Source organism: Vigna angularis, chromosome 1, assembly GCF_016808095.1.
Source record: "Vigna angularis cultivar LongXiaoDou No.4 chromosome 1, ASM1680809v1, whole genome shotgun sequence".
Taxonomy (NCBI): Eukaryota; Viridiplantae; Streptophyta; class Magnoliopsida; order Fabales; family Fabaceae; genus Vigna; species Vigna angularis.
Genome location: NC_068970.1, coordinates 16,538,910 through 16,683,088, shown reverse-complemented (window position 1 = coordinate 16,683,088; position 144,179 = coordinate 16,538,910). Strand labels below are relative to the sequence as shown.

General features: G+C 31.9%; 13 protein-coding genes across 39 annotated transcripts; 5 read left to right on the top strand and 8 right to left on the bottom strand.

The window, feature by feature from the left end:
* Positions 1 to 16,757: 16,757 nt before the first annotated feature.
* Positions 16,758 to 21,245, bottom strand: LOC108346997 (probable methyltransferase PMT14). Of its 3 annotated transcripts, none has more exons than XM_017586095.2 (7): positions 20,897 to 21,245; positions 19,462 to 20,133; positions 19,082 to 19,292; positions 18,604 to 18,886; positions 17,986 to 18,372; positions 17,389 to 17,466; positions 16,758 to 17,303 (listed from the first exon to the last, which is right to left on the bottom strand). In XM_017586095.2, exons 2-7 carry the CDS (start codon positions 20,104 to 20,106, stop codon positions 17,066 to 17,068), a joined length of 1,842 nt encoding a protein of 613 aa, XP_017441584.1. In that variant the 5' UTR covers positions 20,107 to 20,133; positions 20,897 to 21,245; the 3' UTR covers positions 16,758 to 17,065. The 3 variants fall into 3 exon arrangements, with proteins under 3 accessions (XP_017441584.1, XP_017441591.1, XP_017441576.1); XM_017586102.2 differs by having other exon boundaries at positions 19,462 to 20,147; positions 20,946 to 21,245; XM_017586087.2 differs by having other exon boundaries at positions 20,946 to 21,244.
* Positions 21,246 to 31,287: 10,042 nt separating this feature from the next.
* On the top strand, positions 31,288 to 33,785 carry LOC108322898 (vacuolar protein sorting-associated protein 55 homolog). 2 transcript variants are annotated; one of them, XM_017555207.2, is made up of 5 exons: positions 31,288 to 31,593; positions 31,687 to 31,726; positions 31,816 to 31,900; positions 32,028 to 32,259; positions 33,672 to 33,785. In XM_017555207.2, exons 1-4 carry the CDS (start codon positions 31,495 to 31,497, stop codon positions 32,218 to 32,220), a joined length of 417 nt encoding a protein of 138 aa, XP_017410696.1. In that variant the 5' UTR covers positions 31,288 to 31,494; the 3' UTR covers positions 32,221 to 32,259; positions 33,672 to 33,785. The 2 variants fall into 2 exon arrangements, with proteins under 2 accessions (XP_017410696.1, XP_017410687.1); XM_017555198.2 differs by lacking the exon at positions 33,672 to 33,785 and adding an exon at positions 32,398 to 32,522.
* LOC108322888 (probable purine permease 11) lies at positions 32,602 to 34,943 on the top strand. The gene is made up of 2 exons (XM_017555177.2): positions 32,602 to 33,117; positions 33,672 to 34,943. Exons 1-2 carry the CDS (start codon positions 33,078 to 33,080, stop codon positions 34,796 to 34,798), a joined length of 1,167 nt encoding a protein of 388 aa, XP_017410666.1. The 5' UTR covers positions 32,602 to 33,077; the 3' UTR covers positions 34,799 to 34,943.
* Positions 34,944 to 38,731: 3,788 nt separating this feature from the next.
* Positions 38,732 to 40,027, top strand: LOC108329029 (probable purine permease 10). Its single transcript, XM_017563010.2, has one exon. It carries the CDS (start codon positions 38,860 to 38,862, stop codon positions 39,943 to 39,945), a length of 1,086 nt encoding a protein of 361 aa, XP_017418499.1. The 5' UTR covers positions 38,732 to 38,859; the 3' UTR covers positions 39,946 to 40,027.
* A 913-nt stretch (positions 40,028 to 40,940) lies between these two features.
* Positions 40,941 to 46,275, top strand: LOC108331408 (phragmoplastin DRP1E). The gene is made up of 15 exons (XM_017566067.2): positions 40,941 to 41,274; positions 41,353 to 41,416; positions 41,595 to 41,702; positions 42,337 to 42,438; positions 42,934 to 42,984; positions 43,083 to 43,144; positions 43,597 to 43,687; positions 43,801 to 43,865; positions 44,020 to 44,214; positions 44,327 to 44,446; positions 44,531 to 44,601; positions 44,866 to 45,091; positions 45,242 to 45,292; positions 45,385 to 45,753; positions 45,982 to 46,275. The coding sequence occupies exons 1-15, from the start codon at positions 41,146 to 41,148 to the stop codon at positions 46,108 to 46,110; spliced, it is 1,833 nt and encodes a 610-aa protein (XP_017421556.1). The 5' UTR covers positions 40,941 to 41,145; the 3' UTR covers positions 46,111 to 46,275.
* Positions 46,276 to 57,986: 11,711 nt separating this feature from the next.
* Positions 57,987 to 59,951, top strand: LOC108325835 (expansin-like B1). Its single transcript, XM_017558952.2, has 5 exons — positions 57,987 to 58,255; positions 58,344 to 58,450; positions 58,870 to 59,051; positions 59,186 to 59,318; positions 59,498 to 59,951. The coding sequence occupies exons 1-5, from the start codon at positions 58,132 to 58,134 to the stop codon at positions 59,699 to 59,701; spliced, it is 750 nt and encodes a 249-aa protein (XP_017414441.1). The 5' UTR covers positions 57,987 to 58,131; the 3' UTR covers positions 59,702 to 59,951.
* A 555-nt stretch (positions 59,952 to 60,506) lies between these two features.
* Positions 60,507 to 63,072, bottom strand: LOC108325734 (pentatricopeptide repeat-containing protein At3g29230). Its single transcript, XM_017558857.2, has one exon. It carries the CDS (start codon positions 62,920 to 62,922, stop codon positions 61,132 to 61,134), a length of 1,791 nt encoding a protein of 596 aa, XP_017414346.1. The 5' UTR covers positions 62,923 to 63,072; the 3' UTR covers positions 60,507 to 61,131.
* A 652-nt stretch (positions 63,073 to 63,724) lies between these two features.
* Positions 63,725 to 74,579, bottom strand: LOC108324714 (ras-related protein RABH1b). Its single transcript, XM_017557650.2, has 6 exons — positions 74,231 to 74,579; positions 73,311 to 73,381; positions 66,685 to 66,773; positions 66,030 to 66,141; positions 64,445 to 64,535; positions 63,725 to 64,022 (listed from the first exon to the last, which is right to left on the bottom strand). The coding sequence occupies exons 1-6, from the start codon at positions 74,345 to 74,347 to the stop codon at positions 63,882 to 63,884; spliced, it is 621 nt and encodes a 206-aa protein (XP_017413139.2). The 5' UTR covers positions 74,348 to 74,579; the 3' UTR covers positions 63,725 to 63,881.
* Positions 74,580 to 77,795: 3,216 nt separating this feature from the next.
* LOC108323705 (ras-related protein RABH1b) lies at positions 77,796 to 93,068 on the bottom strand. Of its 23 annotated transcripts, none has more exons than XM_052875172.1 (19): positions 92,730 to 93,068; positions 91,680 to 92,349; positions 91,411 to 91,452; positions 91,202 to 91,288; positions 91,026 to 91,109; positions 90,827 to 90,946; positions 90,633 to 90,741; positions 90,306 to 90,504; positions 89,716 to 89,824; positions 88,829 to 88,934; positions 86,492 to 86,745; positions 85,572 to 85,642; positions 84,277 to 84,365; positions 83,939 to 84,050; positions 82,250 to 82,340; positions 81,730 to 81,826; positions 79,833 to 79,925; positions 79,185 to 79,293; positions 77,796 to 78,146 (listed from the first exon to the last, which is right to left on the bottom strand). In XM_052875172.1, the coding sequence occupies exons 11-19, from the start codon at positions 86,606 to 86,608 to the stop codon at positions 78,068 to 78,070; spliced, it is 858 nt and encodes a 285-aa protein (XP_052731132.1). In that variant the 5' UTR covers positions 86,609 to 86,745; positions 88,829 to 88,934; positions 89,716 to 89,824; positions 90,306 to 90,504; positions 90,633 to 90,741; positions 90,827 to 90,946; positions 91,026 to 91,109; positions 91,202 to 91,288; positions 91,411 to 91,452; positions 91,680 to 92,349; positions 92,730 to 93,068; the 3' UTR covers positions 77,796 to 78,067. The 23 variants fall into 23 exon arrangements, 18 of the variants coding, with proteins under 18 accessions (XP_052731132.1, XP_052731142.1, XP_052731135.1 ...); XM_052875182.1 differs by having other exon boundaries at positions 91,270 to 91,288; XM_052875175.1 differs by having other exon boundaries at positions 91,202 to 91,283.
* A 1,604-nt stretch (positions 93,069 to 94,672) lies between these two features.
* Positions 94,673 to 95,485, bottom strand: LOC108329038 (putative invertase inhibitor). The gene has a single exon (XM_017563022.2). It carries the CDS (start codon positions 95,452 to 95,454, stop codon positions 94,873 to 94,875), a length of 582 nt encoding a protein of 193 aa, XP_017418511.1. The 5' UTR covers positions 95,455 to 95,485; the 3' UTR covers positions 94,673 to 94,872.
* A 3,647-nt stretch (positions 95,486 to 99,132) lies between these two features.
* LOC108329046 (uncharacterized) lies at positions 99,133 to 99,588 on the bottom strand. The gene has a single exon (XM_017563035.1). The coding sequence runs from the start codon at positions 99,586 to 99,588 to the stop codon at positions 99,133 to 99,135; it is 456 nt and encodes a 151-aa protein (XP_017418524.1).
* Positions 99,589 to 109,715: 10,127 nt separating this feature from the next.
* LOC108340032 (putative invertase inhibitor) lies at positions 109,716 to 110,510 on the bottom strand. The gene has a single exon (XM_017577263.2). It carries the CDS (start codon positions 110,443 to 110,445, stop codon positions 109,891 to 109,893), a length of 555 nt encoding a protein of 184 aa, XP_017432752.1. The 5' UTR covers positions 110,446 to 110,510; the 3' UTR covers positions 109,716 to 109,890.
* Positions 110,511 to 119,572: 9,062 nt separating this feature from the next.
* On the bottom strand, positions 119,573 to 131,422 carry LOC108345822 (lon protease homolog 2, peroxisomal). 2 transcript variants are annotated; one of them, XM_017584610.2, is made up of 17 exons: positions 131,186 to 131,422; positions 130,187 to 130,299; positions 129,838 to 129,940; positions 129,060 to 129,229; positions 128,407 to 128,498; positions 127,978 to 128,157; positions 127,812 to 127,895; positions 127,332 to 127,459; positions 126,840 to 127,041; positions 126,550 to 126,756; positions 124,315 to 124,445; positions 123,516 to 123,729; positions 122,664 to 122,966; positions 122,314 to 122,508; positions 121,317 to 121,562; positions 120,334 to 120,435; positions 119,573 to 120,082 (listed from the first exon to the last, which is right to left on the bottom strand). In XM_017584610.2, the coding sequence occupies exons 1-17, from the start codon at positions 131,290 to 131,292 to the stop codon at positions 119,999 to 120,001; spliced, it is 2,661 nt and encodes an 886-aa protein (XP_017440099.1). In that variant the 5' UTR covers positions 131,293 to 131,422; the 3' UTR covers positions 119,573 to 119,998. The 2 variants fall into 2 exon arrangements, with proteins under 2 accessions (XP_017440099.1, XP_052731736.1); XM_052875776.1 differs by lacking the exon at positions 131,186 to 131,422 and having other exon boundaries at positions 129,838 to 129,994.
* Between the last annotated feature and the right edge of the window lie 12,757 nt (positions 131,423 to 144,179).

Sequence of the window (144,179 nt, the reverse complement as noted above, 5' to 3'; positions counted from 1 at the left end):
AATTTGATCCTAATTTCTACCTACTACTTTCTTCCATGCTAAGAAATCTTAATGCTGAAAATTTATTTTTACTATTTACTATTTACTATTTACTATTTACTTTTTACTATTCAATTTAAAAAAATTTACTAAATAAGTTACCAAAAATTTGAACCTCTCCTTCTAAAATTACTATAATTTTATATCCAAAATTTACAATTTTCTATCCATTAAAATTATTATTAATAATAAAATACTAAAATTTACTACTATATATATATATATCTTTTTTTTTTCATGAATCTTACATTCTCCCCAACAACAAAAATTTTCGTCCCCGAAAATTCTATACTTCAAGAAAATAGTTGAGGATATAATTGCTTCATCTCTTCTTCTAGTTCCCATGTAGAGTCACCTGTCCTCTTATCCCAAACTACCCTGACTAAATTAATAGTTTTTCCTCTAAGTTCCTTTGTTTTAGTATCTTCTATACAAACAGGTTGTACTTCTACTGAGAGGTCCTCTCGGATTTGAATCTCCTCTATTTCTATAATGTGAGAAGGGTCAGGTACATACTTTCTTAGTTGGGAGACATGAAAAACTGAATGAAGATTGGCCAATTGAGGGGGTAGCGCAATCTCGTAAGCGACTAGCCCAATTCGTCTCAAAATTTGGTATGGACCAATGAACTTAGGAGAAAGTTTCCTGGAGCGAAGTGCTCTTCCAACACCCGTGGTTGAAGTTACTCGCAGAAAAACATGGTCCCCAGCCGCAAACTCTAATGGTCTCCTCCTTTGATCTGCATACGATTTTTGTCTACTCTGAGAAGCCTTCATTCTTTCCCGTATCAATTTTACTTTGTTGGTGGTTTGTTGTAGTAGCTCAGGTCCTATTAAAACTGATTCACCATCTTGATACCAGCATAACGGAGTTTGACATCGTGTGCCATACAGAGCCTCATAAGGTGCCATACCTATACTTGCTTGGAAACTGTTGTTATAGGTAAATTCCACAAGAGGAAGTATTTCATCCCAACTACCAAGATGATCTAATACACAAGTTCTCAACAGATCTTCTAATGACTGGATAGTCCTTTCAGATTGTCCATCAGTTTGGGGATGATATGCGGAACTCATTCGTAATTTACTGCCCATAGCTTCCTGTAAGGTTTGCCAGAATCTAGAAGTAAATCTTGGGTCTCTGTCTGACACAATGCTAGAAGGTATACCGTGCAATCTCACTATTTCCTTTATGTACAATTGTGCCAGCTTAGTCATTGACATTCTCAGATTTATTGCCAAGAAGTGGGCACTTTTTGTCAATCGATCAATGATGACCCAGATGGCATCATTACCCTTCATTGTTCGTGGTAAATGGGTAACAAAATCCATAGCAATGCTATCCCATTTCCACTCTGGTATGTCTAATTGTTGTAGCATTCCTCCAGGCCTTTGGTGTTCCACTTTTGCCTTTTGGCAAGTCAAACAAGCTGCTACAAATTGTGCTACTTCCTTCTTCATTCCTGGCCACCAAAAGGACTCCTTAAGATCTTGATACATTTTAGTCATGCCGGGATGCATGCTAAAACGACTCTTGTGTCCTTCTTCAAGGATTAATCTTTTTATCTCTGCATTGTCTGGTACAAATATTCTACTTCTAAATTTTAATACTCCATCAGGTCCTAACCTAAACTCTTTAGTTGATTCTGTTTTGATCATTTCTGCTATCTCTTTCAGGTTAGGATCCACCAATTGTTTCTCTTTGATTAAAGTTAGAAAGTCGCTAGATATAGTCAAATTACTACATCTAATGAAATCTACTTCATATTCCATATGTAGCTTCAGATCTCTGAATTTCTCCACCAATTCCAATTCTTTGATCATCATATGAGAAACATGTACCATCTTCCTACTCAAAGCATCAGCTACTACATTCGCCTTTCCGGGATGGTACAAAAGTTCGAAGTCATAATCCTTTAAAAACTCCATCCACCGCCTTTGCCTCATATTTAGCTCTTTTTGGTCAAATAGGTACTTCAAACTTTTGTGATCGCTAAATACTTGAAATTGGACACCATAAAGATAGTGTCGCCAAATCTTCAGAGAAAATACCACTGCTGCCAATTCTAGATCATGAGTAGGATAATTCTTCTCATGAACCTTTAATTGTCTTGAAGCATAAGCCACCACCTTCCTTTCTTGCATAAGCACACATCCTAACCCCTGGTGTGAAGCATCACAATAAATCTCAAAAGACTTACTTGGATTTGGGATAATCAATATTGGTGCACTTGTCAACCTGTGCTTTAATTCCAGGAAGCTTTTCTCACACTTATCCGTCCAAACAAACGGTTGATCTTTGCGAGTTAGCTGTGTTAAAGGCGCTACTATTTTAGAAAAACCTTCTATAAATTTTCTATAGTATCCAGCTAAACCCACAAAGCTTCGTATTTTCGTCGTAGTCTTTGGTCTCTCCCACCGTAGCACTGCTTCCACCTTGGTTGGATCCACTGCTATGCCTTGAGCTGATATAACATGTCCCAAGAATTGCACCTCATGTATCCAGAATTCACACTTTGACAACTTTGCATATAGTTTCTTTTCTCTCAAGATCTCAAGCACAATTCTTAGGTGCCTCTCATGTTCTTCTCTACTTTTGGAATAAATAAGTATGTCATCTATAAAGACTACGACAAACTTATCTAAAAAGGGTTGAAAGATTCTGTTCATGTAATCCATGAACAAAGCTGGAGCATTAGTTACCCCGAATGGCATAACTACATACTCGTAATGCCCGTATCTTGATCTAAAAGCAGTCTTCTGTACATCTTCAGCTTTAACCAAAATTTGATGATATCCAGACCTTAGATCTATCTTTGAAAATACTTGAGCTTCATGCAACTGATCCATCAAATCGTCAATCCTAGGCAAAGGATACTTGTTCTTAATGGTTAGCTTGTTCAACTGCCTGTAGTCAACACACAATCTAAAGCTACCATCTTTCTTCTTCACTAGCAGTACCGGTGCTCCCCATGGTGATACGCTTGGTCGGATGAATTGTTTTTCCAATAGCTCTTCAATTTGCTTCTTCAGCTCTGCCAACTCTGCTGGGGCCATTCGATATGGAGATATCGATACGGGTCCAGCTCCAGGTATTAAATCGATGGAAAATTCTACTTCTCGTTGAGGTGGCAATCCTGGTATTTCTTCTGGGAATACATCACTAAACTCATTAACTATGGGAATATCAAGATTTTGTTTATCTTTCTCAATTTCCACATGAGTCAAGATAATGAAACACAGAGATCCATCTTTTACTTCCTTCAACACTTGTTGTAATGACAACAACTCCGCTTCTTCAGGATCAGGGAAAATTAACTCCTTCTTGTTACAGTCTATAAGGATACGATTGGTAGATAACCAATCCATTCCTAGGATTACATCTAAACCTTGTAGAGGTAAAGATATAAGATGTACTTTGAACCTACGTCCTTCTACAATGATTGGACATTGAGGACACATCCTTGATGTTTTTATCAATTTAGAGGCCGGTGTAGATACTATAAGATCATACTGCAGCTCTTTTACAGGTAGGTTCAACTCTTGAATAAGAGTTTCAGACAAAAAGAAGTGTGTCGCTCCAGAATCAAACAATACATTCAAGTCTCTACCAGCTATATTACAACATCCAATGATGAGAGTACCTGATTTGGCAGCTTCTGCTCCCGTTAAGGCATAGACTCTCCCAGTCGCTTGTGGTTTATTGTCAGTCCTTCCCTGTTGAGGCGGTTGTTGAGGTTGAGTTGTTCCTCTTCTGTTAGAGAGACAATCTCTAGCAAAATGTCCTTCAGCTCCGCAAAGAAAACACTTGTTGCGCAGATTAACTTGTGGACAGACGCTTTTCAGATGAGGTCCTCCGCAGACGAAACATTGGATTATTCTCTGTTGGTGTTGTTGCTGATGAGGATTCCTCTGAGGTTGTGGTCTGTCATAAGGTCGATTCCTTACATGTCGTTCAACTCGTGATCCAGATGGTCCTCCTACCCTTGGTAACTTCTGAACTTCAATCTCACTTATTAACCTTTCCACAGCTTTGGCATGTTCTACTAAAGCAGCAAACTCCTTAATAGCTAAAGGATTCACAGCTAGTTGAATGTTTGCTCTCAATCCATTTTTGAATTTCCTGCACCTCCATTCTTCATTTGACGGTTGGGTGTAGAAACGAACCAAGTGTTTGAACCTGTCTGCATATTCAGCTACGGATTTGTTGCCTTGCACCAGCTGCAAGAACTCCACCTCTTTCAAATGTCTCACACTGTCCGGAAAGTACTCAGCATAAAATTTACTCTTAAAAATTTCCCAAGTTATAATCTCACCACTTTCCTCTAATACCAGCTTTGTGTTGTTCCACCAGTGTGCTGCTTCCCCAGATAGCTGATACTCAGAGTATGCCAACCTAGTTTCGGGTGGACACCTCTTTGCTTCAAAAATCTTTTCCAAGTTCCTTATCCAGAGATCAGCTTCATCCGGACTCGTTTTCCCATTAAAAATAGCTGGACGATGTTGCAGAAAATTTTCTAAGGTCCATTCCTGAACTCTCTGAGGTTGAGCTTCCACATGGGTGCCATTCTCGGCTAGTTGTCTTAAGGTTTCCGCATGTTGTCTTTGGCTTGCTTCAGAATTTAGTCTGGCCGCTTCTAACTGTTGTAGGGCCGTTGTGTGCTGTTGCATTAAAGCAGCTCTCTGTTGTTGAAGAGCGGATGCGATAGATTCTAAAGCCCTTGCAAGGCTAGGTACCTCAGGGGTTTCACGATTGGGTTGTCTACGAGCCATTTCTCTCTGTTCATACAGAGAATTATTGTTATCATAATTTATAATATGAGTTTGTAGGATTAATCCACAACTCTTAGGTCGTCTTAAGGACGAACCGCTCTGATACCATTAATGTAACATCCCAATATCTCACGCCGGATAATTCATAATTTATATATTGTAACATTACATTTACGGTAATATCCCGTAATCTCACACTTATAAATTCATAATTAATATATGTCTACACATGTTTTAAACTCAGATTTCAACTATAAACTCATAAATATAATTCGAATTCTTCTAACTTATTCTTCTGTCTCTCTCTTCATTGGCATTGGATCAGACGACAATCCTTCGTCTGCTCCCGTATAACGAATTATACGATCATCGCACATACCCAAACACAAAACAAACACAAACAAGTAGGGTGAGTTAACATGCAACAAATCATTTAAAACATGTATAATTACCTTGATATAAACATCATATAATAATTATGTTCGACACCCTCATACCACAATTCCTATTAGACATTCGTCTCACAATACCCAATAGACACCACAATACCCAATAGACACTCATCCGGATGATACGTTGATGAGCGGTCACGGGAGGTTATGCACTTGGAATGACTTCTACTTCTTCTTACAAATACACTTCCAAAATACTTCATACCATTCACAAGGTTAGTCCCCTCACTATGTCCAAAACCGGCACATAGACCAGGACCTCCTGCTCCTCTCACCACATAATTCATCCCTCTCTACTTGAGACTGGATTATTATTAGAGTATCAGGATAGCCTCCAACTACGAGACCCTCAACATCAACATATACACAAATACCATAATATTACTGAATCTCTCCACGAGACTCATACCATACTCATATTCCTCAACTCACATTATACCCCTACAAAATCTCCCTATATCACTTATATCATGTTTAGATGCATAAATTCAATTGCAATATAATAAAATGCAATTATCACAATTATAATTCATAATTCCATATCTACCACAAAAACATGAATTCATCAAACATTTCCATTCCAACAAGATATATTGCACAATATTTTAACAATACAAAATCTGTTAAATAGGATTTAAGTTAAAAACTTGTCGAGTAGACTTCCAGGAAAGAGAGGTGCGTCACAATGGACAACTTAAGTACCAAGTCTTTCCTTAGCCAAAGTGTTCCTCAACTAGTTTTTAACAAATTTCTTATTTACAGATTCAAAACAACAACATATAATATTAACACCGAATTTCAATATAGATAAACATACAGTAAGCATTAACAGTATTCATACAGAATTTCAATATATGAATAGTAATAAAACAATACTAAGTTATAATATAAAAGCATAGAAATACTAAATCATAATATAAAAGCACAGAAAAGTTAGCTCCCCTACCTCTATTCCAGACTTAATCTCCTGCTCCGAATTTGTTTCCCCCGAAACCCTTCAGAACCTCTACTCTTCTTGCAACTAAAAATTTTTCCTAACTCTTTCTTCTCTATTTCTCAAGCTCTCACTTGATTTCTCTTCTCTTGGTGCAAAATAACCTTCCCTCCTATGGCTATTTATAGGTAAAAAAAAATTTACTATTCATTAATATTTTAATATTATTTATTATTTTAATATTATTTAAAAATAATATTTCAATCATTTTCTCACCAAATTTGATCCTAATTTCTACCTACTACTTTCTTCCATGCTAAGAAATCTTAATGCTGAAAATTTATTTTTACTATTTACTTTTTACTATTTACTATTTACTTTTTACTATTCAATTTAAAAAAATTTACTAAATAAGTTACCAAAAATTTGAACCTCTCCTTCTAAAATTACTATAATTTTATATCCAAAATTTACAATTTTCTATCCATTAAAATTATTATTAATAATAAAATACTAAAATTTACTACTATATTTATATATATATCTTTTTTTTTTCATGAATCTTACATTGTTCATGGTTATTCCTTCCATGTTGTCAAACTCCAACATAATAATATTTAATTATTTTTCAAAGACATTTATTAAATCAATTATATCTTATGTTAGTTTATGTTTCTGCATGCATATCAGAGTCATGGTCCGCATATGTTCCAAAATATATTAGAATCTTTATATATGCTCCAAAATGAGTTACCATAACATTACAAGAGAAATATAATTAATATTTTTTTCACATGAGGCATACTATGTGACTAATTAATTTAAATATATTGTTTCATTTGAAATATATCTCCATACATGTGCATATTCGCTACCCCGAAGACTAAACATATGAGCATTGTAATAATATGTTTTATATAATGAAATTACCTACACTTTTTCAAATGTGACTTTGTATAATTATGTTCTAATTATATATGTTAGACAATATCATCATTATTAACCTTTTAATTCTAATGCAGGTTAGTAATTAAATTATATTAATCTTTTAATTCTAATCCAAGTTAGTAATCAAATCATATACACTAATCATTAATGCATAGAAGTCTTTTTACATCGGTTAAAAAATGTTTTCTATATCGATTTTAGAATCAGCATAAATACATGTGGTATAGAAAGTTCTCATTTTCTTATCCATTATTCTAGAATCGTTATAACTTTCCTCATTTAGGATTTCCTTTTCTCTATTACAAACTCCTTTCTTACTTTCTTCTTTTTCACATGTGATGGTCACTCCTCCTCATTGTCGCCATGTTCACCTCCACCACTTGCATCAATATGGCCTATTCTCCTTCACGCGAGGGTTCTTCCTCCTTCCAGACACGAGTTGCTATCGCTTAACCTCGTTAGAACTAACAACTCATCTGCATCACAAACGTCAAGTTTCTTCATCATCGCATAAGAATTTCCTTCTTCATCTTCTTCAAACACCCTAAATCTCCACCACCACCACTAAATCCCCAAATTGAATCACTTACACCACTTTGATATACACAAAATAAAATGTATGAGCAAAAAACATCAAAAAAATAATTAAAGAAACACTTTCACTCGCCTACAGGTATCTATCCACATTGATTTGTCTAAAGGGAAAAATGAAGAAAGCTAACGAATAGAAGAGAAAATTTTAAGACCAAAATTTTTAAGTGAAAACTGACATAGAAAGTCTTACCTTAATTATAACTCTGTCATTGCATCACTTATTATACTTGATGGATTATAATCAACATAAAAAATCATCATAAATTTTAATTTTGTGGTGATGAATCATAAAATAATAGGAATAAAATCTACATTCAATTTTGTCATTACCTAAATATAATTAGACTCGTGCTACAATCTAAATACATAAAATGTTCTTAAGACACATTATAATAATGTTAATCAAAATACACTTCAATATAGCTTCAAACTTATTTCAATTTTTTAACATACATATGATACAACAACAATTGATTTAATAAAATCATTTTCACTCATAAACTTTAACATATGGTTAGTTCGCAAAAGGAGTGTTGCCTCATGTTGTTACACAAAAATTCATAATTTTGAAGAGAAATTGTTCATCTTGTAAATTTATCTTGATCAACATTTCCAATATATTAAATTATGAACATTGAATAATTGAACTTTGTTGTAAGATATTCACTTGTTCATGCATGAGGTTGTTTCACTTTTTAACTACAAAAGCTTGTCTCATGGCAATATCACATTTGTATCTTGTCACTTATGATATTTTCTATGTTAATATATTTTCAATTCTGAGTGTTCAAACAACTTTATCTAATCATTTTGTCAGTTTTTCAAATTGTACATCTATAAATTTATCGTAAAAGATTATATTTTTATGTGCACTAAAAGAGATCAATTGAAATATTCTAAGACCATGTAAGTCCAACCATGGTAGAGATGACATGTCATCAAATGATGCCATGAAAGCATGTTTTATAAGGGATTTTTCGATTACACAATTTACATCTTTGCCTTATCTTCCAAAAAAGTGTTTATTAACAAACCAAAACCCTATAATTATTCTAGAAGACTGTATTCTAATTTGATGTTTCCTCAATTTTATTGTTATTGGTTTAAAGAAATATTTTACGTAAATAGAAAACATAATTTGTAATGTACAAAGTTAATTGTACTTATATTACCTTATTCCATGCAAACCACTTGGATAATTAAACAAGGTCATGAACTTCATGTCATTCAACTCTTAAACTTTTTGTCTAACTTTTCACAATTTTTTTTTGGTAATCTAGTCAACCTCATCCTATCTTAAGGTTTTAATATATAATATATGGTTGAATTGTCCAAGTACCATATACCATATTACAACTTCTCGTCTTATCAACCATATTACGGTTATCAAGCACATGTGCACATCTTCTATCTATTTTGTAAATTGTTGCATGCCTTAGTCACTTTGGTAATTAACTTTTCTTTAGTCATTCTTAATTTAGTATAAATATATATATTTAAGCTTAAGTAAACCTTATAAAACGATTTATAAATCATGTTTACATCTGTGTATATACTATAATTGACAATATCTCTAGTCGATGTAAAACTTTCAACATACTCCCTCACATTAAGACATATATCTTGAATGTGAAAGTAGATATTAATATATGATTTGATAAGGGATGAAACAATAAATCCACAAACAACAAATTTTGTTAAAATAGACTTTAACTCATAACTATGATACTAGATTAAAAAGTGAACTTTAAATTTAATTCAATGTTATAAAACTAACTTAAGTTACATTTATATTCATACATCTAGTGTAAAATAGTGTTAGGTGAAACTTCTAACATTAATTATTAAAATAATAATGATAAAAAACACAGTTAGAGTTGAAATCACATAAAAATGAATTTAATTTAAGTTTAATAAATAATGTCATATACCAATATTATGGATTGAGATTGAAAGTACATATAAATGCTAAACTAAAATTAAAGCTAAAAAATGTTTTAGTTGCAATTTCCAAAAATTAACAACTACCTTCACGAACTTGTGAAAAGACCTATGGCATCCTACTTCATCAATTTCTAATCGACTAAAAACAATAATGGTTCGTCATTGTCGACATGTAGAAAATTATGTAGAGAGCATTATACTAAAATATTGTTTTCCATGGTATGTAAGTTGACATTTTGACATTTTGATTAGGCTGAAATCCCAAAAGTAGATCAATTATTTATCATCACATCAAATTTCTTATCACATTTTTAAAATAAAAACTCAAGCATGAGTTTTATTTCAAATAATAATTTAATTTAAAAAAAAACTAAAATTAATATAATTGAACCCATTTGAATATTAAATAAATTTAAATAAAATAATTGATAATATATAATATTTCATTATAATACTTATTTAAAAAAAAGAAAAATGGTTTTATTATTTTGAATTTTTTTATAAAAATCAATAAAAATAAACTATAATAAAATTGGTATTATGAATAATAATAAAATATTTTTGTAGGTAATAAAATTAGTACAACTATATTATTGATAAATAATTAGAATATCTTTTTATTAAATTTGAAAGTCTGAAAATTAACTTCTAATTTATTATTATTATTTTCAACTGCATATCTTTAATTTCAATAATTATTTTTACCTCTTTCTCTCTCTTTTTTCCTCTAATTTCAAGTAAATCGAATAATATTTATTTCTACTCATTGTCTTTTCTTTTTTTATCAAACATACTATTAGAGAAAAAAAATGTTTTTTTGTTAAAGACTTCATCAAATTCATGTTATTTGTGACTTTTATTCATAAGTCATTCATATTGATATGGTTACATTTGTTAGTCTTATTATATGCTAAATTTATAAGAAAATATGTATTAAACCATTTAAAAAAATAAAAGTAAATTAAAAATATTTAAAATATGGAAGTTGATAAAATAAATCAATTGAACCTCTAATTTTAGTACCATCTTCTATATTCCACATCATTATCAATGTGATATGAGATGGAAATAGAGATTTTGAACATAAATATGTGAGATGATGTGGATAATTTTAATTTGAAGTGAATGAGGTGCATGTACAGAAGAGCAGAAAAAGAGAAAAAGTAGGGTTGTCATCTTGTGCAGTTGTCCAACATGCAGCAATCCATGTGGTAGACGTTACTGGAAAAGAGCAAAAGGTTGAACTAAAAAGTACAATTCCCAATGGTTTGTGCAGATTTCTCTGTGACCCAGTACTAGCAACGCAGTGTTTTCAAACTCTAATCAATGATGTCGGACTAGGACAGCACTACCCACTTGCGCACACAAATTCCCTTTCTTCTCTTCATTTCCAGCCACACGTTTGCATCCAAACACGTGCATCAATCTCACCCACAATTACGAATAACATAATCAGATATATCAAATAATCAAATTGATCAGTGATATTCCTAAAAAGATAATATACAATAGAAAACATTTTTTATGAGTTGATGTTATGTTTTTTTCTCATGCAAATAATACTATTTATAAATAAAAATTTAGTAAAATATGAGTAAATAGTAATAAATATGATTAAAAACTAATAATTGGTATTAAAGTTCAAATTGTTATAATCCATAAATAAAATTTACCTCTAAAATTAATATTGCATAAAAATATTAGTAATAATAGGAATTCATTTTAATTATTTATTTTCAAATTATATTAAATATTTTTAACAATTTATTAAATATTCCACAATCTCTCACATAATTTAAAATATAAAATAAAATAAAACATAAATCTTTTAAAAACAAAATATTGTATTTTAACATAAGGTATTCTCAAGGTTTGAGTCTTACACCTAGTGCTTATAAACTTTTACTCGAGAAAATAGAAAGACTTAATTGTCTTGAGCTATATCTCTTATAATTAGACTTTAATAAATAACACATACAATATCAATGTTCATTTTAGGTTCTAATTTATGGTTGCACGTTATAACCTTACGTCCCAACAAAATATTGTTATTGAATTTATTAGAAGATATTTAAAAAATAAATAAACATAATAATACACATACCTCAACCTTATTATTTTCACAATTTATAATACACCTAGTATAAGAATGAGATATATCATTCATTCATATCATTTGGTGTACTTCACTCAACAACAATTTCATTGTTACCCATTAAACTTCATTTCATGGGATCATCATTCATATTGAGATGAATTTTCATTATTACAACTAGTTTTATATGGGCTTTAGTCTCATTCCTCTTAACAAATTAACTATTGTTGATTAATCAACCCTTACTTATGCATATCCATAATATTTTTTCTGATGTGACAAAGTCAAGAAAAATAATATCATGAGTAATAAGTGTTAGAATCGCGCAACGAAATAATCATGTTTGGACAAAACCAAGAGAGAGAGAATGAATTTAATTCTTTTATAAAATTGTGCTTTAAAAAAATTCCCTCTTTTATAAACTAACTTTACAATTAAAATTAATTCCTTTCAGATAATAACAAGAAAAATAAAAAGTATAAGTAAAGAGAAATTTGTACAAGTAATTTTATATTGGTTCACATAAAAAGATCCTATGTCTAGTTGTTAATATCTCTAAAGAGGAATTAACCAATCATTAAACTAAACCACAATTTATAATCACATAGAAAATAATTTAGGTTTAGAAAACATCTCTCTTGAAGACACGAGATGAACAACACCTTCCTTGATTTACACAAGTAATGAAACACCTCATTTGAGCTACAAAAATGATGAACAACTATTCTTAGCAATAGCAACAACACTCTACTCCAAAATACACTTAGTGAAAACTATTGTTCTACCCACACTAAATCTTACAAAGTCTCTTTTCATAGAGAGTTTTTTTGGTAGTTACAACTCTAAACATCTAAATGAAAAGTTATTTTGGGAATTAGGTTGCCAAAATATATATATTCTCTCTTTTGAGAATTGGGCCAAGAAACTAAAGAGACAAGCCACAACTGTTATTAATAATCAATTATTTCAAGAGAGATAATCGATTATCACAAAAACTTTTAAAATTTTTTTTCTCGATGTGATAATCGATTATGAGAAGGTGATAATTGATTACTATAGAAATTTTTCTAAAGATTATTTTCTTTATTAATTATCAGAGAGACTTTTTAAAAAAAATAATCTAAATTCAGTTGGATAATTGATTACCACTTTAGTAAATCGATTATCACATATAAGGTTTTTGAATCATTTAAAACTTTCCTAAGTGATTTTGTACAAGACTGCTTGTGACTCTCTAAACTAAATCCTATACTTTGTTCATAATAAGATTTATTACAAAAAATTAATTTTCAAATATACTAACCTACAAGTCTTCCAATATCTTATACATGTTTGAATTCTTAGACTTAATTTTATAATCATCAAAATATCCCAATCTTCATTATCTTATCTATTGCCAATAATAAGTTTCTAATATGTCTTATATACATATGTTGATGCATATGTCTTATTCTCATGGCCTAAATCGTTGCTATAATATATATATATATATATATATATATATATATATATATATATAAACTTGACTATCACAATGTAATAGGAGGTACACTTATTTAAAAATGGTAAATCATGCATACAATTTTAAGGAATTATGTTTTAGCAGTAATCTCACTTCCATAGTAGACAGCAAGAATATTTTGCTTAATAGATTTTTATGATATTGCACTTCCACCAAAAAAAAGATAACTGATTTTATGTCACTAGAATCAAAATCCAATTTGCATTAATATATTCTTCAATAATCACCATAAATGTTACATATTGAAAGTCAAGAATCACACGTAATATTATCACAAGATAACAAAACAATACTAGAGGTATTACAAATAGTTTTAGTCAATTTAGATCCAAACATTTTAGATTTCATAATAGTATTATAAGAAATTTCATTCCAAAATAAATAACCATGTAGTTATGCACTATCAATCAATAAAGAAAAGGCATTAATAATAAAAGTGAGTTTATATAATTTGTAACATAATGATATATCGAAGTGTTGAATCCCTCTTTGTTTTTTCTTTAAGGTAGTTATAAGGTAGTGTTGAATATTGAGCTAATTAATTGGAGTAGTTGTTAATATATATTATATATAGTATTCTCCATTTGTGAATTGTGACGGTGATGATAAGAATTTGAGAGATGTTTAGGCAGTGTACTATGCATATTAAGTATTTCGTAGGCAAAGGAGTGTGTGGTGGTGGGTGTGAGGACTATGAAGGTAATGTGTTAATGTTGGATAATTATTTGGATATATTTATTGGTATTCATGATGTGATCTCTCCAACTCCTCAATGGGTCCAACCAATTTGTGGTGACTTTGATACATTGCATACTCCACAAACATTATATTTAAGTCGCACCACGTGGGAACAACACAAACTCAAACACTTCTCCATCCAATTCACTATGTTTAAATATTTTAGATGAGGTCAAATACTTAGGATAGAATTGCAAGAATTTTAAGTACTTATTATTTCGTGAAACTTAATATCTTGCACAACACTAAAAAACTCAAAGAAAAAATACATAATAGAAAACACTCACAGTGGCTTATATTTGTTAGATAAACTTCATTTTGACACTAGAAAACAATGTAGGTCAAATTCTCGATCCTCTTAAAGACTATTTAGCTTCTTGAAAAATTTATTCAAAACTGATGTTAATAACAGTGATAATAGATTATTACATAAATTTTTATAAAAAAAATAAAACTTTTGTCAGAGTTTTTGGTTTTTGAATTCTACCAATTGACTTTTGATCTACTAAATTAAATTATATATATCTTACAAAACTCTAATAATTAAATTCTTAACTCTTTCTGTATTTATGCAATCCAAGTATTATTTAAATCTTCAACACTTTTTCACGAATTTTCATCATCAAAACTATTTATTAAAGCAATATATCTATATTCTTTTTTTGTCAACATCCACATGTAAAACTATATTGAGTTATAAAAAATATTGTATTTGTGGATATCTCTTAGTATGATTTTTTTTAAATCCCTAATCACACCCATTGTCATAGCTTGAAAAAGAGAAAAATCGTGAAATTTAGATTTTTTTTAGGAATAAGAAATGAGAAAAAAAAAGTTACAAACAACATTTTAAAAAATTATTTTAGTCAAACTCTTTATTGTTAAACTAAAAGAGTTCATTTGTTTTAGATTTTTAGCGTTTGTTCAGTTGAGGGAGATAATTTGAGAGAGAAAAATGAATGAAATTGAGAAGATTTAAGAGTAAATTGTGTATTGTTTTTTTTGAATGGATTTAGAGGTGATTAAAATTAGATTTAGAACTAAAGTTTGTCTAGGATTTGACCGATATGATAAATTAAAAAAATGTTTTAATAGATAAATAATCAAAATTACTAAATTGCCTTTAGTGATACATTAATATAAAATAATATTTATGAGTAACATTTTTTGATAAAAATTATTTGAAATAATAGAATTAAAAAACAAATTAAAAGAGACATGTAGATTATAGTAAAATAGAGAAATATAAATTTTACAAGTTCTTTGGATAGATTTTTTATAAATATTTAAAAAAAATAAGTTAAAATATACTATTATTGTTTTATCTTTGCAATTAAAATTAATATATTATTATTATTATCTAATATTACTATTACTATTATATTATTATTATTATTATTATTATTATATAATATTACTATTAATATTTAATATTATTATCATTATTATTATTATAATATGATATGACATATACATATAAAAGTGGGGGAGGAGAAACAGACTAGAGAGAGGAAAGGAACTGATTTCAGAAAGGATTAGAGTTGATTATCTGTTTAGATATTAAGATATTATGGTAAAAAGTTATTTTATCCTCACAAATTTCTTTTCATTTTGGTGAGATAGCATCGCACAATTCCTCTCCATTACTCGTTTACAAATCCTTAAAAGCGAACCGTCTTAAATTCTGTAAATCTGTTCCCATAAATCCATCTGCGCATTCAATAAGCCCAAACGAACACTTCCTTAAGTCCCTCCACATAAATGAAACATTTTACATCTCATTATAAAGACCCCAGCATAATATGGTAATAATAAATTTTTACATCTAAAATATAATGTAAATTTTTCTAGAAATGTAATAATAAATTGTATTATGGGATGTTTGAAAATAATTAAAAATCAATTATTACAGAGGATGTTGTGGGTAGAACCAACATTGAGTAATAGAAGACAATATGGTAATTGTGAAATGTTAACTACCCGCTAGACATAGGCCTATGTCTTAGGATGTGGTGGTACTAAGAGCAACCAGTATCTGTCACCCTATTCCTAGGCTGCTACTTCCTTCACCCCACTTTTTTCTTCTCGCACCTCCATAAAAACTGTAATTCCCAAATCACCTCTCATTTAAAAGATAATGAAAATACCTATACCTCCTTATTTGTAGTATTTTATAGATTTTTTAAAATAACTTCAAGAACACTTAATATATGGAAAGAAGATTGTTGTTATATAATCCTTTTTTCGATTTCTCCATCCTCCTCCCTCCCAATCACCTTCAACCTTCTTCTTCCTCCATAAAAAAACACCGACGCATAAACATTCATTAACCTTCATTTTTCACTCCCTACAATACACAACAAACTCAAAAAAATCTTATTTTGAAAAGTTTTTTTTTTCTAGTATTTTGTGTATTATAGAAAATTTGTTCTAAAAAGCTTATTCAGAAAACTTGTTCTGAAAATCCTATTTTGAAAAGTTTATTCCAAAATATATTTCATACCATGAATTTTATTATGAAAATTTCAAAAGGCTCGTTCAAGCAAATTTCAATCAATAACTTTTATGAGGGATAAAATAGTTATTTTGAAAATTCAGGTGGGTGTGCAAAGAAATTAGAAGGGTGGAGGAAGCAAAAGCTGAATAAAAAATGAGCCGACAAGGCTTAACAATTCCCTCGCGACGAACACATCCAAAAAAGTCCCAATGGAGTTTAAAATTAACACAAACATTTTAATTTGATAGAATAAATAAAATTGCAATATTTCAATATTCTAACATCACCATATTCATCAAAACAACATCTTAAAATATTTGGGGAGCTAAACTTGCTGATACCCTTCAAAATTAATTTACTGAAGACTAATTAGGACCATTTTATCTACAGTTCTACACTTGGTATAAGGCAGACGTAGAATAAACTCCAACATTCTATTTTCTTTTCCCCATTTCTTCTTTGCTTTGGCTTTAGGCCGTGAATGTGACAACAGGCTGAGGTGTAAGTTTCACAGAAGAACAGTGGCGGTTTTATTCCTCATTGGATGAGTTTTTTTTGGTGGTGGCAACCCAATACTCTTTCACTGCAACCAAAATCTTCTCAGGCACAAGTGGGCCATCCTCATGATCCACCATTTTCGCATTCCATCTCATCCCTCCAACAATTTTCTTAACCTTATTAAGAACATCAACCTCGTCCCGAATGATGATTGCTCCTTCAGGCCTTAGGATGCGATCCATCTCTAGAAGGATGTCTTCCAAGTTGCATCTGTTAATCAAAACAGTGGCAACATTTTCGTTGAATGTCCATTTTCGATGCACGATCAGGAATTAAGAAAAAAGAAGAAACTTACTTGCCCCGGTACAAGCTAAATAAACCATTAGCATGAATGAGATCGTATGTCCTTGGATATGTAGAAAAGCCTTCACACCTGAAGAAAGAAAAATAAAGTCATTGCAATTTCGTAGTCCATAACATATATATAGGGAGCTTTAATTGCCTGTTGAATTGTTTTTATCAGTGGAAGAAACACCGACAGTTGCTTTTGTAGACATAAAGAAAGGGCTCACATTTCGCATTTACTATTAATCTTTTCACATGTTATTTTAATTTAAATTGACAGTGAATGATAACGAAAAACCCATTAGAAAGTAACCCAGCAGACAGGAAGAAGTTCCTTAAATTCTAACAAGAATTGGAATGACGTCGTAATGTGACCCAAATAGGTTTTATTATCCCATCAAAATAGAGACATGTTCGAAGAATACCCACGAAAACAGGATTATTTGTCATCCCTAAACAAGAAACCTATGTTGCATTATAGTATTCATACATGAAAGATCATTTCCATGCATTTCAGTTTAATGAATCATTTTTGTGGAAGAATAGGAAGTCAATTTTCATGAAATTGGAAGTACCCTATAACGTTAAGAAAAGTTTAGAAACATACCAGTCATGATAAATGCCAATCAAACCTCTCTCATAGACAACACCCAAAGTGTTATCAGCAATTGTGGGCACAACATTCATCACCCAAGACTTCTGTGAATCAAGTGCAGCTGCAAATCCTCCTAGACCTGCATTCATGTCCATCACATTCCGATATCTAGTAGTGCCAATCAATTGATTCATTCTCTTGTAAGCATTAACATGCTTTTTCCATAATTTGTTGTCTTCTTGATAAGATTTAGCTGTAACCCCTGCTACATTCCCCTGGGCTATTCGAGGAGGGACTGCAAAAAGCCTAGCAGGAAACTTCTTTAATTCCCCTCCAGCAACTTCATTTTTGTTGGTTATCTCAGGTAATGGGGTTTTACATGTCTCCATTTTTTGGTACCTGCAAAAAGAATCATTGAAACAAGAAAATATTCAACACCAATGAATTTTAGACCACGGCATGAAGTTATTCACAATCTCCTCATTGTCCAAGAATGTGAATAACAAATAAAAAGAACCAGAGGAATAGTGTTTGAAATCTTGTGTAACTATTCATTATCCAAATCTCTTCAACTATACATGACTGTAAGTAACTACCTGAATGAAGTGCATAAAGATAAGCAAGACTTACCACACATCATCAGCATTAGCTAAGTCACATAAATTGGAAGACTTTCTTTTGCAGGATTCAGAATTTATTTTCTTTCTCCAAATAGCGATATCACCCTTTTCATACTTCTTTTCCCAACAAAGACTTTCAGCTAACTCCTCAATTTTTGTCTGTTCTGCCTTCAAATCTTCCTTGGTTCGCTTCCATGTTTGGTAGTATGTTTTCCAATTAATTGGGGGGCCAGACAAAATCCAGTATCCTCCTGGTCTTAACACTCGATCAACTTCCATTAGATAGATGCCCTCTGCATTCAATAATGGGGTGGACGTTCATTAATTTTGGCAAGCAATTGCATTGGCATATAGGACAAAAAGATGTCAAATCTACAGAACTTTGCATTATTTTGTTTGAAAGTTCAGATGTATCATCATCTGCATAATAAAAGGAGAAAAACAAAGTATTCCTGATCATCGTATTGGCTGTCCAATTTAGCACTGACCGTTTGAAGTCCATGGAATTAGACATCTAGAACACTGGGCCATATCAAAGGCTCTTGATGGGTATGGAAGACGGATAGAGCCAAGGACACCAATAACAGCAGGTACCCCTCTTTCTAGAGCAAACTGAACCTGTGCTTCATGGTTGTCCTTTGGAGCAAAGGACATAGCCAGCACATTTCTCTTCAGCAAGTAGGCTCCCCAGCTTGCAACCTGTAAAATTATAAATTGATTTACATCTATAAGTTGATTTACAAAGCTTCCTGGCCTCAATCTACATCAGAGGAGTTTTTTCCATCAAATATCTATCCTTAAACCATAAGAAAAAAAAGAAAGAAAAAGAGCATACTATCAGAAGAATAAATTAAACATTAAAAGTTACCCCACAGCCAGTGTCCAGTGCTGTTCTGACAGACCCATCTGCAATTGGAATAACTGATGCAAGTTCATCAATATATGCATCTGCTCCTTGAGGAAACATAGTCCCTCCGCCGGGAAATTTAAAAACATTTCCCTGGAATTGCACCCAATTTTGAACAGCCTTCTCCACTGTGAGGCTCTTGTAAGGAACATTAGCATAGTAGGCATAATCACGGCTTTTAGGCCAGGGAAAAGGAGTTGTGTACCCTTCAGGGGCTGGAATGAGGCAGTGCAGTTTTTCGTTTTCAGCAGGGCAATGCCTCTCCCTATAGATCATGTTTTCTCTTGGGAATGTCATTGCTCGGTCTTGCTCTTGGCAAGGTGTATAATCTCTATATTTTACATCACACGGCTTGAATACTTTAGCTTTTGGCTCAGAAGGTTCAACAATTTCTACATCATTGTGATGGGATTCAAAACTCAAATTGGGTAAAACAGTGCAGTCTGTCATCATCTTGTTAACATTCAAAGCAAGGTAATCTCCTTTCCCAGATCCACTTCTTTGCCATGCTCCCAAAAGATAAAAGAAACAGCACAGAGCAAGCACAACAAATATTGACAGTGGCCTTCGTCCTCTATGGCCCGATGGATTTGTTTTAGAACCCATTAATCGGCCGTTAGCACCCTCTCAACCCTATGCCATGTATACTGAAATTAGTGGGTGACAAGTTGCAGTGTATCATCACAAATCAAGAAAACCAGAAAAATTGAACAAACAATTATCTAAACACAGAATTTATCAGTACTCATTAACAAAAAGGTAGTACTGACTTAGAATTATAAGCCAGTTTTGGAGGCAAAATTTCTAGCATGGAAGATCTGTGTTCCCCTCGTAAACTAAAATGATAACTAAATGAAAGGAAACGTCTTTAACTCTCTTTCAACCAAAAACTTCATCAGAACTTAGTTTTATTTTATTTTCACAAGTATGCAAGCCGATCTAACATGAGATTGCTAATGAATTTACACAAAGATAAAGGCAAACTTTAAAATCAGGAATTATTTGCCACTATTATCCGATCTAACAAAATCCAGAAAGCCACTTTCAAACAATCTCCTTTGAACAGTCTCCCAACCCCCAATCTCAAACTTTTATCCGGGTTAGCTGATGATCTAATTACATCCAGCGAAAGATAAAGCTCACAAAAATTGAAACTTATCAGCACAAACGTGAACTAACTCAAACGATGGACAAATTAAGCTGGAAGGTCGCAAATAATTCCAATTACTTTAGCAACGACAATAAAGATGATTACAATAATAATAATGACACAGCCAAATAAATGCTATGTTTTGGCAAAGAAAGAGAAGAAAGCAACAGGAGCATGAAAGTATCATTCGAGAAATGACCCAGAAAGAATAGTCTTATGAAAAAATGAATCCTAGTTCTCTTTCACCTTGTAGATCCAAATCACTCAAAAGAGAGACAGCAGCGAGGTGAGTTACCTGATACTTTGAGAGAGTGAGAGAGAAAGAGAGTTGGCAGTGTAGTCTCGTTGTGTGTGTTTCAGTGGAAGAAAGTTGGAAAGTGACTAGTAAATGGGAAATGAGAAGGGGAAGAGAAGAAAAAAAATGAGTTCTGACAGTTGGAGTAGTGGGACTACATCAATTTTGGCTATTAACCCTTTATTATTGCCGACAGACAATAACACAAACTCATTACTGCTTGGTTTTTAACTTCCCCTTCTAGTTTTTGGACTGTCGTGTTCTTACAGCTTCAAATACATCCAAATCCAGAACTTAACACCGTTTGGCCTGCAATTCTGCCCCTGAGCTCCCTCAATTTATTGAATTCCAGTGCTCATGAAACTTTACCCAACCAACTCAACATATCTTATTAATTTATCTTTCTTCCATAAGTATTACTTTTACCCCTTTTTCAACAACAAAAATAAATAATGTCATGTTAGGAAATTCTCCACCTTTTTGCTATTTGTTTTACCACTTTAACTTTTCCATAGATCTTATCGAATGAAATACTATTATGAATCACAGATTCTTCTCTTTCATTAGTTAACTTGTTTAATTGTTTTTCTAAGTTTCAAAAATTACAATTGAATTGGGTCTTCATTCACAAATTAAATATCTTTAAATTTAAAAGAAATATAGTTTTAATCTTTGAACAGTTTGAAAAACTAAAAATTAGTTTTTTTTTAAATATTTTTGTTTAAAATTTTAAATATTGTTTTCTAATTTAGAGAATAAAAACATTCAGGAGCCAAAACTAAAATTATCCTAAAATTTAAATTAAAATATATTTAAATAATTATATTTATATATTTAAAACTCAAACTTGAAATAAATGCTTGAAGTGAACAAGTTTGTGATATTAAATTATGCGTTTAGTGGTTATTCATTTATTAATTAATCACCAATTATAATGTACATTGAAAAAATATTTAAAATTATGTGAAATATAAAATAAAATAAATATTTCATTTTACAAGAGAATATGTCCATATTTAAAATCAAAATTTTAAGAACAACATCTATTTAAATAAGAAAAAGTATGAAGAGATTTGAGTTCTGACGCATGAGTTAATTTTAATGAAATATGTAAAAGTTGTTGATTAAGAAATCTAGTAATGTCTTCCCATTCGGCCACTTCCCTAATTTAATTAAGCAGCGACAAGCAATATATAACCTTAGGGTTCCGGTAATTGATTTAATCTAAACCTATTTAATGCATGAATGTCAAACTTTCTCCTTTTTTTTTAATGGTAGGTCTTTTGACTCATTTTCTATCTATTATTTTTTAATATACAAGAAAATAACATTTTTTAATTATACTTTAAACTTAATTGATATAAAAAATTAATAAATATAAATAAAATTTTAATCATAACATTAAAAGAAAACATGAAAAAAAAATACATAAACACGTAAATATATATTGAAATAAAAAAAATTATAGAAACTCACTTTAAAGTTACATTAAAAGTATGATTTAACATTATTTTAATCTCTATTTTGGTTAGCTTTGTTCAAAGTGGTAATTGATTTCTTCATATGTTTCAAGTTGTCTTAATTTTTGTAATTTTTGTTCAATTTAATCATTTTTTCTAACGATATCTAAATCATTAACGACAGTGTTCACCCGAGTCATTAGTGAATAATATAGTCCATTTTTTCTAACGTGGTTGCTCATGGCAATTAGGGTTTTCTAGTTTGGGATTTGGCTTCCTATGACAACATGAAGGTGGATTTTGTGACTAGGATTTTCTAGTTCACGATTTAGGACTTGTATTTGCAGGTGGCTGATGTGAGAGTTTTGTGGTTCTTGATGCTTCGCGATTATGATTCACGAGTTGGGTTTCGCGACTATGAAATCTATGGTGGTTGAACGAACATGGTGCCTCACCGTGGTTAATTCAATTTGCAACAGTGGAGATGTTGGGTTTCATTTGCAATTTGTGGTATCTGGCTTTTTGATTTGACGGTTCAAACATGCAATAGGGCTTCAGATGGAGGAGGCACAAAATGGGTTGTTAGGGTTTTGTCGTGGCTTCTGTTGGTGGTACGAGGAAGTGGTGACTGATAGAGGTTTTTGCGGTGGTTCGTGGTTGTGTTGTTGGTGGCTTCACGTTTGGTTTGGGTGACTGGCTATGGAGGTTCTCATGGTCACGTGCATGATTTATACTTTTTCGCAGATTACTTGTGAGGTACATATCTGCAATTTGCGGCTTGCTCGAAGAATATGTTGGTTGTCTCGTAGTAGTGATATGAGGAAGAAGATGGTGGTGCATTGCGGCGACATAATGACGAGGAGGGAGAGTTTAGTGACCGAGGATGCGGCAACGATAAAATCGAGGATGTTGGGAAGAAGATAAGATGACGTGGTAGTCACGTCATTCACTGATAACTCACGTGAATATTGTGTTGTTAATGTTTTAGACACCGTCAAGAAAAAAAAGACTAAATTGAATAAAAATTATAAAAAATTAAGATCATTTTGAACATCCGAAATAGTCCGAGACCACTTTGAACAAAACTGACAAAATAGAACCCAAATCGATATTAAACTAAATGTAAAAACAAAACTTTCCTTGGTTTAAATAAAAAAGAAACAAACAAACTTAAATGGAACAAAGTGTGTGTGTGCGCACGTCATTTGATCCTAAGGATTATAGTGTATAGAAACTTCATTGTTAACAAAGAAAAAAACATTTTATTTTTGTTGTATAACTGAATTTATTTAAATGAAGTTCTTTACATATGAAACAAATATATGGTATAGAACACAAACATATAGGTTTACTACTTTAATACTTTGAACATATCAAAATATTGACTTAAAATCCCTTTTGAATGTGAACACTGCAAAATACCCTCCTTTGATGAAAATGAGTAAGCTCAACAACTCACTCAAGTACTTAACGCAAACATATCTTGAGCAAGTATCTTTTACAATTTTCTTACACAAGATGCAATTTTTGTGGATATCCATCGTGTTGGGAATGCAAGTGTGAGTCCAAGTCTCACATTGGATATAAATGAGAAAGTAGAGTAGTATATAAAGATGAAAGACTTGTTAACCCATTGCCTTAAGGTTTTGGGTAGAGAGTGGTGTCAATCCCTTATATAGTTGGCTCAGATGTTATTGGTGTTTGTGTAACCCACAGGTAACCTCCTCCTCGATAGACCCAACAGTGGTATCAGAGCTGATGGTTTGTCTTGGTGGTCTGCTCAGACGAGTATAATGATCCCTATACCGAAAGTCTTCCGTTAAGATACAACGGCCAGAAAGGGCTACTTGTGGTTGTGTTGGTTGGGAATGCTTCCGCTAGAGGGGAGATGTACCTATGTGGAAGGGACTCACCCTTGAGGGGGAGATTGTTGAGAATCCAAGTGTGAGTCCAAGTCCCACATTGGATAGAAATGAGAAAGTAAAGCAGTATATAAAGATGAAATACCCGTTAACCCATTGCCTTAAGGTTTTGGGTAGAGAGTGATGTCGATCCCTTATATAGTTGGCTTAGATGTTATTAGTGTTTGTGTAACCCACATGTAACCTCTTACTCGATAGACCCAACAGTGGTATCAGAGCCAATGGTTTTTCTTGGTGGTCGGCTCATACGAGTATAATGATCCCTATACCGAAAGTCTTCCGTTAAGATACGACGATTGGAAAGGGTTACTCGTGGTTGTGGTTGGTTGGGAATGCTTCCGCTAGAGGGGGAATATATCTATGTGGAAGGGACTTACCCTTGAGGGGGAGATTGTTGGGAATCCAAGTGTGAGTCCAAGTCCCACATTGGATAGAAATGAGAAAGTAGAGCAGTATATAAGGATGAAAGATCCGTTAACTCATTATCTTAAGGTTTTGGGTAGAAAGTGGTGTTGATCTCTTATATAGTTAGCTCTAGATGTTATTAGTGTTTGTATAACTCATAGGTAACCTCTCCTCGACCCAACACATCGATCATAAATGCTTGAAGATTTTGGGGCACATATGTATGCAACATAGTTTTATTTTATCTAGGAAATTGATGTTGTGCTATAAATAGAATAATGTGCAAACTAGAAACTGATAAATTGATGTTTAACTATTATTCCTATTTTATGTAGGAAAACATTGATGAATTGATGTTGAAAAATCCATAAAACACATTAGAAATATCTCCAAATGATCCCATTGGTGTGGTATTTGAGCATCCAGAGTTAGAGGATTTTCAGATGGAGTTTGTGAAAATTGAAAATGAGCTTGCAATCATCAAGAATCAAAAACACTACTTGCCAATATTGTTTTTAAAGATGTTCCTAAAAATCTTGCTGTAATGGCTGCTAGTTTGGTACATCCATATATTAATGAAATATAATTTACATTAGTAAATTACTTAAATTTATTGTATGGATTTCTTAATTTATTTTAATTTCACTTATTGATATACTTATATTTTTTCTTCATTGCACACACTAAACGTTGAAAGTGGTGTGTCATCCCCACACGATATACTAATATAAGTGTGGAAGAGAAACAGCTTAGAATTAGAACTTTTTAATGTTCTTTAATATTTTGGCATTCTTGTCATATTTTTGAATGCTTGAATACTTTGGTATTTTGTTATAATTATGTTGACAATGAAATAATTTAGATGTTGATTTCTTTTGTATGTTATAAATTTTCATATATTTTAAATTATCATAAAAAATTAATTTTATTGAATTATGAAAGTAAAATTATGCTAAAAGATAAATAGTTAAATATTAAATTACGATACTTGATAATGACATAATATATCTAAATATTAATTATAATAGTGATAATTAAAAATGTAATAATATCATGATAATAATGTCAGTTTTAAGTAGCGGTTTTACTATTGAATTTGATTTTTAGTAAAAATATTACATTTATGTTATTTACTTCTTTAGATCATTAATGTATACATGTATAAAATAATGGTTGTTACAGCTGTTAGCAATTTGGGTCACATAAATTCTAACAACAGCTATATATCATCCATATTATACTACGACCAAAATTACAATGTTTTTGAAACTATCGCTCCAATAAATAACAGTAGTTAAAAACATAACAGTAGTTAAAAACGACAGAAAAAAAAACTGTCATTTTGCTTACACAATTTTTTTAATAATAATTTGATCTTCCGAATAAAAAATATTTCCATATAGTTATTATTGAAAGTAAAATTATTGTTTCACGTTAAAAATTTTGGAGTGTGAGTAATTTTATGAGAAGATGAAGGTAGTAGAATTTGAAGGGCAGATGATGATCAACTTGGTTGCCACAAGGATGAAGGTGTGTGGCAGAGAGAAAACTAGAAAATAAAGAGGCAGTTATAACGAAGTGGTTGTGTTCGAAGGAGAAAGTGACATGCCAATAATAACGATGGACCAGTGATTTAGATTAGATGTTCATGTTTTTGTTTTCGGAGAATTAGAATATGATCAAAGTAATGAAGTTTTTATTAAACATTCGAAGTAGAGAAACATGAAATGAGATGACAATGTTAATGAAATAAATCTCAAAAATAGAAAGTTACAAAAAGTAAATTGTTTAACATTTTATTGAGGGATGACAATTATGAGAATAATAAAATCCTTTTAAATAGTCGTATTTTTATTATATTGTTTTTATTTTAATTCATCAATTATCATAGTTCAAATATATGAAAATAATAATAAGAAAATTTTATAATTATGAAAATGTGAAATGTGATTGTTTTCTTTAGAGGCTCCATCCAATGTTATTGAAATAGAAAAACAAAAATGATGTTTGTGGATAAAGACAAGATGATAGTTAATTAATATAATTTTTTAATAATTTAGACAATAATTTTTTTATACTTTCTTATGAAATATTTAATTTTTATATTGTAACATCCCAAAAATATAGCATTACACTATATACGGGTGTCATCATTTAACAATATAATAGAATAGTTGCGTATTAATAAAGTTAAACTTACAGTTATTACAAATAATCATAAAATTTAAATCTTTACATAAGCTTCCTATACTACTACCAAACTAGATTTATATAACTGAATGATTATATTTACAAACCAAAAGTAATAACCGAACGGTTTCACCAAAACTATCTACATTGATATGATCGATAGGTCATGACCTAAACAGTAGGAGTCTCACCATCCAACTCCTGTTCCAAAGTGAACTCTTCCCCTTCTGCTCACATCCAAAAAGGATGATCATTGCAATAGAAAATCAAACAGTAACATGGATAAAAACAGGAAATAAGGGTAAGCTACTATAATTTAATTGGGCATTCATACATACAATTCATACAAACACAAACAATACAGTACCGAGCACTACAACAGTTAAAACCAACACCTGACTTGACCATCCAGATTGTATGAATATGTAGCTTGAGGCTGTTCATGCACTCAGGTGGTGTAGTAACTGGAAAACCATCAGCTGCCACCCGAGATTAGTCCGTTATAACTCACCCAAGAACCTATGAGCTAGGACCTTCTACCATTCTCACACAATGCATTACCCATCTCTACTTGAGAGTTGGTAATCATTAGAATATCAGGATGAACTTCGTGGATTTCACTATTCATATTCATACTTTACCACATTAATACTCATTACCCTGAGACATTCCTCCTTGTAATTCCCTTCCACATTACTTGAAGTATCAACTTTTACTTGAATACCAATAATATTTCCCATACATAAAGGATCAATACTATAATAAACAACCAAAACCACACCATAAAATCAGCATTGGAAGATCAAATAACATACCATAAAAGAAGACCGAACTTTAACCAATACAACCCCTGCCTACAACCGAATGGAAAAGATCAATACAACCTACAATTATGACCGAACGGTCATTTAACAAGTAAGGCTCAAACATGAGCCGAACACATTTAAGGATAGAACACTATAATTAAGCCGAATACTTCCAAAACCGAATGCTCGCCTAAAGTCGAATACTCTGATAGGATCAAACACTTAATGTAAGATCGAATGGTATTTCGCTATTCACAAATTAGGATCGAACGATATTCCACTATCTACAAAACAAGACTGAGCGGTATTTCACTAAGCAAGAATGAGAAATAGCTGACTACTAGAAACAACTAAATTATTACTACGAAACCGAACAGTATAACCTAAGATGAATACTACAACTTAATCCGAACACTTATGATTACTCCTACAAACTATTCATCAAACCTAATACTTTTAAGGAAACCAATCGTTAGGATAATATGGTCCAACTATATACAGGAACAACTGTCTCAATATAACCAATGTATTTAAGCCTAGTACAAGGACAAGGTCTAATAATAATAATAATATAGTAACTATCACTAACCAGAATACCTAATCCAACCAGACTGATCATTAAGACAAAACCATTAACACTTGATATATCAATCACTTCCTAAACCGAACGGTCATGTACGGTTGAGACTAAAATGCTAACTCTACTGATAAATTATTAACCAATCATAACCGAACAGTCAAGACCAAACACTCAACCTTTCTGCATAATTCTTCAGAACTCTTATAAACTTATACAAAATTTCCCAAAACCCAAAAACATACATTTCATATAATCATATACCAATCATCAAATCAATTCATTCCATACATAATTATATCACACACAATTATATTAAATAGTTTCCCTTACCTCTTAACAGACCGAACCGCTCTCAGTACAGAATTTGCCCACCACCAAACATGCAAAGCCAAGATTCACTGTTTGAGGAAAACGGACCACCCACAAGATCAGAAACATGATCAGAGATGATGAAGAAGAAGAAGATAAACATATGCAAACAGAAACTTGGTTTGCATGTGCCCAAAACTAAACTTTCTTAGAAGTAGAAAGACCTACCAGCTAAAAGTACCACTTGACCGATTGAAAAGAGAACCTTTGCCACCAGCAAACCTCAAACACCCTTTGATGAATGATCAGATGAAGGAAAACGTGAAATCAGTGGAGGAAAGTATGATATTTTTAGAGAGAAGTTAGAGAGAATGAGGAGAAAATGAGTTTTCAGAAAGTTAGGGAAGAGATTGCATGCAGAAAGTGATACCTGATTTGAAATTTCCCCTTAAATACTATCGTAAAAAATCGATCGGTCCACTCTGCTGCTCACACCTGTCTTTCACTTTCTGAATTTCTAAATTCTCACCCCTCCACCTGGCTTCCACTACTTTACAGAATTTAAGGGTTCTGATAAATTTGATACAGCTGTTAATATTATGTTTATTTAGTTATTTTTATTTAGTTATTTTAATTTTATAGGAAATAATTAGTTTCACGTTCTGTTTCCTAATGAAAATTTACAATTTTGAACACATTCTTAAGTATTTAATGTTACAAATAAACATAGCAAAAAAAAAAAGCAAAAAGAAATAATAAGAAAACTGTAAGAAGATAATACTACTACGCACCTAACATACCTATTATACACCATTTGTTTCTTTTTATTTTTTTATCATATTATATATCTCATATATTTGTATTAGCTTTTTCTCTCTATAATTATTATAGACGAGGTATGCATTGTTACTTTGGATGTATATGTAACATTTTCCTTAAATATAGTGAAACATTCTGATGACATCACTTTAGTTATCCTAGCAACACTTCTTTCATGTTTGGATATTAGATTTTTAAATTTGGTACAGAAATACGTATCCTTCCCGTTTTTATTCTTATTTTCAAACCCATTCATGTTTTAAATATAAAATTATTTTACTTTTGTAGATAATACAATAAATTTGTATTAACTTTTTCTAATCATAACCTATTTATTTATAAGCTACATATATTTGATAATTTTATTTTATTTTATAATTAATACTTTTAATAAATTATTATCTTATATTTTTATTTAATATTTATATAATTTTCTTTTTTATATTTGACTTTAAATATCAACGATAAGGTTAAATATGTTTTTGATTTTCTAATTTTTAATAAAAATTAAAATTAGTTTTTTTTAAAACTTTAATTTAATTTAGTCATTCAATGTGTGAAATGCATTGAATTAATTATTTTAATTAAATTTTATTAAATTTATTTGATGTTTTTAACATGTTTTTCAAGATGTGTCAAATAAACAATTTAAATATCATTATAAAATTTGAAATATTAAATAAACTAAAAAAATTAGTTAAAAAGAATTAAATTCTACATTTTTACAGAATTAAATTAGTTATAAATTAAAAAAAAAACTAATTCCAATTTTAACGTACAAAAATACATCTAATCCTTAACGATATAACGTTTTCTTGTGATTTTATATCTTTATAAAAATAATTAATGAATATTTACAAAAGTAAAAGAGTGGACATAAATACAATACGAGTATATATATTTTCTGGAAAAAAAAATTGAAACAACAATTTTATTCTTGTTAATATTAAGTTTAATTTTACTGTTTAATTATGTATCAGTAAAAGATTCCTACTTTATTGGGTGAACCAGTCTTTTAATATTTAGTTATTAGGAGGCTCCTATTTTTCTGCTGTACAGTAAGGCTTATATAAGCCATATTTCATTATCAAATAAAACAGACCCTCAGTTATTTTCTATCAGATCTGTATATACCTGATATACCCTGAGTTTCAATAATTCTTATATTAAATATCAGAGACAGGATAAATTTTTATTTTAGAGATAAAGATATAATACTCATACCCGAACACCATCCGCCTCTACCCTCTTACCATCCCTAACTTCCACCATTTAGAAAAGAAATAATATTTAATAGAATTATTTAAATTATGGTACCTCAAATTTTATTTATTGGACTGAGATGAGAGTTACAAGTTATTGTCACTATGTTAACTCATTTATTACAATTTATTTGAACTCAAAGAATCACACTACACTTATTTGATTAGTTTTATTTACGATATTATCAGTTTAACTAATAACAAAGAACATGTTTGAAAGACGAGTAAAAAAATAACATTCACGAGAATGCCACTACCAGTCTAAGTAAAAAGAAGTTCAACAACAACTGGTCGAGATGCCTAATAAAAAAAATTATTTTATTTTTTGTCAATACAATTTCTATTTGACGAAGCTTTGGGGAACGCTCTATGACTGGTGGATGGACGCTGGTGGAGTAGATGTAACAAACTGTTTTAAGATAGGATTGAACTAGTTATTTAATATCCTGAAGAGAACAAAGAAATAAAATAAAAAATATTTTTATTTGCAAGTTAACGTTAATTTATTCATTAATGAAAAATAAAAATTTAATACAATATCTAAAAATTTCTATAAATTAGTATATAAAAATTAATTTATTTTTTCTTTTTATTTTTATCTCATAAAAAGGTTGGGAATAAGTTTGCCCTATGTATGAACAAACTTAGCTCCAACCGCTTAAAAACCTTTGCTGCTGCAGATCAACGAAATATCATTCCAAACATTCTTATCCTATTTTTTGTTTCGAGCATCATAGCATTATGTTATTATATTTTTATTCAGATATTCGTTTTCATAAAATGAGCTGAGTAGGAGATGGCAGAGTTTCCAGGATATATTCGTTACTGCTTGAACACAGGGAAACTTCTCCTTTTAGCAGTTTTGGTCTCTGGAGGAGTTGTCTTGCACATTTTGGTCAGTATTTTTTTCTCCACCTATATAAATATGTGACTGCAGGGAGTGGTAAAAAATTTCACTGTTTATACTAAGATTTGTTCTGTGTGGCAGGCATGTGCATTATATAAAAATTGGTGGCCAATGCTAACTGGTAAGATAAGCATCATTGAATTGATTCTCTAAAATGCTAATTAAAAAATATTCTTGTACGTTATTAAAAAAAAATTATTCCTCATGCAGTTATAACATATGTGATTCTTCCAGTACCTTTGCTCTTCTTTGCGGGATCTGAACGTTCTTCTGTATTTTCTGAATCAGATAACACGTAAATCCTTAACTTTTGTCTGGAAAAACAAAATAAGTTTGTGTTTGAATTTTCCTAGTCCAAGCTGGGGAATGATTTAATTTTTTTTATTTTTTTTTAATTTGTGGTCTGATAAATGATGGAACAGCTGGGTGAATGCAACCAAGTTCATAAGTGGGGTATCAGCTGTTGGAAGCATTGCCATTCCAGCCATATTAAAGCATGCTGGTGTTATCAGTTGGGGAGCACTTGCTATGGAACTCTCTTCATTCTTTGTGTTTGTATCTGCCATAATGTTTTTCATAAGGATGAACGATGAAGATGATTATAGTATTCTTTGAAGTGAGGGCATGAAGGCTTGCTTCTTCCTCTAAAAAAAAGTATTTATTTACTTTGCAGTTGATTTTTTGTTTGTAGAAGCGTCATTTAGTTTTTTTTTACAAAACAAATTCATCACCTTTAACCCATTTGAAACGAAGAGCCCTGTTGAATGGCGTTTAACATTTAACGCTCTGCAGAGACCTCAAAGTTAGAGGACCAGAATTGGAAGGTTTTTCATCCAAAGCAATCTGATTGTATCATGAGTAAACTTTCTTCACGTTAGACGTTCGTGCATTTTATCAAATGCATCTTGTGATATACACGTGTTAACGCTGTCTATTTATTTGAGGTGTGTATTGCCTTCATCACTTGTGTCTAATTCATTAGACTTTGTCTAGTTTTTTTGCGCTTGTTTCTTTATTATTTATTGATAATTAATATTATATATATGTATAATAGTTATCAAATCATTGTTTCTGAATAAATAATATTTTTATGTCAAAAATATCTAATGAGAATCAAAACGGAAATGTTTTGAGATTCAAAATATTGCTCATGAGAAAACACAAAAGAGTGAGACAACTTATTTACGTTGCAACAACGAATTAGGAGAAAGTAGATTGCGCAAGCAAAGAAAATGCCCAAAAGGCCATGGTGCTTATGACTTTCAAAATAGTTACCATGTCAACACTTCCAAATTAGTGTTCATAGAAATACGGAAAAGTCCAATAAGATCGACTCAGTGAAGTCAAACGTTAATTTGTCGGCTTTGAATTTACTTCCTATACTTCAACATCTGCGGCTTACTTAAGCTTGCAAGCTCCACTTCATATATCTTGATGATGTCCTCTTCTTAGTTTTTATTACTTTTCATTCAATGGAGATGATGGTTCAAGACCAGCAGCTACAAAATACAGGTTAGTTTCTTAAACACTACTCGTTAAAAGAGAAACTCTTACATCTTTTTAAGGGAGGGATGAGTAGGACCTGCTTGGTTATTCTGGAACAGAAACAGACACTAAAGGAACATAATTTCTCACTGATTTCCAACATCCTCCTCCTTTATTGATTGCTTAAGAATCATTGTTTCTTCTAATAGGATTTACTATTAAGTTAGATATTATGACAAACAGGTGGATGGCGAGCCTCTTGGTGTTCGGTCAATTCTCGTAGGAAATTGTTCCTTGTAATTGGCTAATAACATTGTCATGTCCCATTTCAATATCTAAGTTAGATATTGTTTGGTTGGAAACCTGTTTTTGGTTTTATGTCCATTTTCTTCTCAATAATTTAATGGCATAAACTAAACAAAGATATAAGACTTGACTATATTATTTAGTATTTGGATTAGAGGAACTACTTTCGCAAAAAACCAAAGAAATTTGTCTCTAGAGTCCCAGTAGTTTAAACTACTTCTGATTATGTCAGAAATGATAGCACTAATCTAAGTTTCTCGTGTGTATATCCTCAGATGATGGAAAAGTGCACGACTCTAACAGAAGCACAAATGTCATACAGAAACTTGGACATCCAAGATTCGAAAAATGCAAATGGTGGTTGCGTGTGTCTCTCTACATAATCTTTCTTCTGGCAGGCCAATCTGCAGCTACTCTTCTGGGAAGGTTATACTATGACAATGGTGGTAATAGCAAATGGATGGCAACTTTTGTTCAATCAGCAGGATTCCCTATACTTTTTCCACTCCTTTTTTACTTCTCAACAAGAAAGCAGGACAAATTAACTAACGAGCTCAACAATGATTCCCATAGAACAAAACCAAAATTTTCTATCCTTGTTTTCCTCTACCTAGCTTTTGGCTTAATACTGACAGGGGACAACTTGATGTACTCCTATGGACTTCTATATCTCCCTCTTTCCACCTATTCTCTGCTGTGTGCAACCCAATTAGGCTTCAATGCAATATTCTCTTTCTTCCTCAATTCGCAGAAGTTCACAGCATTCATATTCAATTCTATAGTCCTACTTACCATATCAGCTTCCCTGCTTGCAATCGATGCTGATTCTGAGGATCAAACGGGACTTTCCAGAGAAAAACATATAATTGGGTTCTTCTGCACTATTGGTGCATCAGCTACATTTTCTTTATATCTCTCTCTTGTGCAGCTTTCTTTTGAGAAGGTTATCAAGAGAGAAACCTTTACTGTTGTGTTAGACATGCAAATTTACCCATCCTTCATTGCTACCTGTGCATGTGTTGTGGGCTTGTTTGCAAGTGGAGAGTGGAAAAGTTTGGATGAGGAAAGTAAGGATTATAAGAAGGGAATTGTGTCATATGTAATGACTCTACTTTGGACCGCTGTGACATGGCAAATATCATCTGTTGGTATGCTGGGGTTGATTTTTGAGGTATCTTCATTGTTTTCAAATGTAATAGGTACCTTGTCGTTGCCCATTGTTCCCATCCTTGCAGTGATCTTCTTCCATGACAAGGTGAATGGGGTGAAGTTTATAGCCTTGTTGTTAGCAGTGTGGGGCTTTCTATCTTATGTGTATCAACATTATATAGATCACAAAAAAGCCAAGACAGATAAAAGTAATGGCCTTGGGGTTTCACTGGCTGAGGTAGAAATTTGCTGATTGTGGAATCGGATGGACCAAAGAGAATGGTTTTGTGAATTGTGTCTGGCACAGCTTGATTTGTACTTTTACAAGAAAAATAAAATATTTTGTAGAAATTCATATGATTAGTTAATATTGATTATAATTACATTTGAGATTATTATATATATTTCTGACATTCCTAGATTATATAACTTTTTTTATCCTGCATTGCATATCTGTTTCATGTGTGAAAAAACTAAGAACAAACCCTCCCACATTTTAAATTCTTAACCCTTCTTTGTGATGGAAATGCTAATTGGACCATGGGAAGCACTCATCTCAGTTAATTAAAGTACTCACCACCAAAAGGCAAACCTGCTTTTTGTTTTCCTTCTTTACCGTTAGACATGGTCAAAATGAAGCTTTCAAAAAATAAATAAGTTATAGAAAAAAATTAAACCTAGAAATAATTATCTCTGTACTTTTTAAAATATACTAACATAGCCAAAACATAGGTTTTGAGCCTATTTGTTCACACTTTTAAAAATTAAACTAAAATTGAATTATTATTAAATATTATAACTAATTCATAAGTACATTTCCTTTTATTTCAAGAATAATGTTAAAAAAATATTGTATACACTAAATAGAAAGATCCTGGTTATGTAATATTATAATTGTTTTTGATGAAATACTATTTATCTATCTCATTAAGAATAATAGGTTACTTAAGTTTTAAGTGTTTTATAAATTTTAGTACTTTTAATCAATTTTTTATTAATAAAATTCCATCCTGTACTTAGAAAATTTTTATATTGTTAAATTGAGTCATTGTTATTTGATTTTGTTATTAATTTAGTTTACATGGCTGTTATTTTGCATTGTCATTATTGGCATATCTTTACATATGAAAAAAAAATTAATTAGTTAAATGTTAACTCTCTCAGTGAATTTTTGCAATTAAGTTTCTATGAAAAACATTTCTATTACATTAACAATGATGTCCTAGAGGTGTTCAAGCAAATTTTGATTCAGGCATCCTATATTTCTCAAACATTTTCTATAATTATCCATAGTGAGATAGACATAATATTTCATTTATTTGAACTCTTCCTATGTTTATCTGAAAAACTCAACAATTGATGTGGTTTCTAAACTGTTTTACAAATAAGAGAAATTCGTGGATATAACACTTTCAATATAAATGAAGAGTTTGTAACGTATAAAAAATTCAAAATTAAGAAAACGATTGTGAATTCAAGTATGGTGCCACTTAATATGACCGTTGGATTAAATAGTAAGTCATCATTAGCAATGATAATTGATGATAATTAATTATATTAAAGGTACAATTTATTATTTTGAAGCTTTCAAAATATTAGCTAAACATGTAACCAATTATTACTTTAAAATAATTTTTTCATTAAATTATTTTTGATGAATTTTCATATCATATTAAAAATATTATAGCCAATTATTTTAAATAATAATCAATTACATTTATTTTTTGAATATTGTATTTAAAATTATTTCTTAAAATTGAAGAGAATATATTACACATTATAGAAAACAAACTTTAAGAGTTATTCAAGATACTTTCTCCTAAAATACTTGTTGAGCTTCATTAAACAAGTTAGAGTTCTTAGATCAAATTGCACCAAGAAGTTTATTGGATTTTTTTGTTCTCTTCCTTTGTACACATTCTTACTTTAGAAATTAGTCAACGCAGGTGATATTTTCAAATTCATTCATCATTAGATAAATTCCTACAATTTAATTTAATGTGTTGGTGTTTAGCTTTTAATTGCGGAATGGGTAAAAGCAGTCAAAATATTTTCTGTAGTTCTGACAGGAACACAGTTGAAATAATAGAAAACTAAGGAGACACAGGATGAGACTGGTGAGTGAAGGAAGACACACTCATTTTATTTTGATAAATTTTTAAAAAGTAATATTTTTAAGTGCACTGCATATTACTCATGATAGAAAGAATATAATTATGTTGTATAATCAAAATTATGGAACAATTTATCTTAATGTAATTGAATTAAATTAATAGTAGATTTAGGTTAATGTAAACTAATTAAACTAACTTATGTTAATGTAATCTCAATATCTCTCTACCTATTGTTTTTACTTTTATCTCTTCTTTATTGTTTTCTATTTTACTTTTCTTTAACCATTCAAACTAACTATCAAAATAATTCAAAATTTGTTGAACATCTATATTAAATAATTCAAAAAATTTTAACCACTCTCTTGATTTGATGAACATCTATATTCTTACAAATTAATTAGAGAAAATAAAAGTTTTGACTAAAATGTTTATGAAATATTACACAAACATAACATTATAAAAGGAAACAAATTTAATGATGAACGAAATTTGTCAATTATCACCAAAATCTTTAATTAATGATTTACTTATGATAAAAAAAATTGTCATATACTTGTTGATAATTTTATTAATAGATATAAAGACCTTTTGAAAATCATCAATGATTAAAATTCGCTAATAAGTATTTATTGATAATTATTAATGAATTTTGGTTGTCAATAATTATTTACACGTAATTATTATGATTTAGTTTTTTTCTTTACCTTCAATTTTTTTTCCTTTCTTTCTCGTTCGTTGTTTTATCACTTTAGTGTTTGTTGCTTCCTTCTCCTCCTTATTTTGTTTTCTTTTTTTCATTCTCTTTTTTGTTGTTATCTTTGTCATTGTTATTGTCTTTGCAATATTGTCGTCACCTTTACGTATGTTGTTGTTGCTTCTTTTTCTTCTTTCTTCTCATTTTTCTTCTTCTCATATATCTTGAATTAACTTATAACAAATATTTTGTTTTCTCATATATCTTGAATTAACTTATAACAAATATTTTGTTAGACTTGGTGAGAAAATTGACATATATTTTATTAATAGATTTACCTATAAATTTAAAAATATTTAATTATCGATGAATTATAAAAAAATTAAATTACAAATGGATTTAATGACTAATTTTATCGTGTGATATGGTTAAAGTCTAAAAAATGAAAACTTTAATATCCATTTATTGGAAAAAATATATGTTGATAAATTTTATTGACGATTATTACATTTTTGTCAATAATAAACATTCTAATTTATTAATAAATATTATCCACAAATTTTATCAACAAATTTATTAATTAAATTTCTAAAATTTATTGATAAATTCTATCGAGACAAATTATTTTTGTCAATAAAATTTCATCTATAATTCAATCTTTTTTTCAGTGTAAAATTACAATTATTTTATATTTATTATTGATTAAATAAATATTTCCGATGAACATTTATAAATTAATAATCTAAATTAACCCTCGTTTCTTACAAATATGGAATTTCATTTGGATTTTTAAATTTCATTTTATCCGAATTAAAGAAATTTATTTAAATGAGCTTGATCATATCCTTGTCTAGTTTTAAATTTTATAATCAGCATTTAGTTTGCAGCATATATATATTTATATATATATATATATATATATATATATATATATCTATATATATATATATATATATATATATATATATATATATATATATATATACTGTCCATTGCTTAAATCAAATCAGTATTTCAAAAATTTTGATCAATAAAATATTACGGAGATGCATATTTTGAAAAAAAAATATTTGATTAGCGCAGTGGACGGTAAAAAAAAGTATACGTATATGAATATTTAATAAAAACAATTATAAGTCAGGTATTTCAACTTTTCAGGAAGGCCAAGGCCAAAAATGTTTCTTCAAGAAAAATAGATGAAATATCATCACGAAAAAAAAAGGTAATGTCTATATGCTGGAAACCAATATAAAAAACAGTAAGAAAGAGTATATGATTAAACCAGATATTATAAAATGATTTGATTGCCCAAACAATGTTTCAATAGTCCAACTCAATCCAATTTTATTAGTTAGTGGAAATATTTGGTGAAAATCATAAAAAATTGCTCCTGCATCCCTCCCTTATCTCAATTGAACCGATTCTATTTAAGAGAGAAAGTAAAAGAACTAATCTCAATTTCTTATATTTGTATTCTGCTAGATTACCGTGTGCAGCTTGAACACAATGTCCACAGCTTTTACTCAGCAACATCAACATTCAGCATTCGGAAAATACAAACGTTGGTTGCGTTTGTCCCTTTATACAATCTTACTTCTCGCAGGCCAATGCACAGCCACACTTTTGGGAAGGTTCTACTTTGACAAAGGTGGTAAAAACAAATGGATTGCAACAGCTAATCAATCTTGTGGGTTCCCTATACTAATTCCACTCCTAATTTACTCTGCCAAATCAACCAACCATGATTCCTCCAAAACCAAAACCGAACCAAGAAGCTCAGTTATGATTCCCTTGTACCTAGGTTTTGGTCTACTGTTGGCAGCAATGGACTTCTTGTATTCCTATGGACTTTCATGTCTTCCTCTTTCCACTTTTGCCCTAGTTTGTGCCACCCAACTAGTCTTCAATGCGGTAGCTACTTTCTTACTCAATTCCCAAAAGTTCACTGCATTGATATTGAACTCTATAGTTGTTCTTACTATGTCAGTTATCCTAGTCGCAATCAACACTGAATCCGAGGACACAAACCTTCCGAAAGAGAAGCAACTAATCGGAATCTTCTGTGCCCTTGCTGCATCTGCCATGTTTGCTTTGCACCACGCTCTCTTGCAGCTCTATTTTGTGAAGATTGCAAAGACAGAAGAAACCTATCTTTCTCTGTTGAGGATGAATTTTTACCCCATGCTCATTGCTTCAGTCACTGGCCTTGTGGGATTGTTTGTAAGCGGAGATTGGAGAAGTATGGGAAGAGAGATGAAGGAGTTTAAATACGGTGGAGTGTCTTACGTAATGACTCTGGTTTGGATTGCTGTGACATGGCAAATAGCATGCATTGGTATGTTAGGATTGATTTTTGAGGCATCTTCGTTGTTCTCTGTTGTAATAGGTAACCTGGAACTCACCATAACTCCTATCCTTGCTGTGTTTGTGTTTCATGACAAGATTTATGGGGTGAAGGTTATATCCTTCTTGTTAGCTATATGGGGCTTTCTGTCCTATATTTACCAATATTATCTCGATGACCAAAAGGCCAAGCAAGATAAAATTGATGATGGCCTTGGCCTTTCAAAGGTAGAAGAATTAATTTCATAAATACAACAGCACAAATAAAGTTTTATCAAAACTATATTTATGCATTGAGTTTTATAAAATAAAGTTTTGTATATCGTCTTCAGTACTATGGTCAATGTTGATTTTGCTTTAGTTCCAACATTCTATTCAGCACGTGATTATTGAGATATTTTCATTTTTTTACCAATCTCATTAGTCAAGTTTCTTTTGCTGTTGTTGCGATAAAAATGACTTTAAAACTAATTCAATTTTATACAATTTGTATTTAGGGTGAAATATTATACTTAACAACATAAATTTTATTAAGATAAACTCTAATCTAGATTAAAAAATGAATTTTAAATCTAATTCAATCCTAATGAACCAACTGAAAATAAAATTTGTAATCATTTAAATATTATAGATTGATTTAATTTCTAGTCGTGCATATTTAGAGTTTTCATATCTTTAATTTAGTTATCTTCTTTTTAGTTAGCTACTTTCTTGTAAGTAAAATTTTTATTATCAATATCATAACTAATTTTCATGATATAATTATCTGAATTTGTTTCAATTTTAACATAGATTATTTGCATTGATATGAGTATAAGTATATATAATATTTGATTTTTTTGATTCAATATGAAATATGAATGAATATATATATATATATATATATATATATATATTTTAAGAGTATTTTAATCATTAAAAAATTAATTCACAATCTATTTCCACCAATTCACAATCTATTTTTAAGAGTATTTTAATCATTAAAAAATTAATTTTTTCATTTACAAATTTAAAAAAAAAATAAAATAATAGAAGTAAAATTTCTGTAAAAAATGGTTGATATGAAAATAATAATATCCTAATATAATTATTTTATTAAATATAATATTCAGGTTCAACATTTCTCACCGAGAGTGAAAATAATAAAAAAGAATTGACTGATACGAAAAAACGGAAGAAAGAGAAAGCTGCGAAGCCAATAACCTTAACGCAAGTCTACTATAAAGGACGCCTCTCGCTTACGTGGTCCATCATTCCAACTCTCTCCTTCCAAATTTTAAAAATATTCTCTCAGAAAAGCGTAAGCACATAACGGAAAACACACTAACAACAAAAATAGCTTCCCTTATTCTCATTTCTCTGTTCGTCTTCCTCTTTACTCTGCTACTCCTCTTTCGCTCTTCCACTTCCACACCCTCACTCTCATTTCTTCCCTCGCTCAACCAACCAATGGACACCTTGATCGCACTCGTCAACCGAATTCAGCACGCCTGTACGGTTCTCGGCGACCACGGCGCCGGCGCCGCTTTGCCTACACTCTGGGAAGCCCTTCCCTCCGTTGCCGTCGTCGGCGGCCAGGTTCGCTCTTCTCGTTTCTTCCATTCCTTCCCTTTCTATCCATTTCGTTATCTACGCCACTTATTTTAAGTCTTTTAGAGTTCTGGAAAGTCTTCGGTTCTGGAGAGCATTGTCGGTCGCGATTTTCTTCCGCGGGGATCAGGTTATTTATTCTTATAGCTTCAACTGTTCATTCTTTGATTATTAATTTTTGTTTTTCATTCTGATTTGTCCTGTTTGGTTAGGAGAGGGAAATGGTTGGATCTTTTGAAAGAGAAATTCATTTGTTTTTTTTTTTTTAATCTTGCTTGTGTAATTTAATTTTTTTTTGTCATTTTTAGGGATTGTGACGCGAAGGCCTTTGGTGCTGCAGCTGCACAAAATAGACCAGGGACTACAGGATTATGCGGAATTTCTGCACTTGCCTAAGAAACGCTTTACTGATTTCTGTACGTCTTCTTGTTTCTCATGCAAATGATATTTATTTTTATTCCCCATTTTAAGATTCTGGAAATAAGAGTTCTTTAGACTACACATTGCATACTCAGCATGCATGCCTTTCTTTCTCTATTTCTTTCTTTTCAATGAAGTGTTTGTAGCCTGGTTTATCTTTGAAAATTTTTTCTTTCTGATCTGTCATTCTTTCAGGTTTAATTCTTTTTTGCATTGGTGGCTAAATATATGTATCTCGCAACTGCATGCTTTTCATCAACACATGATATCTTAATCTCTATTTGGCTTGCTACTTTAGCATTTCCTGGTTAAAGATTTAAAACTCATCCGATGGTCTCTGGACTCGTGATGACATGAATTATTATGTTTTTGACAGTGTAGGACATTTTACAAAGATCATCCGTCTACCACTGATTGCATGCTATGCATGCTTCTTTGGTTGCCCAAAATTATATAATGACATTCGCTGCAAGTGTTATGTCTTTTGGTAAATATTATGGAAGTTGACACCAGTGAAAATCTTTGAATATATGGTTTACATTACTCAGAAGTAGATAAGCAATTTTCCTATCTTTTGTTTTAGATAAACTATTTTCAATTTGATGTTTGATATCTTTTCATCTTCTATAGCTATGGTTCGAAAGGAAATTGAAGATGAAACTGATAGACTGACTGAGAAAACAAAGCGGATATCTCCTGTTCCTATTCATCTCCGCATATATTCCCCGAACGGTAAAGTTTTATATGTATATTTACATTTTCATTTTTTGGTGTGATATGTACTGCACTATTCCTTGATTTAGAAACCCTCTCATGGTTCTGGGATATGGGAAGAAAAAAGCTTTTTTCTATTGTCTTAAAGCATAATTGATGTTTTGTGGGAGAGAAGATGTAATCAGTCCTTGTCTCCTGAAATCTTGATAGTTTCATTTGTGCTATTTACTTATTGATTTATTTGATGCTGTATTTTCAGATTATAGTTACCATGTTATATGACTTATATTGCGTATCAATTAAAAGCGATCCAGTGTTTTTTCTCCAGTACCGTATTTATAATTGAATTGCATTATAAGTTGCTCATTTTGAATTGCGTATTTATTATAACAATCAAGGGAATTACGTGTGCTTGGCTGCCTTTGCCTGTAGTGAGGTTGCTGTCTGTATGTGAATTGTCAATTTTTCGTTTTCTTTTGTGACATTAAAGGTTTTCTATTTTGTTGTTGATAGTTGTCAATCTAACACTGATCGATCTGCCTGGTTTGACAAAGTTTGCTGTAGGTATGCTTTCTTTTTATTGTTCTTTTTTCATATATACCAAGTCTTTTTATCGTTTACCTTTTTCCCAATAATAAGTCAAGGATCTTCTATTTTTTCAGAGGAACAGCCAGAAAGTATTGTTCAAGACATTGAAAACATGATTCACTCATATGTTGACAAGGTAACTGAAGACGTAATTTTATAGCTTAGGGAAGAACTTTCTCTTGGTCTTATCTCTTTCTTTATTTTTCTTATTTGGTTGTCTTAAAGTAGTTGCCTGTCCCATGTTGGATAAAAGCCAATGAAAGATTATATATAATAAGTTTATTGTCTTAATTTAAATTACTTCTCCATTTCCTGTGATTAATGTACTGGCAATTGTCGGTTACACTAATTTTTTCGTCAAAAGGTGTTAGCATTTTGAATTTTAAATGTTGTTGGGACTTTTTAACTTTTTCCTGTATTACATTATACCCTTGAACGTGTGCCAGAACGATGATAATAATTTGAACTTGCACCTTCCAATTAATTTCTCATTTTACAGAATTTGACGTTTTCATGGATTTACTGTTGTTTCAGCTAAGGGCACTTTTTTGAAATCTGCCCATCACATTATTTTTTGTGTTTTTGCAGCCTAATTGCTTAATTTTGGCAATTACTCCTGCAAATCAAGATATAGCAACTTCAGATGCCATCAAGGTTTCTAGACAAGTTGACCCTGCTGGTATGCTTCATGCATTTTGTACACCGCCATGCTTCAACTATTCAAATTATATGCATTTATTGTTTTGTTATGCTATTATGGTGTTTTCTTGATACTGCGTTCAAAATGTTTAGGGGAAAGAACTTTTGGTGTGCTGACAAAGCTCGATTTGATGGACAAAGGAACAAATGCTCTGGACGTAAGAATCTTGGTTTTCTAGTACGCTGTAAACTCGTTATATTGTATTGTTGACCTGTGATGAACCTAGTCCCGATTTTACGTGAATTTTATTGACATGGGTACAAAATAATTTTACACTCACCCTTCATGTTACCATTTTGAACATCTTGTAGGTCCTTGAGGGAAGATCTTATCGACTTCAAAACCCTTGGGTGGGAATTGTAAACCGTTCTCAGGCAGATATTAATAGGAATGTGGATATGATTGCTGCTCGGAGGAGAGAACGTGAATTTTTCACTACCAGCCCTGATTACTCACACTTGGCCAGCCAAATGGGCTCGGAATATCTAGCCAGGATTCTCTCCAAGGTTTCTATTTATGTGCAGTTTTTAGTGTTGCGAAGACATTCTCTTTTGCTAATTTTTTTCTGCTGTCCAGAGTTTACTTGGTTGGTTACTTATAGAAGTGATTTGGTTTCAGCATTTAGAGTCTGTGATAAGAGTTCGGATTCCAAAAATTGCATCTTTAATTAATAGAAACATTGACGAGCTCGAAGAAGAGGTGACACGCCTTGGTAGACCAGTTGCTGTTGATGCCGGGGTGAGGAATTATATTTTTACTTCTTTATACTACAATATAAAAGTTCAAGTAATTCTTCTAATTTTATCCCTCTAATTTTATCAGGCTCAGCTGTACACTATTCTAGAATTATGCCGCGATTTTGAACAAGTATTTAAGGAGCATTTAGATGGAGGGTAAGATTTTTATTTTATTTTCGGTTCAAACTGGTGACAATATCAATAATTGAATGGAGGAGCTGATTATTTAATCATTATTGAGAAACTTAAATCACAATCATATACTTTGTTTTTGTGTTTTTCTTTACAATATTTGGGCGTGATAAGTAATTACAACTAACTTTCTCATGATTAGACCTCATTATATCAATGCTATTAATTCTTATTTGTCACCCAAAAAAGCCTGGACCTTCTCTAGTTTATTGTATTTCCTATCTTAAGGCGACCAGGGGGCGATAGAATTTATAGGGTTTTCGATCACCAGCTTCCTGCTGCACTGAGAAAGCTTCCACTGGACCGTCATTTATCGTTGCAAAATGTGAGAAAAGTGATATCTGAAGCAGATGGGTACCAACCTCATTTAATCGCTCCAGAGCAAGGTTACCGGCGCCTCCTGGAGAGCTCACTTCACTACTTCAAAGGTCCTGCTCAAGCTTCAGTAGATGCTGTAAGTGCCTTTGCGTTAGATTGTTTGGTTCAGTTCTATTCTTCGATCGGAACTAATTTGCTTCATTATTGATTTTTGTTTTATGCTTTCTTTGAGACCAACTTCAATCCCGACTATACTTAGCTACACTTAATGCTATATTTGTGGCAGGTTCATTTCGTATTGAAGGAAATAGTGAGGAAGTCAATTGCAGAAACACAGGTTTGAGTTGAATTTATTTATTTTGAATTTTTGACTGCTGATGGGGATGAATGAAGTAACATGCTTTTATTTAAATATGACAATGATTTTAGGAATTGAAGCGGTTTCCAACTCTTCAAGCCGAAGTAGCAGCAGCAGCTAATGAGGCATTAGAGAGATTCCGCGAAGACGGTAGGAAGACAACGTTACGGCTGGTGGAAATGGAATCATCCTACATCACCGTTGATTTCTTCCGTAAACTTCCTCAGGAAGCTGAGAAGGGAATGAATCCAGCTCCCTCCTCTGTAGAACACTATGCTGAGGGACACTTCCAGAGAATTGGTTCCAATGTTTCATCGTATGTCGGGATGGTGTCAGAAACGTTGAGGAATTCCATTCCAAAGGCCGTGGTTCATTGTCAAGTGAGGGAGGCTAACCGATCTTTACTAGACCATTTTTACGCACAACTGGGAAAAAAGGAGGTATATAATACGTAACTTATGAATAACATGGATTCATCTTCATTTAGAGGATCAAACATCTATGGATATATGGGGCATTGGATGAACTACTGCTAAATATTAAATATTTCACAGGATCAGATATCTTGATATACAACGTCAAAACTCAGTCTTGTCTGATAATCAAAATGCAGTATCTCAAAATAGATGGAAATATTTTCGACTAATATTTTTCTGTTTATTTTTCAGGAAAGGCAACTTTCACAGTTGCTGGGTGAAAATTCCGAGTTGACCGAAAGGAGACAGCAATGTGCCAATAGGTTAGAGTTATACAGGTCAGCAAGGGATGAGATTGAAGCTGTTTGTTGGTCGGGATAAAAAGAATTAGATGATGGCTCCTGCTTGTTACTATTCGCATAAAAAATTCCATTTATTGATTTTTTTTCTTCTGCTTTTACGCTGATCTCGGATTCAGAACTCCACTTATGTGTACCAGAGTTCCAAATTCTTTACGAGGGTATATTAAATTAATTCTTAATTTCATTTATATCCATTGATATAATTGTTGAATTAAAACAAAACTCTGGTATCAGGACTCGTTGATTATTGAGTGCTGTGAATGTGATTCTTAGCTAAACTATATGCAATTTTAATTAATAGTTGACATGTATTAGTCAACTTGGTTTTTATCAAGGGGTTAAATTAGTTAATAGTTGTCAAATTTAAACATTAAATTAAAATAACATGTAATAGTAAGACTTATAAATTGATTGACTATGCAATTTTTGATATCAAATTAGTTAACATTTTGGACTAAAATTTCACTATTTTATGGCTAATTTGGCTGGTAAATTATATTTAAGAACTAATTTAATATAATTTTTATTGGATTAGGAGGCATAGATTTACCTGTGAATTTGTGTAACTAGTTTTTTGTATTTATTAAAGTTTTCCTTTATAAAATTTTCAGCCAAGTTTAAATGCATGTTTTTCTACGAAATAAAATATGGATGTCTATTAAAAATCTTGATATAAATAAATTTATACAATATAAAAATATTTTTAAAATAAATATCATAAATAATGTCAACAAAATACCATAATATCTTTTTTTAAATAAATATTATCGTTTTTTTATCTATCTCTAGAAACACTCTTATTTATTAAATGAATAGAAAATTAAATGAAAGCAATTACACTTAATAGAGTTGACATGATTGAAAATGAAATAAAATGAAAAACTATAATAATTGTGGTCTAAGGCTCTGTTCGTTTGAGCTGATTTTCCTGTTCACGTGAGAAAGGGAGGATTGATTTAGAAAGAATACGTTGTTCTTTTGTGTCGATTTGCGAAGATTTGCTCGGACGTAAAAGCAGAGATTTGCAAAAATACACTGTACATACAATCTCGCCTTAGGTGCGCGGATTTGCGAAGAAATACCATACAAAGACTCATATGCCCATGAAGATGACCAAATGTGGAAGCAGTGCGAGTTGAAGAAGTGATAACCGGTTACAGCAGAGTGTAACCGGTTACAGAGTATAACACAGAAGAGTGGCGTAATCGGTTACAGGAGCATGAAATTTTGGTGGCACACGCGTAACCGATTACGCAAACGCGTAACCGGTTACAGACTGGATACACTATTTTGAATCCTCACATACATCAGTTTGAATACTCACATGCATAAAACCTACAACTTTTAAATTACAGTTTTCAATCCCCCACTGCAGTTGCAAAATTGTAGTCTTTTGAGATCTCTATAACTGCATGTCATCCACAATTTGAAACCATGCCCATAATCCTTACTTGCAAGACTAGTGTGCGGAAAAATATATCTGGGATCCATGCCATTGCTGAACCCCGTAATACAAAACCTAAATACTTCTCATCCTCGTAGCTCAAAATTCAGAAATTGCTCAAAGAGAAACTAAGTCATACATCTAGATAAAAAAAATGTATAAAAAAGAACATCTGTTACGGGCAAAGTGTGACATATTGACATTGCTAATCACAAGACGTTAGCTTGAAATATCCCATGAATTAAAATCCCTATTGCAACAAAGTGAAAAACAAGTTTCCTGAAATATCACACTCACACCTGCATGGTGTATGTCTTCCCACTGTTACGCGAACGCGTAACCGGTTACGCAATATATATTTTTCAGTTTTTTTTATAATTATTTTAATATTATAATTTAAAAAGATGTACATTTTAATAAAATTAGGTATATTATATTTTCTAATTTATTAAAAATAAGTTGATTATTTAATTTTTATAATTTTTATAATTTTTAAACATTAATTTTATAAATTATTCATAATTTTTTTTATAAATATTTTTACAATTAAATATAACATTTTATATTACTTTTATAACTAGGGGCATTTTGGTAATCTTTAATTTCTACCAATTAAACTAATTTTTAAAATTAATCACATCAATCAAATCCTACACTAATTCTCACAAACTTTACTTCCAAATTCACTCTCAATTACCCACAAATCCACTCAAAAAAATAACTAAAAAATTACCCTCAAATCCACTCAAATCCATTCAAATCATCTCCCCCAAATCTACCCAAAAGAACACAGCCTAAATCTTATATCTCTTTTGAATTCATATAACTCAAGGTTTGGTATCTTCTTATTCTTCGCCAAGTGTTTGTAGATATATATTTTTTGTTTGGAAGAATAATTCAATGCTTTGTTGAGTGTCTTGTGAGACAAATGAGTCTATATGTTGAACTTTTTCTAGTGTGTACTTATGGAGCCAAATATATTTTGAGAAATTAAGCTCCACATATTTCCTCAATTTTCTATGCGTTAAGTATTCTTTTTTCATCCTCTCCGTACTCGTTCTTTATAAATAAATAATATATTTATAAAAGACATTTTGAGACTTAAATTAAAAGAGTGCGTCAAAATAAATTTTCTGTTCACTTATATGTTTATAATTTTATTATTATAAATTGTCTAATTAAAAATTATATTTTATAAAAAAAACTTATTTAAAATATAATTTTGTTCTCAATAACTTTTTAAAATGAAAAAAAAGAAAAAAAACTTCTTTACACTTGAGATTAAAACTGATAAAATATATTCTTGAGGGCTTAACAAGATCCCTCTCATTATCTTCTCTCTCTCTCTCTCTCTATATATATATATATATATATATATATATATATATATATATATATATATATATATATATTAAAAACACAAGAGTACATGGAACACCAAGAGTCTACACTAGATCTCAGAACTAGGTACTAATCATTACTGGTCTAGCATACTAGCCTTAATGATGATATGTAACAATAATTATTCTAACACTCCCCCTCAAGCTGGAGCATACAGATTGTATGTACCAAGCTGGGAACAAATAAACTCAATCCGAGGTCCCCTTAATGATTTAGGCAACACATCTGTGAGTTGGTCATTTGATCCAACAAACTCGGTACATATTTCTTTTGACAATAACTTTTCCCGAACAAAATGACAATCAATTTCTATATGTTTAGTTCTCTCGTGAAACACTGGATTTGATGCAATGTGAAGAGCAGCTTGGTTATCACAATACATCTTCATACTCTGGATGTCACAGAAGCTAAGCTCTTGAAGGAACTATTTCACCCATATAAGTTCACATGTTAGTGACGTCATTGCCCTATATTCAACTTCAGCTATTGATCGAGCCACTACATTCTGTTTCTTACTTTTCCATGAGATAATGTTTCCTCCAAGTAAAACACAATATCCAGTAGTAAATCGTCTATCAATAGGAGAACTTGCCTTATCGGCATCACAATATCTTGATACCTGAAGGCTTCCTTTTTCTTCATATAACAGCCCTTGCCCGGGAGCCTTTTTCACATACCTTAGAATGCGAATGATAACATTCCAATGGCCAACACATGGAGCTTGCATGAACTGACTAACCACTCCAACTACAAAAGATAGATCCGACCTTGTAATAGTGAGATAAATTAATTTTCCAACTAGCCTCCTATATCTCTCCGGGTCGGAGAATAACTTACCTTCTTCTGTTGTTAATTTTTGATTTGGGTCCATAGGACTGTCAATCGGTCTACAATCAATCATGCATGTTTCTTGCAAAATATCCAGAGCATACTTCCTTTGGGAGATTACAACTCCATCTTTTGACTGAGCTACTTCAATGCCTAAGAAGTATTTGAGGCTTCCAAGATCCTTGGTTTGGAAATGTCTACACAAGTACTCCTTCAATTGAGATATTCCAGCAGTATCATTTCCTGTAATGACTATATCATCAACATATACTATTAAGTAAACACATTTCCCGAGAGACGAATGATAATAAAAGACTGAATGATCTGCTTCACTGCGTTTTAGCCCAAATTTTTGAACAATGGAGTTGAATTTTCCAAACCAAGCACGTGGTGATTACTTGAGCCCATATAAAGATCGGTACAATTTGCAAACCATACCAGACTCCCCCTGAGCAACAAACCCAGGAGGTTGCTCCATATAAACTTCTTCCTCAAGATCACCATGGAGAAAGACATTTTTGATATCCAATTGATGAAGTGGCCAATGACGAATGATTGCCATTGCGAAGAAAAGATGAATGGTAGTCATCTTGGCCACGGGAGAAAAGGTGTCACAATAATCAAGGCCATAAACCTGAGTGTATCCTTTTGCAACTAGCCGGGCTTTTAGCCTATCAATGTCACCATTAGGGCCGACTTTAACTACAGATACCCAGCAACAACCAACAACCTTTTTGTCTCGGGGAAGTGGCACAAGCTCCCAAGTATTACTGTGGTCAAGAGCCTGCATTTCTGCAATCATGGCTTGTCGCCATCCAGGATGATCAAGTGCTCCTTTCACATTTTTGGGTATAACCACAGAAGACACTGAGGGTAATAGGGAATAAAAGGAGGGCGACAATCTGTGATAGCTAAGAAAATTATAAATATATGAGGGTTTCAAGTGGAACGAGTACCTTTTCTGAGAGCAATGGGCCAACCAGAATCATCTTCACCAGGAGGTGTGGTAGGAGGCAATGAGGGAGAAGAATCTGAAGGAGGAGATCGACCAGTTTCTGGAAGAGGACTACCCATCGGGGTACTGTGTCGAAAGATATCAATATGTGGAGGGGAAGGTTCGGGAAGACCTTGAGCATGACTTGGATTAACTGAGACATTGGAGATATTGGACTCAACCACTGGAAGAGGAAGGACCTGTTGGAGGATATGAACATTGTTAACTTTCTGGCAAGTGTACCAAATCGTTCTAAGTAATAAACCGGTAAGACCGGATATCGTTTCCCAAGAGACTCGTGTAACACTTTACAACCTATAATAAGTTAACTAACTTAGACTAAGAATAACCTCTTTTTGACATGATTCAAGTACAATAAAATTTAAACTCATATATACGTGATAAAATGAACTTCTTAGAGACTAAAAGATTGAAAGTGGTTAATGGATAATGAAACAATATGGATTTGAGATGTTGGAGAATGATTGTAATTACTACGCTATCATGCAAATGCAAATTACTACTTCTTCAATTAATTGATTTTGTCAACCTTCCTACAATACTCAGACCCAATTCCTTGGTTGAAAGAGCCTAGACTTACTTTTGCAGTTCCAATCCCTTGGTAACCTAGAAAGTTTATCTGCATTACAAAAAGTGGTTTAAGACAACTAAAAGGTCAAGCTCTATCCCTAGACACAATCTCCTTTAGGTGTTAATTCCAATTCAAGATCCACACAATACTTCCCAATATCAAGCAAATCTTAGATTCATGCTATGGTTGATCAAGTCACAACAAGCTTTAAGAGAAGGAAATTAACACTCACAATCAATGAAAGAAGCTTAAATTCATTAAACTCAAGTGCATTTACATGAAATTTTCGTAACTACATCATTCCCCAACAAATTGAAATTAGTTCTCCATAGTCATGGAGAACTTGAGCTTACAATGGAGGAAAATGGAAGAATGGGGATCCAAGGAGGAAGAATGGAGAGTTCCCACTGCCCAAAACCAGTTCCCTGAGGTCCAAAAATGGTCTTTCAAGCTTCAGCTTCCAAGAAGATAGCACCCTCAGTTCAAGAATGCTTTAAATAGGTCTAGGGTTCCAGGTCAGCAAAAGTCGCGCCCGGCGCCCCTTTCTCAGTCGCACCCGGGAGCAAAGCTCTTTGGAAAAGTCGCGCCCGGCGCCCCCTTTGTCGCGCCTGGGCGCGAGACTCTCGGGCAAAGTTGCGCCCGACGCCTTTCTTGTAGGGCGCCCAGGCGCGAGGTGCCTTCCTTACTCCTTTAGCCTCCTGCTTTTGTACCTTTTCCTTGGCTTCCACTCTTAATAGTTAAGTACTTCTCCAACACACGCAAATTGCCTACAAATTTGAGGAATAAATGATGAAAACTTATATGTAAAGCATACGCTAAACTTATTCACAAACTTAGATAAAAAGGGAGGATTAAACATGTTTCAAGCTTCAAAAGGGTCGATTTGTTACGAAAGTTGGTTCAAAGATAATGGTAAGAATTACCGTTATCAAACATCTTGAACAGATGGAGAGAAGAAAGGTGTCTGTTCAAAGAATGTAACATTGGCAGACATGTAGTACTTCTTGGTTTTGAAGAGCTTCAAACTACAGTTGACAGTTGCAGATTGTGACAAGACAACCGCGGACAACGACAAAGGGCACCAAATAGATGCGAACAACAATGACAATGCTGATGGACAACCTAGACAGAAACCAGAGCAGGATGAACTTACTCTGATACCAACTTGAGATTAAAACTGATAAAATATATTCTTGAGGGCTTAACAAGATCCCTCTCATTATCTTCTATATATATTGAAAACACAAGAGTACATGGAACACCAAGAGTCTACACTAGACCTCTAGGTACAGAACTAGATACTAATCATTACTGGTCTAGCATACTAGCCTTAATGATGATATGTAACAGTAATTATTCTAACATTTACAACTAACATTGAGTAATTCCTTTAATATTTTTTCAACAAAACATAAGTATAAATATACATTCATCAATTCCAAAATATACATTCATGTTATTATTAAATTTTAATAGTTAAAATTTAATAACTATTCTTAATAAAAAAGTATAACTAAAAAACATTTCAAAATTAAATTTTCAAATTCAAACCATAAATATAAAAATTATTTCATCTTATATACATATAAATTTTCTTTTATCTTCCAAAATACTACAAATATTACTATATTAATTTTTCTCCATCTTAAAATATGATATTACTTTATTTAAATATACTATTTTAATTAAATTCGAAATGAAAAAAATTAAATATTAAATTCAGAGTTAAGTTTCTGAAAACTAAATTTTGACTGATTTTAGGAGAAAAAAAAATATAAACAACCGAATTCTCACATGCAAGCAAACCATACTATGTAGGTAAATATTATCTACGATATATCATTTACGTAATTCTGTTTCTGAACAGTACCATGTCAGAAAAAAATGGAAGATAATATGCTAGAAAATGATAACATGTGCAAGGAGATGAACATGATATTAGAAAGTGGGTTTTTAAGCCTAACTCAATCTCACAAAACCAGTTTGTAAGTTGAGGTTTACATCTCACTTATATATTATAATTTGGTATTATCTCTAGTCGATGTGAGACTTCCAACACACCTCCTTCATGCCGATGTATAGACATCTCGTGCATGACAGTAAAAATTGGATGGTCCGATAATAGCCCGATAGCCGATAGAATAGAAATGCCCAAGAACCAAGAAATATCGTTAGGATAAGCTCTAACAATAGCTCTGATAGCATATTAGAAATTTCTATTATCACGCATGAGATGTCTATACTTCGGCATAAAGACGGTGGGTTGGAAGTCCACATCGACTAATAAGGCCAAATTATAATATATAAATAAGATGCAAACCTTACCTTACAAACCGATTTTATGGAGTTGAGTTAAGTTTAAAAACTCACTTTACATGGAGAAGGTGATGATTAAGGAGATAATGATGACGGTGTTCAAGAACTCGAGAGGGAGATGATAATGGTCACTCAAATAGTGATGATGAGATAAGTGTGACTGTATCAGTGAAGAAAGAGGAAGATAGGCTGTAAGAAAAAGTGTTTAGAAATACAAACCTACTGCAATGTGGATAATTTTGAGTTTAAGGTTCAACTCACTGAAAGCTCAAAGCAACTGTAATGGAACATTATATGGTAAGTGGTAGAGTGAATATAACATTCAAGCACAACTGTGAATTCAAAATATGAGTAGAATTCGGAAAAGATAAAGTTTCTACATGTAATTTTTTATATGTGGAAAATCATAATTGCAGTAGAGTTTTTTCATACAAGAATTCGAAATCCAAGTGGTGACGAGACAAATATTACAAATGGTTAAAGTAAATAGAAAAATTATTGTAAACAAAATTATAACTTGTTTTAATATAGAAAATATAAAGTTTTACATACTTGATGATTTCATTCACAAATGAACTTTTTGTTAGTAAATTAGTAATTTTTAGGTTGTAGAAAATGAAGTTTTTTTCCTATAAAGAAATAATGAAAAGAGAAAGTGAAGAAGAAAGCAAAGTTGAAAAGAAATTTTGAAGGAGCATATTGGAAGAATATTATGTCTTGATCGAGCTCAACTCCACCATGGAATGGTCCTACTCCATTCCTTCGGATTTTATCCATAGCTTGAAAAGAAATACAGCTTTTTTAAATGTTTATGATAAAATATCTGAGCTTTATATTATGTATAGAAGTTGGTGTAGAAATTATGATTACGAATGGCACGCTGGGTCCAGTGCCTCTAAATGGTTTCCATGGTGGCAGTCTTTGTCACCACCATACCCTTCTTCCCTACATCCTTAAAATCAATTCTGTCAACCCAACTCTATGTTCAAATATATCATTTATAACTCAAATTACTTTTTATTTATGTTTGATGATTCAAAAACAATTATATCTACCTTTAAAACGGATGAGGTTTATAGCATTCATAAATGCCAACTCTCGATTCTCTTGTATTATTCGATTTATTCATTTATTTGATACAAATCAAGATACTTATGCACTATAAATGATTATGATAATGGATTTTTTTTCATGTCTTTAGGGATAAAATCGTTATCTTATTATACATATTCAATTCATAATTTCGTTTTCTTAATAGCCAAAATTTCAAGCTCAAAGGGCCCGTGTCCTCTCATTTCCACCACATCTCTCATGAGCATTTTAGAATAATTGATTAGTTTGTGATGGCTTATCCTAAATTGCTTTGCAAAATGAAAAATAAAAAAACATGAAGTTAAAGTTGGCAGCAGGAATAGGGAACTTATTATAGACTAAGACAGCACACTGTCATAGAAATTTATGCTTTGTTTGAATTTGATGATGGATTTGAATGAATGAAAAAAAGATGGATTTGAAAAGAAAAAAAGTAAGAATTGTGATTATTTGGATTAAGGGAAAAATGATTTAAAGTGAATAGAATGAAAAAAATATTTGTTAAAATTTGTGAGTGATTTAATATGTGCAATAGATAAAGGAAATAAGTTAAAATAAAATGTGAGTAACTAATTTAAATAAAATAAAATTGAAATTTTAATTGACCACTACTTATACTTATAAATGCTAAGCATTAATCATTTATTACAATTTGTCAAATTAGACTATGATCCATGTTTGATTTTGACCCAACCACAAAAAGTTGAATCATGGATCAACCAAACCATCACACAAATATATGCATAAATATGTATTTGAGATTTAATTGTTGTATGAATGAAGTAACCTGAACCATGTAAAAATTAGTACACCTCAAAATTCTTTCACTAGATCACTTGCAACACAACAATAGTTTTAATGTTAAACCTAACTCAATTCCATGAAACCAATTTGTAAGATGAGGTTTGCACTTACTTATAAACTATGAGTTGGTTTTATCTCTAATCGATGTGAAACTTTCAACAGCAAACTGATTGTACTTGAGTAAGAATCGATTCTTTCCTTTGGATTATGATCTAATGCTCCAACACAAGTATAGTCTAATTTGCATGTCTTGGTCAATTATGCAATGGAGGTAAATCTTACCTCACTGAAGTTCCCACCAAGACATTTAGAAACACACAGAGTAAATATCGAGTTTTGAAAATCACCATAATGACATTATGCGATGACATAGGCATGACACGACCTAGCAAGTAAGAGGTAAGGTTATGTTCTGAGGATGATATGACGAGAGTATGGTCTTTTTGCATTAGTGTATTGTATCTTGAAATATACGACAACTATCTGAATTAGATGGATATTTCTAAGCAGCTTCTATGGTGAGATGAAGGTCTTTAATTGGCCAAGTGGGGTCATCAAATTCAGTGCTCAAAGGCCAACTCTTCTAATATTCCAATTCAGGCTACTTCATACCTTCATTTCAATCTTTGGCTTTAGCCTACCTATTAGGTCACAAAATCTCAATTCTCTCTCATAAGTCATAATCAAACAAACGTCAATGCCTTGTGAATGAAATTACTCAAGGATATTCAGACACAAATTTATTTTACCATTTCTGCTATTACCTATCAGCAGTTATCACTAATTAATAGAGTTTCGGTCTATATTAAAATTTATATTATATCTATTCTTTATATGTAATAATTTATTCATTTTAATTTAAATACATGGTCCAAAACTATAAAATGAATATTATATTATATGATTGAAATAGTTGAAATTTAAAAGATATTTCAACCTATGCTATGTTGGACTTGAATTCTCTCCAACCTTTATCATATATAGCAAGTTATATTAAGAAAGATACAAGATCCATATGAAATCCTCTTGTTAGGTCAGTTTCAATTGAACTAGTGTTTTTCTCTCCCATCACAGTGGATTCAACTCTAGAAATAGACTATGCAAAAATCCAAATTTAGATTCTCAACTTTTTTATGCTGCTCCTTATTATCATAATTTTAGAGTATTTATTATTTTTCTTTCCAACTCTCTTTTGAATTTCGAATTCATTTTAAATGGATTTCATAATAAATTTTACAGATTTCTCTTTCTATTTGAATTTATTTTATTTATTAAAAATAAAAATATCAAGGTTGGTTTGTTAACATGATATTGACAAAAATATCAACTGCATTGCCCAACCGGTTAACCACAATTCGAATAGTTAACTATTAAATCGCAACCAATCACGAGTTCTGATGATCAACCAAATTGTCTAAATGGTACTAGACGACCATTCATTAGACCAAACAGTCTAAAGAGGACCAAAGTAGATCAACTCCAACATCTAGATGACTAGTTATGAAGGCCAGATGGTCATCTAACAAACTAGATGGTCATTCATTAGACAAAATGGTTTGAATAAGACCAAAGTAGATCAATCTTAAAACCTTTTTACTCAAACTTAAATTATGATTACTCATATTTGGATCATAATTAGGTCAATCTTAATAAAAAAAACTTACCTCATAATCTATAAATAAATGTTTAAGGTAAGAAAGTATTTTACACATTAATTACAACGTTATCTATCTAATTTGATTTGACTTTGACATTGAATTACCTTTTGCACGTACCATCCTAATGGTTTGGACGCACACAAAATAGTACTTGAACCTTAGACGACAGTTTGAAGACCAAACAATTAACCTTAACCCCACACCTAAAACACCAACTAATATCACATTCATGCTAAGTTGAATTTGTTGCACTTTCAACATCAGAGGCCGGTGAAACACTGGAGTAAATAATTATAAAGTTGTCACCCATGTTCCTCTACATTGACTATTGTATCACCAACCTAAGAGTATGCTAGTGATTGTTAATGTTCTCATAATTGTGGTGTACTTTAAAGCAATTGGTTTCCATTGCAGAGCAAATAGCCATGTGCAATATCATAATAGTTGTTTGAGTAAAGAATTGTATCTTTTTCACTTTCTGCACATCTCACAAAAATTTTATCCGTTTATTATATGAAGCTTATTAAAAGCTTTTCAAGTATAAGTTGTAGCAACCATTAAAAATAGAGGAAGTGAGAAAAATGTGCATATATAAGCTTTACTTGTAGTTCTATGAATTTCATTAGTAGTCAAATCCTAATTTTATACAAGAATTAAAGTGGTTTTACTCGTCAAATTAAGACAAACAGCTGATAGTCTAACCAAATAACTGAGACAACGTAAGGTAGCAAAATTCCTCTTATTCAAAATCTGAACACTTTGATTCTACACATTTGGAATGTCAAAGTTGGTAACATTGACCAAATTCTCTATAAATAGGAGAAATTCGGTTCCCTCATTCATCACTAAATTTGTCTTTGTCTTCTTATCTTAATTGTTTCCTTTTAGTCTTTTATAATTCTGTCCTTAGCATGGCTCTTTCTCTTTTGTGTCCTCTTCTTGCCACCTTTCTTTTCATGCAAACTCTGGCAGATACTTCCTTTATTCAATCTCGTGCAGCATATTACCCAAACTCTGAAGAAAATGGCACAGACGGTAAGAAAATTAAACTGATTGAAGACCACCAAACACAAAGATGTAATGGGATTTTGCTAACATAAAATGTTCTAATAACTTAATGCAGTTGGTGCATGTGGATTTGGTTCCTTTGGTGCCACTGTTAATGGTGGGGATGTATCAGCTGCATCTGATCTTTATCGAAATGGTGTTGGCTGTGGTGCCTGTTACCAGGTGAGTTCTCATCAAGCTACATACTTAGTTACATAAGCATGCATATATGTTTTCTGATAATGGAAACCACAATTAATTAATGCAGAACCCATATGTAGGTTTATATCACTTTTAATACACACAACTTTATTCATTTTTTGTTGTGTTTGACATTTCCTCTTGGTTAATCTTGCATTGCAAGAGCTCATAATCTATAATTCCATCAAAGGTTCAACATATAAATTAAAATAACAATAAAGTATACAGTAAAATTCCAAACTGAAGTTATTATTTTTAATATTATCTTAACACTATTTTATGAGTTGTACTTGATAGACATTCTACAACAGCGCGTGGCAAAATAACAGTATACATTATATTATAGTTCATTGTTTGAAAGTATTATTTCTCATTATAATTGGATTTGAGTCTATGGCCAGGTGAGATGTAGCAATAGTGCTTATTGCTCAGGCAATGGTGTGACGATAGTAATAACTGACCAAGGCTCAAGTGCTAACACTGACTTCATTCTTAGCCAACGAGCTTTTGGTGGGATGGCTATCAACAAGGATGCAGCTGCTTCTCTATTAGCTCTTGGCGTAGTTGATATTGAATATAGACGGTGAGATGATTCTTCCACATGTGGAACAATCTTTTTAATTCATGCTGCATCAACTATTATATTTTCTTTAATTATAGGTAGAATGTAGTCAATAAATTAAAGAGACTGAACTAGGCCTCTCTCGTTATCTGCAGGGTTTCATGCAGCTACCCAGGCAAAAACATTACAGTTAAGATACATGAGAGTAGCAACAACCCTCACTATTTGGCTTTTGTCTTATGGTTTCAACAAGGAAGTAAAGACATAACTGCTGTGCAACTTTGCGAGGTATGCTTTATCCTTCCCGTGGTAATAGTTTATCAGCAATTTTATCAAATCTTTGAATATCTAATTTAGTTAAGACCTTGGCGAAAGTTGAATATTTCATTAAAAGGGTGAACCAGTAGGGTCCAGTTAGATAGATGAAAAGTATTGTGATGAATTTAATATCTTTTTGCTGAGTGCAGACTGAGAACTTTGTGTGCAAGTTACTGGATCGGAGTCATGGAGCAGTATGGACCACCACTGCGCCACCGAGTGGACCTTTGGGTTTGAGGATGTTGTTTAGTGATGAAGAAGGGGAAGACGAATCATGGATCGTTCCGGTTAATAACATTCCACAGGACTGGAAGGCTGAAGAAACGTACGACTTAGGGGTACAAGTGAACTAATAGAAGCAGAAAATTAATCATTTATTAATCTGCTTTGTAACGAAATAAAAAATAAGTCAAGTATAGTGAGTTCAATCGATTTACCTTATTTAATTGCCCTCCAATAATTTGTTTTTCTCAGAAGTAGCAAGGACTGAGGACATTTTGTGATCTTACTGTAGCATGTCACCCTACTCCCTGGATATTTCCTAGTTTAAAATATTTCGATCATGTTCACAAGCATGCTGAAATGTCATTTAGTTTCTCTGTAGCTTTCAATTGATCAACAATTGAGCCACTGAACTTGTCATACCGTAAATCAATCACAAGGTAAACAGACGAATATCAATACTTTGAGACAGGAAATAATCAAGGTTATCGCTAATATTCAAGAAAAGATTCGGTCATTGCAACTCCCCATGCAAAAATAAGCCATGAAATATTAATAAATGGAATAAATTTCATTGTGATGGTTTACATATAGTATGGCATCCTGACGAATTTTGGATGTTGGAAAGTCAAGTAGCTTAAAGTTGGAGTGATGCTTTCATTTCTCTCAAACAAGTTCACAATTTATGGAGCAAATATAGTACTGACAAATTAATGAATGAACTTACCCAAAATAATAATTAATAAACTCAAAAGAATTCCTCCAACTATTTCGTTTGCCAGCTCTTCGCCCAACAACACTGGAGCGTTTGTGCGGGCAGAGAGACAGATTTGAAGGCTTAAAAAAATATTCAATGTCATGGTATTTCCAAGAGTACATCAAATAAACTATTATACAGCCATGAATGTAATAAAGAAAATGCAAAAATTACATGCATTTGAACAGAAAGATATGGATGTAGATATCAATCTTAAGGAAATAGTAAAGACGTAGTCTTGAGTCCTAGTTTGTATCTTTGATACAAGATAAATACAAGTAGTTTATAAATGTTCTTTGTATGTGGGTGTGTTCCTTGTATTGGAGATATATCACTCTCTCATCCTAGACCTGCCACTGGCTTTCCTTAATTTTCTATTTCATATATGCACCACCATACGACCCAACACTCTTGCCTAGTAAGAACTGTCACTTGTGAAACAAAGTCGATAAAATATTCTTATGCATCCCATCTTCACAACCCATCTTACAAATATTTATTCTCTGCTGTGGATTTTATGGATTGATATTTATCAACGTCACTTAATCATCCAAGAAGACAAGGAGTATGCCGGTCTTCATCAAATAAATGAATTATCTTTTACCAGAAAATACAGAGACCAAAAGCCTTCATTGGAACCAATCCGGCCCATCGTAGAATCTCCATCCCGCAACTCATCGTTTTTAGTGCCATCTGCTATTATGTGTTACGGTATCTTTTTCCTTGATATCCATAACATGTCTCATTTCTTAACTCGTAATGCTCCTCTCTCGGTAGTGTTTGAAATAGAGACTCTGCTCTTTATCAAGGTATGAAATTGTCTTCCTTAATTGAGTGCCCAACGGATAATTTCATCTGCGTTCCTATTTCACTCAACATCGAGTACATTATTCTTTTCCTATAGCCTGAATTATTCTTAAAAAAATATTTAGATTCAAAGTCTTCGAGATGAACCAAGCTGGATGCTGCTTCTTTCTGCAACCCCTTCTCTTTTATCATCAATCTTACACGTTCAACGTCATTCCATCTCCCTCGAGCAGCATACATATTTGAAAGCAAAATATAAGGGCCAATATCCTGTGGCTCCAACTCAATAAGTCTCTTAGCTACAATCTCTCCAAGCTCGGAGTCAGAGTGGTTCGTACAACCAGACAGTAGAGCTCCCCATATTGCAGATCCAGCCTTCAAGGGCACCTTCCTTATCAGCTCTTCTGAATTTTCCACCAAACCAGCTCTGGCCAGAAGATCAACCATGCAACCATAATGTTCAACCTTGGGCTCAATTTCGTAAACTCGACGCATGAGATCAAAGTACCACCAACCCTCCATGACCATTCCGGCATGCGTACATGCAGATAACACACTGATAAAAGTGGCATCATTTGGTTGCATACCTTCCTTCTCCATCTCCAAGAACAGTTCAAGAGCTTTGTCTCCATTCCCATGCAATCCATAGCCCATGATCATAGAGTTCCATGACACAACGCTTCTGACCGGCATCTCATAAAAAACATCCCTGGCCAAATCCATAGCCCCGCATTTTGCATACATTGTCAGCAGACATGTTGAAAGCAAGACATCAGACTTAATGTTGTTACTTCTGATAAAAGAATGAACCCACATGCCCATACCAAGCCTCCCTAAACTCGCACATGCCGTGAGCACACTCACTAAGGTAGCCTCATTCGGCATTGTCTCTCTTCCTTCCATCATTCTCCCAAACAGCCTCAAACACTCATCATAATTCTTCACACGTGCATGCAGCGCCAACATGGAATTCCAGGAAACCACATTCTTAACAGACGCAGGCATCCGATTGAAAAGCTCAACAGCCAGAGAAACATTCCCAACCTTGGCACACCCATCAATCATGCAATTCCAAGAAACAACATCCCTCTCAGGCATTGTCTCAAACAACACATTAGCTGTATCCAAATCCCCAATTCCCCCATACCCCGCAATCATGCAATTCCAACTTAAAATATCCCTCTCAGGCATTTCATCAAACAACTGGCGAGCGGCACCAATTTCCCCATTCTTCACATATCCATCAACCATGGAGTTATAACTAACCAAATCCAACCTAGAGCATTCGTTAAACAGCATGCGGGCAAACGTTACTCTTCCGAAAACAGAGTACATCCGAATCAGCGAATTCCGAGCGAACAAATCACACCCGAAGCCGAATTTAATAATCCGGGCATGACCCTTTAACCCATCTTGGAGCGACCCAATGTCGGTACAAAGTTTGATCAAGAGGGGGAAAGTGTAGTGGTTAGGAAGGACGGAACGAGCGAGCATTCTGTGGTAGTAGAAGCTAAGAGCATCAGGGAAATCGGGCTTACGAGTGTAGGCGCGGATAATGGTGTTGCAGTGAAACGCATCGGGATGGTGGAGATGGTCGAAAAAGGAAGTGGCGCGTGGGAGAGTGAGGGAATTGGAACACAGTTTCTTGATGGCTAAGGTGGCAAAGAGAGGGTGCTGGGAGAGGCCAGAAACGACCAGTTGGACCAAAAGCTGGGTCAACTCCTGCACCTCCTTCCATGACTCCAGTGCCGCAAACAGCACTTGCTCCTGTTTCCCCCTAACACCCATTTCCTTTAGGAATTAACATTACATTCTACTTTCCTCCTCCATTTTTGTCTCTTTTCCCCGTTAACTTTATATAACCTTTACCCTTTCGATTTTCAATGTTCATGAAATCTTAACCATCTCCATTCAACGAGTTAAGGTTTTAAAATAAAATGGAGAAAGTCTATTCAATTTTATAGCTTAAAACTCTTAGGAAAATAATATTTTCAATTTATAATAAAATATGCTCACAGTTATGCTTTGCTAATCAAATATTTCCAGCAATTTCTTCCTGTTGTGTAATAGAAGAGTGAATATCATCTTAAACTATCTTCATGTCAAAGCTCATGTCATAAATTTTTATTTTATTCTTTTATTCTCGTTATATTACATCATTTTTAAGATCTCATTATAATTTTTAATCTAATAAAAGAATATTAGAAAATCTAGTTTAACATTATTATTTTTATAATTTATTAAAAAATAATTACTTTTAAAATAAAAACTTATTTTCTATTTTTACGACTTCAAATTTTATTTAAATTTCAAGAGTTTTATAAAATATAAGTTTAGTTGAAAAAGTTTTATAAAATATATATTTTAAATTTATAACTCTGAATGTGAGCTTTGAGATAAAGATCTTAAACCATATCAGCAAGTTACTTATTATTGTTTTGAAGTACTGTGGGGTAATACATTCTTTTTGAATACATTCCTATCTAGCTTTTATAATTATGATAAAGAACAGTAGAAGGTAAATGCGTCAACGATAACTTCTGTCTTTTATGAAACAAAACAATAATAAATAACCAACTAACCAATGATATGTGTAATATTGGTTCTTTCACTTGATTTTAGTAATTTTTCTCACACAAAGTTGTTTAAGTCGTAAGGACTGATGAATCTTTACAGAACTTGGACAAAAACATTCCAAAATAAATAGCGTAAAGCAGAAAGATACAAAACTTTGGGACAAGACACATTTAGCAAGCACATCCACCTGACTCAGATTGGGAATCATGGTTACCAGAAGACCTCAGGTTCACGTCGACCATATCTTCCTGTTTTGTGTTAGATAGTGTCTCCATTCCGGGTAATGCAGCAGCAATTTTTCGAAAGAGGGCCTAAAAATGTAGGTTTGATAAAGCAGTACGATAAAATGTATGGACCAAGCATATAAAGCAATACCTATATCGTAAATGGCGGGAAGTATATCTAAATTCCAACATACAAGAAGCAAACATTAGGAAAAAATTATGTTGTTTTGTAGAAAAAACCAACTGTTGTACTCATTCTGAAAAACATATCTCAATCGGAAATGACTCCTAACACCATTGTCTGGAGGGATTTTTATCAACTATCCCCCATTTGAACCATTTAAAACATCTCACCCAAAGCAACATTGGCTCTACACAAAAAAATTATTAAAAATAAAAATAAAATACACACTTCTCACTACCGAGTGGTGAGCATAGCTTTTTTGTTTTCTGGATAATTTCAAGCTGATACTTGTTAAATATTTATGGCAAAGAAGGGAGATGTTTACCTTTATATTGAATCCAGCTTTTGCACTAGCTTCAATAAACATAACGTTCAGCTCTCGGGACTTTGCTTCCCCCTCCTCCGTAGACACTTGCCTGTAGTTTCATATTATAAAATATTAGTCGTAATGAAAAGACAACGCAAAAAGTACATTATTCTGGCAACCAATTTGTTCCTGTATTATTAGGATGCAAGGTGAGTTGTCAAGCATTTCATATTCATTGGCAGCTACCTGCGTATAGGGATTTCTAAATATTTGTAAAAAATTATTAGTCACTGTACCATAGGAATGTCATTACATTCAAACCTACATGCAGAGCATTGAAGAAGCATCTCACGGATTAAACCATTCATGCTAAAGCCTAAAATAGTAAATGAAGTTCTCATTTTCTTAGATTATCAAAGGGTATGGGTTCTGTTAATTCTTTTAACGGATAACATTGTGTTAGGCCTCTCATAAGTAAATATTATAAGAGGAGAATCGGGATCGAGACTTTTTAGCATTTTAGTACTTTAAGTGCTAAACTAATTCAGTCCTACTAAAAAGCCTAAATCCCTACTCTCATCTTATAATAATTACTTATAAGAGACCTAACAATTGCTCAGAGGCAGTTACGCTTACTAATAACTGCTAAAATAACTAATAACTACTAAAACAATTCAGTCTTACTAACAGGCACAAATCGCAACTCTTCTCTTATAATATTTATTAATAAAAGCTACCCAACATTCTTATGTTTGTTTCAATCAGCTTATTTTAGGGAGCCCCGTAATCACTTTCTCTTTTGCAGCATCACGACTGAACTTCTAAACAAAACGAGATTATTTCCTCACCAGAAATAATATTTCCCAATTGCACGGTTTGTACCTAATTCACTATGTCAAGAAACAATATTCAGTCACTAACAAGAAAAAGACACGCTTTTAACAGGTTTTTCTTGCAAATATAGCAGAGACAGAGCAAGGACAGCCAAAACAGGATTTCATCCCTCCTCTCACTTTGCCCAGATATCTCTCTCTGATGTTCACATATCCAGATCATAAAAACATTGAAGAAAAGAAGAGTGCGAACAAAGCCCCCAAAAATGTCATATTAAAGACAATGGAGGCATTCGTCAGCTATCTAGATTCCTAGTTTTTTCTAGGTCTTTTACACATTGCAAAGGAAGTTTGTGATGTATCTGTCTATCTAAAGCTTGATCTGTTATTCATTTCATCTTAGTGGACTTACTTGTTGCGAGTCATTCATTCTCAAGGAACTATTCAAGGCTGCGAACAGTGGCACCCTAACTGTTCCAAATTTTATTAACTTCCATCTATTGCTCTAGGTATTGTTCTCTGAGTCCTATCCCACAGTCTAGCCAGTGACAAAAGAACGAAAATGATTATTTGTGCAGGTGTACTTTCCTTGGTCAAACAATATCTTCTTTACTAAACTAGCCCAAACTTTCGGTTACTGTTGAATTAGTAATTAGTAAAAAATGAACATGAAATAGGTCACTAGAAGATTGTGGAAAAAAGAGCCATGTCATGCAACAGGGGCATATAAAGTATTTGATGAAGTCAGTCTACCACTGATTAGCAATTACCTTTTGTCCACAAGATCAGTTTTGTTGCCAACAAGAACAACAATAACATCACTTCCTCTTTCACTGCGCACCTCTTCTATCCACTTTGGTGTGTTTAGGAAAGTCTGGCGGCCTATATGATGAGAACAGTAAATAATAAGAAAGCATGCCATCACTATGTTTAGGAGCAATGAACAAACCATCATTATGTTTAGGAGCAATGAACAAAACCTATGCACAAGTTATTTGAATCGTTCAGAGAGGTTCATGTTGTCTAAGAATAATAAGTAGCAGCTGCAAGAGAAAGCTACTTTTGAGAAGCTCTGGTTCCTGGTAATGTATCACCTAGTTGCCACGGGAACCTTTAGACTCACTTTATGTGAAAAATAAATATTTCACTCACATTCTAAAGAAAGAAAATGGAATAACTTAAATAAGATGAAACTTTTGTTCTCTTTTAATATTCCAAGTGCATGTTTCTCTCAGATATAACTCTTATTCCCTAGTAAGAAATAAATAATGAATCACAAACTCAGCTCTTCAAAATCTATGTTTTAATTAACCGGCATCAAAAAAACAACTATAATTAACTATTGGTAATTCTAGTGGTGAAATATCCAAGAAACTATAAACTGCGAAGAAAATAGGTGAAAGAAAGCACATATATGTGGCTTACTTGCAACGTCATAAACAATAACAGCAACAGATGAATCCCTAATGTAGCTTGGAATCAGACTTCTAAATCTTTCCTGTCCAGCTGTATCCCTGTGACACATGGAAAAGAAAGGTGAGGTCTGGAGAGGAAAAAATCTTGAAATCATTCAGTTAAAGTACAACAGTGTCATGCTTCTGCATGGAAACTAAAAAACTACCAACCAAATTGAATTCAATCCATTTTTAGCCATTGTACATCAATATTTGAATTAAAGCCAAATATACAAAAGCAGAAGAAATCAAAGACTGCTGATTATAATATGGTTTATAGCATCATGTTCAGCTTAAATCAATCGACTTCAAAACCAAAAGCTTCTTTCATACTATAAATTACAAAGGAATTCACAAGAAGGGCTAATAATATTTGGAAACCATTGCAAATGGACATTGTAGTGAGACTAAAAGTTATGTGATTAAGACAAAAAAGTTTAAAAGCTAAATGGATAAACGTTTTACCAAATTACTCCGAGACCTTCCCCTGTTTAGGCAAATATTACACTCACACCTTCCTTGTTTTGACTTTATAATGCTGGACACTAACTATTCTCTATTCCTTTCAAGGCCGTGTCTGTTACCGTAAAGTTATCATACGAGTTGTACATGTCCGTTTAATGGATTTTCATACATAAAATATCTGTTTAATGCATTTTCATGTCTAAAATTTTTCATATATAACTCCTTCAAATCAACTTATGGGCGTGTCACTTTTGGAGTTTTCTTTAATACTAACCTCACATGACGACCTTATATTAATCGAAACAGTTCCCTAACGAAAAAAGGGTGATACTGCCATGGCATTATAGAATTCAGAAGGCTTTTTGTGATCTCAAAAATGGAGGGTTACAAGTGTATTATAGGCTAATCAGAAGAAGTGTCAATGTAATTTGTTCCAAATTTTTCAGAGAAGAAAGCAAAATGTTAATAATCATAAAATATCTGTTAGACCATTAAAAGTGTATATGAGGAGGAATAAAAGAAGAGAGAGTTAGTGGCGGATAGAGGGGAAATCAGTTAGAGGAGAGAGGGTGAGTTTGTTAGAAGAGAGAGAGAGTATAAATAACAAATGGTTTGAGAGAGGTAGGGGATTTTGATTTTGGAATTAAGACTGGACCTCTTGGCCAGTGGAGGAAGGGAGGCTTCCTTGGGGGAGAGTGAGATACCTGTATTCATCTTTTCTTATCATTACAGAGGAAATATCAATACATATACATACATATTTCTTATATTGTTGAGTGTGTGTGAGTATTATTTGTTGTTGTTCGGTTCCTTGCATAAAGGAACCTAACAGATTTGGTCCGACCTGCCGGATCATTTCGGAGGGAAGAGGAGTGCGCGTGATCGGAGAAGAATGGAGGGGCGAATGGTGGCTGTGGAGTCGACAATGGAGGAGTTGAAGGCAGAAATGCGAGCGATGACTCTCGAGTTTCGACGAGCCCTCGGAAGACGTTCTGGAACCCGCGATAGGAGTTCTGAGGGGAGTCGAAATTCCGTCCAGGGTGATCGAGAACGAAGGTCGACAGAGAGCTCTGATGAAGAATTGGAGGAGGACCGGAACGACGTACAACGCAGTTGGATGAAGCGAGTTGAGCTTCCAACTTTTGAAGGTACTGATCCAACGGGATGGATAGCGAAGGCTGAGAAATTTTTTGACATCCAAGGAGTGACAGAGAAAGAGAAGATGAAGTTAGTGTATATCTGCATGGACGGAAGCGCTAACTACTGGTTCCGCTTCTGGCGGAAGAAAACCCGACATCCAACATGGAAGGCATTCACGGAGGCGTTGACGAGGAGGTTCGGCGGATTAATTAGGGGAACCGTCTTTGAGAAGTTGGCCGCGGTGCGACAGAGAGGGGGCGTCGATGAGTATATCCAGGAGTTCGAGGTACTCGTGGCGCAGGCGACCGGAGTAACCGAAGACCAATTGCTGGGATATTTTTTCGCAGGTTTGTAGGAGGGATTACGAAACGCTGTGAGACCGCATGACCCACGCGATTTGTTGACGGCGATGGAGAGAGCTAGGGACATCGAACAAGTGGGATGGACGTCGCGAGGAAGTAGTGGAGTGGGAGGAAGAGGCGGAGCGACGTGGGGAAGATATTCCGCGAGTTCAGGGACGGTGGCGAGGACAGAAACGTTTCGCGGACCGTCAGAGGGAACGGTGAATGGCGGCGGAGGGCAAGGAATGAAGAAGGACGCTAGTGTGAATACTATGGCTTCGAAGGCTGGTAACAGTGGAGGAGGAACCGCGGGACGAGGCATTCGGACCCTGCCTTATCAAGAATACATGAAGCGGCGAGAAGAAGGACGTTGTTTCCACTGCGGCGGACCTTAGGTCATCGTTGCGCTGAACGGAGCATGCGGGTGATGATATTGGCGGAGGAGGATGAAGATGAAGAAGCGGAGGCAAGTGTCGAAGTAGAACATAAGGCTATAGAGTTGTCGGGATTGTCCGCGGGTGGCCTCTCGCAATCGAACACGATGAAACTGCAAGGTTGGGTGCAGGGGAAGAGAGTTCTGGTGCTTATTGACAGTGGAGCTACCCATAGTTTTATATCCACCCGATTGGTGGAAGAGCTGGGTCTGGAATGCACCGACACACGCCCTTATAAAGTGTGTTTAGGGGATGGACAAAGGAAAGAAACCAGCGGGTATTGCACAGGAGTCTCGGTGTTATTAGAAAACTTAGAAGTTAGAGATAAGTTATATCTCTTTGAATTAGGCGGTGTGGACAGAATATTGGGAATGACCTGGTTATCCTCCCTAGGAGAGATCAAAGTAGATTGGGGACAGCTCATCATGAAGGTGGCGCATGGAGGAAGAGAAGTGGAGGTAAAGGGGGATCCATCATTGACACGTAGGGTGGTGACTCCTGAAGCTCTTATAAAAGAAAAAGGGATTGAAATGTTGTCTTTAGTATGGAGCTTAAGCCAAACAGAATTGGTGAATGAGAAGACGGAAGAGAGTGGCTTAATGCAAGAGGAGGAGGTAGAGCTGGAACAAATTCTGAGTGCTTTTGAAGGGGTATTCCGAGACCCCCAAGGCCTCCCACCCGAGAGGAGAGTGGATCATAGAATCCCTTTAAAAGAGGGTAGTGAGGCCGTCAATGTGAGGCCATACAGGTACCCCCATGGAATGAAAGCTGAGATAGAGCGTCAAGTGGAAGAGATGTTGAATTTGGGCATTATTAGGCCCAGTAACAGTCCCTACTCTAGTCCTGTAATATTGGTAAAAAAGAAGGATGGAAGTTGGAGGTTTTGTGTGGATTATAGGGCATTAAACAGAGTAACAGTGGCTGATAAATATCCCATTCCAGTCATTGAGGAGCTGCTGGATGAACTTCAAGGTGCGTCATATTTTTCTAAAATTGATTTAAAGGCTGGGTATCATCAGATAAGAATGAAGAGGGAAGACATTCCAAAAACTGTTTTTCGGACACATCAAGGGCATTATGAATTCCTTGTGATGCCCTTTGGATTAACAAATGCACCAGCCACATTCCAGGACATGATGAATTCAATTTTAAGGCCGCTATTGAGGAGGTTCGTGTTAGTATTTTTTGATGATATACTTATCTATAGCAAGACTTGGGAGGAGCATTCTCAACACCTCACTCAAGCCTTAAAAGTCTTGGTTGAACATGAACTTTTTGCAAACAAAAAAAAGTGTGAATTTGGGAGAAGACAAGTGAGATATTTGGGGCACAAGATATCGGCAGCAGGGGTGGAGATGGACAGGGAGAAGGTGGCAGCTGTCTTGGAATGGCCAGAACCCAGAAACATCAAGGAGTTAAGAGGGTTCCTTGGATTAACTGGGTATTATCGCAGGTTCATTAGAGATTATGGAAAAATGGCTAAACCCCTTACTGATTTGTTGAAAAAAGGAATGTTTAAATGGTCTAAAGAGGGGGCCATGGCACTGCAGAAGCTTAAAGAGGCAGTGACTACAGCTCCAGTGTTGATTCTCCCTGATTTTGAGCAACCCTTTGTTGTAGAATGTGATGCTTCGGGTACAGGCGTTGGGGCTGTTTTGTCCCAGAAAAACAGACCCATAGCCTTCTTTAGTAAGGCGTTATCTGACTCTTCCTTAACCAAGTCCATTTATGAGAAGGAATTAATGGCACTTGTGCTTGCTATACAACATTGGAGGCCGTATCTATTGGGTCAGAAGTTTGTTGTTTTTACTGATCAGAAGAGTTTGCGTTATTTACTGGAACAACGCATCACAACTCAAAGTCAACAAAATTGGCTAGCTAAACTTTTGGGGTACGAATTTGAAATCAAATATAGGACAGATGCTTCCAATCATGTGGCGGATGGGTTATCCAGAAAAGGCATGGAGGAGGAGGAAACAGATAAGATGCTACGGATGATATCACGACCATATTGGCTTGAATTTCAAGAGCTCATGGAGGAGGTGGAAAAAGATGAGAGTTTGCAGAAAGTGTTGGAGGAATTAAGGGTAGACCCTAACTCTCATCCAGCTTATACGTTGGAACATGGAAGATTACATTACAAGGGGAGACTTGTATTATCAGCAAAATCTGTTTGGATCCCTCGCTTGTTGGCTGAATTCCATAGTAGTGTCACGGGAGGGCATTCTGGGGTTTACAGAACCTATAGACGGGTGGCCCAATCTTTGCATTGGATAGGAATGAAGAAAACTGTTACAGATTTTGTGGCTGCATGTCTCATATGCCAACAACATAAATACTTGGCAGCTTCTCCCCAAGGATTGTTGCAGCCTTTGCCAATACCCAAAGCCATTTGGGAGGAGATTAGTATGGATTTCATTGTAAAATTACCCAAATCTCAGGGGTTTGATACTATATTGGTGGTAGTGGACAGACTTAGTAAATATGGCCATTTCATCCCAGTCAAACACCCTTATACAGCCAGATCCATCGCTGCATTGTTGGTGAAGGAAGTGATTCGGCTTCACGGGATACCCATGACCATTGTAAGTGATCGCGACTCAACATTCATGAGTGTTTTTTGGCAGGAGATTTTCCGCCTGCAGGGAACTCAGTTGAACATGAGTACTGCTTATCATCCAGAGTCAGATGGCCAAACGGAGGTGCTGAATAGGGTGCTGGGAACGTATTTGCGTTGTTTTAGTTCTGAACAACCAAAAAATTGGAGTATAGTCTTGCCTTGGGCGGAATATTGGTACAATACTAGTTACCAAGGAGCTTCAAAATGCACACCTTTTGAAACTGTGTATGGAAGACCCCCTCCAACTCTCACACGTTTCATTCCTGGCGAAACAGTGGTGGAAGCCGTTGCACAAGACTTACAAACAAGAGATGAGGCTTTGACACAACTTAAATATCATCTGGCCAGAGCTCAAGATCAGATGACCCACTATGCCAACAGGAAGAGAATGGACACCAAGATCAAGGAGGGAGATTGGGTATTCTTGAAAATCCGGCCTCATAGACAAACTTCTATGCCCACACGCTTACACCCAAAACTTTCTGCACGGTATTATGGACCATTTTTGGTGGAGAAACAATTAGGACCAGTTGTTTTTCGCTTGCAGTTACCTACAACATCAAGAATCCACCCTGTTTTTCATGTTTCCCAATTGAAGCTAGCTATAGGGGATCATTCGGTGGAAGAGCAGCTTCCCACTGAACTGCAGGTTGACAACCCTATGTACACACCTCTAAAGGTATTAGAGCGCAGAAACCAGCTGCAACAAGGAGAGGAAATTCCCCAAGTTCTAATACAATGGCAAGACGGTGGGTTGGATGGAGCTACTTGGGAAGAGGAACAATACATTCGACAACAGTTCCCTGATTTCAACCTTGAGGACAAGGTTGATCTTGGGGAGGAGGGTAATGTTAGACCATTAAAAGTGTATATGAGGAGGAATAAAAGAAGAGAGAGTTAGTGGCGGGTAGAGGGGAAATCAGTTAGAGGAGAGAGGGTGAGTTTGTTAGAAGAGAGAGAGTATAAATAACAAATGGTTTGAGAGAGGTAGGGGATTTTGATTTTGGAATTAAGACTGGACCTCTTGGCCAGTGGAGGAAGGGAGGCTTCCTTGGGGGAGAGTGAGATACCTGTATTCATCTTTTCTTATCATTACAGAGGAAATATCAATACATATACATACATATTTCTTATACTGTTGAGTGTGTGTGAGTATTATTTGCTGCTGTTCGGTTCCTTGCATAAAGGAACCTAACAATATCACATGTTCACTAATGCACATTCTGATATAGCAAATAATTATTCGAAATAAAATAAAATAAAATATAACATACAAAAGAAACAAGATAAACATCAAATTATAATGTGTGCCCAGTTCAGTAATTTGCACGAGACATTGTTTGCCCCTTACTTGCAGCGAAATTATCTTTACTCACTCTACAGGATTCCAAAATTTACTATTCCAGCATGGCTTTATACTGAAGGAGGAACGCAAAAATTAGATTGTTAAAATAATAGCACTCACATTTCCCTTCTGCCCTTCCTTCTTAAATCTAGACGAAACAACATTTTCTTCCCTTCCCATAACTTTTTTTTTATCGCAAATATTCCTTCACTTCAGAGTAGTGTTTTAAAAAATGATCAAGTAACATCTTACCACAACTGCAGTCTAACAGTTCGATCTTCAAGATACATAGTTTTTGACAGGAAGTCAATACCGATTGTAGCCTGTTTTACAAAAGGAAAAATAAGTTTTAAGAACTATAAAATTGTAAACAACTCAATTTGGAAAAATGGGAATGAACTAAAACCAAGAATAGTATAAGACATAATTCAAGAAAAATGTAAAGAACTCAGTGAATATCTACAATTATATCTGCTCATAATGTGGAAGCAGCATTACTGGTGCTACAGAGGTTGAGAGAATAGACGCAATGAACCGCAACCAGTTAAGGGATAGATTCCTTTCAGTGCCTAGTTTTTCTATTTACAAGTAATTTACTAATAAACTAAACTATTTGACCTCCACATGTCTACCTCCACATAGCTCAAGTTTTTGAGACATGTGCTACACTAGAAACTGTTTTCTGTTTCTCTCCTCCTATGCTATTTCCTCCCATGGAGTCGCATCATTCATCATAAACAAATAAAAATCACAATTACATTAGGCACCTGGAAAGCTAGAAACAAGTAAAGGAAACTCGAAACTCTTATTGAATCTGTATAAAGCTTTCAAACATGAGAGAAAAGGGGAACCTAGCATATATACGGTTTCCGCAAACAGAGAAGGGGAATAAGGAAAAGAAGGGAAAAACCCTTACTAACAACTAACCTAACTAACTGATTACTGCTTCTAAGCAGTAATCCTAACTAATCTAACGGTTCTGATAGTAGTTGAACTAAGATTTTCTTAAAAACAAACGACGAAGCTAAATTCGATAAATATCACCAATCCTCTTCCAACTGTAATGATCACATGCCCATCCCACTGTAAAACCGTGATCTCATGATTTTATAAAGAATGGAGAAAGACTGGGCTGTAAATAATGAAAGTACGATCGGATCTGAGAAGAAAACCTGATACGTGTTGTCGAATTTGTCGTACATGAAGCGAGTGATTATGCTGGTTTTCCCAACGGACTGATCGCCCAAGAACACTAGCTTGTACTTTGCGAGAGCCGATACTGGCGCCATTCTCACAAATCAACCACAATGCAATGTGCACTTCAGATTTGTGGAACGCTTCACTCTGTAAACGAATCCAATTCAATTCTTTCGATAATTCGATTTTGCTTTTCTCTCTTCAGCAATCTCACAAAGAAAGAAAAGCACTGCGAGAGAAAGAATACAGAGGAAATTAAGTTAATTACGATGGGTGTGTGCTGGTGTTACTTACTCTCTCTAGTTATTATTATTATTTCCAAAACAGATCTCTAGTATGTGTTTTGGGTTAATTATTCGATCTTAGCTGGTGTACGTTGAAATTTGTTTTTCATAAGATTTTGAAACTGTCACGTGTCACGTTATCATTAGTCCAAATAATTACATTTTTGAATTATTTAGTGAAAGAAACATGGGCTGATTTCAAATTTTGGAGTTTTCATTCTTCTTTTGCAAAACTTAAATAGAACTTTTGGGGTTCTATCCCTCGTCTCATGCGATTCCATTAAATGACATTTTCGCAACAAGAACTAACTTTCTCCGCGTCTTATTGTTTGTTCCTTTTCCTTAGAGTCCAAGATCAACCCCTACGAATCACGGAGTTTTTCTCGACTTCTTCCGATTTCTCTGTTTATTTTCGTTTTCGATTTTGAAATGGCGTCTGTTTCAACTCTAGCTAAGTACAAGTTGGTGTTGTCGGGTGACCAATCGGTGGACAAAACTAGCATCATCACTCGCTTCATGTACGATAAATTCGATAACACCTACCATATTTGTCCCTAAACCCTCATATTCAATCCAAAACTGCATAAGAAACTCCTAATTTCGTTAAGGCTAAAACCACTTCTAAACCCTTACTATCATTTGATTTGTTGTTTTTTATGTATATTAGTAAAACTAATCCTAGGCTCTTAACTTGTACAATTCAGATTTATCTTTGCTTTTGAATTTGATTTGCCTTTCCTTGCAGTTTAGTTTGTCCAGTAAACTGTTGTGCTAAACGATTATTATATTATTATTACTGTTATTTTATTTAAAAGAAGGAAGAATTCAAATAAATGATCTAGATTTGATTTAAATCCTACAATTGATTCAGCTTGTGCACTTTAAATTTTTGTATGTTCCCCTTTGCCTTTTAGATTTTAGACTACTTTTCGATAAATACTAGCTTGAACATGCCGAGAAATTATTCAAAGAATAAAAAAACAGCCTATTTATTAAGAATATCTCTGAATACAAATCTAGAAGAACTTTTGAGATCTCTTCTATCGGAAAAAGCTTTATATTTCCAGTAGAGGAACTACTAAAAACATTACCAACCTGTATCGAAATAGGCCTTGACTCACTAACTACGGCTGCTAATTGCTTCATTTGATTGTAAACTCATGAGCTTCACATTATTTTAAATACTATGTGCTGTGATGCCTTTTCTGTTGGAACCACGAAAGTAGCATAATGATTTAGTGATTATACACAAGTTCCGTAACCTTTTATATAGCAAACCATGGTATCCAAATCTCTTTACATGATATATGACACACATGATATCTATGAAGACTGGACGAAGACGTAGGTTGAAGGTTAGACAAGAAGATATGACACAATTCAACACTAGGTTGAAAGAGAGCAAAATAATATGTATATGCGTATGAAGGTTATGATAGTATTTTTCTATTAAACATGAGCACAAAAACACGTAGTTTGAAGTTGATATTGATATATAGCAAAGCAATATGTATAACCAGATGATGGCTAGATCACCAATACGGTTCAAAAGTCATAAAAACTCCATTTGTCAAATATGACAGTAAAAGGCACTGAAATTTGTAGTAAAAGTTGTCATTTGTATAAAGTTGAATACAAGAACATGACTTAGTTAATTTTTATTTGTACAAATTGTTGTAAAGTTTAATATAAGAACATCAACAACGGTTAGTTATTATATAAATTGTGGCAGCACATCCATTGTAATTTGTTATGTCAACATACAGATTTTTGTTGTTTTCCATTCTGTAAATCCTGTCAAGATTTCTGTTGTTTTCTATTGTGCAAACTCTATACATGATTTTGTGGGGTGATTTCCACTTTGTTTGTCTTTTGCTACCCACTTATTTGAATGTTTCACAAGTTAGTTGCATTTTGATTTGAACCAATAATTGTGACGTGGTTAAGTTGTGATGCGATTACTTAGATCAATTACGTTGTTGTCTGGGAGGAAGTGACCGTAATTGGTGCATCAAACTTTGTATTTTTTATTATGTAGATCTTGTTGTTTGCTGCTCCCCACTTATTTTACCTTTGTTTCCCATTTATATTTGTCTTTCAAAAGTCAGTTTTATTTTCATTTTAAGCAATTAATCTGACTTGTTCTAGTTGTGATGTGGTTATTTAGTGTAATTGTTAGTTCAATTGTGCAGCTCTTTGGTAGCAAGTGACCATGGTTGGTACATGAAACTTTGTTTTTTTTTTTCATTAGGTAGACTTTGTATAGAATTTTGTTCACTGTTCTTCACTTATTTTGCCTTTACTCTCCATTATTTTTCCTATTTCATAAGTCAGTTTTATTTTAATTTTAACACGTTAATCTGAGTTGTTTTATTTGTGATGTGGTTAATAATATCAATTATGTTGTTGTATGGGAGGAGGTGATCATGGTTGGTTCATCAAACTTTGTTTTTTTACCTTTAGACAGATTTGGTACAAAATTTTGTTCGTTACTTCTCACTTATTTTGTCTTTGTTTTCCATTTATATTTGTCTTTCGAAAGTCAATTTTGTTTTGATTTTAAAAAGTTAATCTGGATTGTTTCAGTTATGATGTGGTTAGTCAAATACATTCTGTGGAAGGAAGTGACCATGGTTGGTACATCAAACTTTGTTTTTTTTCGTTAGACAAACCCTGAATTTTGTTTGATGCTCCTCACTTATTATGTCTTTGTTCTCCATTTATATTTGTCCTTCGAAAGTCAGTTTTATTTTGATTTTAACAAATTAACTTGACTTGTTTTGACTGTGATGTGGTTACTTAGTATAATTATGCAGTTGTTTAGAAGCAGTGAGCATGATTGGTATATGAATTCGAAACTTCATTGTTCTCTATTAAGTAGACCTTGTACATAATTTTGTTTGCTGTTCTCCATGAATTTTGCCTTTGCCCCCTACTATTTTTCTGTTTTGAAAGTAAGTTTTATTTTGATTTTAACAAATTAACCTGATTTGTTTCAACTTTGATGTGGTTACTTAGATCCATTGTCATTTGAGAGGAAGTGACCATATTTGGTGTATGAAACTTTGTTGTTCTCTATTAGTCAGACTCTTACAGAATTTTGTTCGCTACTCTTCGTTTATTTTGCCTTTGCTTCCTATACTTTTTCTTGTTTCGATGGTTGTTTTTTATTTATTTTAACAAGTAAACCTGCTTTGTTTCATGTGATGTTGTTACTTAGATCAATTCTGTTATTGTTTGGGAAGAAGTGACCATGTTTGGGTTGGGGAGCTTAAATACTTTTATGCATTATGGCAAACATACCCAATTAACAACAATAATTCTTTTCTACTGAACTTATATTCAACCCCTACCCTACGCTGCTTGTATATATTCTTTCATCTAATTTTAGATAATGTTGTAGAAAACTACAGAAAAATCCTACATAAAACCAAAAACACAACAAAAGGTGGCCAACACATGAAAAACTACAATTAACATGCACATCCACTAGACTAGGTTGAGATTGAGCGTTGCCAGTTGTAGACTTTAAGTATACATCAACCATGTCGCACGGGACAATGTTTTCATTCCTGGTAATGTTACAGCAATTTTTCTGAAAAAGGGCCTGCACATAACATAATATATAGCAAGTTAGACACAGGACAAACCACGATTTAAAACAAAATTTTCAAATGCAAAAACTTTAAGGAAATGATTAGGATTTAGAAGTGAAGAACAAGAAAAAGTTCATGATATCTAATGAAGTAAGAAAAAATCACAATTAAAACAATTTTCAATTAGCTTATTTTAGGGAGTCCCGTAATACTTTTTCTTTTGCAGCTTCATGACAGAACTTCTAAACAAAACGAGATTATTTAATATCACCAGAAATAATAATTCCCAATTGCACGGTTTGTTCCAAATTCACTAGGTCAGGAAACTATTCAGTCATTAGCAAGAAGAAGACACGCTTTTAACAGGTTTTTTCTGCAAATATAACAGCACAGTGCAAGGACAGCCAAAATAGGATAACATCCCTCCTCCCACTCTGCCCAGATATCTCTCTCTATGATGTTCACATATCCTGATCATAAACACATTGAAGAAAAGAAGAGAGCGAATAGATTCTTAGTTTTCTCTAGGTCTTTTATACATTGCAAAGGAAGTTTGTGATGTATCTGTCTAATCTAAAGCTTGAGCTGTTATTCATTTCATCTTAGTGGACTTACTTGTTGTGAGTCATTCATTCTCAAGGAACTACTCAAGGCTGAGAACAGTGGCACCTTAACTGTTCCAGTTATGTAGTTAATATCTTAGATAATTCATAACTCATTTAACCATGAAACACTAATCCTCTTTTATATGATTGACCAATTTTTATTAACTTCCATCTATAGCTCAAAGCATTGATCTGAGTCTCATCCCACAGTCTAGCCAGTGACTGTAAAGAATGAAATCATTATTTGAGCAGGTGTACTTTCCTTGGTCAAACAATATCTTCTTTACTAAACTAGCCCAAACTTTCCGTTAGTGTTGAATTAGTAATTAGCCAAAAATGAACATGAAATAGGTCATTAGAAGATTGCGGATAAAAGAGCCATGTCATGCAACAGGGCCATATAAAGTATTTTATGAAGTCAGTCTACCATTGATTAGCAATTACCATTTGTCCACAAGAGTTTTGTTCCCAACAAGAACAACAATAACATCACTGCCTCTTTCACTGCACACCTCTTCTATCCACTTTGGTGTGTTTAGGAAAGTCTGGCGGCCTATATGATGAGAACAGCAAATAATAAGAAAGCATCCCATCACTATGTTTAGGAGCAATGAACAAACCATTATTTTGTTTAGGAGCAATGAACAAAACCTATGCACAAGTTATTTGAATCGTTCAGATCATGTTGTCTAAGAATAATAAGTAGCAGCTGCAAGAGGAAGCTACTATTAAGAAGCTCTGGTTCCTGATAATGTATCACCTAGTTGCCACAGGAACCTTTAGACCCACCTTATGTGAAAAATAAATATTTCAGTCACATTCTAAAGAAAGAAAATGGAATAACTTAAATGAGGTGAAACTTTTTTGTTCTCTTTTAATATTCCAAGTACATGTTCCTCTCAGATATAACTCTTCTTCCCCAGTAAGAAATAAATAATGAATGCCAACTCAGCTCTACAAAATCTATGTTTTAATTAACCGGCATCGAAGAAAACAAATATAATTACTTATTGGTAATTGTTGTGGTGAAATTCCAAGAAACTATAAACTGCGAAGGAAATAGGTGAAATAAAGCACATCTATGTGGCTTACTTGCAACGTCATAAACAATAACAGCAACAGATGAATCCCTAATGTAGCTTGGAATAAGACTTCTAACTAAATCTTTACTGTCCAGCTGCATCCCTGCGACACATGAAAAGAAATGTGAGATTTTGAGAGGACAAAATCTTGAAATCATTCAATTAAAGTACAACAGTGTCATGTTTCTGTATGAAAACTAAAAAACTACCAACCAAATTGAATACAATCCATTTTTAGCCACTGTACATCAATATTTAAAATAAAGCCAAATATACAAAAGCAGAAGAAATTAAAGACTGCTGATTATAATATGGCTTATAGCATCATGTTCATCTTAAATCAATCCACTTCAAAACCAAAAGCTGCTTTCATACTATAAATTACAAAGGAATACACAAGAAGAGCTAACAACATTTGGAAACCATTGCAAATAGACATTGCAGTGAGACTAAAAGTTATGAGATTAAGACAAAAAAGTTTAATAATCTAGGTATGACCCTTTAACCCTTCTCGGAGCGACCCTATGTCGGTACAAAGTTTGATCAAGAGGGGGAAAGTGCACTGGTTGGGAAGGACGGAACGGGCGAGCATTCTGTGGTAGTAGAAGCAAAGAGCAGCAGGGAAATCGGGCTTACGAGTGTAGGCGCGGATGATGGTGTTGCAGTGAAACGCATCGGCATTGTGGAGATGGTCGAAAAAGGAAGTGGCGCGTGGGAGAGTGAGGGAATGGGAACACAGTTTCTTGATGGCTAAGGTGGCAAAGAGAGAGTGTTGGGAGAGGCCAGAAACGACCAGTTGGACCAAAAGCTGGGTCAACTCCTGCACCTCCTTCCATGACTCCAGTGCCGCAAACAGCACTTGCTCCTGTTTCCCCCTAACACCCATTTCCTTGAGGAATTAACTTTACATTCTACTTTCCTCATCCATTTTTGTCTGTGTTGCCCGTTAACTTTATATAACCTTTACCCTTTCGATTTTCAATGTTCATGAAAATATTATCCATCTCCATTCAACGATTTGAGGTTTTAAAATAAAATGGAGAAAGTCTATTCAATTTTATATCTTGAAACTCTTAGGAAAATAATATTTTCAATCTTAATATAATATGCTCACAGTCATGCTTTGCTCATCAAATATTTCCATCAATTTCTTCCTGTTGTGTAATAGAAGACTGAATATCATCTTAAACTATCTTCATGCTAAAGCTCATGTCATAAGTTTTTATTTTACTCTTTTATTCTCGTTATATTTCATCATTTTTAAGATCTCATTATAATTTTTAATCTCATAAAAGAATATTAGAAAATCTAATTTAATATAATTATTTTTATAATTTATTAAAAAATAATTAATTTTACCATAAAAGCTTATTTTCTATTCTTACGACTTAATATTTTATTTAAAATTCAAGAGTCCTACATGATATATTATATCAGCAAGTTACGTTGAAAAAGTTTTATAAAATTTACATGTTAAATTTATAACTCTGAATATGAGCTTTGAGATAAAGATGTTAAACCTATATCAGCAAGTTACTTATTATTCTTTTGAAGTACTGTGGGGTAATACATTCTTCTACCTTTGAATACATTCCTTGCTAGCTTTCAGAATTATGATAAAGAACAGTAGAAGGAAAATGCGACAATGACAACTTCTGTCTTTTAGTCAAACAAAACAATAATGAATAACCAACTAACCAATGATATGTGTAATATTGGTTCTTTCACTTGATTTTAGTAATTTTTCTCACATAAAGTTGTTTAAGTCGTAAGGACTGATGAATCTTTACAGAACTGAGACAAACACATTTCAAAATATATATACTGAAGCAGAAAGATACAAAATTTTAGGAAAAGGCACATTTAGCAAGCACATCCACCCGACTCAGATTGGGAATCATGGTTACCAGAAGATCTCAGGTTCACGTCGACCATATCTTCCTGTTTTGTGGTAGACAGTGTCTCCATTCCGGGTAATGCAGCAGCAATTTTTCGAAAGAGGGCCTAAAAATGTAGGTTTGATAAAGCAGCACGATAAAATGTATGGACCAAGCATATAAAGCAATATCTATATCGTAAATGCCGGCAAGTATATCTAAATTCCAACATACAAGGAGTAAACATTAGGAAAATTTTATGTTGTTTTATAGAAAAAAACCAACTGTTGTATTCATTCCGAAGAACATATCTCAATCGGAAATGACGCCTAAAACCATTCTCTAGAGGGATTTTTATCAATTATCCCCCATTTGAACCATTTAAAACATCTCATCCAAAGCAACATTGGCTCTACACACACAAAAATTGTTAAAAAATAAAAATAAAATGCACGCTTCTCACTACCGAGTGGTGAACATAACTTTTTTTTCTGGATAATTGCAAGCTGATACTTGTTAAATATTTATGGCAAAGAAGGGAGATGTTTACCTTTATATTGAAACCAGCTTTTGCACTAGCTTCAATAAACATAACGTTCAGCTCTCGGGACTTTCCTTCCCCCTCCTCCGTAGACACTTGCCTGTAGTTTCATATTATAGAATATTAGTTGTAACGAAAAGACAATGCAAAAAGTACATTATTCTGGCAACAAATTTGTTCCTGTATTATTAGGATGCAAGGTGAGTTGTCAAGCATTTCATTGGCAGCTACTTGCGTATAAGGGATTTCTAAATATTTGTAAAAAATTATTAGTCACTGTACCATAGCAATGTCATGGTGGAAATAAGCTACTGAATGGAAATGCAAAACAGTTCATAAGACATTCAAACCTGCATGCAGAGCATTGAAGAAGCATCTCACGGATTAAACCATTCATGCTAAAGCCTAAAATAGTAAATGAAGTTCTCACTTTCTTAGATTATCAAAGGGTATGGGTTCTGCTAATTTTTAACGGATAACAGTGTGTTAGGCCTCTTATAAATAAATATTATAAGAAGAGAATCGAGATCTAGGCTTTTTAGCATTTTAGTACTTTAAGTGCTAAACTAATTCAGTCCTACTAAAAAGCCTAAACCCCTATTCTCATCTTATAATATTTACTTATAAGAGACCTAACAATTGCTCAGAGGCAGTTACGCTTACTAATAACTGCTAAAATAACTAATAACTACTAAAACAATTGGGTCTTACTCACAGGTATAAATCGCAACTCTTCTCTTATAATATTTATTAACAAAAGCTACGCAACATTTTTATGCGTGTTTCAGTTAGCTTATTTTAGGAAGCCCGTAATCACTTTTTCTTTTGCAGCTTCAAGACAGAACTTCTAAACAAAACGAGATATTTCATCACCAAAAATATTATTTCCCAATTGCACGGTTTGTTCCAAATTCACTAGGTCAGGAAAGAATATTCAGTCATTAGCAAGAAAAAGACACGCTTTTAACAGGTTTTTGCTGCAAATATAGCAGACAGTGCAAGGACAGCCAAAATAGGATAACATCCCTCCTCCCACTTTGCCCAGATATCTCTCTCTCTCTCTCTGATGTTCACATATCCAGATCATAAATACATTGAAGAAAAGAAGAGAACGAATAAAGCCCCAAAAATGTCATTGAAGACAATGGAGGAACTCGTCAGCTAACTAGATTCTTAGTTTTCTCTAGATCTTTTACACATTGCAAAGGAAGTTTGTGATGTATCTGTCTAATCTAAAGCTTGATCTGTTATTCATTTCATCATAGTGGACTTGTTGTGAGTCATTCATTCTCAAGGAACTATTCAAGGCTGGGAACAGTGGCACCGTAACTGTTCCAGGTATGTAGTTAATATAGACTATTCATAACTCATTTAACCATGAAACACTAATCCTCTTTTATATGGTTGACCAATTTTTATTAACTTCCATCTATTGCTCAAGGTATTGTTCTCTGAGTCTCATCCCACAGTCATGCCCGTGACTAAAGAATGAAATGATTATTTGTACTGGTGTACTTTCCTTGGTCAAACAATATCTTAAATAAACTAGCCCAAACTTTCCGTTAAAGTTGAATTAGTAATTAGCAAAACATGAACATGAAATAGGTCATTACAAGATTGCGGACAAAAGAGCCATGTCATGCAACAGGGGCATATAAAGAATTTGATGAAGTCAGTCTACCACTGATTAGCAATTACCTTTTGTCCACAAGATCAGTTTTGTTCCCAACAAGAACAACAATAACATCACTGCCTCTTTCACTACGCACCTCTTCTATCCACTTTGGTGTGTTTAGGAAAGTCTGGCGGCCTATATGATGAGAACAGCAAATAATAAGAAAGCATCACATCACTATGTTTAGGAGCAATGAACAAACCATCATTATGTTTAGGAGCAATGAACAAAACCTATGCACAAGTTATTTGAATGAAAAAAACAACTATAATTATCTATCAGTAATTGTTGTGGTGAAATGTCCAAGAAACTATAAACTGCGAAAGAAATAGGTGAAAGAAAGCACATCTATGTGGCTTACTTGCAACGTCATAAACAATAACAGCAACAGATGAATCCCTAATGTAGCTTGGAATAAGACTTCTAAATCTTTCCTGTCCAGCTGTATCCCTGCGACCCATGAAAAGAAAGGTGAGGTTTGGAGAAGAAAAAATCTTGAAATCATTGAATTAAAGTACAACAGTGTCATGCTTTTGCATGGAAACTAAAAAACTACCAACCAAATTGAATTCAATCCATTTTTACCCACTGTACATCAATATTCGAAATAAAGCCAAATATACAAAAGCAGAAGAAATTAAAGACTGCTGATTATAATATGGTTTATAGCATCATGTTCAGCTTAAAAATCCAGTTCAAAACCATAAACTCTTTTCATACTATAAATTACAAAGGAATACACAAGAAGGGCTAACAATATTTGGAAACCATTGCAAATAGACATTGTAGTGAGCTAAATTTTATGAGATTAAGACAAAAACGTTTAAAAGTTAAATGGATAAATGTTTTGCCAAGTTACTCCGAGACCTTTCCCCGTTTTACACTCACACCTTTCTTGTTTTGACTTTATAATGCTACACACTAACTATTCTCTATTCCTTTCACGGCCGTGTCTGTTAATGTAAAGTTATCACACGAGTTGTACATGTCCGTTTAATGCATTTTCATACCTAAAATATCTGTTTAATGCATTTTCATGTCTAAAATTATTCATATATTAATGGGAACAGTTCCCTAACGAAGCAAGGGTGAGATGCCATGGCATTATAGAATTAAGAAGGTTTTTTGCGATCTCAAAAATGTAGGGTTACAAGGGTAATATTGGCTAATCAGAAGAAGTGTCAACTTAATTTGCTCCAAATTTTTCAGGGAAGAAAGCAAAATGTTAATAATCATAAAATATCACATCTTCACTAATGCACATTCTCATATAGCAAATAATTCTTCGAAATAAAATAAAATAAAATATAATATAATATAATATAATATAACATACAAAAGAAACAAGATAAACATCAAATTATAATGTGTGCGCAGTTCAGTAATTTGCACGAGACATTGTTTGCCCCTTATTTGCAGGGAAGTTATCTTTACTCACTCAGGATACCAAAATTTCTTATTCCAGTATGACTTTATACTGAAGAAGGAACGCGAAAATTAGATTGTTAAAATAATAGTATTCACATTCCCCTTCTGCCCTTCCGTCTTAAATCTAGACGAAACAACATTTTCTTCCCTTCCCATAACCTTTTTTTATCGCAAATATTCCTTACACTTCAGAGTAGAGTTTTCAAAAATGATCAAGTAACATCTTACCACAACTGCAGTCTAACAGTTCGATCTTCAAGATACATAGTTTTTGACAGGAAGTCAATACCGATTGTAGCCTGTTTTACAAAAGGAAAAATAAGTTTTAAGAACTATAAAATTGTAAACAACTCAATTTGGAAAAATGGGAATGAACTAAAACCAAGAATAGTATAAGACATAATTCAAGAAAAATGTAAAGAACTCAGTGAATATCTACAATTATATCTGCTCATAATGTGGAAGCAGCATTACTGGTGCTACAGAGGTTGAGAGAATAGACGCAATGAACCGCAACCAGTTAAGGGATAGATTCCTTTCAGTGCCTAGTTTTTCTATTTACAAGTAATTTACTAATAAACTAAACTATTTGACCTCCACATGTCTACCTCCACATAGCTCAAGTTTTTGAGACATGTGCTACACTAGAAACTGTTTTCTGTTTCTCTCCTCCTATGCTATTTCCTCCCATGGAGTCGCATCATTCATCATAAACAAATAAAAATTACAATTACATTAGGCACCTGGAAAGCTAGAAACAAGTAAAGGAAACTCGAAACTCTTATTGAATCTGTATAAAGCTTTCAAACATGAGAGAAAAGGGGAACCTAGCATATATACGGTTTCCGCAAACAGAGAAGGGGAATAAGGAAAAGAAGGGAAAAACCCTTACTAACAACTAACCTAACTAACTGATTACTGCTTCTAAGCAGTAATCCTAACTAATCTAACGGTTCTGATAGTAGTTGAACTAAGATTTTCTTAAAAACAAACGACGAAGCTAAATTCGATAAATATCACCAATCCTCTTCCAACTGTAATGATCACATGCCCATCCCACTGTAAAACCGTGATCTCATGATTTTATAAAGAATGGAGAAAGACTGGGCTGTAAATAATGAAAGTACGATCGGATCTGAGAAGAAAACCTGATACGTGTTGTCGAATTTGTCGTACATGAAGCGAGTGATTATGCTGGTTTTCCCAACGGACTGATCGCCCAAGAACACTAGCTTGTACTTTGCGAGAGCCGATACTGGCGCCATTCTCACAAATCAACCACAATGCAATGTGCACTTCAGATTTGTGGAACGCTTCACTCTGTAAACGAATCCAATTCAATTCTTTCGATAATTCGATTTTGCTTTTCTCTCTTCAGCAATCTCACAAAGAAAGAAAAGCACTGCGAGAGAAAGAATACAGAGGAAATTAAGTTAATTACGATGGGTGTGTGCTGGTGTTACTTACTCTCTCTAGTTATTATTATTATTTCCTCGAGTATTTGTTAAGATTCGATCTTAGCTGGTGAGGCAACAATATTGCATAAACTTGAGAATATGAATTACGGTGTTTATGGCTCTGTTTAGATAAATTTTTAAAAAATAAATACTACTTTAGATTTATTTACATTTACAAAAAATAAAAACAATCTAGGTTATTAATTGTACTTTAAAAAAAATTGATGAAGAGGAATTGTTTTTATCAATTGGTGCTGGAAGCCTGAACCGGTACAGTGCATGTCGGCAAGACTGTGATTTAAAGAAGGAATACAAAGCAATTACCCATGACAGCCTAGGATCAAATACTTTTTAAAATTAAAATGACGTCACTTAAACTAAACAAATGTATTTAATTTTGTTGATTAAACAAGTTTGATTTACGGGTTAAAAAGTAAAGCTAGAATCAAGTTTTTGTTTCGTAAAATGTCATTAAAAGTAATATTATTCACTTAGTTTTCATACATATTTTATCTTTTATACCATACTTAAAAATTATCTAATTTTATTCTTGTAAATATTATTTTAATCTCGTTTACTTCTCGTACATATCATTCGTAATTTTTCTTTTAAATGCTTAGGAATTAAAAGAGATAAAAGTAATAACTTATCCTGCTTTGTTTGGCACTAGAGGAAGACTACATCAAAAAGACCTTTACCTAGACCTTTTTCAGTAATGCAGAACATAAGGGAGAAAGATGATCACCTGACGAACACCCTTATAACAACGCAAGAAACAAACAGATCTACTGTTAACACACAGAGAAAGCCTAACAGAATTTAGAATAGTTTGTATTCAACTGCAAAATCTGGTATTAAATCCAAACCCACTGAAGACTGTAATAAGATTTATCATCTGATTTCCAATCCAAAGTGCCAAAAGCCTTTTTAATGTTCATTTGAGAGCCTGTAAGAGCATGAAGATAAGGCTATTGGACCTGCAGCCAGGACCAAAGGCACCCTGACTTAGAAGAGGATTCTTCATTTTTTCAACTCTAAGCCATTTTCCAGTTCTTTTCTCTTTCTTTCTTTAAACTCAGTTTTCCTCCTTCCTTCTCTGTCTTCTCTCTACCCTTACACTCATTTGAACCGTTAAAATTTCGATTAGGTGGTGTTCTTTCACTCACGGAATTGAGGGCTTTCTATCCATCCGATTAGTTTTCGATTTAGACGGGTAAGTCAATTTTTCCCCTTTTCTTGAACCTAGGGCATGCAACTTTACTGGTTGCATGCAGCTGGGTAGTATTTCCTTTCGATTTCCTGCCTATTCTATCTCTAAGAGCTATTTCCATCACCATTTAGGTGGTTGTAGGGCACTGTTTGGGTTTTCTCTGTAAAGACACTGTTAGGGCACTCTAGGTGGCTATACTGCTCAACTCCAAGGTAGGGGAGCTGGTTATGTTTATTTGATTTAATATTATATGCTCTGTATGTATGATAATTTGATTGGCATGTTGTTTGGAATTTTCTGTTACGATTAAGAAATATTGGGTGTTATGTGTTGAAATTATAAAACTGTGATTGATGGCTTGTGGAATGTTTGATGAACTGATTGCTATAATTGGAACTGTTTGATGTAAGGGGAGCTAATTATTTTTGTATGAATTTATTTTATAAAAATATATGCATATGAATGTTGAACTGGTGTGCTCTTGAAACTGTTTTATGACTTTTATTGTATTGGGTGTTATAATTGAAACTGTGAAATTGTGCATGTTGTGATGTGATGAATTTAATTTGTTTTGAATGAGTTTGTTGGCTGAAATTGATCTTGTTGGAAGGTCGGGAGTAAGGGTTCTGTAATAGCATGTATATGGGTATTAAATAGACGTACAGGAACGGTTTGAGATTGCTATGAGAGGAAGTGAAAATATTAAAATTAGGCATTTCAGATTTAGAGCATAAGAGAACAGGTAGATAATTTAAATAAATTAATTGTTAATTATTGAGAGCCTTTCTTTGTTGGTAGGATAAAGGAACCTTAAAAACCTGAGTTGGCATATCCTAATCATAGAGCAGCCCTGGTCTCGTCCAGTCAGTTGTGACTAGTCATATGTGTTGGCATCGAAGGTGATTAGACATCTGGGTCCTCTCACTACAAAAAAAAGGAATTTTATCAGGGGTTTTTCTCAGTATTACCGGCGGTTTTAACCCCTGGTAAATACATTTCCTGCGGTTGACAAAACCACAGGGAAAATCACCGTCACAAAAATTTCAGATAGTTTTTGCGGGGGTTTTCAGAAACCGCCGCTATTAGCGGGGGTTTTCAGAAACCGCCGCTATTAGCGGGGGTTTTCACAGAAACCGCCGGTACTTGTGAGGTTCAGAAAAACCGCCGGAACTTGCGTGAGCTAGTAAAAAACCGCAAGTATTTTCTGATTTATGTAGTTGGGGTTTTAAAACCGCCAGTAATGAAAATAATTTAATTTTTTATTATTCAAATTATTTGATTAATGTGATTAATATAAAATATATTTAATATTAAACCAGAATAATATAAAAACCAAAAGTAATTATTATAATATAAAATAAACTCTAAAATTTTAAAAACAATTAATTTTTCAACTTAAGAAATAATATATGTTCAATCCTAAAAATTAAAAATAAACATCTTTTACATAACAAATCAAAAAATATTCTGAATAATAATTATCATGCTTGTTCTTCATTTTCATCATCATTCTTGTTCTTCATTTTCATCATTATTCTTGTTCATCATTTTCATCGTCATTTGATATGGTTCATCTATCATATACCTACAATATAAAATAATAATTAATCAATAATTTTTAAAAATGAACTTGCTTCCTTAATCATCAAATATATTCAACATCATTTCATCCTTGCATTTTATAGCAACTTAAACCACCACCTACCATTTTACCAAGTGGCATTCATTAGCAATAAATCATAGACTTGCCATTTTGGGAAGTGAAACTCTTGGTAGCCCATTACCACACGTTAATACTACCAAATATGTTGTCCCTGCAATCAATGAAATTTGAACAGAGTTTCTGCTATAGTATTACTAATTGTCATGCTTTTATTCATCCAATCAAAATGAAACCTATCAACTCTAAATTACCTAATCAAATAATGAAAAAGGATAATTCATCATGAATAAATCAATGATTTTTTCAACCTACTACGTTAAAGCTAAATCACTTGAAAAGGTAGAACTATGCTAAATAATACAAATTATTGAATGTGTACCATATTTGAGAAACCTAAGTTAGAAAATATAATTCTGTTTTCATGGAACAAAAAATCTGCAAATGATTAATGTTAGTATTTAACATAATTTATTATATAAATATTTTATATTTTATGATTTTTCTTTCAATAGGCTATGTATAACTATTTTTGCACATCTTTCCAATATTATAGGAAAATTTTCACGCATAAAATTCATCTTTCTTTTATGTTTTTAACTTTAACAAGGAAACAACAGAATTTAACAGTAAACCTTAATAGGACAGGGGAGACTAAGATGCAACATGAACAAAGCACCTTCAAAACCAAAACATATATTAATATAACAAGAAGAAAAAACCAATAATAAACATTTTTCAAACTTGGGGTTGAAGTGCTTCCTGCTCTCAGAATGATACCAAACCAGCACTAAAAAGCAACAGGAGAATGAAGGAAAACAAGGTTGATGGAAACTGCAAGAAAAAAATTGAAATTGAAATCAAAGAAAAAAAGCATTTCCCATGAGCTATTACCGTGAAAGCATTTTAGAATCCTAACAATCAATGCATAAACTGAGTTGAATGCAAATGAAATAACTTACAGATACCTAAGGCGTGGTATCGTGCTCAACCAATTAATTTGGATCTTTATATAAATTTGGGTATTCAACCAGTTAATCAAATTTCTAACTATCATGGTTTTGGTGGGATCTGCAAATGATATTCAGAGTACACTTCATCAAATTTTTCAACTAGCAAACGAAGACAAAAAAGGTTGATCCACAAAATTATGTACCACAAGATAATCGGTGGTGTAAGGGTATGGATTAGCCTTGGGAATCCTTGCTATTTCCTCCTCCAACTCTTTGTGCAGAAGTTCCATGATCAATTTCTTCTCTTTCTCAGCACCTCTTTCCTGTAATGATTAAGAATGTTGGTATAAGAATAACTAGATCAAAAACACTACAGTTTCAAACTATGGGGAAGTAATGAACCTCTGTGTGGAGATGAAATGCATTTGGAGTTGTCTTTCTTTTAGTTGGGTTATGGTTACGTTCAGGTTCAGACTTCAAAGAAAGCTACAACCATAAAAAATAAAATGATTACTCTTAATAGATAAAAATGGTTTCAGAATTGAAAAGAAAAATATTATTTTTATATTCTAGATTACTGAATATCTGAGAGCAGACACTTCATCAGTTTTATATGCTGCGATAGCTTTAGTTTACTACAGTTCACCTGTAGTTAGGAGCCTAGCCTAATACAATATAACATCAATCAGTTTTCAAAGTACATTATCACAGTTCAACCATAACTAAGATGATTATAAGTTATAACACATGACTTAATCATATTCTCAAACAAGGAAAGAAATGACACCTGCCTACAATGATCTTTTGCGTCCTGAAAGCAAATTGTTACCTGAAAAACAAAGCAGAAAAGTGTTTATCATAACCACATCTTTGTTTATCATAACCCCTTTAAGAACTTGATATAAGTATGAAATTAATGAATTCAATAAAATTTTCAAGTTTCAGTAATATATTCCCAATATAAAAGTAGAAAAATGTTTTCAAGAACTCCCACTCCAAAATGTTTAGCCAGAAAAATAATTGCGAAGAAAATAAAGAATGCCAACATAATAGAACCTAAAGTTTCCCTGGATATCCAACCACTGCTTCCCAAACCTTCCTACCACCCACCGTTTGCACACTTTGCACCAACTTCATTTTAGTTTCCCTGTAAAGCCCTTGCATACAAAAATAATATAATTATTCTGGGTAGAAGATGAAGGAGCTAATCAATAAGAGATTAAAAAAATGAATTAAAAATATTTAAGTAAAAGAGAAGGGAAGATAGCTTTATGGATGCAACTTTTGACACCAAGATCATAAGTAGGGGTAAGTTTGAAACTTTACATTAATACAAATCTGTCTAGAACTGTTGACTTTAATATTATTCAAGGTGCTACCAAAGAAACGAAGTACGTACGAATCCTATATATTGTAATTGAAACATGTTCTAAAAGTAAATCCATTCATTCCTCTGAAGCCTTTCATGTGAAGATAACAGAGCAAAGTTTCATGTTGAGATAAAAATCTTTATTGTCTTAATTAAGCTCGATCATCATAATGTTCCAGTGATCAATTGTTGCTCTTGCATACAAACACCATGGTCGAAACATGTATCTCCCTACAACCAACAAGAGAGACTAAAGTCAAAAATCTTTATTGTCTTAATTAAGCTCGATCATCATAATGTTCCAGTGATCAATTGTTGCTCTTGCATACAAACACCATGGTCGAAACATGTATCTCCCTACAACCAACAAGAGAGACTAAAGTCAATCCAACTTGAACAGACAACAAAATTAATATATGAGAATTTAATAAAACATAAAGCATTTTAGTAAGTAAAATAATCTACAGCTATACTGCATCGATCCAATATCCATCCTCTTAACTGCAACACGAGTAGAAGTAGAAGAACATTCAACAAAATCATCAGCCAACTCTCCAAAAAGCCTGCCACTCATAGAGTGCCTACTTTCAAGATCTACCACTCCACAAGTTTAGGTTTGAAGAATGATAAGTTCACCAGTTTTCATAAATTATAGAAAACACGAATTTTCAAAATCCCCTTCGAAACCCTAACCCCCAAATCACAAGAATCAGAAAAAAAAAGAACATGATTCGAACCCTATTTAGCGAAGCCCATCCCTGCGCCGTGAAGACGTCACCGCCGTGGTACCCACCACGCACGGTAAGGATGGAGGTCGCGCCTGGCCGCCGAAACTTGCGTTTCCTCTCTACCAAAACCGAACCTAAATCTCCTCCTTTGCCATGCTCCTTGCGCGAGAACTCCACGTCTTGTTTGAAATGCAGAAAACGTGAAGAACAACGTTCGAGACGCGAAGGCTTCAAGACGCGAACTGAAATCCAAGAAACGTAGATAAACGGCGCGGGAAAGAAGTAGGGTTGGCGAAAATGAGTTTGGAAACTGAGAGATGTAAAGGAAGGTTCAAGAAAAGGGAGAAAGAGGACTGAGAAAATACTAATAAAAAATAAGTTTTAAAAAATAAAAAAATAAAAAACATAGCTGCGGTTTTATTAAAAACCGCCGAAAATTACTTGGGGGTTTGAAAACCGCCGAAAGATAACCTCCCCTAAAATGTATTATTTTTGTAGTGTCTCCGGTGACCAAGAGTAAAGAAAGATCTCTACTAGGATAAAAATAAAATAAAACAAGTTGATTGTAAATACATAAAGTTATCATGTGTTAATTTCTAATAAATTATAATTTTTAATCAGTCAATGTGTATTTGAAATTCAAAATAAGAATCCATATATAAATATATAAATAAATAAATATATATATATATATATATATATATATAACTAAAATATATATATATATAATAATATAATGTAAATATATATATATATATTTATAATATAATGTACGTATCATATATATAATAAAGTAAGGATAGTTGTTTATTATATTGAAACGTGAGTGTTAATCAATAATTATATTACTTGTAGGTATGTATAAATTGATGCATTTTATGAGCTGTTGTGGATTAGTTGGAATTGTTTGATTCTTGGTATTGATTAACTTAGGTTCAATTGTGGAGATGTTATTTTTATAATTTGTAAGTGGTGAGTGATGTATATTGTTGAGATTGTGTATATGTTGATTTTGGCAGAAAGTATATGATTACAAAGTGATGAAAGTATGATCCAAGTTGTAAATCAAGTTCCATCAGCATAGGATCTCTTGGTGAGATTCTTAGTGTTTAGAATGAAAGTAGGAGCTCAGTCTTGGGGTCATTCTGAAACTCCAATGGCTAATCATACTCAAGTAAAGGGATTAATCCATGTGGTGAGGAGTAGTAGGAGGTCTTAGTCTTGGGGGCTTCCAGTATGCCTCAAGGCCCGGAACAGGCTAACCTCGTGAGTGTGGCAGGGTGGGAAACCCAAGTTTCATAAGTCACCACGAGTGCAGGACCCGCCATATGCCTTAAACTGCTTTGATTTAAGTTAACTCATGTATGTTATGTGCTTGATATGATGCATGCTTTTATATAATTAGCTCACCCTTGCTTGTTTGTGTGTTTGTTGTATGTGTTTTCTTTTGCAATGATCATCCACTTGGATGTGAGCAGAGGAAGATGAGGTTTCTTTGGAGGCAACATTGGAGAGAAATGAAGATCATGCTGCAGCTTAGACTCACTAGAAATTCTTGGTTCTCTTATGTCCTTTTGAAGAACCTTGTTATGTTTTAAGTTTCAAATCCTGGATATATTTTGAAATACTCTAGTGCTTGAAGTTTTAATTCCTTAGTAAATTTTGGAAGACTATAATCCTATAATACTTTAAGTACATCTCTTAACTGCTTTCTAATATTATAAATTAGTAATGTCTTTGCATATATATATCTGCTATATATTTGGGATGTCACACGTATTGCGACCAAAAGGTTTATTATCTGAAAAATTAATAGCTTCCGAAGCCATAACAACGCAATCTTTAATGTCCCGCTTCACAAAACCATTCTGATTTTTTCTTATCGCCAACCAAAAATTAACATATTAACAATTAAAATTTTCAGATAAAAAAGACTACGAAACAAAAAAAAATACATCTAGTAAATTATTATTAATTATTTTAATATTATTTGTACATCACGTAAACATTAAAATATTTACATCAAGAAATTTTTTCTAGAAAGTCGCGCTGCTAAAAGAAAAAATTCTACTAAAAACTAAAAGAATAAAAAGAAACAGCATATGATAAACCTCTTCTTCTTCCTTGAGTTATTAAGATACAATACTTATCATCAGTTTAGAAGCTGCGTAGGGGTAGCTAAATGGATAATGCAAAGCGCAATCCCACATAACTGGAAGAGATTATAATTCTCCTGTGTCAGAGGAGAAACTTCACCTCTCTCTGTAAAACCTTGCTGGCATGTTGATGCTGTTTCCATAACTGAACTCATCCACATCCTAGTTACATCATAATTCCCCGACAAGAAAACCCCCACCGAGTTCACTATTGTCCATGCTGCATCTGAGTACAGTTCCAAGCAATCTCTTAAGGCCCCCAAAGCAAAGCTACCAACGCTTGTGCTATCCAATAGCATCTCTATTGTTGCCACCGAGCTGCTCACATTCTCTAGTGCTAGCTCCATTGCAACCAACGCCAACCCTTCAAGATTTGCAGAGTGACTCACCGGAACTACCGGAAGAGAACTTGAGCATAGCCCGTAGCTCAATATGATAGATTGGTTCGCACATATTTCGCAGGTTTGCTCGATTATGTCCTTGGGCACTCTCCAGGTGGAGCTTGTTCCAAGAGAGAGTGTGGTGATAAACAAGGAAAAAAGGGTGAAAGAGAACAGCAGTAAAAATGGCCGAGACATCGTTGGTTTGGTATGGACTGAAAGTGGTGCGTATATATGAAGTGTTACTCATGCATGCAAAGGTATGTATATATATATGGTTCATGTACGTGAAGGGATAGCAGGACATAGTGGAAGTGTAGTGTCAAAACGGAAGTTTCCTTAACGGCTTTTTGGTTGTTGCTTAGTTATGAGAGAGTACTGTTTTAGCCTTTATATTGGTTAATTATTTAAGGGGAGTGTTTTCTGGGTATGCAGCACTTTTCAGCAGAAGTGGAATAGTACGGTTCGTTAGTAATTTCGTGGAACCATTTAGCTGCGGAAACTTCGTGGGGTCACATACATGACAGATTCAGTACGGACGAAAGGTTCGGGCAACAACATACCTTTTTTTCATTAAACTCTATTTTAGAATTTTCAAATAGTTCTACAAATTACATTTTTATTCAAGGATACAAGTAATGTTATCATTTAAAATGTATACTGTTGTCGCATTCATTTTCGGAATTAAAAAAATTGAAGAGAATTTCTAAAAGTGCAAGTGTGGTATAGTCCTTAATTAAGTGTGTTCATATAAGTTCCTAAAATATAGCCACTTTCCATAGTTTCGATTTATAAATATAGGCTAATATCCATACATGAAAACGGTTTAAATTAAATGAAGTGAAGGGAAAATTACACCTTTTTTTAAATTATTTGAAACTTCTAAATTTTAGAAATTATTATGTTAATAGCAAATAACCTTTTAATAATTTTCAATGGAGTAACTTTTTCTTTTAGTTATTTCTATAAAACTATCAATTAGTTTCTATCCGACGTAAACTAATTTCAAAGACCTGTCTTTTTAGTTTAGAAGTCAAATTAAAAGCAATTTAATTTATGGACCTAAGTTTTATAAAAAAAAATTAACATAATTCAAAGACCTGTTTAGTTTAGAAATCAAATTAAACATAATTTAATTCATTAACCGATTTACTAAGTTAGACATGATTTATATTATTATTAATGACGGGAAACATGACTTAACAAGTCTTTTGGGTCTTCAACAACTTGTTTGACTCTTTGGGATTAATAATATATCAAGATCATTTTATGACTTGCACCCAAACATATTTTTCACTTGGAACATGTTTTATATTTCACTTATTTGATGTGTGTTTCTTTTTTATGCAATAAAAACAAGTAACAAAGGACAATTTATAAGAGCTAGTTGTTCCTTGTTCAACTCATACTTTACAAGTTCTTTTAATTAGGTTCTTCTTTTTGAAAACCTTTTTAAAAAATATATAGGTTTTTCAACATTTTTATTTTTTGATAGTTTCTATAAGCAAATTTTCTAAAATGTCAATATCAAACATATGCTATTATATGACTAATATTCAACATTCAAAGTATTTTTCTTTTCTAAATTTGAAATTCTACCTTTTCAAAACTTTTTCTAGAGCTTGATCAAATTTATGTTTTTTAAAATTCTTTTCCAATTTTTCATTTTTTTACAAGCACCATCTACTTTTTCATATTCATCAAGCAGTTCTTGAAATGTATTATATAAATCAACATAATCATTGTTATAATTGGAAACACTTACTTGGTTTTCAGAGGCATTTTCATTTGTCATTAAACAATATGTAAGTTTTCTTCTTCTCGTGGAGCTCCTTCTCCTTCTTATCTCTATCCTTTTTGTTGTTTTGGAACTCTCCCTTAACTTGTCCTCTCCACATCCATAACATTTGTAGTAGTTGGAGAAGGATGTTTGATTCTCCTTTCTCTCGATTTTAAACTTACCCTTACTTTTTGACTTGATGAACTTAGTAAATCTCTTGATCATGTGACTCATGTTTTCATCATCAGAGTCTGAGTTATTGTCCTTCTTTGAGATTTCTAACTTGAAAGTCAGAGTCGTTTTCTTTCCTTGGTCTTCTTCAATGCTTAGTATTTCTAGTTCTAGTTCGTGCTCTTTTAACATCCTGAAGAAAGTCGTCATAGATATGGTCGTAAAGTGCTGGGACTATGTTATGACAGTAACTTATAGTTATCAAGTCTTGGTCAAAGATTTCGGGGATTTTTATATTTATCTCATTAGTTGTAAAAGTTTTACCTAACCTGGAAAGCTGGTGGACTATGTGTGAGAATAATTTTTGCACGTTATAAAATAGTCTCTCCCAACGTTTCCTACTCTTGAATTAATAAGGTTTTTTTACTTTTTTTAACTATCAGTTCTTTCATGAGTGACACGAAAGACTTCTAACATCTTCTTAACGTTTTTTCCATGATTAATTTGATAAGTTTGCATAATTAGAATAAAATAAGAATATATTTCTTTCATATTGAAATTTCATTAATTTGTTCGACAATAATTTAAAATTAATTTTTAATTAATATTTACATTAATTTATTAATTTTACACTTTAAGAAAAATACAAATAGTGATGATTAAGGCTAAATCTTAGAAAAATAGGGGCAGATTGTCTTAGGATCTGTTGATTGTGATAAAAGGTTGGAGTATGATTGACACACATTCTTTACGTCATTTCAATGACTATCGTCCACAAATTGCTGGTTTATGGAGCTACGTATAACCAGTTTTAGCCAATGAGAGAGTTTTCATCGAGCCTGTTTCACTCTACTTTTCGATGCTAAATCACGATAAACACATTATTTAGTATGGTGCTATACATCTTATGGGACCGAAATGGAAATCATTGTAGGATCATGACAAAGTTGCAATACGTGGTTAAAGTAAGACAGGTCTTTAAATATGTGAAGCAATTTAATATGTGTTAATTAGAATATTAACATTTTATATTACTTCAGTAGTAGTCATTTAACATTTTATTTAAAGTACGAATGTTAATTATTGTTATATAAATGAAAAAATATATATGAACTAGTTTTCAGTTTTAAAAAATAAAAACAAAGAAAGTTTTTAAAGAACGAAGTCAAAATTTACCTTTTTTTTTTTGAAAAAAAACATACTTAAGTTATAACAGTACAATAATTTATTTAATTAGCGTTGACAATGAATTTGTTAGTAAATCTAAATTACACTAGTGATCATTAGTATTGCATCAACCCATGATCAGATCGAATCCATGAATGCTTGTCCACTTCTATTCTTAACTTCCTTTAACATTCCAATATATAATAAATCAATACATTATAATTATATCATATATATAGAGAGAGAGAGAGGAATCATCATTAGTATTGCATCAACCCATGACCAGATCGAATCCATGAATGCTTGCCCACTTCTATTCTTAACTTCCTTTAACTTTTTTTTAAACATTCCAATAATAAACCAATAAATTATATATATATATATATATATATATATATATATATATATATATATAGTTTGTCAAAAGCAGAGCTAAAACATTGTTATGTTTAGTGTTTACACAGTTTTAATTCTTTCTTGGTAATCTTTCTGTTATTGTCAAATATTAATATACTATGAAGAAACCACTGGAATCTGTTGTCACGTAATGCATGCATGATTTTGTGAGATTTTATTACTGATCCACTACAGTTAATAAAATAAAAGAGAAAAAAAATCGCATATATATAAAAAGAGAGATAAAAACGTAAAAGGAAAAAATCAAGACAGGAAGTAAAAGAGCGAAATAATAAATGATGGAACTATATTAGTTTGTTTATTGAAGTACGAGGTACATGTGTTGAATATAAGAGTTTTGACTAGGAATGTTTGGTGAAGATTTGGATGAGCACGAGAGGTATTACATTGAGTTTGAAGTAGGCGTTATTCTGGCTTGTTAAAGGAGACAGGTTTCTACCTTTGGGATCGTTGAATGAGCGTTGACAGATAAGTGGGGTATCTAAGGATTCACTCACTTTGATGCCAGCAGTGTCCAAATCCTTGGCCTTGAAAGCAACCACAGCAGCATCTAATTCCGACATCGTATCCTTGTAAGAATCAAAGCAACCTTTTAGGCTATCCTTCGTGCGTTCATCAAATCTCTTGTCGTTCAAGAGCTTCGAAATGAAGGAAAGCACGTTGGTTCCGTTGGATTTGAGTAACTGAATTGACTTCACCCAGTAATCTTCGACGTTGCTGCTTGGTGGCTGCCAATTAAAGAGGTGTGCAACACAGAAATCATAGCTCAAACCTTGGTCAAATTTCGACGCCTCCATGCAAGCTTCAGAGACAAGATTCGAGACACTTGAGCATTGAGAGAAAAAGATAGAGAAAATTATTATAAGGTAGGCCGAGAGTTTCATTCTTTTGGTTTCTGTTTGTGACAAATTGAAATTGAAATCTATGAAAAACCAAACTTAGATGTGAAAGGAATACAGTGATGCAATGCAAATTCCCTTTGCATATATATATATATATATATAATGAGAAGGGAGATATCATTTTAAAAGTCGAGATAGCAGTGTTTATTTCATTCACGAGTAATAAAAGTTATCAGACAAAAATCTTTCCAACTTAAAAAAAGTCCACTTGAGAAATATTCTCTTACAAGCTTTCTATCTCCAGAAATATTTTTAATATATAAACTTTCAAAGCTCTTAATTAATTGCTGCAAGTTACTAGATAAATTAATTAAATCAACTTCAAATCACTTTAATGAAGAAAAAAAAAAGAGTTTATCAATTAGTAATTATTGTGTAACCGATCAAATAACACATGTCAGAATCATTAAAAACGAACCTAAACTCATCTGAACGGACGCTAGGTGTCAAGCGACGAGGATCTGAAAATCAGATAGTGGAAGGCAGGTGTCGACAGATGAGCGGACGTTCGTTTTAAGCAAAACTGAGTTTTGGAAAGTTTACGTCACACTATCTGCATGCATCTTCTTCTCCGAACTCTGAAATTCTCAAATTCTCCTCCTTCTCTCTAAAAGCTCTCCCTTCTCTCTACCAATTCTTACTTTTTCTCTTCTCCGATCACCGTTCAGGCACCATAGAAGCATTTTCGGCATCCAGAGCTTCAGTTTGAACCGAACGGTTTCGGGTTCTGAACTGGTAAGTTCTTCTTCTCGTTAGTCGTTCGTTATCTGGTACATGCAAACCAAGTTCTGGTTGCATGAGTTCATAGTCTCTTTCCGAGCCATTGTTGATCTTCTGTTTGGTTTAGTTTTTGAAGAATTGTTGAGCGTTGAGGGTAGAAGGAATTGTAGTAAGGAAAACCGTATTTTGTATCTAGGACGTTCGTTCACGCTCACAAGTAAGGGAAACTTATTTAATTTAATTTGTATGTTTACTGTGTTGTATGAACGTTCGTTGGATTGACTGAATGAATATGATGTATGATGGTTGATATGCATGGATTGTATGAAGTATGAAAATTTATTATGATATGAATGTGTAAAGTTATGAAACTATATGTTAAGAAATGAGTTTGGTATGAAATTTCCTCTATGAAAGAGTACGTTCATCACTGAACGGTCATTGACCGTTCAGTATTTCTAGTAAACTTGGTTAGAATTGGATTCTTTCATTTGGGAAGAATCCTAGTTGAGAACGAGCGTCTTCACTTTGAAATATTGTGCTTGAGCGTTCGGCCAAGCATAGTTATGTGTCTTGGTATTCTGTTATAAACTAAATTATATATATATATATATATATATATATATATATATATATATATATATATATATATATATGTAATTGTATATTTTAGTTATTCTTAAACAGTACTCCAATAGTATCTTAGTATATTTATCAAACCTCTTCTCTTTAAGTTTTGTAGCACTTGGTCTTTTACCAAGTGTTCATCCTAAGCAAGTGTTTGGTCTTACACCAGGCACTCGTTCTAGCTCCTTAAGCTAAACTTCATAATAAAAGCGTTCGTTCAAGCCCATTAGGGTTCCTTCACTATAGTGTTCAGTCTTTGACTGGCATTCGAATTTCTTGATACTAAACCCAAATAAGCTAAGTTTTCATAAGCGTTCGATTTCTTCATGGGAATTCTTCTAAGTATTATTCTTGGAAGGTCTCGAAGTGTCATTGGTTACGGCATAGAGCCCTAGTACTGGGCATGGTTATTTTGATGTTCGGTTGAAGTCCTAAAGAGTCAATTCATCTAATTGACTCACTTTGTCAATAACGTTCGTCCCATTCGTTTTTGTTGATATATGATTATACTCGTTATCTTTTCCAACCAATTAGTAATCCTCTTGGTCTAAATCCATTCTGGAACTAGAGACCTCTCGGTCTCGCTCCAAGTGTTAGGTGTCGTTTTGCATTAGGGTTGAACGTTCGGTATTTGATATCCTTATGGATCGTTGTACAAAGTGGTTAAGTGAGATGATTCTTAATGAAAAATGAAGAGATTAATATGATATGGATGATATGTGTTGGATTATGGACGAGCGTTCCGGGGAGGAACGACTCATGAATGAATATTGAAATTGGTAAAGTATGAATGTGGGCATGCTAAGTTGGCGGTTCATCCTGATGTTCCGTGAGTACTCATCCTCACGTAGAGGAGGGTAGGTCATGTGTGGGAACGGCAGGAGGTCTTAGTCCTTATGGTTAATTTGGACAGATAGGACTAACCTCGGGTGGCAGCTGTTGAGGGTATCCCAGTTACTACATCACCCAGGTGCACGAACGTTGTAGCTACACAGATTTCATACAGTCCGGACAGTCAGTCTAGTATTAGGCTTTGCATGAACGTATTATGAACTATCTTGTTGAATTGTATGTTATACATGAATTAAATTACACAAGCTTACCCTATGTTTCCTGTCTTGTCTTGTTTTGTACGTCCATCTTTGTCATTGCAATGATCATCCGGATGGATGTGAGCAGAAGGAAACGTACTATTGGAAGAGACGCTGGAGGAAGAGAACCTAGTCGAGGTTGAAGTGAAGACCGAACAATAGAACGTTCGGTTAGTAGTTTAGTTGATTTGTAAGGTGGTCGTTCGATCACCTTCCCTTTTTGTTTTAGTATGACCGTTCGGTATCTTTTTTTGTAAAGCGTTCTGTCAGAAGTGTATCTCTGTACAGCTTTATTTCTCATACTATTTTGTAAGGCTGTTCGGTCATGACCGTACGTTCTCTTCTAGTGTAAGACTGATCTGTATATTATTAAATATGATTATTCTATTATATAGTTTTAGACTGTATTTTTGAGATGTTACACATGTTAACATTAATTTGACAAACATAACAAATAACAAAGAATAAAATGATAACAAAACAATTTTTTGTAATTTATTTTTAAAAAAGAGTAGAAAAACAATAAATGATAGTGTCAAATGATATACAATATTTATGTATGTGAAAGTATGACCTTTTAAATAAATAAATAAAAATTGATATATAATGCGTGGGATGTTGTTTTTTAAATAATTTATAAATGAATAATATATACTTCACATGTTTAAAGGGTTTATTTAGATTACACAAGTATGTACGTACGGGTCTTTTTTTGATTTATTAATGTGTTAAGAAAATTAATTAATTAATTTTATATTTAGAACAATCATTTATTTACATAATTATATTTAAGTGTTATAATTATATATAATTGTAAATATAATATTTTAAATAAGAGATTGATAATATGAAAAAATTAAATAATTAACTATGGATATTGTAATATTTAATATTAATTTATTTAAGTTAAAATAATGGATCATAGAAAGTATAACTAATAATATTAATACTAATAATTATAATAGAATATATTATACTATATGATCCAGTAAAAATAAATACAACACAAAAGTTGATATTAAAATGCAAACATGAAATATAATTCCTATTTTAAAAAAAAATAGAGTAACTTAAATTTGAGATTAAATTTTTTAAACAAAAATACATACAAATATCAATAGACATTAATTCTATGATACGTGTATGCATACTTTTTTTTTGTTTGAAATTATGCTTTTAATATGAATTTGATTGTGTTAAATTATAAAATTAACATAATAATTTCTTAATAATATGTTGTAAAATAATATTATTATATCATTAACATTTACAAGTTTTAAATTATATATTGTATTAAAATAAAATACTATATATAAATCATTCTTAAAATAAAATATAAATATATACTATGAAACATGATCCCTACTAAATATACTTTATATCATTTTGTTTGAGCTTTGATAGCAAATAATCAGATTATAGAACATAGTTATTGAATCATGTTTTGTGGTAAGTAAAAACTTTTATTTTAAATTTTTTTAAAAAGAAAATACACTGAATAAGCGAAATAAATATATTTTAAATTTTTTTATTAAAAAAATAATATAAATATAATTATATTAAATAAATATGGTTCTTATATAATTATATTTAAATATTATAATTATGTATAATTTATAAGACATTTTTAATATTAATGTATATATAATTATACGTTACTTTTAGTATCTTTATTGTATATTATAGGTTTATTATATTAATATAATTTTTAATATGATGCGAACTCATATTAGTATTTAAATATGGATATGTTTATATATAATACTGCATAATTATTTTTATTAAAAGAAATCTCTATAATTTGTTTTTATATGAGATTTTAATGAATTATTTAATATATTTTTAATGATTACAATATTACTATATTTTTAAATTAGAATTGTAATTTATTCAATTTTTTAACACTAGTTAATCAAATGAATTTTTTTTTAAAAAGGTTAACTATACTAAAACATTTAACATAAGTTATCAATTTATAATATCTTAACTTTAATATTTATGTAATAAATATATATTTGTTGTATGCAAAATAAATTACATATTTTATTTTAAAATATGATTATTTAATTAAAAGAACTGTAATATATTTTTTATATTGTGAATGCACTCAGTAATATTATTTTATTTTATATTTTGTTATAGTAACTTTTAACTAGAGTATACCCAAACATTATAATTAGAGTAAGGATAAAAATCCAATAGTAAATGCTTTCCCATTTCTTTTTTCGCCTATTATTCTTGCTAAATCTAGTATCTTGGCAAGGGTGAGGCTAATTTTATTCATAAAATATTGATTTGTAGTCAATTATCTTTAATATTACCTAAAATATTCAAAAACCCTTTGAGAATGTATGAGAAATTCACGCGCTCCACTTTTCCCAAAAATATGAAATTTGTGAAATACACTTCTTCTATGAGGAAATATATAAATTCATGAGACATAATTAATAATGAATGAAATTAACTGTTTTCAAAAGATTTATTAAGAACAATAGAATAAAATAATATAACACTGATAATTAAAAAATTAATATTTGATTATAAATTGAATATTTTCTTTACTTCATTTTTTAAAATAAATAAAATTACATCATATGTCACGAAACATAAAAATGAAAAAATATTTATTTATATGATTAATAGTTGATTAAGAAAAGATCTTTATACTTTCTTTTTTCAAAGTTTATGAGTTATAACATTATTATTATTATTATTATAATTATTATTATTTAATTTATGATAAAACGGGTCATATTTGTAATTAATAACATCTGGAATAACACCAAATACAAAACTATCCACCAAAGACATGATCACTTTACTTCTTATATATATGTTCTTAGCTTTTCATTGAAAAATATGTTGTTATGACTTGATTTTGGATGTTCTATTATAATTTCATTTTATTTGATTTAATGTTTCTTTCTCTTATTTTAACTTTATTACAATTGACTAACAAAAAACAATATTTTTGCTATTAAAATGTTAAAAAATTATTATTATACGCGTTACATACGGATTTGGTGACATAAAAGATTACTTAAACATTATATATGCGTCATTTCCGTAGATTATTAATCCATTTCACGTGTAGAATTACTCAATTTACATACAAATAAATTTAATAGATAATTTTCGCATTTGTTATATATAAACATATTTTTGTTTGTAAATTTATTGACAGTTACATGAAGAGTAAATTTATGTATGGAATAATAATTATTTACCATTATTTATGGATTATATTTTATCTTTCATTATTTTTTTGTATAAAATTACATATGCATAAAATTTGAATGATTGAGAGTTTCTTATCTTTTTGAATGTACCTTGTAAAAGCACTTTCAGGATTAAAGATACTCTTGGAGAATGACATTTTTGTGTCTATCTTTAGCCTAGAAGCACTTCTAAAAAGAATAATCAAACTTCTTATGTCTTTTATGCCTCTGTATAGAGAATAAAAAACAATGTTTTTCCTTTCCAAACATACATGCAAACATAATGGTAATGATAAAGGTGAATTGTGAAGGTCCAGATGAATAATTTAGGGTGTTGCTCCACCACCACCAATGCTTTCTGCACCTCCTCAAACTTTTTCAAAAAAAATTTAATTACAAAAACAACCATTTTTACTTTAATCATATTTATTTACTTCCGAGTTAGTCCCACCTCCTTCCCCCAATTCTCCCAACTTTTCCTTTTTCAAATTCGTTTGTTCTCATCTCAACTCTCACTTTCAGATCCCTTATTTCCATCTCCCAACTCTCACTTTCTCCATATGGGTTTCCACTTCTTGATCTCCATTTTGGTTTTGATTGGTGACAAAGATGGTATTTGAAAGATGAAGATATATTTGGACATAGCCTTTAGTTACAATCAGGGACAAATGTAGAAACAAGTTAGGGAACGAGTCAATAATGGACAAACTTTAGCATATATAATTATATTTTTAAATATGTAAGTTTATATATATGTTTTTTTTTAAATTAGGCTATACGTGTACAATTATTTAACAACAAAATTGAGTGGGTGGGGTTGCTTGCCAAACCTTGGAATTCATACGCTTTGAGCATCGTAGAGTGTGTTTGGACTTCAGAGTTTGGGCTTACCATTATATGAATTCCTTCTTGCATATTTCTTTTATCTTTTGTGTAAATGTGGTATAAGTGTAGGCTTTTTAACTACTTATAATTCTATTTTGTTCAGTAAGTATGAAGAAAGAATAGATAAACAATGGCAGGAGCAGAAGCAAGGGCTCTGTGGCAGAGAACTGCAAATCGTTGCTTTGTCCAAGAAGATGCGAAGAGAGCTCCCAAGTTGGCTTGTTGACAATCTTCATGTGCAACATCAAAAGTGGTTGATATTACGCCTGCAGTACAGCAGATGAATCTGATCATACTGCAGTTAATGTTACCCATTTTACCAGGAAATCATCAATTTCTAATTTGTCACCAGATTCTAGGTGGTGGTTGCATTTGCAGCCTAATTATGGATGCCAAAAGGGTCTAACATATGAACAGTTAAATGCATTAGGTTGAAATTAAACGGATTAAGTTGGAATTAAACGGATTTTAACATTTATGAACGGATGTCGACATCTGTTTGTCCTTTAACTAATAATGATATCCGTTTAGAATACAACCATATTCATGTGTTTCTAAGTATTATTAAAGAGTAAAAATGGAAGGGAGAGGTGGAAGAAGCATTTTGTAGTGATGAAAAAAGTAACACCCTGAGAATAAACAACATTGGTTGGCGCTAAATTAACTTTTTACTAGCATTGCTCTTTCTTGTGTCCATATAAGTCTCAACTTACCTTACCCTTCCTGTTTCTGAAATCTCATCCATTTCACATTTTTTTTAGCAGAAGATTTTAGCACTTAAGCTAGAAAATATGTTGATTTAAAATTTTAATTTGACTCTTCCTAGAAAATTAGATGATCTTTCTAAATAAGTCTTTTATTTAGTAAAGTAATATCAGTGAGACTCTGTGACACTTGACACAGAATCAGAATGAGAGGAAATTAAACACTTTAGAAATCAAAATTACATACCCGAACGAATTCTAATTCATACTCAATATATTTTGTCCAAAGTGGCTTGAATTGAGACATTACAATGTATACATATACACATATTCAAACAATACTTATTTCGCTTTACTTGCTTAATTTTTCAAAGTATTTTTCATTATTATTATCAAGATCAAATTAAAAAATTTAAGTAAACTCACGAGAGTCTAATAAATTTATCTTATAAATTCGTAAAAGTTTACTTTTTACGTTAAAAAAATATAAATAACATCCTCCCTAATTCAAATAAAATAATAAAATTATAGAAATTGAAATACATAAATTTATAAAAATATTATTCATAAAAATATAATATAAAACATAAATTAAAATATATAATTTTATAGTAAAGTTTTTTAGCACAGCTGGCGGCTTTTAAGTGATAACTTATAATCACATCTTAAAAGCAACGATAACTCCCGTAGAAGCATAACTTCATAACTCCAGAAGGCTTTTGAAACGATAACCTTTTTACTCACCACCACAGCGAAGCAACAACTACGGCAAGTCGACAATCACGAACAATGTTAACGACAATCACAAAACGTGACGCCGACTGCAACTGTAAGTGCAAACTACGCTACCAAAACACAATCACGAGTGTCGCGATTTATACAATTTTAACGTCAGAAACCAATTAATTTGGTCAGCATAAACTGATCCGACTTAACGAGTTAACTTTGATAACATGATTATTATCAAATCAATATACAAAGAAATCTGCCATCTTTTTCGGCTTCTGCAATCACAATACTCTAAATCAATCTTTTTCCCTGTGAATCTTTTTATTCAGAAGTAGAACATGAGCTCTGCTAAGGTTAAAAAAAAAAGAAGAAATAACTTTAAATCTTTATATATTAACTCAGTTTTATTCTTCTATAGGTAACTCTGTAGAAGATATTGATTTTTTATTGTATATTCTTTGAATACTATAGAATTATTAAAATAATCAGTTAAATATTTAATAGAAAGAAATTTATTATCTTTTTTAACTGTTAGAATATGTTAAAATATGATTTTTAATTTTAAAATATAAAGTATTCATTTTTAAAATCAAACTATTAATGTTAATAATATTATTTTAAATGTTAAAATATAAATTATTTATGTTAAAAAATTATTTAATAAGTAACCATTAAAGAATATTACAAATCATACTTAGAATTTTCATGGATAAAAATGATATCATACTTAGAATTTCCATGGATAAAAGTGTATAAGTTATACGTAAAAACATTATCAATAAACAATTTTTTTTTGCTATAGGTTACATTATAAATATTTTTTAAAAAATTAATCAAAAATTACATTCTAGTGTTTTTTTTAGCAAATAAACTAAATTTTATAGTTAGTTATTTTTATGTGAAAAATCACACCAATTCTTTTTCCTTTTTATAGGTTTGAAACACACTATATTCATGCATCTAATTCATGTGTTTGGGATGAGAAATTTGACACATGATCTTCTTGGGTCCAAAATGAATACCTAAGATTCATGCATTTGATATGGAACAATAATCAACACAATATTGAATTTGAAAAGGAACAAACACAATATACATACGGGATGAGAATTCTAAACTCAATCCATCATTTTGAATTAACTACACGTATTCGCAATCCATCAAGTGTCAATTTCTGATTTGGGCTGGGCCGAGTTAGGTTAACATTCTGCTAACTAAATCAATTACTATAGGCCAACCCAGTAAGATCATTGGTTTTTCTCTATATAATAATAAAAAATTAAAATTATCAAAGCAATTTTTTTTATAACAAGTCAATAAAATAATTTTAATCCCTATAAAAAAAGAGAAAAATAATGATAGCTTTAATAAATTAGATATAATAGAAGAAATACATACACTAAACCAACATTTTTTATTGTTTAAACAAGATATAAAACTTATCATTTTATTATAATTTTTACTATATAATCATATCTATATGTTGGTTTTTTAATGTACAGCTTCATAATTTAAAATCTATGAATATGTACACTAATAACTATGTAAATGTGAGAATAGAATGATTAAAAATATATTGATTTAAAAAGTATCTAACCTATGGAAAGAAAGAAGTAGTACAAAGATGGTTAGTGGTGAGACAAATGTGTGAAAAATGAGGTAAAGTAATTTACTTAGAAAAAAAGGACATCCCTTGGTGGCACAAATTAAACGTAAAGTTACCAATCATGAGGGCTTTTTCTATTCTCCTTCAGCATAATTCTTCTTCACTTCCACTCATTCCAACAAACACATGTACAAATGCCAAAAAGAACAGATTTACTTATGTAATTGATTTTAGCCAACGTATCGAGTTGGGGTGGTCGAAAACTGCCAACCCACGTTAAAAAATGTGTGCATGTTCCAAGTCCCAATCATCCATGCGTCGGATCAACGTTTAACCACTTTTTATCTATTCCATCACTCGCCCATAAAAAAAAATAATAGAAAGAATAAAAACTTATTCTCAACTGTTATCATCACGCAAACCAAGAAAAAGAGACACCCAATACAATAATATTTTAGGGTAAAATAACTTTATTGGTTCACACAGCATTTGTGGCATACGAAGGACATAATTTCAGTCTGAATACTTCATGACAGATAAAGAATTTTGCACAAGCTATACCAGGCTATAGAAAGCTCGTAATATTATATAATTGTATATGGCATGCTTAAGTTTTGTCAATAATGTTGGCGAAGCATTTGAAGGAAGGCCAGGCATATCATATTGAGTTGGAAGTAGACTTGATTTTCCTTTGTTAAAGGAGACGTTTCACCCTTCTTTTCCTTGAATTGATCTTCACATGTTTCAGAGTTATCCAAGGAAGCACTCAGCTTTATAGCAGCAGTGTCAAAATCCTTCTGCTTGAAAGCAACCACAGCATCATCTAAGTCCGAAAGGGAATCCGAGTAAAGATCAAAGCAATCTCGTAAGCAAGCCTTTACGTATTGATCATAACTTTTATCCTTCAGGAGCTTTGAAATGATGGAAACCATGTTGCTTGCGTTGGACTTGGTAAGTTGAGTTGACATGCACACAAGACCTTCGAGGTTGGTCGGTGGTGGTTGCAACTTGGAGGAGGTATCTTCAAGGGATTCAACACAGAAATCATACTTCAAATTTGGGTCGTTCTTCGATGCCTCCTTGCAAGATTGAGAGATAAGATTAGAACTATTGGAGCTTTGGAACAGAAAGAGAAAGATAAAGAATATCAGTAAGTACGAAGAGAATTTCATTCTTGGCTTCTTCTTTTCTTTCTTACGATCGAGTATGTCTCTGAAAAAATGAGATTTAATTTATTCTACACATCACTTTGTACTATATATATATATATATATATATATATATATATATATATATATATATATATATATATACATATTGAAAAAGAGATGAGAAAAGATATATGAATCTCAAATTTTAAAATTTCAATAATAGATAAATATATTTTTATATCTATGTAAAATAGTTATAGAAAAATTGAAAGATTTTTAGAAATTAACTTAAATAAAAGATATTAAACAAAAAGGTTCTATATGTAGAACCAAATATAATATAATATTAAATATTTGCATTATCTTAATTTTAATTTTCTAAATTTGAATAATAAATAATATATTTTATTTTCATATAAAATATATCAATTTTTTAAAACTAAATAAAATAAAAAATATTACTGAATATATATATTATCCAGTTAGGTGTTCGTGTTGCAGCAGGAATCTGATGCTACACGCTGATTAATATGAAAGAAAACTTTGTGGGAAGGCAACCCTGATTAATAATGAAGGTGGAAAGCTAGGTTGAAACTAACATTATATGTTGCTTTCTATATTAATATCTGTTTTGATTGAGTTCGTGTTGGTAATCTTCTCATAATCATCATACTATATAAGTCACAGGAAAATTTTGCTACATGCATGCATATATTATGCTAAAGTAATAAAAAGTTATGTAAACATTATATATTACCGATGAGACCACATACGCTTAAGGAAAAAAAAAATGAGGTTCACAGATATAAAAGTAAACTAGTTTATTTTAAAATCAAAATATAAATTACGCATACATAAATTACACAGACACTCGTACTAGATCATACAACAAACTATAATTATATTACTTTTATCTAAAAATATATAGGAATCATCAAACACATCGCAATGAAACAGTTGCCATACTCAAACCTTCCAAAGACTCTTGTTGAATATGTTTCAATTAAGTCTAATATCTGAAACATAATTAGTAAAGGTAAATATCAGTTTCTAATATTAGGGTGATCCCTTGTATTCGCCATAAGAAAACCTTGATATAGAAATCTTATCTAGTTTCTCGCAAGTTGATTCTTATCTATATGATCGGATCATCAACAAATAATAGAATTTTTTACTTTCTTTCTTTTTAGAAAAATATAAAAGTTTAATTTTTTATAACTATTTTATCCTTGATGTATCATTCTATCATTATTCACAGAACAATCACAACAAATCTATACTTGATCAATCACACTGTCATTTAAGCGTTCATTCGTAAACGTATGATCTCATAACTTCTAGAGCCACATGCACCACCTCTACCAACCTCTCAATTGAGTCTTGATCATATGATTTATCAACTTCTACAATTTAATGCATCAATATCATTCACCAATACTTACGCATGAATTCTCATAACTTGAGCATCACTTGTTCCATAGGAGGGACAACTACGTAACCTTACTCAATCCTAAAATTTCATCGAGTTATCATTGTCTTTGTTTTGCTAACTTCTCTTATATTCTATCAATACAACAAAGCTATCCTAATTATCTATCTATCCTAGAAAAAACATTAAAAATGGAATTTTAGAAAAATAATTAATGAAATAAAAAAAATTAAACGTCATAACTCATATAAATTTCTGTTACTTATTTATTTAAAATTCGTCTTTATTAAATTGATAGATCTTACATTATTAATATATATTAATTAATTTTACAATGTATGGGAAGTAGAGATACTTGTGCCGTTGTCGGAAACTTTGAGAGAGTAGAACACGAAACCCGAAAACTCACATAAAAATATCTAAAAGATAACTATGTTTTTAGGCACATGCAAAAAATTCAGGTTTTTGTGGTTCCATTTTAATTATAAAATATTAAAAGGAATGAAAAAAACTATTAAAAAGAACATATAAAAGGTCATATTGTGATGTATCAAGTTGCAAGCCGTAGTTTAGTTTGTTGCTTCACGTCTTCACGCTTAACAAAATAAACCAATCAAATCACCACATAAAAGCAGGCAGTCTGAAGCTGCTAGCATCCAAAAATGGAACTGCCTAATTCAAAAGAGTTATAATGTTTACATAGATAAATGCTAAACTAATTAATACGTGGTTGAGATTTACGTGAACAGATGCGTTTATCATGATAAATAGTCAAATGATTGATGTTCTAAAGATTATTTTTTTTTAAGAATAATTTTAAAATCATAAATATGTTAATTGTTAAAATTCCAAACTGTTTGAAAATATATATTAAAGTTTTAATTATTTATTTTTTATAAATAATTCATTTTATGTTATCTCGAGACGCTATACAATAATCATACATGAGAACCAAACCAAATACAATAAGGAGAAAAACAAATATAAAAACTTTAGAACCAAACCAAATTCATGTCAGAATAAAAAATTAATATTTTCACATAGGAAATAAAAAAAAATATTGAGAAGTTATAATGTAAGACCTATGAAAAATATTTACTTTAATAGTAACAATTTTATTAGTAGCCGTAATAAATTTCTTTTTGAATGGAAAATATAATATGTTTATGTAAAAATAAAATGTGGAAAGCTAAATAAGAAATTTTGGTAGCTTAAATAGTAGAAAATTGTGGTGATTTTAAGAACATGGGTTCAAGCTCTTTTCTACCTTTTTGTTTAAAAAATTTTTAAAATATTGATAGTGGATAAGCACTCCACGTTTGAAGGCATTATAGAGGGATCAAATATGTCAAGTGGTGATTAAAATATTAATATAATAAGATAATATTAAAATAATAAATAATATTAAAAAATTGTTAAATAGTAAAATTTTTGGACTATAAATAGCCATGAGAGGGGAGGTTATTCTGCACAAAGAGAGGAATAATCAAGTGAGAAATCTTGAGAAATAGAGAAGAAAGAGTTAGGAAGAAATTTTTAGTTGCAAGAAGAGTAGAGGTTCTGGAGGGTTTTCGGGGAAACAAATTCTGAGCAAGAGATTAAGTCTGGAATAGAGGTAGGAGCTAACCTTTCTAAGCTTTTATATTATGATTTAGTATTGTTTTATTACTATTCATGTCTTGAAATTCTATGTGAATACTGTTAATGAAAAACATAGGTGCTTGTTATATATCTATCTATATTAAATTTCTGTGTTAATATTATACGTTGTTGTTTTGAATCTGTAAATAAGAAAATTGTTAAAAACTAGTCGAGGAACACTTTGGCTAAGGAAAGACTTGGTACTTAAGTTGTCCATTGTGATGCACCTCTCTTTACTAGAAGTCTACTCGACAAGTTTTTAACTTAAATCTTGTTGAACAGATTATGTACTGTTAAATTATTGTGCAATATATCTTGTTGGAATGAAAATTTCTGATGAATTCAGATTATTGTGGTGGATATGGAATTATGAATTATAATTGTGATGGTAGGATAGAGGAATCTTAAAAACCGGAGTTGGTACATCCCTGATCATAGAGCAACCCTGGTCAAATCCAGTAAGTTGTGACTAGTCATATGTACTGGCGTTTATGGTGAGTTTGATTCTTCTCCGGTGACCATTTATGGTGATAATTTAGTATTGTTAATTTATTTTGTGATATATTCATTTTTGTATGATTTCTGATGATTGTATTTTTGTATATTGGATTTGAATTTATGCATCTGAACATGATATGAGTATTATGGGAAGATTTTGTAATGGTATAATATGAGTTGAGGAATATGAGCATGGTATGAGTCTCGTGGAGAGATTCTGTAATGATATGGTATTAGTGTATATGTTGATGTTGAGGGTCCTGTTGTTGGAGGCTATCCTGATACTAGTATTATGGGGAGATTTTGTAATAGTATAATATGAGTTGAGGAATATGAGCATGGTATGAGTCTCGTGGAGAGATTCTGTAATGATATGGTATTTGTGTATATGTTGATGTTGAGGGTCCTGTTGTTGGAGGTTATCCTGATACTCTAATAATCATCCAATCTCAAGTAGAGAAGGATGAATTATGTGTGAGAGAGGCAGGAGGTCCTGGTCTATGTGCCGGTTTTGGACATAGTGTTGAGGACTAACCTTGTGGATGGTATGGAGTATTTTGGAAGTGTATTTGTAAGAAGAAGTAGAAGTCATCACAAGTGCATAACCTCTCGTGACCGCTCATCAACGCATCATCCGAATGAGTGTCTATTGAGTATTGTGGGATGAGTGTCTATTGGGTATTGTGGGATGAGTGTCTATTGGGTATTGTGGGATGAGTGTTTATTGGGTATTGTGGGATGAGTGTCTATTGGGTATTGTGGAATGAGTGTCTATTGAGTATTGTGGGATGAGTGTTTATGGGGTATTGTGGGATGAGTGTCTATTAGGAATTGTGGTATGATGGGATGAGTATTTATGATGCGATTGTTGTATGACGGTATGAGGGTGTCTGACATAATTATTATATGATGTTTGTTGAGTGTATCAAAGTAATTATGCATGTTTTATAAATGATTTGTTGCATGTTAGCTCACCCTACTTGTTTGTGTTTGTGTATGTGTGATGATCGTATAATTCGTTATACGGGAGCAGATGAAGGAATGTCGTCTGATTCAGTGCCAATGAAGAAAGAGATAGAAGAATAAATTAGAAGAATTCGAGTTATATTAAAAAACTTTATGTAGGGGTAGGAATATGGAGAAGTTCAACTCATATTTTTTTTATTTTTTATTTTAAAATTTGTTAGTTTATATATATATATATATATATATATATATATATATATATATATATATATATATATATATAAAGTTTTTAATTAATAATTAATATTTTTAATTGAATAAATTAAAATAATTATTATATTTACATATTAAATTATTCTTATAATTAATAATTTAATTTAAACATACTAATAAATTAAGTTACAATACTATTGTATATTTAAGTAATCATTTTCTTTTTAAAAGATATTTATGATTTGAATTTAACTCAATTTATCTAACCTTTGGTCAACATGATCTATAAGGATAACAGTGAAATCTATAATAATTTTTTCTTGAAATTGTTTCATTGGAAATCAAATTCATGATCTTGATTCTTAGAAATTGTCTCACTGAAAATCAAACTCGTAACATTGATTTTTATATTAATTGTTAAATTGATCATTTGTCATTTAACCAACATTTATAACTAATAAATCGTGACTTAGATATATGTCACTTAGTAATTGATGTTATGTTGTGATAGTAATAATCAAAGTTGCATTATTGTGATGAATAAATGTATTATGTAGGCCATATTTAAGGTGGTAATCATGATGTATTATGTGAACATTAAGTTTGGAGATTCACTGAAGTTTTAGTTTTTAGAAGTTCTACTACTACCTTGAGTTAAATAGACAAATGTATTAGAGATTGTAACATCATTTCAAGATGAAAAATTATTAATACTCGATGAGATATACAATAAATTATCTTATCATAAAAGTTTGTTAAATAAGATTTATATCAGAAAATATAAACTGTCAAATTATTTTTCTATCTTTTTTTGTTAAATAATATATTCTTGTATTCTACATGTCTTTTGTCGTCTTACTATACTATGAATGTCTTTTAATACATAAATATATTTAAAGGAATTGAAAATTGTAGAACCTCTAAATTTTCCAAAATTACTTTTAAGTTATATAATTTAGTTTTCATTATATATATATATATATATATATATATATATATATATATATATATATATATATATATATATATTCAGAGTATATAATTAACATAAGCACTGCCTAAAGTAAACGAAGATAGTTTATAAATTTGAATGCTTTCTGATACTTTAAATCTACAAATTTAGAGTGTTACACATGTAACTTTTTTTATTAAGCTATACATAAATTAAATTTACTAAATACATGAACTTATTTCACTTTATTTTAAATTTATTTTTTCTTTTCAAAATATTTGTGATTAAGTTTTATTTTAAACAACATATTTTTAAAGTCAACAAACTTTTTTTTTCTTTTTTTTTATGAAAGGATATAACACGGAGACTTTTTAAAAGGTTATCTGTCTTAATATTGTTCATTCTCAAATATGTTAAAGAATAGAATTCTAATAGAATTTGGTGCATTACTAATACGATCACACCAAAATCAACATATTCATTATAGTCTATAATCTTATTTAAAGAGAACCTAGTCATCTAAATGTTTATCTGAAATCACATTAGCCGACATTATTTAAAGATGCTTGAAGTGTATGATATCTCAAGAATTTGATAATGACAAATTTATTACATGTATAAGAAGAAACAACTATTAAGCTCGAGGTGTAATAATTCTATGTCTTAGAGATATCCAAAAAGATTTTGAAATTTTATTGTCCGACAAGCCTTTGAAAAACAATAGCATTTGAAGTGTCTCTTGTAAAAGAGCATCCAATAGGTATAGTATTCAAAGCTCATGTTTTAAGTGTTAGTTTGTTATAGGTTAATAATATATGTTTTCACAATCTATCATATAATCTATATATAAATTTATTTTACTTATTATATACAGTGTATTCAAAACTTTATTCAAGAAAATTGTATTGTATAAGACCATGATCATCTCAGCTTATAACAAAAGGTATTATGTGTAGGTAAAAGTTATGTCGAATCTAAGTATAAAGAGGGAGAGAGAGGGAACGAGTTTCACTATCCCATAATCATTCTAAAGAATATATTCATCATCATTTCTATATCCAAATTCAACGAGTATGAAATTTTTGTCTCATCCTCATCCCACTGAGTAAGGTGTGTATACATTCGTATCTGTATCCGTACCCACGCCTATTTTTTTACTATCTCAATATCAATTAATTATTTTTTATAAAATAATAAAAAATTCTTAGAAAAAAAATATAATATTATCAAATATTCAATATCAAAATGATATATTATTATTTATTCAGTATCAAATATTTAAAAAAAAATTATATCGTATGTATTTCAAATTAGAATACCAAATAAAATTTCATGAGACAAACATTTATTAAATTTTCAAAATTAATGGAACAAAGTTGATAAAGTTTAAAATAATTTTAAAAAATTACAAAAAGAAAATAGATAATCAAATTTAAAAATATTTTTAATGTCTTTCTACTCCTATTTTATTTAAATTCTAATGAAATCTCTTTCTTTATACACTAATAAAAATTATATTATACTACGTAAATGAAATCACACAAAAAAATAAAAATTAAACTAATAATAATTTAAATTCAACATAGATCTTTCATCTTTTAAACTTCGATACGAAATTAAACTAATAATAATAATATAAATTAGACTAATTGACATTAAATTATTATATTATAATAAATGATTTTTCTTTATATAATTGATGATAGAATTACCCTTATGATAATGAATTAAAAAATAAAAATAATTATATAAAAACAACAAAATAGTATTTTGCATGATAAAATGAACAACAAATAAAAATATAAAAAAGAAATCAAATGTGTTTCTTAGAAACAATTTGATACACCATTAAATAAAATCACACAAAGAAAAACAAATGTATAATTAAGAGTATGATAAGATAAAAAATACTTTAAATATCTAAATAAACTTTTCATATACCAAACTAGTCAAAGTGTATGGATGAAAATATTTTAGAAAAACAAAAAGGATTCTTCAAATGAAAGAAAACTTAAGAATAAATTAATAAAGAAGATAATTTTTTTATAAGATTAAATGTATTTTTAGTCACTAAACTTTGACTAGAATTCGTCAATTGTTCGAAAATTTAATGCATTTTGGTTCATAAACTTTAAAAATGAATAGATATAGTCATACCCAATTATGTTTAAATTTTTTTTACATGTCAAACATGTTTTATACTAGCATTTGAGATTTTACACCGTTTTACACGTTCACACTTCAATGTGAGCTTGAAAACGCATTTGACACATCCAAAAAATTTAACATAACTAAGTGAAAAAAAACTATATCCATTCATTTCAAAAATTTAGGGATCAAAATGTATTAGAGTTTTAAACATTGACGAATTCCAATTTGCGTCAAAATTCATGGACTAAAAAATTTAATCTTTTTTTATATTACCTAGTAAATGAAGAGTTTATATGTTATTAAACACTTAAATTAAGAGTTAAAGATTCTCATGTGAAAAAAATAAACAATAAACAAAAATATTAAAAAGGAGTAAAAATATTCAAATATAGACATAAAAAGTATTTAATTTGCATACATCATTAGAACATAATTGCACAAAGGTTCTGATAGAAGAAGAAATATCTTGAAGATGTGAATTGATTTCATAGTAAGTCAAACAATTATAAAAGAAAAAAAAATATACACCTAAAAAATGATTATAAAACTAAAGACTAAAACTTATATATATATATATATATATATATATATATATATATATATATATATATATATATATATATATATATATATATATATATATATATAACCTAATAAATTATGAGTATTTTAGTAATTTAAATAGAAATAGTTATTAGGCGGGTATAAAGATGGGGACAAGGCAAATATGTAATATTTATCTCAATCCTAATAACATCATAGATATAAAAATGTGTAAGTTACAGTTATAGTATTTTTTTTTTCATTTATATGTATGAAAACCCATTAGCATCATTTTGTGGATGATATTAATTGTATAATTTTTTTATCTTTTTTTGCAATTCCACTTTCAATAAATGATTCAATCTTTTATTTCTTATATGATTAATCATTAGAAAATTAGCAATAAGAGCCCGTGTTACATGAAAAAGAATAGGAAAAAAAATTTAACAACTTTTTAACAATTATGATTGATCCATTTCAAATATAAATAGAAACGCCTAATTCATGTTCAAAAATTTGTTAAGAAAAGTTGTTAAAATATCAATATCTACACTGCAGTTTTTTTATAATGGGGAAAAAAAGAGAGACCACGAAGAAACCAGGGAGCAGAGCACCCCTTCCATCATCCTGAAGTAAGTACGATGGACAAAGTTTGACCATCCCTGTGCAAACATGCAGTTGACAGCATATTTGGAAACTCTTACTGACTAAACAGACCAAAACGTAAGAAAGAAAAACGGTTGAAAAAACCAGGATAAAGAGAGAGGAAACACTCTTGTTTGAAGTTAATTATCTATGATTACAAAAAAAATTATATATATGTATGGGGAGAAGGTAAATAATTTACAAAAGGAGTGAGCGGGGTATATTGCATGAAGAGCTCTTAAAAATGTCACCTTCCACAATAGCTGATCTCAAGCTAAAGCATTTACACACTAAAATTATGGTGAAGTGAATTTTCAATGATATATTGAATGTCAGCTCGCATCCAAATTGTTGGTCTGTTGAGTTTTGCTCAATTACGGCCACTTGAATAGGTCAATGTACTTGGACTCGACCCCGGGATCAGAAGGAGAATCTTAGATCAGAATGGGACCGTATGTTGAATTGATATACAAGCCATTAATGATTTGAAACACAATGGTGTGGGTACTACCACGACCTTCGTATCAAGGTTTCTGTTATAACTTTGAGTGTTGCCTCCAAGGGCACCCCCCATCAAAAGCATGCTCCAACACATCTTCCACTCGTTTTGCCAGCAAAATCTGTAAGGAAATTTAAAAGATAAAATTGTGATTTTCTGCTTCATTTCAGTGCTGATAAAACCTGATTGAGAAACATTAAAATGTAGAAAACGAAAATAGGCATTTACAAGGCCTACTGAAGGTTTGAATATACTAGTTAAAAATAAATAAAGAATTTTCAAGACCGTTGAATTGTCTAGATTAATAGGAAACATGGTCACTCGTAGTCGTAAAATGTGCAACCTTGCAGCAAAACAGGGCTGTTGAATTACCTCCAAATTGGCTAGCACTGACGATGGTACTTCAACCAAGTCCTTCAAGTTCCTTTCAGGCATTATAACTCTCTTAATACCATAACGATGTGCAGCTAGTATCTGAAATAATGAAAAAGGTCATTTTTACCACCTTTTACAACCTTAATCTTTCTTAATCTCTTTCTTGAACATGTTTAATTAGATACGACCAATGCAGTTAAAGCCGCACAAAACTGGAAAACTAACTATTACAAAAGCATTAACTCCATCTGAAATAGCAAACTGGGTTAATATAATTCTACCCAGAAATTGGTTAATTTCTTTTGGTAAAAAAGCATAATAGAGTTAATTAAGTCTCTATAAGCTATGAAGCCCATGGCGCCTAAAAGCACAAAAGAGATCCATTTTCTGTATGTCTATCCCAAATAATTCACAAAGATACGTATCGGTCATCTCTTTCCTCAAAGGAACGAGTGTTGAACTCAAACAGAGAGACAGAGCATGCTAAAAAAATTAAGTTCGACCAAAACCAAACAAAAAATACAAAATAGGACAGATCTATTATGGGACCGAAGAGTTAATTAAGTCATTAAAAATAATGCTAAGCTATTCCAACTTCTGACAACAACCAAATTTTATCTCAGAAAGTGAAATTGGTTACTGTTATGTGTACTGTGTTGTCAATGGAAGGCAGCAGGCAAAACTTACTCTTACTTTTACGGTGGACAGCGTGGCAGAATGGAAAAAATTATAAAATCTAACCAAAAAACTCACACATTGAATAGTATGTATTGCGAACATGAAAAAACGACAAATCAAATTAACCCATCACAACTCACAAGTTATGAACTTATTTTTCTTATTTTTCATCCTACTTTACTTTTTTGTCCTTATCATCAGTATGTTTCTTAATTTCAGCCCACGCTCTGAATTCATTCTATTTAGGTCAATAGTCCTGTCTCAGAAAGTTGACAAAGGTCCAAAAGATTTAAGAATTTTACCTTATCCTTGACACCACCAACGGGTAGGACCAGACCTCTCAATGTCATCTCTCCAGTCATAGCCGTGTCTGATCTCACCCTTTGCTGACTGAAAAGTGATACTAATGCCGTGACCAAAGTCACACCTGCTGAGGGACCATCTTTAGGTACAGCACCTGCTGGAAAATGTATGTGTACATCACGACCCTCCAAAAGACTAAATCCCTCCTCAGCAGCCAGCCTAAGATCAGTTGCCCTTGCCCTTACCTACAAAACCAATCCTTCATAGTTAAAGAAAAGCAAGTAATGATTCCCGATTTAATCCATATGTTGAGCATATATAACAGTCTGATGGCATCTATAAAAAGGAAAATGAGAGCCAAAGTGTACAACAAGCATATCATGCTGATACAGCCTTCAATCTGAATGACCCAATAAGGCTTAAAAATAAAAGAATACTTCACTTGTGCACACCGCAAGATTCAAACAACAGTTTTTTTTTTCAACAAACACACTTAATGGACTCTGATGGATACCGAAAGTACAGAAATAGAATAGAGCACAATAGGTGATAGAAATGTATATAATATTATTGAAAGATAGGAAAATAAGAGGAGTGAGACTCCCACATGGCTAACACAGCACTCAAATCTAATACCTTGCAATTGAATCCTAACATCTCACCACATTCCAAAATCCTAGGACCCATGTGATCTAACCACAAACTAAACCTTTGACTAGTCTTAACGAACACAGCAATGTTAGCATCACCACCCATGCTACTTTTTGGCAACTCAGAAATATGGAGGTAAGCCCCAAATAAAAATTGATAAGAATATTGGGAGAACCACATCATAATAGCTGATCGGGACCTTATAATTGGATCCAAACAGGAACAATAAAATTCAAGATACAATACTAGCAAACCATAACCATAGATAAACTTTTATGAACATGATGCTAGATAAAACCAATCAAGATGGAAGGATAATTAAACAAATTGGATTTTATTGCATACCCATGTTAGAGCAATCTGAGCTGATTCTTTTATTACATCACCAAGCTGTCCAGTAAGATGCAGTTCACCCTTCCCAACCATTGCTGTAGCCTCCACAAACTGAACTTCTCCGCCAAAGGCAGTCCAAACTAGCCCAACAGAGACCCCAGGGGTAGCCACACGTTCGGCAGCCTCACTACCATCAAATCTTGGGGGCTGCATTACATGACATCAGATAAATAATTTCCTTCAAAATTTTCTTATGAAAAAGGTTTCATGGTGACATCACAACCAAGCCAATTCATTTACACTTAATATATCAAAGAAATGTTGTAAACATTCATTATAACATGCTATGGCATATCAATTACCCCAAGCACTTTCTCAAGCATAGGTTCGTCCACAACCAATGGAGAGGCAATCCTGAATGTGTTTGTGATGTCCCGACTATTGACACCAATAGGTATCACTTCCATCTCAACTTCAGTCCCGTCAGCCAGTCTGTTTTCCACAAGTGGTGTAGTAAGTCCTTGCATCCCTTTGTTTAATGGAACTACTTGTTCTTGCTCTAAAACTCTTACTGCAGCAGCTCGAGCCAAGGCAGCTATATTCCTTTCCAAATTTCTCACACCAGCTTCCCTAGTATATCTGTTAATGACAAGCTTTACCATTGCCTAAATCAAAATAGCCCTTCATTAGATTTCTATACAAATTTTCTTTCTAGGAACACAAAATGGTATAGGAAGTATTTCAGTTGAGATTATCCTTTTATAGTAATTTCAGTTCAGACTATTATGCTACATACGATTTCATAGTTTAATAGCATCCTTAAGAACAAGGACCATGTAGAAGGAAAGAATGCAATCACAAGGATTAGTAAAAGAAAGACTTCAGATATTCAATCAATAAAATGTAAGATACAACCAAAACATAGAAAGCAAGGATTAGCAAAAGAATGACTTTAGATATTCAATCAATAAATGTAAGATACAACCAAAACATAAAAACCAGTTATTTTCCACAATGGCAAGACTGAAAAGATATTTACAGTTATGGATACTATCAAAATCAATTGCTCACCCGTACATTTACAATACCATGTAAACTAATAATACTTCATATGTTTGTCTTCTTATTCCTTTTATTTTTGCCCTTTCCTTGAATGAGAAGAAACTTTTTATGTTTCCGAAACTATTTTTGTATAATCAAAAAACATTCGCTACCTCTGGAATCTGAAGAAACTCAGAACTCAATCCATGTTGGTCTAAAACTCTTGGAATCAAATGCTGCATAGCTATGTGGAGCTTTTCCTCAGGTGTGTATCCAGGAAGCTCAATTACTTCCATCCTATCACGAAGTGGTGGAGGAATGGGTTGCAACCTATTTGCCGTAGCCACAAAGACTACCTTGGATAGATCAAATGGAACATTCAAGTAGCTAGCTAACGTTAAGGAATCCGACAGATTTTTTTACAGTAAAAGATAAAATATTACTAAATAGTGAGGGGAATGCTTTGTTGTCAGTAACAAGGAGGATAAGAAATCATTTGGGCAATGTGCGTTAAAAGGGAAACAGGGCGAAAGTGAACAATTCTCGTCAAGTAATAGATATATTAGGGTATACATTAACACAATTTCCTTACAAAAAAAAAACAACTTGTGTCAAGATTAACTTACCCTTAACAATCAAATGTCAAAAAGGAAGATGGTGAAATCTTCAGAAAAATAAAGTGAAGGTAGCTAGATCAAGTTCAAAATAAGAATATAGTTTATGCTAGAAAAAAAAAAAAACTCAATTATGGGCAGACAAGCAGATGGTAAAAATGAAAAACAGGTGTCTCCAACCAGGAAATAGCTATTGTATTATTCATTCTTTCAACTTAAGGCTTTTTTATGTGGCTAGGTGAGGCGTGAAAGGGAAAAATTTTCATCAGAAAGGATGTCGGGGACTGAAAAAGTATCATCCCATCTAACAAGGGAGGAGAGCAAATTCAAGGAACACATCTTGAAAAGTAAAGGATACTGATCGTTGAATGATTTATTTTGTTCTGGATCAAGAACCTCTAGCAATGCTGAAGCTGGATCTCCACGAATATCAGAGCCTGTCTTGTCAACTTCATCAAGCAACATGACAGGATTGCACACACCTACTCTCTGTAAGTTAGATGTAAAATGAAATGATCAGTATAAAATTCAAAGAGAGAAAAACACATCAACAACCATATTATATATTCAATTTTGTATGGTATAATCTTAATGCTTGCCCTTAATGACTTGAAGTACACGTTATAATGTGAGAAAGAAATAAAACAGTATCCAAGCTTTAAAATACTTCGTATGAAACATTATGTTAATGTGAGATGATGTCTTCTCACTCTATATATGTACATCGGTAAAATATGATTACTAAAATTATCTTAATTTCATACAAACACATTAATTAGAAAAATATTATTATATAGATGAAACATTTTTACAATGTAAAGAAAAAAGAAAACTTAGATACTATTATGACCACAAGAGAATAAAGAACAACCCCATGAGTTCACTAATCAAAACTATTTATTAAACTCCATATTCTCTCTGAAGTATTATAAATTACACAAAAAATATATATCCAGCATCATACGATCATAGAAGAATAAACAAACTGTCAGTGGATCCGCTAATGAGTAAAAACTACTTGTTAACCCACGTTTTAACATTCCGATCGTTCAATATCAGTGGCCTCCCTCCTTGACAAAAAAAGTTGTAAGGAGACATGAAAATATTATGATAGGAGGATTTTGTATCTCCTTGTCTCCTAATAATACCACAACAGTTTTTATATATGAAAATAACATGATAGGAGGATTTTGTATCCTCCTAAAAACAAAGTGTTAGGACGTGGAGAGTATATGAGAGGAGGAAGGAGAAACAGAACACTTAAACACTTAACTGCTAGTCAGTTAAGAACACCTAACTACTTAACTGCTAATCAGTTAAGTGAGGGGGCAGGAAAAGGACCTATATATTAGGACCCTTAGTGTTTCAGTTGGCTGTTGAGTAGTTTGTATGTGTAGACCGGTCTTAGCACCAGGTGAAGGAGGTTAAGCTCCTGAGATACAGTGTAATCTTGATTCTTTTGTTGTGAATACCAATCATACTCTTCTTTCTTTTCCCATTTTTGACTGTGGTGTTTGAGTAGAGATAGAACTGGTTAGGAATTCTTTTCAGAATCCCTAACACAAAGAAGCAAACGAGAGTTGATTAAAAAACGTAGATCAAGGGGGCTCTCTATTGCATTTGCATATCTGATTCTAATTTCTGAAACTCGTCTATGTAAGTGACAATATCCCTTATGTTATCCTCTATTGAAAAAAAAGTCAAGTTAGATAATAGGGTTTTCGTTTTAGTCCATCTCTGTCTATAACTCTGACTTCAAATTAGAGTGCACTGAAAGGAGTGAGAACTGTCTGATCTAATACTCTAGTCATAATCATATGCACCAATTACTCAAAAATGAGGCCCTCCAAGTCTCAATATAAAAATTACTAAATCTCCTTTCTTATCCTCCCTTTCTATTCTAACTGATAAGCATTTTCTGTAATACAGTTTTATGTAAGCATTTTGGAATCTTAGATCTAGTCTTTATGCATCCTAATTCTGACTCAGTTCTAGTCTCATTTACTAGGAGTAACACTGATTCAGTCCTAATACATCGATCATATGCACCAAACCCTCATAAATACAGTTTTCCTAATTCCGACTAAGTTTTAGCCTCATTCACTAGTCCTAATAACTCATTCATAGAGGTTTAGTCTCGATGCATCCTAGTTCTGAGTAAGTTCTTGTCTCATTCACTAGAACTAATACTGATTCACTCCTAATAATCCATTCAAATGCACCAAATCCTCATAAATGCAGCTTTTCTTCTGTACAAGAGGCCCTTCCAATGTCGAGTAAAAAAATATACCGAGTCTCCTGTTAACTCCTCCATTTGTATTCTAACTGAATCAACATTTATGTACTACAGTTTTGCATAAGCATTTTGGAATTTCGGATTTAGTCTATATCCAACCTATCCTAAAACTGACTCAATTCTAGTCACACTCACTAGGACAAAACCAAAAGGCCTAGGCCCAGAGAAAACAAGAAAATGAAAGCATTCCATCTCTCATAATCTAAAACTATCAATAACCTCACCCGTGTATTTGTAAATGTCATGCAAATCAGAGGCTATTACAAGTAATGTCAGAAATTTTAAATTCAGTTGAACCTTTAATCCATCTATGAGCCGCCCAGGCATGCTTCCAACATATGTTCTCCTATGTCCTCTAATATCAGCCTCATCCTTGACTCCACCAAGGGATATGCGCACAAATTTTCTTCCCAAGGCAGCAGCAATAGAAGATGCCAAAGATGTTTTCCCAACACCTGGTGGCCCAACAAAGCACAACACAGGACCCCTTGCATCTGGTTTAAGCTGTAAAGTATACATGTACTTAAATTAGTAACTAATTAAATTTCAAATACACTAGAAAAGTATAGTAAGAGTTGTTTGACAACCTTGCGAACAGCCAGGTATTCAATTATCCTTTGCTTAACCTTCACTAAACCATAGTGATCACTATCAAGTCGCTTCAGCGCAGCTTTTAAGTCCAGTTCAATCTCTTCACTAGCTTTCTGCCAGGGCAGGTCAGCAAGAAGCTCTAGGTAAACCCTTGAACTGTTATACCCAGGTTGCTGTGGCTGCATTTTTTTAAGCCTCCTGAGACACAAATTAGTAAAATGAACTGATTGTCTATCTAAGGCTACAAAAGCACTTAAATTACGATAGTATCATTTTCTTTTTCATTTTGCAGATCATATGTAACAAGTTATTCCCTCACAAAGTTCAATCCTAAGTTCAGCACCATATCTAACTATGTTCCCATTGAGAAGTACCTCAACTTTGATATTATCCTTTTCATTTTGCAAATCATATGAACAAATTATTCCCTTAAAAAGATAAATCTTAAGTTTATCACTACATCTAACTATGTTTCCATTGAGAAGTACCTTAACTCTCTGTGTGCATGTTTCCATATATTCTGTGGCATTCTTGCACTTTGCATTTTTCTTTCGAGAGCAGCCAGGTCATCCTCATCATCATCATTATCACCAAGCTCCTCTTTTATGGCCCTCATCTAAATATATAATACATAAAGAGAACATTTCAATTAAATTAACACACATAAACAAAGCAGAAAAATGCTCCAATGCAGCATTTCCTGCAAGGATTTATCTAAACCGAGAGAAAATACATTGCTATTTTTCCACATATTTATATATATTGCGGTCATTAAGGAAAGAAAAATTATCTACTAAAGCATACTATGCACGAGGACTTCCTACTTGTCATAATAATCTGAAAAAACTATTGGCTTGAAACATTTAATTGAATTTTAGAAGGATGTAACTCTCCTCTCAGTATAACACCTATACCCTTGCATTTGTATATGACAAATAAATCATGAAAAAAGGTGCAAGAAAACTAACCTGCTGGCGCAAAAGAAATTCTTTCTGAGATTTTGACAATTGTCCTTCAACCTTTTGAGTAATTTTCTCAGCCACACGAATTGACTGTTGGCATATACAGGCACAAGTAGAATTAGTGAAGCTAAAAGACCAAGCCAAGTCAAGCGTCAGTAACTCTATTACTCACCTGTAAATGCCTGTCAACTAACTCAGTTGCTTTTGAAAGCCTCACTTTGGGGTCAACTGAGTCCAGCATAGATAATTGTTCTTCAAAACTTATCTCAAAACTAGCAACAAATATATCAGCCAACTTGTGAACTGGAACGTTATCCAAAAGGACTTTTGTCCTTCCACCAGTTTTTTGTTTCTATAAACAAGCAAGGAATTGTTAGCTAAACAGAAAGGATGGCAATCCCAAAATATTAAAATTAACAGTTTATGCATATAACTATGAAACAGAAGTTAACATCAATAACCCAAAATATTTTAGGCAAGCATAGACTGAAATGGTAAATTCAACTAATATTTATATTATCCTAGGTTTTCTAGAGCTAAAAACTCAAATAACAATTTTGTATTTTCAGTAAATGTTAAGTGCTAAAGGTAAAAGCTTTACCAGCTCCAAAACAGAAATAAGCTCCATAGCAGTAGCTTTGAATTGGCGAGACAACAATATGAAATCTGGGTCTTGCTCCACTTGTTCCAGCTCTAGATTATAAAAATGGAAGCAACTAGTCTTCAGAGTTAATGAATTAAATTTTATCAATGGTTGAATCATCATGAAACAAGTATAAAATTCCTTTTTTCCATTTTACCATAATGCTAAAAGCCACACTGTTAAGCTGAAAACAATAAAATTCTTTTTACTGTATACTTCTCACGAGGAAAGAGCATGCTAGTTTAAAAGGTATTAAAGTTCAGGTACTAAGAAGTGCCTTGAAAGCACCAGTAAATGGTATGGTTTAGTCCTATGAAAGGGGTAGAGGATCATGAAGAACATTGGAAGAAGTTGTTAAAAGGGATGTGAAGGGGAATAACTCTCTAAAGATTTGTTTTTTGAATTAAATGTTCACAGTCAGAAAACAAAAACTTCAGTTTATAGTGTTTACATCAAGTGGAAGGCATAGGTCTCCAAATAATCATTTAACTGTTTATAGAAAATAAAATATCAAATTTCTGGTGGAACCCATCACTGTCGGATATACAACTCTTACAATATAGATTTCCGACACAGAAGCTAATACTGAAGAAAGAGTACTAACAACTTACCAGTCTTAGTCATTTCAAGGGAAGTTATCCTTGCAGTATGGTATATTCCTCTTGTGCTCAGTTCCTGTACTCTAAATCTGCATAAACCTTCAAGAACAACTGTGTATGTAACCCTCCCACTTGGTTTCTCCACTCCCCTTGATAAATGTAAGGGTCGGGCAGCTACTCCCCTGGAACCAAAGTTGATAAAAATCCACCGAAATTTTCAGGTTTCATTTTGCAACATTTGATCAGATAAGTAAGGGCTAGTTTGTTTTAAGAAAACATTTTCTGTTTCCATTTCCTGTTTTATCTAATTATTACACAAATTCCACCTATTTTTCACTTTGTTTCCTGTTTTTAGTGATTTCTACATGAAATGGAGAAAATACCAAAATGTTTGTTACACAATTTCCTGTACAAATATTTGAAAATCAGAAATAAAGTGAAAATAAGGTGATAATAATAGTTATCATCAGAGAAAATAGAAAACATTCTGTTCAAACTAAACAAGCCATAAGTTGTTCAATTGATAGAATTACAAAATTATTGTACTTTTTTGTAATTACCAACATCTAAAGGTAGATATACAAAAGAAGCCATCAGTTCAGGCAAAAAAGAAAAAGACAACAGACTTTTGAACTGTTACAATTTATAACATCATTAAAAACGTTCAACTTATACAACTTAATCCAAATTGCAGATGGAGTGATGAACTGTTAGAATGTATAACATTTATTATCAACTAACTTGATCTGAGATTATAGAATGACACAAAAGGTATTCGTTTGAGTCTTACCTATTGTGCCAATGAACAACATCATTCTGCTTTTTTGTGTCAAGCTTATGAGAATCCGATGAACCACCTTGAACTCTTGTGTTTTGATTTGCAGAATCAGTGCCTGTGCTTATTTGGTCGAGGTGAAAACAAAAAAGAGTAAATAGTTCTTCTTATCCTAACAATGTAAAGGTTTTTATATTCAATCCCCCATTGTCTTCCATGATAAAGAAGTATGACTGTTGAATGCTATAATAACTATCTTAAAAGTCATGTCAATAATACATTTGTATTGGTTGACAGTGTAAATATTTCCACACTAATAATAGTGTATAAAAACTAAACTTAAAAAAAAAAAACAATTTATCACCTTCAGATACAGTAGGACCTGCTGGCTTAATTTCAGCAGCATCACGCACTGGCAGGATGCCAATCAACCCCTTCTCTTCTCGCTGCCAAAGCTCTTGTTCCACCAACTTCACACTTCAGTAAATCAAAGAAACAGTCACAGGTAATGCTTAAAGACATCGAGAAATTAAAAATGTTGAACTTTTTGGTACAGTCAATGAGTCACTTTTGTTTTAGTAAACCATTGTAACTAAAACAAAAACAATAAATGAACAAGTAAATACTAAGTGGACAAAGTATCCTCTTTTTACATGAATTGACAAAATAATCCTTAGAAACATAATTTCAATGTCAGTAGCACTCTTTACTGTTAAATGAAATGTACTTAAAGTCACAAAACTGCGAGCTAGTGAGACATCAAATAAAAAGTTGACCCATAACTTAGAGTACCCACTAGCAAATACCCAGACAACAAAAACGTGTTTAAGAGGGACCCATAACTTTAGGATTACCAATAAATACCAAGCTAACAATAATGACGCGTTCAAGAGTTGAAAAAAGAGTATTAGAAACTATATTGCCAATATTTCTCTCATCCTGAAAACGAAAATTCCATTAATCCTCTCCAAATATAATTTATTTTAGCTGATCCTTTTAAACTATGGAGTCTAATTTCACCCAAAAATTCCATCAATCATCCCTAAATATTCATTTATTTTAATTTGTCAAATTAAAGTTTGTAGTAAAAAAAACAACACTCAGCCATGTTTGCCTAATTCTTGTAATTTGAGAACTAAAGTAGCCACCTAAATAACTTTCGGAGACTGTAATTTAACTGATTGGGGTAAATTAAGGAGCAAACTCGAAAGGAGATCAACAGACAAAGCTGCGGATTATAGTAATAAAAAACTCCTCCGGATCAAACAAAACAAGCACTCAAAACCAGAATTGGAGGAATAAAAGTTAATATGTCGTATTAATTAAATGCCAACTTGAAGGGGAAACGGAGAAGGAGAGGTACCTGGTAGGGGAAGTGCAGCGGATTCTGATGATGGCGCCGGGTAAGAGAACCTTGTTCTTGAAAGGGAGAATCGCCAAGCGACTAGGCAGCTCCACCGATTCGGCCATGGTCGGAACTCAGTGAAAAAAGGGCCCTCGATTGGATTGATTTGTAAGAGAGGAAAAGAGAAGAGAAGAGAAGCGAAGGGTGAAGAGATGAACCAACGATGGGAATAAATACAGAATCCGATTCGAAACAGACAAACGATAGGAACTAACTGCCTCTGTTTTCCTCCCAATTTTCATTTTTTATTAGTATCTTCTATTATCTTTTTATTTTATTTCACGTGTACTATTTTTTTTATCACTGACATATGTCATATTATCTAAAACTTTTCTAGAAAGCATTTAATAAAACTTCAATCATTTATCATTTCCTCTACTTACTATAATTTAATTTATTTAATGGAACACAATTTGTAGTTTTACAAATATTTAGTTTCATACAATCATAAATGTGACTTTGTTTTAAATTTATCAATTTTATTATATTTAAATTAAATGCTTTAAAATGTTATATAACATATTTTTAAATTAAGATAAAAGGGTATGGTGGAGAAAGATATTTGTAGGCAGTCGCAAATACGTCTCCAAACATAAGTGTAACTTTTGCTATGCAATTCCATGACAAAAAGAAAATCGCCAATGCGTCTCTTATATAAATAAAAATATTGAATATTTTATTAGAAAAAAGGTAAAATTTTCAATATTTAACTACATGTGTATACGGTGAGTTGAATCCCCTATATATTTTTTTAACTATTACTTAAAGTATAATTGTTTAAAATATTATAAAAGTGGGTAATTTTATCATGTAAAAATCCATATATAAAAACTGTTGTGGTATTATTAGGAGACAAAGGGGTGTGCTTATTAAGTATCAATATTATGAAGTTCTTGGAAGAAAGTTCCGTATTGAGTTAATATACTGTATCTGTACTCTTAATTATTATATCTTACGTCGGTACACACACACACACATATATATATATATATATATATATATATATATATATATATATATATATATAAAAGAATAGAATGTACAATTAAAATTTCTTAAATGTCCATAATTACTTTTTCGACACCTTTAAATTTTATTAGTATTATTATAAATATTTGTATTATTACTATTATGTGTATTAATTATATAATTAATATTATATATTATTAGTATTATTTTTTGAAATAATATTAGTATTAGTCATGATATTAACGTTATTAGTATTAGTATTATTATTAACATTAGAAATAGTATTATCAATAACAATAATATTATTAGTACTGTAGTATTACTATTAGTAGTGTTATTAGCATTATTAGTATTAGTATTGGTGTTATTGATATATTAATATAAATGTTATTGCTGTTAGTATTATTATAAATATTAGTATTATTATTACTGTTATTAATATTAATTGTTAGTATTAGTATTATTTTTAGTAATATAAATAATATTATTATTATTTAAATTAATATTAGTATTAATTGTATTAATATTATTATAATTATTATTATTATTATTAGAATTAGAATTAACATTACCAATTACCAATACTAATATAAAACTTCATTCTCCAAATGATATTTGTAATGTTTCTCATAAACGGTTTCTCATATAGTAAATGGAGTTTCACACTGAATTAAAATATGATGTTCACATGTTGTTTAGTGTGAATAATGATTTACATTTACTTTCATAAAACAAAGCAAGAGTATAGAAAATTGTGTTTTAGAATTGATAATAGATTTTAAATAATAAAATTCAATTATTTTAATATTAAAAGTTTAAAATATAAATAAAATTTTTATAAATGAGTTTTATTATTTTAAAATCATATCATTTCTTCAAAATTCATTTTATTTAAAGCTCTCTCACCTCTTCCTAGAATTTATATCCCTGTTTGTTTGTTTAAATTTTAAAGACTGTCATAGTGATCTTTGACATGAGCTTTCTACTTTCATCCAATCAGTTTTTCTAAAATAGTAAGTTGGTTTTTTTGCCTCTTTCTTTAGTTTATTTAATCTTTCTATGCATGTGAACCATCTAGGATGGCATGTGACATTTGAGTTTTCTTTAAAAATCTCTATTGATCAATGGTTCTAATGCTGTATTATGATCATGTTTGTGTTGTTCATAAGCATATATAAAACTTTCTATACTTTAAGGGGTATTTATAAGGTTCTAGATCCATTTGATCAATTTTCGGATAAGGAAAGTTAATTGCCTTATGTTAAAAGTTTGAGAGTTGTAAATTTCATGTTTGATTGGTTGATAATGTTTGATTAGTTATTGATGTTTGAGATGTTGAAAATATGGTTATGTTAAAATGTTTGTGTACTATTTACATTATTTGAATTGGTATTGAACTGAGAAACTTAGGATTTAATCATTTGAATAAGTTGGTTGATAATGTTAATTCTTACTTATCTAAACATAATTTAATTGACAAAATCAGCTTCTTTTATTATTTTTTTTAATATTCATTATTATCTTTCTTTTGTATATAGTTATATTTTGAGTTACAATTATTAATTTATATCTCTATTTTCCTCTTTTATATACATATTGATTTTCTAAACTACAAACTATTTGTAGGATTGTTTCTGTTCAAAACTTAATTATAAACTTAAAAATATTTACTATTATTTTTTCTTCGATATCTAATTCATTTTCATTAAACACATAAACCAACATCAACTTGTGTGTTTACACGAGTTTAAAACTAGTTTCAGTGTAACTTAGTTAAATTTATATAATAATATAGTAATATAAAAAAATTGTATATTATTTGAAATAAATTTTATACTATTTTCCCAGTAAAAAAAATTAGTTAATGGTTGAGATTCTGAGAACGAAAATCATTTTTTTCTTATTCTCTAAATCTTATTTTCCCGAAATACCTTTCTATTCTCTTTCCAAATCCTAAAACTGTTTTTATTTTTTAAATAATCCACTTAAAGGAAGTGATATATATGCGAACATCAAAGTTCTTTATCAATCTCCCTTTTAGGTAATTTTATTTCCTGTCATTTTTTCTAATGATATATTAATCTTTCTTTGAATGCAACTTTTTTCTCATTGCATGTGACCTTCTTGTTAAAATCCCTTCTGGTAGAAACTCAAAAATTGTATATTCATCATTCATCAGGCCTTTTGTTGTGTAGATAAAGGATTTTGAGTGTGAAGTTATATAAGAGAAAGTATTGTGGTAAGAAAAACATTTATAAGTGAAGTTTAATTTGAAATTTGAGATCTTAGTGTTGAATTTTAAAATAAAAGAAATTTATGATATATGCATGAAGATTTTTAGTGTATTGGGGTTGTCAATTTGGTTATTTTTAAGGAGAAATGTTAATTAAAGTTGAGTCTAAGTGTATTGAAAAAGGCTTTAGGTGTGAGATTATGTGACTCTACTAGTATCTAATTCACGTAAAAGAAAATAACTAGATTGTGAGAGTCGAATGAGGATTCACAGAAAGATAATATAATATGAAAGATGATCATATTCAATAAGTTAGTGAAATTAATCCTGCAATATTCGTTGAGATATATGATGTTATATTTGAATTATTATTGTAAAGAAAGAGGAAAGAAAAATCAATATGAAGGGACTATAGTTTCACGAGTCTATTCAATATACTAGTCTTCTAAAAGCAAAAAAAAAAATATATATATTATATTATGATATTTTTAATCCTTGACCTTTCCTATCAAATTTTATATATATCAAATATTATTTTGTACAACATTTATAAAATATATAATGTATTTAGATTGACGTTATTCTTATGAAAATTAATTTCTCCTTGCATTTAGTGTGTCATTTGTTTTCTTATCTTTCTTTTGCCATCATATTATATATATATATATATAGGGGTTTGCTAACGCGCGTACGCCTGTTTAAAAAAAAAGAAACCCCCAAACCCTTACTCACCTCTCTCATTCCTCTCAACCCTTTCTCTTTCATCTTTCTCACTCCAATCTTTTTTCTCTCATCCCTACTGTAGCCCCAATTGAAAATCAAAAAATTCTCTCAACCCTTTCTCTTTCATCTTTCTCACTATCTTTTATGTGTCATCCCTAGTGTAGCTCGAATTGAAAAAATCAAAAACACTTGTCGTAATGAGTTTTCATCTTATAATTTTTGTCTTATCTAATTTTATCCAATTTTCATAAGCATAAAGGAATTGGTAATTGACCTGGAAAAAAATCAGAAATACTCGTTGTTAAACAATTTCTTACAAAAAATGATTTTATAATGAGTTTTTATTTTATAATTTTTGTCTTATCTAATTTTATCTATTTTTCACAAGCATAATAACATCAAAGGAATTGGTAATTGGCCTGGAAAAAATCAGAAACACTCATTATTAAACAATTTCTTACAAAAAATGACTTTATAATAAGTTTTCATTTTATAATTTTTGTCGTATATAATTTTATCTAATTTTCACAAGCATAATGACATCCAAAAGTTGGTAATTGCCCTGGAGGGTTTTTTTAGAGATGATGATTCAACATATGCAGATGATGAAATTAGAGAGGTTAGTCAAGATGGTGAAATTGAAGAGATCTTGAATAAACCTTTGACTGAAGGTGAATATGTCAATGACTCAACTCTTTACAAAGACAAATTGTTTAAAGGTAAATGTTTCTGATTTTTTCAATTGAAACTACAGTAGGAATGACAGAGAAAAGGTTGGAGTGAGAGAGATGAAAGAGAAATGATTGAGAGGAATGAGAGAGATGAGTAAGGGTTTGGGGATTTTTTTTTTTTTTAAGTTTTGAGAATGAAAATTATTAAAATACCCTTAACCTTAAAACTTAGAATCCATGATATATAAGGATATTTTTGTCTACTAAAATCCGATACACATTGCTAAAATGTACCAACTGAAAAACAGGCGTACGCGCGTTAGCAAACCCATATATATATATATATATATATATATATATATATATATATATATATATATATATATATATATATATATATATATATATATATATATATATGTGTGTGTGTGTGTGTGTGTGTGTGTGTGTGTAGAAATAAGGACGGAAGGTGATAATAGTACCTTGATAAAATGAAAGAAATTAATCTATAAACATTATAAAGATGATGGATTGTATTTTTTTTTAGGAAACGGTATTAAGTTGCTAACTTATATTTTAAAGTACTTATCTGTTTAGCTTAATATATTTTGAAACATTTTTTAGAATGTAAAGAATAAGAAAATGTGTTGAAAAAAAATTGTACAATTAAAATTTATATGAAATTTGTATAAAAAAAATAGATATTTTAAAAAGTTATGAAAGATTTAATAAAATAACATAAATATTTTATAAATAAAAAACTAAAGTATAATATAATTCATTTTACAAAAACTCAAGTTCTATTATTAAGAATTGTAATGTAAATTAATTCACACGTAACGTTGGAGAAAACATATGATAATTACGCATTCTTTAAAAAATTTACTTATTACATAGACAATAAACTTTGCTAATATAATTTATAAGCGTATTTATGATAATGTTAAGAATAAAACTATAATACAAGCATAAACTATAATCAAATATAGGTGAAGGGATAAAACATGTTTTGAAGGAATCATATTATCTTTTTAATTAAATAACTCTTTTGTTTTTCTATACATTCTTTTAATATTATATATATATATATATATATATATTATTCTTCTACGAATTTACCATTTCTCATTAACTAAGTAAAAAATTATAAGCTACTCCAATTCGAAATTTTTATCAAAATAATACGGCTGGAGTTAAAGTTTCTCCCAAGTCAAATATTTACAACAAATAACGTTATTTTTTTTTCCTTTTACAAATCAAAATTCACTTCTTCTTTTTTTTCTAAAATAACTGATTTTAATTTTTTTTTCATCAAAATAGCAAATTATGTCAAGTAATTAGTCAAATAACATAGTTTCTAATAGCAGTTAAGAATTAAGTTTTTGAAGAAAAGAATTCTCAACATGATTACGTGAAATTTTGCCAAGAATCAATTTAGAATTTGGTATTTTAAGTTGAGTTTTCTTTTTCATTTTAAAAAAAGGAAAGATAATTTATAATTTTGAGTTTTAAAAAAATAATTATTTAAAAATTGGTTTGGAAAATAATATCTTAAAACAAATACGTATTTAGAAAAATAATTATATGAAATATAGTAATTAAGAAAAATAATTATTTACGAAAACATATTTTAAGCAATAAAAGAATTATTGACAAAATTAACATTTATAAATTTGAAAAAAATTATTTTTATAATTTGTAATCATGTGATGATATAAATTAGGTGAATTGAGTCACAATTAAATATAAATATTTAGGTTGTCATATTCTTAAATAGAAATTTGTATCTTCCTTCCAACTATATTTTTAAACTAAGTAATAAAAGTGTGATCTAACAATTTTTATTATATTTATGTTAACCCTCTTATTTATTAAATATTTAACTTAATATATTATTGGGCCGCGAAATTTCTTCTTTATAACTTTACTACTTTGATCAAAATGTTAGTCCAATTCTCCTAAAATTGTCGAGGCAAGTTGTGGATATTAGAAATTTCAATGTGAATCAGAACTTGCATGACAACACTATAACCGGGAAAATGAAGCTTGAGAATGCATCAGTGATCGAGTTGCATTTGGAATTATTGATTTATGCTGCCTTCTTTTGTGTTGAAATAATGGCATAATGTAAGTAGCATTTGGAATTATTGATTTAAGCTGTATTCATTGGATTTATAAAAATTGAATAAGTTTTTTTTTTGTCATTCTACATTTAAACAATTAAATTATATTTATTTTTTGAAAATATTTTAAACTTTTATAAATCAATATATAAACAAATTTGATTGGATGTTAAATTCAAAACTATATTTTAAAAAGGGAATATTTGGAGGCTTATAAATTGGTTTCATACTGATTATGAAATTGATATTGTGTTTACAATTGGATTTAAATTCAAAAATAACTTTTTAGAATATATATATATATATATGTATATATATATATGTATATATGTATATATATATATATATATATATATTTTAAAAAAATGTTTTTTAGGATATAAATATGTTTGGATCATTCCTATTTTATAAAATGTATAATGAATTAATATTTTCATTGAAAAACACTTTTTTATACTTTATACATATTTTTATGTAGATTTAATTACAATATTTAATATAAAAAATATGAATGTATATCACTTTCTAATAAAAATTAGTTTTACTTAATAATTTAATGTTAAGACTTGATAATATAAAAATATTAATTTACTAAAATGCATTTAAGAATTCATATCTGACTTTACTGGTTGATTCAGTTTTTGTTTTGTCCCTTTAAAATATTCAGTTATATTAAAATTTGTTATAATCACACTTGTAGCTTCTTTTACTGGTATAAAAGTCTTTCTAATTGTTAGTGTTATTTTTTTCCAACAACAAGTGTTAACATCGTTAATATATCATTCACATAATCTGTTTTACACGTGTTTTAATGAAATTCCTAATGTTTAAAATGTGTCTCCTTCATTAAGCATTATTGTCTTTGTAGACCATTTCCACATTTTAGACCCTTTGTGCATTATGGTTCTCTTCATGTACAGTAGTTATTTTTTAGTCAGATATTTTAATAGCAATATTCTAGATTATGTCAATTTTAAAAATTGTCACACATTTTGTTCGAACAACGTTTTGTAAGAAACATTCTTGGTCTATCTTTGACATTTAAGGCTAAGAGATGATACAAGCACATCATGTGTTAATTTTGCAAAATATAAGTGTTAGCGTAACATGAATTATAAAAGATATATGTGCAATTAAAAGAATAATAAAAATTAATTTTAAAAGTCACTTAAAAAAGTTAAGAGTACTGAAATAACAATTTTAAATGGAGGGAAGTGAATTACAAGCGGTGTTCTTAACACCATAAAAACTACACTATTGTAAATCCAGGATTGATACAAAAATAATTTCCATAAACAGATACAACTTAGACTTTATATATATATATATATATATATATATATATATATATATATATATATATATATATATATATATATATATATATATATATATGGGTTTGCTAACTTGCATCTGTTTTTTAGTTGGTACATTTTAGTAGTGTACCGGGTTTTAAGAAACCCTCAAATCCTTACTGATCTACTCATTGATCTCAACACTTTCTCTTTCATTTCTCTCACTCCAACAATTTCTCTGTCATCTTATGGTAGCCTCAACTGAACAAAAAATCAGAAACACTGTGTAACACCCCAAAATATAAACATCTCACACCCAAATTTATTTCATTAATAAAGAAAACATCATACAATATTACAATCCTCCATTTAGGAGTAACATAGTTCACACTGGAAATACATTATATTTTCACACATAAATAAAACACTCTTAATTTTATTTTATTTTCTCTTAAAATATTCTTCAATTTTCTGCTGCTTTCCTTCTTCACTTGAATTGGTTCAGACGTCGTTCCCTCATCTACTCCCGTATAACAAAAATATTATACGATCATCGCAAAAATAAGATTTTTCCGGCACAAACAAACAAGTAAGGGTGAGCTACCATGCAAAGTTCAAAGAAAAGCATGACACTATTATTATACGTAATACATTCACCATAAATTCTAGCAAGATGCAATTATCATACTAGACTCTATTATCCGGATATATTGTTGATGGAAGTCTCGGGTGGTCATGCACTTGTGGTGATTTCAACAACAAAAATTTTTGGCCAAATATAATATATCACATCACCCACAAGGTTAATCCATTAATGTCTATAAACATAGACTAGGACCTCCTACTACTCTCACCACATAACACATCCTTCTCTAATTGAGACTGGAAGATTATTAGAGTTTTAGGATCACCACCAACAACAGGACCCTCAACATCAACATATACACTAATACCATGTCATTATAGAGTCTCTCCCCGAGACTCATACTATATTTCAAATGCATAATTTCATATCAAACATCACAATAAACATTCATAACAGAATTCATACAAGATAATTATAAACAATTAACAATAAAAAAATATTACTATAAATGGTCATAGAGGAATACAATATTTGACAATCATAAAAATAATCTTAATATAAAAATTCATGGGGAAACAAGAAGTTGAATCTGGCAGAGCCGGTTAGACAACTTCTAATCCATCCAAAATACAATATAATTAAATAACAAGAACAATACATGTCTGGGGAAATAAGAAGTTGAATCTGGCAGAGCCGGTTAGACAACTTTTAATCCTTCCAAAAATGCAATAAAATAAATAAGTAAAGCAATAAATAGTTTGAGGAAACAAGAAGTTGAATCTGGCAGAACCGGTTAGACAACTTCTAATCCTTCCAAAAATGCAATAAAATAAATAAGAAAGAAATAAAAAGTTTGGGGAAACAATAAGTTGAATCTGGCAGAGCCGGTTAGACAACTTCTAATCCTTCCAAAAATGCAATAAAATAAATAAGTAAAGAAATAAAAAGTTTGGGGAAACAAGAAGTTGAATCTGGCAGAGCCGGTTAGACAACTTCTAATCCTTCCAAAAATGCAATAAAATAAATAAGGAAAGCAATAAATAGTTTGGGGAAACAAGAAATTGAATCTGGCAGAGCCGGTTAGACAATTTCTAATCCTTCCAAAATACAAAAATAAACAACTAATAACATACAAATGGCATAACATAATCAACATCACATTTTACAACTATCACACTTGGATATCAACACAAAAGCATACTCTCATTTAAAATTCAAGATCATACAGAAACAAAATACTCCATATTCAAGATTTAAGATCAGACAAAAGCAAAATATAGCATATTCAAGACTCAAAATAATACAAAAGGAAATACTCAAGTTAGCTCCCCTTACCTCTATTCCAGACTTAGTTTCCTCTTCTCAAATCGGTCTCCGGAAACTTCCAGAATTTCCCCTCTTCAACTAGAATTTCTTCAAACTCTCTTCTCTCACAAATTCTCTAGAATTTTGGTGCAAATTTTCAGCCTCCCCCCCTTGGCTATTTATAGCCAAAAATTTTACTATTCATTTTTACTATTCATTTTTACTATTCACTTTTACTATTCATTTTTACTATTCAAAAATTATTTTTTTAATCACCATTCTTATCTCTGAATAATTGAGTTTTACGTGGAATGTTCTCTTCCACAATTTATTTTAATATTTTTTTTAACTATTTACTATTTACTATTCATTTTTTTTTTACTCTTAAAATAAATTCTCAAATTTTTAAACTCCTTCCTTTGAAATTATTATTATTGTTACCTATCATAAATTTTAATTTTTTTTTCTTACCATACTTTTATTAACTTTATAAAAATAAATAACAAAAACAAATATTTATTAAATTTAAATATTTTACATGGGTCTTACATTCTCCCCAACAACAAAAATTTTCGACCTCGAAAATTCGACACTTCACAAAAAAAGATAGGGATAAGAATGTTTTACATCATCTTCTAATTCCCAGGTAGAGTCACCTGTTTTTCTATCCCAAACTACTCTTACTAAGTTGATAGTTTTCCCTCTAAGCTCTTTGGTTTTAGTGTCTTCTATACAAACAGGTTGCACTTCTACGGATAGATCCTCTCTGATTTGAATATCTTCCACTTCTAAAATGTGAGAAGGATCATGAACATATTTTCTTAGTTGAGAAACGTGAAATACTGAATGGAGTTTGGCTAACTGAGGAGGTAACGCCATCTCGTAAGCGACTGGCCCAATTCTTCTCAAAATTTGATATGGACCAATGAACTTAGGAGAAAGTTTCTTCGAACGAAGAGCCCTTCCTACTCTTGTAGTTGAAGTCACCCGCAAAAAGACATGATCTCCGACTGCAAACTCCAATGGTCTCCTTCTTTGATCAGCATAGGACTTTTGTATGCTCTGTGAAGCCTTCATTCTTTCTCGTATCAACTTTACTTTGTCTGTGGTCTGTTGTAGTAATTCAGGTCCTATCAGAGCCTTCTCACCGTCCTGGTACCAGCATAAAGGAGTTCGACATCGTCTTCCATACAGAGCCTCGTAAGGTGCCATTCCAATACTAGCATGAAAGCTATTGTTGTAAGTGAACTCCACCAAAGACAATACCTCATCCCAGACTCCCAAGTGATCCAAAACACATGTCCTCAGCAAGTCCTCAAGTGATTGGATTGTTCTTTCAGATTGCCCATCGGTCTGGGGATGATACGCTGAACTCATCTGCAATCTACTGCTCATCTCACTCTGAAGTGTCTGCCAAAAGCGTGATGTGAACCGCGGATCTCTATCTGATATGATGCTAGAAGGAACGCCATGTAGTCTCACGATCTCCTTGATATACAGTTGTGCCAACTTTGCCATTGACATTCTCAAATTAATCGCCAAGAAATGAGCACTCTTGGTCAATCTATCTACAATCACCCAAATAGCATCATGTCCTTTGACTGTGCGTGGTAAATGGGTAACAAAGTCCATAGCTATGCTATCCCATTTCCACTCAGGTATCTCAAGTTGCTGCAATAGACCTCCAGGTCTCTGATGCTCTACCTTAGCCTTCTGACAGGTTAAACAAGAAGTAACAAATTGCGCTACATCCCTCTTCATACCAGACCACCAAAAAGACTCCTTGAGGTCTTGATACATTTTAGTCATGCCAGGATGCATGCTAAAGCGACTCTTATGACCTTCCTCAAGGATTAATCTTATCAACTCTGAATTGCTAGGAACACAGACTCTGCCTCTGAACCTCAGAATGCCATCAACTCCCAAGGTAAAATCTTTACCTTGCTCAGTCCCAATCAAACTTGCTGACTTCTGAAGCTCAACATCTTTCAACTGCTCTACTTTGACACGCCTCAACAAGTCATTGGACACCACCAAATTACTGCATCTGATACTATCAGCTTCAAATTCCACCTGCAATCTCAAGTCTCTGAAGCTTTCTACCAACTCTAACTCTTTGACCATTAAGGCTGAAATATGCACTGACTTCCTGCTCAATGCATCAGCCACCACATTAGCTTTCCCTGGGTGATACAGGAGATCAAAATCAAAATCTTTAAGAAACTCCATCCATCTCCTTTGTCTCATATTAAGCTCCTTCTGATCAAAGAGATACTTTAGGCTCTTATGATCGCTGAATACTTGGAATTGAGCTCCATAGAGGTAGTGCCGCCAAATCTTCAAGGAAAATACCACTGCTGCCAATTCCAAATCATGAGTAGGATAGTTCTTCTCATGAATCTTTAATTGTCTAGAAGCGTATGCCACCACTTTTCTTTCTTGCATAAGTACACAACCTAATCCCTGATGAGAAGCATCACAATAAACTTCAAACTTTTTACTTGGTTCAGGGATTACCAAAACCGGTGCACTGGTCAGTTTCTGCTTTAGCTCCAAAAAACTCTTCTCACACTTATCCGTCCAGACAAAAGGTTGATCTTTGCGAGTTAGTTGTGTTAAAGGCGCTACTATTCTAGAGAAATTCTCTATAAACCTTCTATAGTAGCCGGCTAATCCCACAAAACTCCTTATTTCTGTTATGGTTTTCGGTTTTTCCCACTGCAGTACTGCTTCAACTTTTGTTGGATCCACCGCTATACCTTGAGCTGATATAACATGTCCTAAGAATTTGACTTCTTGCATCCAAAACTCGCATTTTGACATCTTTGCATACAATTTCTTCTCCCTCAAGATCCCAAGGACGGTCCTTAAGTGTTCAACATGTTCTTCTTGAGTCTTAGAATAGATAAGTATGTCATCTATAAAGACTACGACAAACTTATCAAGGAATGGTCGGAAGATTCTGTTCATGAAATCCATGAACAGGGCTGGAGCATTAGTTACACCGAACGGCATAACTACATACTCGTAGTGTCCGTATCTGGATC

What these genes read in the sequence shown, in the direction of transcription:
- LOC108346997 (XM_017586095.2), bottom strand. Translation starts at nt 20,106, where the DNA reads ATGGGTTCTAAAACAAATCCATCGGGCCATAGAGGACGAAGGCCACTG. An exon ending in AATTCCATGGACTTCAAACG is followed by an intron (nt 18,887 to 19,081) that starts GTCAGTGCTAAA and finishes TATTGAATGCAG; the next exon opens with AGGGCATCTATCTAATGGAA. An exon ending in TTTAGCTTGTACCGGGGCAA is followed by an intron (nt 17,304 to 17,388) that starts GTAAGTTTCTTC and finishes TTTGATTAACAG; the next exon opens with ATGCAACTTGGAAGACATCC.
- LOC108322898 (XM_017555207.2), top strand. Translation starts at nt 31,495, where the DNA reads ATGGCAGAGTTTCCAGGATATATTCGTTACTGCTTGAACACAGGGAAA. An exon ending in GAGTTGTCTTGCACATTTTG is followed by an intron (nt 31,594 to 31,686) that starts GTCAGTATTTTT and finishes TCTGTGTGGCAG; the next exon opens with GCATGTGCATTATATAAAAA. An exon ending in TTGGTGGCCAATGCTAACTG is followed by an intron (nt 31,727 to 31,815) that starts GTAAGATAAGCA and finishes TTCCTCATGCAG; the next exon opens with TTATAACATATGTGATTCTT.
- LOC108322888 (XM_017555177.2), top strand. Translation starts at nt 33,078, where the DNA reads ATGGAGATGATGGTTCAAGACCAGCAGCTACAAAATACAG. An exon ending in CCAGCAGCTACAAAATACAG is followed by an intron (nt 33,118 to 33,671) that starts GTTAGTTTCTTA and finishes GTATATCCTCAG; the next exon opens with ATGATGGAAAAGTGCACGAC.
- LOC108329029 (XM_017563010.2), top strand. Translation starts at nt 38,860, where the DNA reads ATGTCCACAGCTTTTACTCAGCAACATCAACATTCAGCATTCGGAAAA.
- LOC108331408 (XM_017566067.2), top strand. Translation starts at nt 41,146, where the DNA reads ATGGACACCTTGATCGCACTCGTCAACCGAATTCAGCACGCCTGTACG. An exon ending in TTTGACAAAGTTTGCTGTAG is followed by an intron (nt 42,985 to 43,082) that starts GTATGCTTTCTT and finishes CTATTTTTTCAG; the next exon opens with AGGAACAGCCAGAAAGTATT. An exon ending in TAGACAAGTTGACCCTGCTG is followed by an intron (nt 43,688 to 43,800) that starts GTATGCTTCATG and finishes CAAAATGTTTAG; the next exon opens with GGGAAAGAACTTTTGGTGTG.
- LOC108325835 (XM_017558952.2), top strand. Translation starts at nt 58,132, where the DNA reads ATGGCTCTTTCTCTTTTGTGTCCTCTTCTTGCCACCTTTCTTTTCATG. An exon ending in GCTGTGGTGCCTGTTACCAG is followed by an intron (nt 58,451 to 58,869) that starts GTGAGTTCTCAT and finishes GTCTATGGCCAG; the next exon opens with GTGAGATGTAGCAATAGTGC. An exon ending in GTTGATATTGAATATAGACG is followed by an intron (nt 59,052 to 59,185) that starts GTGAGATGATTC and finishes CGTTATCTGCAG; the next exon opens with GGTTTCATGCAGCTACCCAG.
- LOC108325734 (XM_017558857.2), bottom strand. Translation starts at nt 62,922, where the DNA reads ATGGGTGTTAGGGGGAAACAGGAGCAAGTGCTGTTTGCGGCACTGGAG.
- LOC108324714 (XM_017557650.2), bottom strand. Translation starts at nt 74,347, where the DNA reads ATGGCGCCAGTATCGGCTCTCGCAAAGTACAAGCTAGTGTTCTTGGGC. An exon ending in AATTCGACAACACGTATCAG is followed by an intron (nt 73,382 to 74,230) that starts GTTTTCTTCTCA and finishes TTTGTAAAACAG; the next exon opens with GCTACAATCGGTATTGACTT. An exon ending in ACTGTTAGACTGCAGTTGTG is followed by an intron (nt 66,774 to 73,310) that starts GTAAGATGTTAC and finishes CATGTGTCACAG; the next exon opens with GGATACAGCTGGACAGGAAA.
- LOC108323705 (XM_052875172.1), bottom strand. Translation starts at nt 86,608, where the DNA reads ATGGCGCCAGTATCGGCTCTCGCAAAGTACAAGCTAGTGTTCTTGGGC. An exon ending in TATTGTTTATGACGTTGCAA is followed by an intron (nt 84,051 to 84,276) that starts GTAAGCCACATA and finishes CTCATCATATAG; the next exon opens with GCCGCCAGACTTTCCTAAAC. An exon ending in AAAACTCTTGTGGACAAATG is followed by an intron (nt 78,147 to 79,184) that starts GTAATTGCTAAT and finishes TGTTATGTGCAG; the next exon opens with GCCCTTTTTCAGAAAAATTG.
- LOC108329038 (XM_017563022.2), bottom strand. Translation starts at nt 95,454, where the DNA reads ATGTCTCGGCCATTTTTACTGCTGTTCTCTTTCACCCTTTTTTCCTTG.
- LOC108329046 (XM_017563035.1), bottom strand. Translation starts at nt 99,588, where the DNA reads ATGGAGGCGTCGAAATTTGACCAAGGTTTGAGCTATGATTTCTGTGTT.
- LOC108340032 (XM_017577263.2), bottom strand. Translation starts at nt 110,445, where the DNA reads ATGAAATTCTCTTCGTACTTACTGATATTCTTTATCTTTCTCTTTCTG.
- LOC108345822 (XM_017584610.2), bottom strand. Translation starts at nt 131,292, where the DNA reads ATGGCCGAATCGGTGGAGCTGCCTAGTCGCTTGGCGATTCTCCCTTTC. An exon ending in TAGTTGACAGGCATTTACAG is followed by an intron (nt 127,896 to 127,977) that starts GTGAGTAATAGA and finishes ATATGCCAACAG; the next exon opens with TCAATTCGTGTGGCTGAGAA. An exon ending in CATGCACACAGAGAGTTAAG is followed by an intron (nt 127,042 to 127,331) that starts GTACTTCTCAAT and finishes TTTGTGTCTCAG; the next exon opens with GAGGCTTAAAAAAATGCAGC.